The sequence below is a fragment of the Paralichthys olivaceus genome, chromosome 11 (assembly GCF_024713975.1).
Source record: "Paralichthys olivaceus isolate ysfri-2021 chromosome 11, ASM2471397v2, whole genome shotgun sequence".
NCBI classification, from domain to species: Eukaryota; Metazoa; Chordata; class Actinopteri; order Pleuronectiformes; family Paralichthyidae; genus Paralichthys; species Paralichthys olivaceus.
This window is the reverse complement of record NC_091103.1, coordinates 19539036-19659184: the sequence shown is the minus strand read 5'-3', so window position 1 is coordinate 19659184 and position 120149 is coordinate 19539036. Positions and strand designations below refer to the sequence as shown.

General features: G+C 40.2%; 5 protein-coding genes across 9 annotated transcripts; 3 read left to right on the top strand and 2 right to left on the bottom strand.

Annotated features, from left to right (window-relative positions):
* The first annotated feature begins 203 nt into the window (after positions 1–203).
* On the top strand, positions 204–83053 carry pitpnm3 (PITPNM family member 3). 5 transcript variants are annotated; one of them, XM_069534052.1, is made up of 20 exons: positions 204–603; positions 15276–15371; positions 26972–27082; positions 39433–39503; positions 39682–39902; positions 50232–50421; positions 52571–52693; positions 53336–53523; positions 57339–57496; positions 57913–58083; positions 63569–63766; positions 64167–64315; positions 65985–66101; positions 68966–69082; positions 69157–69305; positions 69512–69661; positions 69905–70088; positions 70285–70413; positions 70565–70950; positions 82945–83053. In XM_069534052.1, the coding sequence occupies exons 1-19, from the start codon at positions 579–581 to the stop codon at positions 70883–70885; spliced, it is 2868 nt and encodes a 955-aa protein (XP_069390153.1). In that variant the 5' UTR covers positions 204–578; the 3' UTR covers positions 70886–70950; positions 82945–83053. The 5 variants fall into 5 exon arrangements, with proteins under 5 accessions (XP_069390153.1, XP_019944187.2, XP_019944185.2 ...); XM_020088628.2 differs by lacking the exon at positions 82945–83053 and adding an exon at positions 72639–72777 and having other exon boundaries at positions 26975–27082; XM_020088626.2 differs by lacking the exon at positions 82945–83053 and adding an exon at positions 72639–72777.
* Positions 83054–83332: 279 nt separating this feature from the next.
* Positions 83333–86058, top strand: LOC109630338 (multidrug and toxin extrusion protein 1-like). The gene is made up of 11 exons (XM_069534696.1): positions 83333–83392; positions 83714–83815; positions 84276–84424; positions 84659–84701; positions 84802–84846; positions 84966–85063; positions 85148–85245; positions 85347–85460; positions 85566–85633; positions 85755–85863; positions 85979–86058. The coding sequence occupies exons 1-11, from the start codon at positions 83333–83335 to the stop codon at positions 86056–86058; spliced, it is 966 nt and encodes a 321-aa protein (XP_069390797.1).
* Positions 86059–90195: 4137 nt separating this feature from the next.
* Positions 90196–95708, top strand: LOC109630052 (multidrug and toxin extrusion protein 1-like). Its single transcript, XM_020088062.2, has 17 exons — positions 90196–90417; positions 90780–90881; positions 91067–91135; positions 91224–91372; positions 91923–91965; positions 92074–92118; positions 92231–92328; positions 92413–92510; positions 93001–93114; positions 93196–93263; positions 93434–93542; positions 93848–93923; positions 94038–94107; positions 94248–94380; positions 94481–94575; positions 94651–94740; positions 94817–95708. The coding sequence occupies exons 1-17, from the start codon at positions 90322–90324 to the stop codon at positions 95126–95128; spliced, it is 1767 nt and encodes a 588-aa protein (XP_019943621.2). The 5' UTR covers positions 90196–90321; the 3' UTR covers positions 95129–95708.
* On the bottom strand, positions 95132–103585 carry slc47a3 (solute carrier family 47 member 3). Its single transcript, XM_069534054.1, has 17 exons — positions 103346–103585; positions 102826–102927; positions 101964–102032; positions 101689–101837; positions 101566–101608; positions 100615–100659; positions 99837–99934; positions 99645–99742; positions 98743–98856; positions 98586–98653; positions 98376–98484; positions 98062–98137; positions 96593–96662; positions 96364–96496; positions 96115–96209; positions 95991–96033; positions 95132–95562 (listed from the first exon to the last, which is right to left on the bottom strand). The coding sequence occupies exons 1-17, from the start codon at positions 103472–103474 to the stop codon at positions 95378–95380; spliced, it is 1626 nt and encodes a 541-aa protein (XP_069390155.1). The 5' UTR covers positions 103475–103585; the 3' UTR covers positions 95132–95377.
* Positions 103586–109672: 6087 nt separating this feature from the next.
* Positions 109673–118008, bottom strand: slc13a5b (solute carrier family 13 member 5b). Its single transcript, XM_020088485.2, has 12 exons — positions 117698–118008; positions 116634–116762; positions 116399–116535; positions 115954–116171; positions 115643–115823; positions 115428–115550; positions 115089–115301; positions 114875–114981; positions 114633–114754; positions 113726–113887; positions 111569–111706; positions 109673–111047 (listed from the first exon to the last, which is right to left on the bottom strand). The coding sequence occupies exons 1-12, from the start codon at positions 117794–117796 to the stop codon at positions 110922–110924; spliced, it is 1755 nt and encodes a 584-aa protein (XP_019944044.2). The 5' UTR covers positions 117797–118008; the 3' UTR covers positions 109673–110921.
* Between the last annotated feature and the right edge of the window lie 2141 nt (positions 118009–120149).

Below are 120149 nucleotides of genomic sequence, written 5' to 3'. Positions count from 1 at the left end.
AAGTCAAGCCAGCAGCTGTTTCTTCTCCTTTATCGTGACACTTATTCTTGAGCGTGTGTGGGTTTTTTTTTTTTTTGTGCAAAGTCAGAGAACGGAGGCAGGAAAGAGGAGGGACGCCCCGCACACGCTGCAGCCGCGGACGTGCGCGCACCGCTGGAGGCAGTCGAGCTGCAGAGCCGGGACTGTTTGGAGGAACTCTGGACGGGAGAGGAGCTGGGTGGGCATCGTCACACGTGAGGAGTCTGCACAGATACAACAAACACACAAACTATGTCTGCGGCGGCTCGACGCGCACACGGACCCGACTCTGATGAATGAGCGCACAGCTGGACACCTTTTCTGCGTTTCCTGCTTGTGTTGTCTGATCTGTCCACGGTGAGAGGAGACGACACGGCGGCCGCAGCTCCCCCGTGCCTGCTTCACCCTGCCTCGGTGTGGCAGGGCGTCAAGGTGCGGCATCAGCAGCAGCAGCAGAGGGAGAGGAGAGGAGAGGAGGAAGAGCCGTCGCTGTTCTATCCACTGTCCACAGCGACGTGACCACTTCCACCGAGAGGAGACGGAGACACAGAGAGGACACTATGTCAAAGGAGACGAGAGGAAAAGGTAAGAGGACGCTCGCTGGTCTCGTGCTAACAGGTAGAAACCCCGCGTGTCACGCCAGCTGGATGATGGCGCGCGTGGTGCGTGGATGAATGGAGGCGATCTGTTGGAATGCGCCACGGCCAAAGACGGGCAAAGTGTCCGGCTCGGTCCGGTGGACTCTGCAGCCCGTTGCTTCCTGTTAAATCTGTCCGGGTCAGTCTGTCTTTCTGCAGGTGTTGTAGAGAAATGTGCGACCCCCCCCCCCCCCCCCTCAGATTGTGTGTCTCTGCAGGGTCACACATGGGAGGTGTTGGTGACCTGCAGACACACCTGAGGGCGCACGGTCACCCATCAGACCAGTCAGCCCATCGCTGTGTGTGAGATCATGTCTCACTTCCTCATGAGGGGACACTGATTTGGTCAAATTCATCAGATAACATTTACAGTGACCCAGTGCACCCTGATCTCTGCTACACACACACCAGCAATAACAAACCAGAACAGGTTTTTCCTGTTTGCACTGTGGTTTGAATGAATCCACCAAAAGAAGCAGCAGTGCTTCAGGTTATGTGAGGTTGCCTCTTTATATGCTGCAGCATCATTTCAAGGCAGTTTTCACACTTTTCTCTCTGTTTGTGTATTTTTCCAACGACGATGGAGTTTACCCTGAGGGTCCAGTGAAGAACATTTTCAAATCAATGTAAAACCATGGTATCAGCAGCAGGGTGCAGGACTTTCCTTCAGCTGCAGGTTCAGGTGTTATGTCCTTGTGTTGTTCATGCAGCTGTCCTGCTGAAGAGCCCTTGAGCCAAAGCAACTGAATCTCTTCCAGCTTCCAGCATCATGCTTCCTGATCCGTATGTGGCCTCTGCTCTGACCTTTTCTGTGCACGGGTGAGTGATCGGAGGAAGAATTCCCCTGCAGGGATCAATAAAATCTCAGATCTTTATTAGCTCAGTTGTGACAAAATGTGTCACAATACAGACGGGATTTAACTTAGTGTGGTTTGGGCTTTAAATAGCGCTGCCTTGGATTTGAAATAACATCATCTTAAAATATGAAGCAATGGTGACACGTCCAAATAAGACAAAAAGCCAGGCTGAGTTCAGGAGCTAAGACAACCATTTTAAGTCTGGATGAAGTTTCTCCTTAAAGGTTCAGTGTGTAAGATTTATGAGAAAAGTATCTATTGGCACAAATTCAATATCAAATAATCCTCATGATGTTTTCACTAGTGGACAAAATAAACACCTTTTGAGTTTTTGTGACAACTGAAGGCTTCCACTGTCATGTTTGGAAAGGGAGGGTGAGGTGAGGGGTATTCAGCTGCAACATGCAACTACACCACTAGATGTCCCTCCATTCTACACACTGTACCTTTAAGTTCCCTAAATTTAGAAATAATGGGTTTTCTCCATTAGCCACATCATAGCAAAATGTATTGTGCTGTTTTGCATGAGGGAATAATTATTGATTTATTTACCTCAAGTCATGTCACAGTGAGTCAGTATCAATTTTATAATGGAATAAAATCGCAGGGTGCAGAGTTGCAACTACTCATCTTTGCTTTGGAGCAACAGCTGGAGGCAACATTAGCAACTGTACAAATGATACAAACACACCAAACTGTTGGCATTGTGGCTAATGTTTATGTCTTAATCACTAGTTTCAAGTCTTCTTGAATACGGCATGAAGTTCATTGGATACCATGTGATTGACTACTAGTACCGTGCAGGATGCTGGTGGGCATGCAGTGTCCTCGAGGTATCAGACCAACAGGTTCATTGCCCCACTCCTCCAAACAGGGTTACTTCTGGTTTTAAAAAGCCAAAGCAAAAAGCCCAAACTCAATACTTCAAAACGGCAGCTCCCAAACAAATGGTTGACATCACTGTGGGCCACTACTGCTACATTGATTTTGATCTTCTTTAGCACAATGCTAAATCAGTGAAGTATTCATCTTTAAAAAACGACATTGTCACCACAATATGAATTTGATTTCTTAGGTTTTAAAGAAAAACGTGCAGGGCATTGGATGCAGCATGAAACTCATGCCAGTAAAAGGGTTAAAAAAAAGACCCAGTTCCTGACACAATTATTAAAAGAGAAGAACTTCAAACAAGATATGCTGAAGATTCTTTTCATTCTCAAACAGAGAAACAGATAACTGGGTCGCAGCTGGTAAAGGATTTGTTTTCATGCTTCTTTTTCTGGATGATGAAGACGGAAATGAATTCATGTCGTGTGAATCGAACACAGAAAAGCCAGGTGCAGCCTCCAAGGTCATCAAGAGTTGACAATCTCACAATCCAAATTAGTTTCCCAGAATGCGTGGAAAACCATTTTTTTACTCTCAGCAGCTGCAACTGGATTTCTTGCGTTATTATCAATTATGTTGCATTTAGCCGCTCTATAAAATCCACTTGCTAATGTAATGCCTCACATTATTTCAGCAGAGCAATATAAAATCACGTGAACCCTGCAATGCCCCAGCAGGCTGGTGGCAGATTGATGGCAGCATACAGTAGATGTGAGGATACCGTTAGCACGGCCATATCTCACGTACGCAGTGTATCTGTTTTCATTAAATATCGCTTGACCTCAATTCACGCAATAACTCTGGAAGTAGAGCGGTTCTTCTGGAGGCCGTTCTTCTTCAAAGCTCCACCAACATGGGCAAAGCAGACGTTTTAAATTTCATGACTTTCACTCATGTATGCAGATTTTATCTTCGTCCTTTTCAATTATATGAGAGCTGCAGGGAATTCCACACTTCTTAATTCTAATTTAAACCTTCTTCTCTACTCACTTGAGAGCAACATTTGCATTTTTATCGAGGATGTCGACTGTGAACTAAAGGACAAGGATAATATAACAAGCTGTATACCTTATTATTTAAGTATAAAAAACAGTGCTCATGGGCTGCCCAAGCTTTACAGTAGCCTTTTTTAAAGCTGAGGAAGCTGCAGAAACACGAAACATTGAGATATTAGAAGATAATTTGAGTGCAGTAATAAGGATTTAGGAATTATGAGAGCTCTGTCGACTAAAGCGTTCATCCTCACAACAAAGCAGGTGTGACTCAGACTTGTTAATGGAATATTAACGGAACTCTTTTAGCCATGAAGGATTTCATGGATGCTGATGTCAGTCCATCATTTTCTTGGTTCTTCACTTTAGTTCACTTTGATATGTCACATTTTTGAAAAGACATCCATGGTGCCAAAGGATGAATCCCAATAACTATGTTTATTCCATGAACCATTTGTCTAGCGCCACCATTCGGTCGTTACTTTATTTTATACGGTGAAAACCCTCAATATTGTCACAATGGCTCATTCTTTTCTCCCAGATGATGCATCCTACTTACTATGGTGATCTCTAGTGCCAGAATGTGTTTGATGGATTGCCATGCAATTTTAAGATAGCAGTCACTTCGTTGATCCCTCAACGTTTCATCTAGCATCCCTATCTTATTGTTGACTGTGACAGAGCCAGTTGCGTGGCTATCAGCTCTTAAGGATAATTTATTCTGCCTTTACATACGAAAAGAGATATGTGTGATTCAAACAATGCAACCATCACTTCCCATGCACTTTCATGTGTCCTTTACTTTGGTGTGATTGTTCAGCAATATATCCACTAGAGGGCAGAGTTGAGAGTTTCTGACCACAAACATATCGGCTATGGGGGAGGTTGTGATAATAAGAAAGAGGCCAAAGCAGCTGTTTGTCCCTGTGCTCGGGTGAAGAACCATCATATTGATGCCTGTAGTTTGTTACCAACTTGCTAAGTCTCCGCCATAGCTGACATTTCCTCCACATATTCTATGATTGTCTTGCTTGAACTGTTGGCTACACTGCCCCCCCATGATTTTCCGGAGGTACTGCACCATTTCGATCTTGTTGAATTACCACTTAATGAGGCAATTGGTAATTTCACATTGTTGTTGGTCATCTTTTTGACTTTGTGCTAATTCATCACTTTTGCACAGGACCCACTGTTTAACCAGCTCATACAAGAACTGAAACCATAAACCCTTCAGCTCCTCGCCTGCGTCTCAATCCTCGAGGGCACTTCCACCTCACTGCATGAGCTGTGGCTCGGAGCGAGTTTGTGTGTTGTGCTGCCAAATCCCTTTAAGAACTTTTGCTTTTCTAATCATCCCCCAGTCATCTTCATCACCTCCCCCCTCTCTTAGTCCGGGCTCATCCTCCCCAAGACTTCACGGACCATTCAGGGCTCAGTGTGAAGTCTAGCACCTCAGAGCATTTTGTTCATTCCTCATATTTGATGAAATTGGATCAGTCTGAACGTCTGTTTTTTTCATTTGCTGTCCAAATAGAATAAATGGCTGGCCTACCTGCTGTTTTGCTGAGATTCAGTGTGAAGCTAAAAATAGAGCCGAGGGATGCTGATGAATGGCTCTTCTCTTTCTCGCTGCTCCTCTCTCGCTCTGCCGAGGTGAATAAAGTGAAAACAAACCATTTCCCAGTATTTCAGTGTTAAATACAGTTTCCCTGTCCCGTCTCTTTATGGAGAATTGACTGCTGGTTATATTCTGTGAAAAAGGATTAAGTCTGATGCTGGCAGTGATTCCCCCAAACCCTTATCACTCATTTTAAGACACGATAAATACTTCATATCGGCTATAGCAACACATTGCAACAGCTTGCTGTGTATAGCGTCACACAGACAAATGGTCCTCGGACAGGCTGCTCGACAAGAATTCCTCAGAGACATGTGCTAATGCATTCAGCCTGTGACCTCTGTTATTTTATTTGATCATTCAAAACAGTGTTAATTTCAATTTAATAGCTGTTTGTCATGGTGAAGTACATGGGGCCTGCGTTGGGGAGCAGCTACTCACACAGCAGCCGGCCCGCTGCTATTTTAGGTCAGACACAAGGTTGTGGCAAGAGATCAGCTCACCTGGAGCCCGTCACGATCTACTTCTCGTTTGTCACAGCCAAGAATGTTGATGTCACGCTGGTGTCTGAATACAGGGTAGAAGGGAGAAGCAGCCTTTTCTGTTTCCTCTTTGCAGAATCACTTCAGATTTCTGCCTGTGAAGAAGCTCTTAAACTCTTGAAGTAGACTTTTTGAAGGGAAAATCACTCGGCTCTTGAATGTTTGAGTATTAACAAACTCATTTAGTTTAAAATCTACTGCTCGGTTCAGTCAGTGGGGAGTAAATTCTCAAAAGAAGTTCTTATATTTTAGGTTAATTTGAGTTGCTGTGTGATTGGCAAAACTGGGCTGTTGTAAAGTTATCGATGACCTCTTTGAACTGTCCATTTATTTGTTTGTTTATCAGCAGATTCCCACGAAACTTGGTGCAAGGATGGGACATTGGTCCGATAGAAAACCCATTCATTTTCGGGGCAGATCCAGGATTTTTCCACTTACCTTAACATTACAAGATTGAGCCGTATAAGATATTTCACTGAATTTACCAGAGAATAATTCATGGATCTCGATGACAAAAAACAGGCATGTTGCAGGAACGTGTGAAATTGGGGACTGTTGGGCCTTGGTGTCTTTGTGTGCTTGACTTAGTGCCATTCTTTCATTCTCGTTGTTGACAAAGGTTATAAAGATTTTGTTTTATCATTGTTATCTTATGTCATTTTACTGTTTTGATTCTGTCTTAACACTCTCATTGTATCACTGTTCACTACCTGCCCAGCACCAGAAATATAGTCAGCTGCTATTGTGAAAAATTTAGCAGCTAAAGAGCCGGATCACCTGCAATATATCAAATATTTTTCCAATTAAATTTCTCTAAATTTCGACCCATAGAAATATGAATGGAAATCAGTGGCGGCCTAGAAAAAGCACATCGGTCAGTTTGGATTATTCTTAAACTGCAATAACAGATTTTTTAGCCACTTAACAAGCCACTTGTTGTAACAAGCAGTGAAGAGAACATTTATTTATTACACATCCAGAAAACACAGAAAGATTGGGATTGATTTAGAGTCGTGTTCCTGTCCACATGATGAATGTAAGTTTAATATTCACTCTCCTCTAGCTCTGTTTGTTTTTATGGCAGCCTATTTATGGCGTGCCAGAAAAAGCCAGAATGTGAAAGGTTTACTAGAATATCATTTTCCAATATTATCACATTAAAAAAAAAACATATCATGTTACAACAAGAAACCCATTACGTTACACTGAACAGAGTGTGTTCCTGCAGCAGCTCAGGCATCCCAGCACCTCGTTCCTCCAAAGCCGAATCGAATTATTCAATCATCATGTCAGAAAATTCAGATTTAATTCAGCTCCATAGACAGTAAATACAGTTCTCATCTGTTTTTCCTTCACCAGGTGTCTGTGTTTAAGCGACTGCCTCCTCACCCAGTGTGCATATTCCTTGGTGAATTTTGGGACCTACATTTAGTCTGCTCCAAGTGATTTCCATCTTTACTGGAGCATGTTGCTTGTTGCAATGAGGGAAGGAGGCACTTCTCATTTCCTCCCTTTCCTTCATGCATAGAAGGAAAGAAACGTTATTGGATTTCCTCTTGACGTGGCAGATATCACGCTCTGATGTTTGGGCTTATCCAATATTCACTCGGAAATGGTTTGCATCATCAGAGAGCCTCTCCTGCCCTTCCTCTCTGCATGACGACAGCCAGGGCCATCACATGAGACCTGGTGCCTCTTTTGGGTGCAGTTAGTTGCTTAGATTTCCTTGGATATTAAATACTGCTAATTACAAAATGAGGAGAGTGCCACTCGTGTAGGTTACAGGCCATCTGGGCTGACGAGGAGCGAGGGCAAAGCTCCTGCAAGAGGAAAATTCCTTCAGGATGATGGAAACTGATCAAAAGCAGAGTAGGTCTCTGATGCAGGGGAGTTCCTCCTATGGGGTCGTTCTCAATGCTGAGGGCTTGCTCATTATTTTTAAATCCCAGAGTACTTCATGAGTACCTTCTTAAGATCATTTTAAAGCAGCTTCACGTTTGAAATTGCAATACTACTTTCCCCTGCTTACATGCATACATGTTTACTGAATGGACCTTATGGCAGGAGGTGGGTCTTTTAAAGAGATCTAGCTGATTTTCTGTGGCCATTTAATGGATCTCTGGGTCATAACACAAAACCTCTTGTTCTCAACTCTGGTGCTTTCGAGACTTAGTCCAGTTTGTTACGTCTGCGAAGGGGGTTTCATTGCTGTTCGACCGTCTGTCAGCCGGATCACTGCTGAACCAGATGCAATTAAATTCTGCAGAGGGGTGGTGCCTGACCCAAAGAAGAACCCATACGATTTTGGAGCTCATCTGGGCAAATCCAGGAAAAGCGATTCAGAAAATGTTGGGATATCTGATGGTGGATCTGATCTCAATACAAGCAATATGGTGTTTAAGTGGGCAACATCAATTTTGTTTATTCAGTGTTTCCCCTTGGATTGTTTTTGTTTTGCAGGCAGGCTGACCCAATAGTGATTATTTTGACACTCTCCTCACATCAAGGCAATAAGGCTTGTGTGGTGAAAAACTCTGATTATAGCCTTTGCCTTGGCCCCGCTGGCAGCGCCACTGCAGGTGCATCACTCGGCGCGGGTCAGCACGAGACTCTGTTCCTCTTCTTTTTTATAATTCACAGACAACAAAATCAGGCATATTGAGAGTAGTGATATGTGTGCAATTTAGCCTGTCTCCAAACAGAGGTGGAATATTCACTGGATTATTATTAGAGGGCTTTTGGGCTTTTGGGAGTTGTTACCTTCAAAGTCTTTGAATGCCTTGTCAACTATTCCCTGCATTATTTGGCAAATTATCAGGCACCATTTCCTTCCTCTGTTTTTTTCTGCATGTTGCTGTAGCATCGATTAATGCACGTAAGTAACTTTTTGTTGTCGATAAAGACCACAGAAGATAAATGAAGTCTTTTCAAGTTCAGTTAAATGCAGTATGACTGCCTCTCAATCTCTCAAGCATTTTCAACTTTATGAAAACAACTTTAATTTCAGAATATCCACAAAATTGACTGTACATGCCACTCTGAGATAAAAGTATGATTTTCTTGGAAGAAAAGACTAATGTATTCATCCTGGGAGATCAGTGTAAATGACATCCTCGTGTGAAAACCACCTGCATAATGAAACTAATGGCAATTAAATGCAGCTGCAGGGTTGACCCCTAGACAATAAGTGTAAATGAATCACGTTAGTTAATGAAATGTAGATTAAATGCTGTTAAACATTAAACTGTGTGATTATAATATATGAGATCGACTATGAGCTTGCAGTGGCCTGAGGCGTAAAAGCTCAATTTCAGAGAAAAATTGTTGTTATTCCGTATTTCATCACTTCTTTTTAACTTGGTTAAATACTTCAGTTTAGACAAGAGTGGTTGAGACACATTTCCATCTCATTCTCTACAGTCAGAGGCACTTGTGCAGTCCAAGGTTAGATGATATCTTAGAATAGTTAGGGCACATGTATGAAAGATAGAAAGATTAATGATTTCAATTATACATTTTTCAGGAGCTGCACTCGTGCTATTTCTTACTTAACTCCCAGAGTTGCCAACCTGAATACATAATTCCAGCATCTTTGACAGCTGCCTTCCTCTCGAAACCATTACTTTGTATCACTGTTAATCCATTGTGCACATTACACTGTGATTCAATGGAAAATACCATATAGATTAATAAATAATTTATTTATGGTTTATTTCAGCAACAATCCCATGAGTCACAGCTGGATGATTTTTCCCACTTTGAATATCATATAATATGAGTCATGCAGAATGAAAGATGTTCTGTGCTCACCTATCATGCAGTTAAAAAAAGACTCACTTACCATTACTTTTTCATCTTTAAATATGGACAGCACACACAGCTTGATATTGGTTTGATTTAACCCACTTACATTCCGGTTATATTTATTTGACTTCGTCTAACGTCTAGAAACTCCTTTTACTTTGATCAACTTATTCAGCAATGGAAATAAACTTACAACAACATAGCTTCAATACATTTCTTTGTTTACAGTTTTTCACAGTTTGCTACAAATTGTGTTCCTCTAACAAACGTGCAGCATCCACACACACATACACACACACACACACACACACACACACACACACACACACACGCGCACACACACGCACACACACGCACACACACGCACACGCACACCTTTGTTTGTCACAATGAACCCAAAGCAGCTTAAAGTCACTGACACTGCCAGACAAATAGCCACTAATCAAAATCATGTGGCCTCAGCAGACAATCTGTTTGAAGGTGTAAGATACAGGCCAATTGGTTTTCTTTTGCAAAAGTCTTAGGTCATTCTGCTCTGGAGCAGTAACTTCCTGTTTTAATCTGCTTAATCTCTCTGTTCCTGTGGCTTTATCTTCTATCGGCAAGTTAAGCTTTTGTATTTGATCTTGTTTGTAGTTTTGAGTTTTTAATTTTTTTTTAAAAACAGTTATGTTTATGAGAAAATGATTAATGTACTGCCCTACACAAATCAAGCCTAAAGGGTTATCTAACATTCCTCCATAATTACGACCAAATTACATGCATAGTTCTTTCAGAAAAAAATTCAGTAATTGATATACAGACATGAAAACTTGCAATTACAGATTTTTCTACCACTTTCATAAAGTCGACATTGTAAAAAAGTTAGCCAATAAGCAAATGACATTACAGATGACATTACAAATGACACTGAACAGCAATAGCATTTCTTGGGATTCATATTTTTGGTTGTCTGATGATTATAATTCCAACATTCACTCTGGCTCCTCAGTTGCTAAAAGCTCCATCATGTTCACCAGTAAATCTCTTGTGCCTTTAATGTTTGTAGAAATATTGAATAAAAAAACTTCAGTTTATAGTAAAAACTAAAACAATTGTGCTTTACCTGAAATGCACGTTTTTTTTTTTACCAATGTGCCATTTTCAGGGATTTTACAAACCAAAGACAAAATCCAGAAAACGGAGTCATCCATTCAATCCTACATGTGTGCAGGTGACCAAGTGGGTCATCCCTGTGATTGCAGTGGAGCTGCTGCAGTAATAGATTCTGTCAGCCCACTGCTTTAAGCTCTGTGTGAACACTGGTGGAAGCATATGATGGAAAGAAGGATGAGACGAATCACGGGCAGCCTTCTGTTGTCTTTCTCTGAAGTGAAGCTCTTTAGATACTTACAAACAGGTTTTCTTTGAACAGATCCCAGTGACGTGCTGAGCCTTTCCCTGTCTCTCCCTCACTGCTTTTTTAGTTTCCATAAGTTCCACATTCAATTTCAAGTAATAACCTGAATTTGGTTTTGATGTGCTTTGATTTAATTAAGAAAGCAAGTGGAATAGAGAAATTGACAATCCCCAATTGCTATTTTTGGTAGCTTTGAGAGGTGGATTTGTTGAAACACTGTGAAACAGTATTTAACACGTTTCATCCCAACACCTAATTTATAAAATGCTGATTGTTTTTCCTCCTTGACCATATTTGCAATATTTTTTGTTGAACATGTATTAGTCAGTTGATTTCTCGTGAAAAAATGTCTGTGATTGATTACTAGAAACTGTAAGACATTTTCAAATTAAAACTCAATTGGAGTTGGAAAGGCTTAGGCTGCCTTTACTGAGAAAGATCCATATATCTGCTTTGTAGGGTAATTATACCAACTGTGTGAAAACTGAAATCAATATGTTTTCCCTGAGTCCAGCAAATAAAGTAATTAAACTTAATTTGAGGGATATAGTTGTTTTTTTTCCATCTGACTAGACACCCTCTTTGCAAACCAAAATGTCAATTTATTTTTGAAATTCTTTTTTTTTTAAATTTTGGGGCTGAGACCAAATTTAAAACATTTTAATGTTATTAAATATTGTTATCTCTGCCCTCCTTCCAATGTATGAGAACTTTGCATCAGCTCTATAATTTTTTTAATTATTATTATAGTTTATAATGTTTGGTCTTAGTTTGAAACACAGCTGCGAGCATGGATTTAAAGTCTTAGGCCATGACAGTAGTTTGCTACATCGAAGTTCCTCTGCTGATGCATTTTAAAGTAAAATACTTTGCTACATCTATGTTTACTTCCCTCGTTTGCTTTCATTTTGTATAAACAATTAATTATTTAACACCATGTACATTGCTAAACCAATCACGCCTGATATACTTGAGACTGCAATCCAGTTATAGCAATATTGACTTCCAATATGCTGTTAAGTGAAATCGTGGGCGCGCTCATAAGTCTCCTCATAAAGAGTCCCTGTGGTTCTCGGGGACGTGAATCAAAATGCCAGTTGTCAGTGAAAAAACAGTTTTAAGTCAGCACCATTTTCCAGGTATAAGGACGGGCTGCTCAGATTTGCAGTCCTGCTTATTCTTTGATCATAAGCTGTCGTTTCAAGCCTTTGCTCTCTATATGGGGATATTGTATAATGTAAATGCCCTTCAGGGAGCTGTAGCAATTTCTGTAATAGGTGCACTGGTATGAGGCTTCAGCCACATCAGCAGTTGCTTCCTTTCCTAAACCTTATAAGACATTCAAAGTGCATGTACAGCTCCAGGACTAAACTGGATGCAGTAACATCCAGAATGCATTGTGCAGGGGTGTCTGCCAGCATTGGATCAATCAAATGAAACCTGTTCTTGAGGATCACATGGAGGGCCACATGAGGGGAGTGTGACGGTGCATCGAGTGCACTCAAAGAAAAGAAAATCTCCTGATGGAGAGGGAGCTGATTGAAAGTTGTTTCGGGTGGCAGCTGGCTGGATCGAGCGTGTTTTTTATTTTTCAAAGTAGTTCCTTTCCTCTGCTCGTGCTGTGCATCAGCTCCACCTCGTGCTCCTCGAGTGTGTGTGTGTACCGTCTCGGCAGGAGCTCACAACACTGTTGCACACAGGAATGCCTCCTCCTGTCCATATGCCTCCTCAGCACTGCTCACAAATACTCAGACAGTTGCAGAGGAAGCTACGAGGAAGGTGACAGGCCAGATATTGGACCTCAAAATTTGTGAGCACGCAGCCCTTCAGGCTTGTGTTGTGCTGTTCCAGGCCTGAAAGTCTGTTTGTTGTGAGCTTTACCATGTTGGCCTACCTTGCACACTATCAACCCAGTATTCCTTCAGAGGCCATGTGGGGTTCCAACTTATCTTATGTTTCCTAAACACCAGAGCCTTTTGTGACAAAAATAGTGACACATAGTTCTATGTAACAGATTAATGAAATGTGACATTTTAAAGTTTACCCAAATTCTTTATTATAGATAATTATAAATACACAGAAAACACAAGTACAACCAAATTTGCAGAACTGCAATGAAGACAATTGTATCAATAATTTGAAATGCATAAATGCACTTCTTTTCTGATAATTCATGTCTGTGCATATCCATAAAGATAAACACTGATATGTCTGACCATACATATACCACACAGTAGTGAACAGTTAAATTACTATGAACTAATAATTATATTGTATACAATGTTTAGCAATGCAAATCAAACATGCACTTTATAGGAGTGTCGTATGTTGGAATTTTTTGTGCAGATGATGGTCTGTGTATATTTATGTGTGTGTGTGTGTGTGTGTGTGCATGTATGTATATATATGTTTGTCAAGATAAAACTTTGAGCTCCTCCAGACGCAAATTAGCACTCGAGGATGGCGTATGTGTGTCTGTGTAAGGTGGAAGAAAAAAGCTACTTTGGCTGGCAGCAATCGCTCATTCTTCAGCACAGGTCGAGATGGCAGGGTTAAAGGTTCTGTTGTGGTTCAGGGATCCTCGAGCTGCCGGAGGGGCAGAGTTGCTCCTAAGTCAAAGGCTGAAGACAGAGCTCCAGTTTATCCCTTATGTGTTAGCCATGTTTATTTATGTTCAGGTCAAGTTCAAGTCTTGATTCCTCGTCTTCATGCATTTCTGCTGTATAGTGAAACCTTTTGGCAGCAAGCTAGATATACAGTCATTGCAACCAGCAAATGCATTGACAAAAGTGTGACTTAAAGAAGTAATTTGACACCCATATTCAGGTTCATAATTTTAATTTGTATTATTTATATTAAAAGTTTACATGCTTCAATGTATGTTTTATATAACCTGACCTTGGGAGTATGTGTGCAATGAGACAGGCTCTATGGTGTACAGATGTACTGTGTGAGGATGGTCAGAAATTCCTCACCAGTCCCTATACCGCAAACTTTTATATACACAACAAATCTAGATAATACAATAGAGGAAAGAAAGTCTGCACTAGCATCACATGTCTGCTTTAATCTTATAACAGGATACAGTTCTAGTCTCTATGTCCAAATTTCCTGTGAATAAAGGGGCGGAGATGTTTTAAAGTTCTTACATGATTTTCTTCTGTCTTAGAAGGGACTGAAGTGCTACAGGGTCGGTATGTGTGAGAAATACAGAAGTGAGAGGGAATGAGTAACCAGCTTAGTAGCTGCCTTGGAACATATAGCACAAAGCACGTCCTGTGTCATTAGAATACCACCACACTGAAAATTGTAATTTTCTGAAAGCGATTGCTGGTCGTAAAATGGTCGGGTAAAGACGACAACGCACATATTTCATGCAAAGCCTCGAGGGACAGGTTTCTCAGCGAGAACAAGACCATTTTGAAATTCACAGGGGGCAAGAGGAGCTCAGGAGCTGAGCTGGAGTTGAGTGGCGTAAAGTGATGGGTGGAAACTGCTCAACATCTAAAGAGGTTACACTTCTCCACCAGCACCATTTAATAATTACATGCATATGTAAAAAGCAAACTCCCTGCAGTATCTATTCAGATGTATGTTTCAATATGCATGCTATCACTTGCAAGCAGGAACATTTAGTGGAACTGAAATGTACCATTTGAGACAGTTTATTATATATTTCCTATTTCCCATGATTCATATGGTAGAAGGTGCAATTTTCTACCATATTCCTGCCTCTGGTGTTTCGTACATGTGATATATTATCATTGCTCATAGCCATATTATGTCTTGACTGTGTGAGAGAGAAGATGCAGTGGAGCCAGGCTGTGGGAAAATGAAGCTTGAAGATTTGACCCTGGGGCACATGAGGAACATGTGGTTCATTACAGCTACACGACCATAGGAAGCTTCTTGACGTCACTGATCCAATGGGATCATGGGAACACACTGAATGAAAATGTCCCACCCATTGTAATAAAGCTAGTTTTTTCTATAGAACTATAGTAGTGTAGTAGAACTATAGTAGTATTAATTTTTTCAGTCTATTAATAACCTCTGCTGCATGATCATCTTGTCGGTTTAACCCTGTTACAGCTTCTGTCTTCCTCTGTGATTTTCAAGAAATCAAACACAATCCGTTATTTGCAGTGGATTCAGGCCTGGGTACTTATGAGTGAATATTTTCAACAAATGGAAAGTGCTCTCAATCCTTTTTCATCCCTCCTCCTATATCAGAAGGTCACAGAGGCACCGACGGGCTTCCTCGCTGAGACACTTGTGTGCTGTGACACTGCTCAAAGGAAAGTCCATTTGGGTCTTTTCACCCGCTGTGTCTCTCAAAAGGCCAACTACCCCCTCCTGGGTCATTCAGGCTTTGCTTTTTACTCAATATTTAGAGCTGAAAAGGCAAAAAGAAAGCCACACAAATGTTTTTATATTTGATCTATCCTCTTCAGGTCTGTCAGTCATCCTTCCAGTTTAAAAGCAGATCTTCTGTTTTTTTTCTTTTTCCGATTGGTAGGTTCATCTCGAAAGCACAGTGCCCCTCACTGGTGTCTGCAGAATATCGCACAAGAATCAGTTGACAGCTCTGATGAGGAATTCTTTGATGCCAGAGGTTAGTATCACATTTAATTTCCCTGTTTAGCCTGTATTCACCCCTTTCAAACTAATTTCCACACTTGTCACTCTTTTCCATCACAGGAACTTTGTCAGATATTCTGCTTTCACAAAGCTCAGCAGATGCCTCTAAATAGACGTTTTTAGTTGATGCCAGCTTTGTGCAGAGTGTAAGTGGTCTGGCTGACTTAAACAAACACTACAGCAACCTCTACTGTGTATCGACCAGAATAACCAATACAAAAAACATGGAGAACTCTTGTAAGACCAACTTACATGTCCAGGTCCTCATAAGAGAGGAGGTGAGGTGGAGCTGGATTCAGGGGCTATAAAAAAAACACGTTTTCTCAGCATCTGGCAGAAATGTGGATTCAGCAGAGGCAGGAATAATAATGACGATGATAAAGGTTACGAGTTATTCACTTCCTGTGGTGGGAAATGACTCTGCTACTGTAGAAACTTAGACCGACTCTAATGAACACATCACAAGACCCAGAGGAATTCTCCCTCCAATAATACTGACACCGTTACTGTATATCCTGGTGCAGGGTTGGTGTTCTATGATGTGAATATGTGTCCATGACTAAACTGGGAATCCTGAGTTCAGAGTCTGACCGGGACACTAATGGATTACGAATTAACTTTCACCCTTTAAAATGATCTCAGTGCACCGCTGAAGATTCCTGCAAATTCATTCAAGATGTCAGACTGACCAGAAATACACACACTACCAGGAATACTTATTCCCCCAATTATTCACTCCAAGTGCACATCCCCCCAGGGGCTGACAGTAGAGATACCTATCAGTTACTATTATTATAATATGTTTTTTTATAAAGTCATCCAGTAGCCAGTGGTGTGTTGTCAGTTTCTGGTGTCCAACCTTTCTTCATATAATCATGATGTCAATCATGTCTCCTGCCATTACAAAAAAAATATAAGTGCACAACACCTGAACCAAAGGAGCAAATCAAACGGCCTCTCTAGGGAAAGGATCCCATATTGGCATAGATAAATATTTTTGTCTTATGTTTAAGGAATAGAAGATTCATCCATTACAGATGATATTTTTTTGACAGAGAACCAGCTTTACAGACCTTGACACAATGAACAGTCTTTCAGGGTTAATCAGTCTTAAAATGTTCCATCAGTCCACTTCAGACTGCAGGACTTCTCTGAATGCTGCCGTCACGTGTTCTGGAAAATAAATTCATGACCGGCGAAAAGAGTTCTTAACATCTCACTAAGTCTTTACCACGGAAATGAAGCGGAGAGAAAATCTATCAAACAGCCGAGAATTATCTGCCTGTCACAGATGATGAGCTCAGAAAGACTGAAGTGTGAAAAATGTCAGAGCTATCGATTATTTGAGAGGGACAGGGGTGAAAGAGGAATCGACTCGCTGCAGTAACTCAGTCAGCTGACCAGCGTCCACCAGGAGAATGAGCTGTCGACCAGACATAACAGAAAAATTGGTTGAGCAGCCAAACGCTGTTGGATTTTTAGATGATGATGGGAGGGCGAGAAAATTACGCTCGAAATCCATTCAGTGTACTGTAAGCTTTGTTTTACAAGTGTCATCTTTCCATAGCGAACAGTGTGATCACTCACAAAGCGGACGCACTTTTCACTTCATCACTTAGCATAGTTATTTCACTTGTCTTCTTGCTAATGTCTGAGTGTGCTGTGAACTTCCTGCGTTGAGTTTTCTATAGATATAATATTGACAGAGAATATTTTCACTCTGGATTATGGTCTCCAGCCTCCACAGCATGTAACACGGGGAAACCCTGTCTGTAATATAAATAGATGGTGATGATGAGGCTCACTGGGTAACAGATCAGACGTCTGGAGAACGCTCAGCTCCAATTCCACTTTTGTCATTGGTTTTAATTATCGTGGTACAAAGTCACACGTTTTGTTTTTTGGAAGTTTTCATGGATTTTTCAGTCACTCTCACTGTTGTTCTAATTTCTCATTCTCTGCTCCTGCCCTGATCTGATTTGTTTGCTCTCCTAATTTCCCTTCCATGGCATATTCGGTTATTTTCTCGAAAAGTCCAATAAACTATGAACTATCGATCCTTATCACAGGTGTCATGGAGAAAAGCGGTGCCTGGCTAGAAATGCATTTTTATGAAACCAAGGTGTCAAGGTGCCACTGTGGCATAAGATAGCATGTACAGTGTACAGATGTTGCATGTGAACCGACCTTGTGCTGTCTGCATCGTGAGATTCAACGCTCAGCTGTGAAATATCGTCCCTGTGTGTGAAGAGGAGAGACGGAGATGTCCCTTATCTTTTCTCAATAAACAGCACATTTAAATAGCCTGTTTAAAGAAATGATACAGGGAGAGACTCATCCGCCGTGCAAAAAGCAAATCAATGATACTGATGTTTGTTTATGTTATTGTTTGACACAAAGATCCCAAAACCACCATGTCTAAAGCTCACAACATATTTTATATAGTTTAATAGATGATTTTGATCAACTCAATCATTAAAAACGACTTAGTTGCATTGTGCAGGCAATCAACAGACACATCAGGATGTGCCCAGTCATAATGTAATAATAACTCACTAACACTTTCCTTTACACTTTGGGTTTAGTGTGACATGTTAATTAGTGAGTGTTAAAGGTGCTGCGAGGTGTGTTTTTAACCTTTGTACAGAGCACAAGCTGTCGCTGTCTGCTCCTGTTTCCAGTCTTTTCTCTAAAAGGTGAACAGGCTGCTGGCTGTAGCTTCGTGTTCATTCATATTCATATGCATATTCAGCTTATTCCTTGAAAATGTATCTTCTGCTGATGTGACGGTAGTTTTAGTCACAGGTTGTAACGGCAAATGTGGTTTCGTACAACAGGTCACAGAATTCTCGATGCAGGAAAGCTTGTTTTTTGAAAGAGAAAGGATTCTTTTTCCATTATTCTGTGATTTGATTTCATGCTGCATAAGGCATGAGTGTGCCAACAACAGGGCACAGTGCAGAGCTGGTTATACCTCACTGAGAATTTGGAGGTGCAGCCTGTCGCCTGCAGCTCCTCATCTGACGGAGGTGGGGAACCTCTGGCCTCCAGGCTGTATACGGCCGGCGAGACAATTTGATCTGCACCGACAGACGATTCATAAATACCAAAATACCAGCATTTTTTTCCTGAAATAAAATAAAGTACTTTATATAGTAGATATTTATATTTAACAGACAGATATGACAGTGGCATTAATATTTTTATCTCGCTCATGAGAGAGTGTCTAAGTAAAGCAGATATAAACCTGCATGATCAGATCTACTCTGTGAGGAAGGTTGTATCATTTTTCACATTGTAACCTTGAAAATTATAGTACAAAAAGAGTTATATATATATATATACAAAGTTATATACCCCAGTTATATAGTTAATAAATGCAAAATATACTTAATTTGGTTTGCCGCGGTGGCCCCCTTGTGTATTAAGTTTGGAGTAACATCAATAATTCATCCATTTCTAACTAGAATGTGATGTTGTCCTCGTACTCAGCAGGGGACCAGACTTTGAGTCTAGACACTGGTGGTGAAGGTACCACTCAGTTTTTGTTCTCTATTTTAATTCCAGGCTATTTCCCCGCTCTAATTGGCTTATTATTTACTGGCTTTCTCTGCGGAGACAAAGCGTATCACATCTGATTTCACCATCTCACACTGCATAAGATTGGAGGCAGGTTAGTGCTTTGAGATATTAGCTTGTGAAAAACCTCTAATTTGTCTTTTCAAGTTGGATAAAAGCGGCTGTCCCAACCCTGTCTCTACTTACTCCTGTTCTATAGTATGAAGCTAAAATATCCTGGGTATGGGTTCCGCCATCTTGCACTTTGGGGCCAGAATCTGGCAGTAGTGATTGTAAAGTGGAGCCGCAGTATCACGGTCCTGCCGATACATGTGCTCGACCAACTGCTATGCATCAAATTACTTTTTATAGTATTAAATATCGTGAACAAACATCAGTGTGATGAGAACTACCTAAAATGCTAAAAGCCATATCTGAAATTCTTCTTTTTGTCGTATAGTTTTCCCCTATTTTTTGGGTCCATGTCCAATCTACTAACAGGGAAGGGGTGGAGTTTATGACCTATACTGCCACGAACCACCAGGGGGTGATCAAGACGATTTGGCTTCATTTGTTCACCATTGTTCATGTTGATATATCCAGTCCGTCGTTCAAGAAGCTTTTTAAAATGGAGCGACATTAAAATATGAAATGCAACAAAGCAAATATATTTATGTAATATAAATCCAAAGACAGGCAGATATTTTTTAAGGGTGTCTCGTCCTTGTGGTTGGTGTGTGACTTTGTTGTCTGGGCTCAGGGGAAAAGTGGAGACGTGTCCTGCAGAAATGGAAACAGAGCAAGTTATTCCGAACGTAAACACATGCTCTGTGTGAAGGAAGCCTCCCTTAAAAGGGAAAACAGAACAAGGTCATAAAAGGTTGTTAAAAATACGGCCCACAGTAGTCGCTCGCTAACTGCACGACTCTCAATCTTGGATGCATATAAGCTGTGTGTTAGTTTCTATTTCCACCAGGCTCATTGTATATGTTTTTTTTATTATATTGTCTTTGGCTAAATGTAATTTCAGCTGTTTATAGAAAAAGCGGAGGGAAACAGGGAGTGAAGAGTGATTTACGGGGAGTTTGTCATTTTATAAGCCTACAAGTCAAACCATAACAATAAGCTTGGGGCAGTTTTATTTATGTGGTTATGATGAATGCCTGCATCCACTCTGTGTAACCCAGTGGACCCAGAAAACCATGAAAATGTATGAGTACTGTCAGGAATGTGCTCAGTTTTCTGCTAAAAAGACCACTGTTATTGTTACTGTTATCCCTGCATGTTTGTGTATATACACAGTCTCTGAATAGATTATTTTCTAAGTATGATAAATGTAAATACTTGTCAGGAGATGATCCACCTCAAGGGGCTCCGGCTGCTCACAGTAAATTTGGCATTTTAATTTGAATGTTTAGAAAGTTCCAATGCTTTTGACGTCCTTTTTTACGACAGGTCGGTGCACGTGGAGTTGCGGCGTGCAGCGACTGTGTGCTGAATAAAGACTATGTTGTTTAAGAACAATGCACGTCCACAAGAAGTGTCCACAGCTGCAGGTCACTAATATTTGACATGTCCAGCAACTGACAATTAAACCATTTTTTAAATTAGCTTCACTTAGTATCCCAGAGCTTTCACTTTGTCACCATCAATAAATCCAGTTTTAAAAACTGAGATAACCACTGGACCCCCTGACTCCAAATCATATCAGATATTATTGCTACCCTAGAAAAATAGGATTCTGGATTTTTAAGTCTATTTTATAAGAATATTAATATTTAATTGTATTTATTTATTTCAATAGCTTTCCAGTCATGTGACCTACTGAGTCCAAACAAATGTATTATTGTCATAGATAAACAGGGCAAATCAATTTTATCGAATTCATTTTTTTAAATTATATTTATACAAAATATAGGAAGCACTAAAATCTACTAGACAGAGCTGTCTTATTTGTGTTCACAATCACACTTGTTAGGAACCCTACACACTTTAAATCTTAGCAGAAGGCATGAGGACAGTGGTTCTTATCTAAAGCACCACAAAGTTATTTCATGGCCTCAGAGGTGTCATGTCCATGTCCTTTACCTGCCTGCTCATTTGTTGCGCTCCCTGGAGATCAAACCCAGAGCAACAATGACAGACAGGAAATTGGATGCAGCGCAGGTCTGACGGAGCCTCGTTAGGGGAAATGCCAAGAGTCCGTGGGACATGGACTTCAGTTCAGATCTTTTAGATTTCAGGCATCGTTCATAGTTTGCACCTAAATATCAAATGCCATGGCTGTATCTAAGAATATGCTAATTTACAAACTACTTTGGTTTGCTAAATCATAGCTACAAAATGAAATCATTTTTCTATACTAGAGCTGAAACAATAACTGAATGTAGGCACAGGTTTCCTTGAATAAAAGCCATTTGAGGTGACTGAAATCAGAATCACTGATCACTTTGATCAGTAAAAAAGTGTTGAAACGTTCTTGTGTGACTCTGATTGTAAAACATGGAAAGCAGATGTGCATTTGTTCATACGAGAGTTGCTTCAGTTTCCGTCAGTCAGTGTTGTTGTGTGTCAGACTGTGTTTGTATGACATGATGTGGAGGCTACACAGCTGTTGCATGCTGGATGGTTTGGTGCTGTCATCTCTCAGCGGCAGCTCTCAGCTTGTCCGCACATATGCCCCTAGTTGAGCCTCATGCACACACACACACACACACACACACACACACACACACACACACACACACACACACACACACACACACACACACACACACGAAGAGAGAGAATAAAACACACACAGTTCATCACATCATCACTGTCCCCTCGAGCTGTGACGACAAAATGAAGTGTAACACAGACTGCTGCCAGAGCAGAGAGTATCAGGCCAACATGCAGATATGCAGAAAGATGGAAGGGAAAATACCGATTGGCTTTAGGACCCGTTCACCTCCACAGTCGCCTCCACTGTCGAGTTTAAAATGCACCTTTCACCAGTGGCATGTAAAGCTCCGGTTTATCTACGACACAGATCCAGAATCTGAAAGAACTGAGATAAGACGTCTTTTGAAGCTTGAGTTAAAAAGCAAAATCCAAAGCTCTCGTCAAATGTTACATTTTGTTCGGAGTTTCATCCAGACACTGTTCATTTCTTCTGATGAACAGTTTAAAGCTGTGTGCTCAGTGAAGAAGCCGCATGCAGAAACATAGTGGAACATCTTTAGCTCTACTTTGACCGAGTCAACATGAGCCTTTACTCACTGTGAAGAGTGTCATGCTTTTATTTTCTTTGATATTATTAAAGCTCAGAGGGATTGAAGATATGAGATATTTGTTTAACGAGATGAAACACTTTTGACCTCTTCAGCTTCATGTGTTTATATTTGAATAGAAAATCTTTATAAAATGGCATCTCTTGAAAATGCAAAGCTGGTAATAGAATAAATTCAGGTGTTAAATTGTTTCTCTGTGTCAATCAGGCTCCGTGAGCAAAAATCTTCAATGCTGCATGATCTCATAACATTATATGCTTTTATGTGTAAAGGGTTTCTCAGTGTGTTTCAGGGTTTCAGCTCTTTCATGGCAGCAGCAGCAGTAGCAGGGGTTAACGCAGGATTTCTGTCTCTTCCTCTTTTTGCTCCCTCCGCAGATTCAGATGAATTCCACTGGATCTCCACTTGCCTGTAGCAATATGAATGAAATATTATCACTCTCTTCTTCATAGCATATGGCTGTATCTTCTACACACGCACACACACACACACACTTTTGTTTACCTCATAATGCAATGAAGCTACTCAAGTTTATCACATCTGAACGTGCCTTGTGGCCGCTCAAGCAAGTTTGAACACGATTGTCACTTTGTTTATTGACGTGAGCTGTTGACAAATTCGCTGTGTTCATTCTGATTTGTTAGTTGATGACATGACTTTTAAATAATTGGATTGAATTGACAGATTGAGCCTGAAAGGAAGAATGAGGTTTTTGCTGCTGCCACAGTTAATAAATTGCCAGTGGAGGTCAACTGAGTATGTAAACACGTAGGAAATCTAATTATAATAAGGCTGCCAGGAGGTTATGTTTTCACCCTGGTGCGCTTGACATTTTCATCAATTTCCCAGGGAATAATTATTACATCTTGATGTAAAAAATCTTTTTGACCATCGCACCATCCGTGTGATATTTGAAAACTTTCACCTGCTGGCGTCACTGAAGGAAAAGTCATGGGGTCACTAATGTCTCCAGAATTCATCTTCTGGGGACCATCACTACAATTGTTGGACAATCACAAAGATATTGAGATATTTCACTTTTGGCCATCGCACCATCTGTGTAATATTTGAAAATGTTCACATAAATCAGGGGATCTCAAAAGTCACTAGAATTCATCCTCTGGGGACCATGAATACTCCTGTAATTTTTTACCATTGTATAGAGGTTGAGATGTTTCACAGGATCAAAAAAATACTTTTACTGCTGGTGGAAAATTGATGGGATCACTAAAGTCACTAGAATTGATCCCGCGAATATCTGTATGTATTTTCATGGCAAGTTCAATCAATTTTCCATTTTTCCATGGCGTGTCTTACATATGTCTGTGGACGTGTTTATTGTCTACATGTAAGATTCACATGCTGGTTCAATGCAGTCCTTTATAAGCAGCCTACTTAGCAGAATCATCCTGTTCATGCCATTCAGAGGATGATCCTCTAAGTGATCTCATTTCTCACAATGCACCTGAGTTGACGTTTAATGGGCGTAAAATAAAGCTTGGAGTAATGTTTTTGGAATGCATGATGATGAGATGGAGGAATCGAGAAGTGCAAAAACAAATTGGAGTGGAAGAGGTCATCCGAGGCCGTTCCCTCATCGTTTGACAATCACGCCGTCTATTCCCCTCTCTTCCTCTCTGACACTTATTCACTGTGAGCTGACAGGTTGAAGGATGTTTCTAAATCTCCCCTCTCTCCCCCTGGGCTGTCTGCTGCAGGCAAATTTCACACCTCTATTTCTCTCTCTGCCCCAAATCAGATTTAGCTCATATATTCCAAAAGCAGGAGATGTGGGGACTTGAATCAGTATTTATCTTGCTTGTTTGTGCATTTTGTGTGTTTGTGCTGCACCTATATTCCTTTGGATCTCTCTCATTGTGAAAGTATTTTTTTTTCCAGCTCAACTACATTGAGCTTTTCAGAGGAGCTTGTGTTTTGGCTGCGAGCCTCTCGGCACTCTGCTTTTTCAGGGTTTGCTGTGATGCCTGCTTTGCATTCTGGTCCTGTCCAGCCACAGGCTTGCTTACATCCTTCCGCGCTTTGTTCACATCCACCGGGCACCCCTCTGCGTGTCTCTTTGTCGCTCCTCTCCATTTCCCTCGTGCGCTCGTCTATGTTTGTTTGAATCCGTGAGAGTGCGTATCATGTCCCTGCATCATTACAGTCAGATTAGTGCCGGGGGACTGCAGGGGAGATGGGGCACCGGGGGAGGGAGGATGGAAAGTCGGAGCAGATCGTTAAAGACGGACTGTGACCAGTAGAGTGGTCTGCTGTGTGATCCAAATGAACGGGGCCCAGCAGAGTCTCTCAGAGCTGGAACATTTGAGAAGCCTGTCAGGTAGATGGGTTTCTTCCTGCGTGACTCATCCTGTCTCGAACTGTCTTGGCTGACAGTCTGCGACGGGCAGACGGCCGTGTTGGTCATGCTGAACCACACCTAGCTTGTCTCTTCACTGGACTCCAGGAAACAAAAATTGAAGACAGAACTTGTCATTTACTCTGACAGTGTTATTTCTGTATGAGCACACAGGTGTTTTTTTTTTCTTGCTGTCTATGTCTCTGCTTAAGCTGCTTTTCTTAAATCCACAGTCACTTTCTATTATCTGTGACCATTCCACAACCTTAACTGTGTGTTACCATGACAATGAAATATAAGCCTGCCACTGGTGCTCAGCGCTCCAGTGGATTCATACGTTTCCTCTAATCTAATCTACTAATAACCATAGATTGTATTTAAAGATGGATGACATGACAGGTCCCTACAAAGTGAAGCCAAAGTGTTGTGATCGCCCCCTGCTGACTGGCTGCAGTATAGGTCACATAAATAGTTAAATCAATAAATAAAGATGGTTCAACAAGGCAATTCAAAGTGCTTTCCATAAAATAAGACATCATGACAAATTGTAAAAGCAAAAGAATTTAAACAAAAATGAAAAGAGTTAAACACAAAATAAAATAAGAAATATAAAGAATAAGAAATAAAAGAGTTAAAATAACAGTGCAGTGTAAGACAGACTGTTAGTAGCAGACATCCAGATCCCCAGGAGCTTGTTCCATATGCGGAGCATAGAAGCTGGATGCTGCTTGTCCATGTTTAGTTTTGACTCTGGGGACAGAAAGAAGATCTGAGGGGTCTGGGTGTTTTATTGCAGGAGATCAGAAATATGTTCTGGCCCTAAACCATTCAATGCTTTATAACCCAACAGCAGGAGTTTGAAGTTCTTTGACAGACAGGGAGCCAGTGTAAAGATCTGGAGGGATGTGATCCACTTTCTGGGTTTTAATGAGGACTCAAGCTGCAGCATTTTGAAGGAGCTGCAGCTTTCAGATCAATTTTCTTTTGGAGAGATCTGTGAACACACCGTTAAAACAGACAAGTTGGCTGAACATAAATACATGGAGAAGGTTTTCTAAATCCTTCTGAGGCACAAACCTTTCATCCTTAAGGTGGTAATGAGATGACTTTGTAATTGTGTTAGTGTGGCTTTTATGATATTAGGACATCTTTCTGAATTACAAGCTATAGCAGAGATTAATATCGTAGTACCAAGAACAATCAGCTCAACTAACTCAACGATAGTTTGAGAGCACAAGGAATAAGAGAGTTCATGTATCGTGGTTCTGCTCGTGGACACTATGTTCTTCCTGTGCTTCTGAAGCAAATAGCAGGGAGTTGAGGCTACAGGTGGGAACCTGTGTAAAGGCGATGAACAAATGTTAGAGAGGGATCGCAGGGGGACCTTGACATGCATTTCACTGAGTGATGGAAGAGGGGAGGATGGGATGCCGATAATCCTGCAGCATCGTTTTTCCTGTCGTCAGACAGGAGGATGAGGAGATGCGTCGTCAGTCATAGTGCCACCAAAAGACCGTGAAGACAGTACGCTGATAGAAACAATGACATAAATGCTGCAGGTTTTGTAAAATAAAAAAATTCAAATTAATCCTTCAGGTCTTAAGGCTACAAAGGCTTGAAACAGAGAATGTAATCATAATCGTGTTTGTTTATAAGAGAACTCTGCGGGGGGGCTCTAAATTTAGTGCGGGCAGCACATGATGCAGACACTGAATCTCTATCAGCCAATAATCAAACAGCCGCCAGTGTGGCTGCAGGTCTAATAAAGCTCCTCACAGACGACTGGACCAGCACAAACAGAAAATTGTCTGCGAAGCTCAATAAACATGTCGCACCACTGACTTTAGGGCATATTTAATCTTTTTATTCATCATTCAGGCTAAAATTCAGCTTTTTAGTGTTGACAAAGAGCAGCAGAGCGATAGTTATTGTGTTTGAAAAGCCTGAAACACACGTGTTTACCAGACTCGGTTGTTTGCAGTGTTGTTGGCTCTCCTGTGGCATTTTGTTGTGTTGTTTATTTGCCGCGCATCAGGCTGGAACCATCAGCATGTCCAGTTTGGTTAGACACATGTAAACAGAGCAGAGACCACGCCCAGCTGGCACAAACCAGAAGTGTGATATGTCGTGTGCACAGTGTGCTGAAGGTGGGAAATGCTCGCCCCAAACAGGGGCCACAAAACGAATAAATGAACGAGGCAGATGTGAGTCAAGCACCTGAGGAAAAGTAAAATGTGGAAAAATAACTCAAAACAACCGCAGAGTAGGTGAAGGGTCGGTCTGTACGGTTTTGAGCTCAAGCACCAAGCTACCACATTACTGACATGCAGAGAGGGAGAGTAATGTACCATCTAACCCTACTTTTGTGTGTGTGTGTGTGTGTGTCAGCAGATGTTATGGAGGGGAAGAGCGCCATTCTGCTGGGTATGAGTCAGTGGAACTCGAATGACCTGGTGGAGCAGATCGAAACACTGGGGCACATGGAGGACCAGTCACGTGGTACACACTCCCACACTCACACATTTACAATGACACTCAGACGCAAGTGTGAACAACAGAGGTGTGTATTTTGCATTTTCGCACAACCATTATGAAGGTTTAAATTGTCTGGAAGGAGAGTGGGAATTATCCACCGAATGATGATAATGGTGAGTCGACTCTGAATGGACTGTAGCCTCTATTCAAGGCTGTATTAAGTCCTTTTTAAAACACTTATTTCATCCTGTCTGAGGTGTATCAACAAATATGTGCCGACTTCTAACTCCGTTCAGACCTGTAACAACCCTCCACGCTAAAACTGCAAAATGCTGCAATTGTGTGTTTTCAGCCAGGTACTGAACATGGATTTCATTCAGCACAAAAACTTTTTTTTTCTTTTTTTGAGGCATGATTTTGCAAATTTGATCAGATTAGCAATGATTTTTATGTGAAATTAGCCCAGTGCTGCAACTTATTCTACTTGTAATGTCTGCTTTGCCCGTGCATTGCCAACATTTCAGTGTTTTTATCGTCATTAAATGAATACTAAGGCTACATATTGTTCTTTTGAACACAGCAGGCACATGACAACATGTTGCATCTCTGGCCACTTGATGTGCACATTGCTAATATTCACCAGCCTTTTAAAGGTCCAGTGTGTAAGATTTAGGTGAAAGGGATCTATTGGCAGAAATTTAAGGTAGAATAATCCTCATGATGTTTTCACTAGTTGGTTTCACCTAAATTGTATGAATTGTAGTTTTCTTTACCCCAGAAAAGGCTCTTTATATTTAAATACTTTATATTTACATTGAGGTGACCCTCTCTACGGAGGCTGCAATGTTTTTTACATTAGTCCAGACTGGACAAACTAAACACCTTTTTTTAATGACAATTAAAGGCTACCACAGGTTATTTTTCATGTTTGGAAGGAGCGGGTGAGGTGAGGGGTTTTCAGCTGCAACATGTAATTTCAACACTAGATATCACAAAATTCTACGCACTGTACCTTTAAGATCTTGCAAAATATCTGAAGCTGTTTGACCTTCATTTCTTTTTTTTGTTTAGTGTTCTTTAGTGTTCTTTAGTGTTGAGAACGTTCACATTTAAATTGTTTTTACTGTACATGAAATACCATATAGTTTCATAAATGGGTTAATGAGAGCTGTAGTACCCAGCCAAAGTAAAGCAACCACTTGCTGTGGTTATATGAAGTGAACCTTTCACATCACAAAGAACCATCTTTGAAGACCAGGGCAGGATTTGAAGTGAAAAAAGGTTGAATGATCCTTGCTTGCAAAGGGTGAACATTTTGTCATGGATGCTTTATATGAGCATGAATAAACACAAGGCTGCCTGAGAGCTTGCAAATATCCAGCGTGTTTCAAGCTCAGTGCTTCTTCTCCCTGCTCTGTGATGCCGGAGGACGAGCAATGAGCTTGAAACAGATTCGTATCTGTGTTCGTCCTCTGCTCTTTCTGTGCCTCGGTTTATTTATGCGCATGTAAAACCTAGGTTTAAATAAAATTCACTTTTTGCAAGCAAAGAGGTTCCAATCTTATTTAACTTCCATTTTAGTCCACCATCAAATTTCAAACAAAACCTGACAGGACTACCAATGGGTTGTGCACACATACTGTACATGCAGAAGCTCAGCTTCATTTTTCATCTCCTTCCTGTTCCGAAAGTAAATGAAGCACTGAAGACTTAAATATGGGAACTTTGTTGTCCCTTCTCCGTGGACAGAAATCCCGTCTTTCTTTATTTTTCTGTTTGGCTTTTCGTCCTCACTTCCTTGTTGCGCCACTTCAAGGGCTTTATTTAACATGGCAACTGCTGTTTTCTCAGCGCCAGATTGGATGACCTCTTGTGATATTTTCTTTAAGAATAGGCTTCTCTTGTAAGTCAGTAAATTAAAAAACCTCCAAATAGGTTTAACTTGAATTATTTATTTGTCATAAACATGTTAAAGATCTTGGATCTGCCCCTTTATCTGACCAGTTTGGTGGAAATCAGTTCAGTAGTTTTTGTAGAATCCTGCAAAAGAAAATCATCCAAACAAACAAATAAACCAACAAAGAGACACTGGTGAAAATATAGGCCATAATGAATATGCTATAGATGTTTTATATAGGCTATAAAACATCTATATCTTTTTTCTCCTGACAACCTCGAATTTTCTCTTCCATCAAACCCTCTGAAACTGTTCTATTAAAATTACTGATGTGCAACAGTTAATTATGATCTCTGAAGATGCAAAGTGAGATTTTTAAATTGTGTCTGTAAAACACTGCAGTTAAATCTCTGGATAATATGTAATTTAGTTGTAGTGGCTGGATAATCACACCAGAGACTCTGATAAACGGATCGACTGAAATAACGTTCTCAGAGGGAACATTCATTCCGAGAAACGCTTCATTGAGGTGATGCTTTTTCTTGTCTCAAGATGAGATAAGATAACCCTTTATTGGTCCCACAATGGGGACGATTGCAATTTTTTCAGCAGCAAGAGTCAAAACATGGCACATGCATGAATAAAAATCCATATATAAAATGTTATATTATATTTTGAATATTAAGCTTTCTTTCTTCATCAGATAAGGATAAAAACCTGTTATGTGGACAAAAAAAATACTTTAAACTGGCAGCAGTAAACAGTCGTAGTTGGTTTCCCCACATCACTGTGTGTAAATGTCATTACCCTCTGAGGTTCACAGGTCCTCTGACCGCCATGAGCAGATAGCACGGCGCCTCTTTTTGGTTTTTGTTTCCTGATAAATGGAGCGGCTCTTGTTGTGAAGGTCAGCTCTGAGGTTTGACAAAGTGGAGTGGATGCTTTTAATCACTGCAGTTCAGTGGGCTGGTCCTGCAGAGATGAAAGAAGTCGCCCCTGCAGGGATGCTGTACCAAGTCGTGTGCTAGTAACTGAAGAAGGGGGTGCACTGTGAATATCTTACACACGTCCCCTCTGCCCCCCATTACACTGAGAGGTGCTCCTGCAGCAGCAGTACTAGTGAGTCATCTCAGTGCTACACAGTGATGTATAAGTAGGCTTTTTTGTGAAACTATATGTTGTTTTTATCTTAAAGCAAAAGTCTACGGATACTGACCCTGATAACCTGATGCTTTATCACCAAGAACCATTACACATTCACTGTCCTGCTGCATAAATTGTCACTACAGAACCAAATGTGTCTTGATCTTCAGCAAAAAAATAGTCCCATACAAATGTGCAATTTAACCAATAAATGTTGGCTCCAGAGGAGGATATCAAAGGACATTTAGGCTAAAAACAGGCTGTAAATGACCTTGTTTTGAGTCATATGTGAATGTCAGGGCTTACGGACGCTTGGCATTTTCTGTCTATTTTCTGTTGTGCTTTACTTTTGAAGAATCAGTCACCATTTACTTCAATTGTATTGGATTCTGCTGTGTTTTGTAGACTCAGACACTTCACCCACCCCTCCATCAGCATAGTGGTGAGGAGATAATGAGTGAATTTTCATTTTCCACTGATGCCTTATAATAATTAAAAATAATGATAAAAAATGTGTTTGTATAACACCTGAAATGCAGCTCAAATTGCTTTACATGCAATGTAGATAAAAAATAAAAACCATTCAAATGTTATTCATATAAGAGAACAGATTTGAAGTAACAAGAATATTTTAAAATTACATTTAAAAGAAAAAGAAATTAAATTAAAGGTTTCAGTGTGTAGAATTTAGTGACATCTAGAGGTGAAGCTTCATTTTGCAGCTGAATACTCCTTATCTCACCCTTCCCTTCCCAACATGAAGGAGAACCGGTGGTGAACTTCAGTTGTCATGAAAACTCAAAAGGTGGATCCCCCTCCATGTAAATATAAAGTTTTTAAATATAAAGGCCCATTCCATGGTAAAGAAAAAAACAATTCATATAATTTAGATAAAACACCAGTGATCAGTTACTGAACTAGCATCTCTGATATCTAGCGACAGATATATATAAAGTATATCCTGTGTGTAATCTGTACATCTTTTATAAAAACATGATGAGTATCTACTTTATGAAATAGAGAGGGCAGCACAGATTAGATGCCCCCCCTGAAATGTAATCAGTGTGTCTCGTACAACAGGTACCTTCCATTTCAATCACACTACATGACAACATGAAGCTATTATCAGACCCTTAATTTAACTTTATGAAGTCTTGTCTCGTTCATGACCCTCTGAGAGGGAAATAAAAGACATGTTTGGTGCTTCCAGTAGATTTTCAACCTCAGACGGCTGAAGAGAATTTTACTTGGACCTTTTCCCTCTCTCTTTCACTCTTGCTCTGTCTCTCATGCTTGGGCAGCTAACTCAAATGCACCCAAAATAGAAACTCCCCAACATAGACCTGCATACAAATGTGCATACGCCTGCTGAGGAGCTGCACTGTTTTTGTTTGTTTACATCCTACACTTGTGGGAGCACAGGAATATTAAAGATATAAACTCTGCCTCATTAAACTAGGCAACACCAAAAATATCTGTTGTGGCTATTCACAGGGGAATCTAGACACTGAACTATGAAGAATGAGCAAATAAACAGATTAGAATAAGAATCACTGTGATGTTTTAAACCTACTGTTAAATTAAAAAACGTGATTCTAGTTCATCAGTGATACAACACAGTCAGTGAATGTATTGGTCAAAGACAGGAATGCAGAAAACAAGGAAAGTATTAAATAAAAGTAATTTATGCAGTGACACAATTATATTGTTTTTCTACAACTTTGTAATCCAGCTGCAAAATATCCCCTTCAGTACAAGACGTGTGATGTCACAAATCTTTTGGACTTGCAGTCATTGATATATTGACCTCCAGGGGGCAGGGTAGCAATCTCAGAACACACCGCCAATGTATTGTCATCTAGTATAATTAACTTCTTTTATCACAGAGTTTGCAATTCTGAAAACATGGTGCAACACTTCTGATGAATAAATGTCCAGTTTGCATATTTTAGCTCTGTTGTTGGTCACCACTAGCCAATGAGAAAAGCAGAGCTGAGGTGCAGGGGCAGAACTATTCCTGGGTTTGTCGCGACGTGTGGCCGCTCCACGGCTAATATAAAAATACTGATTGTAGCTACTTTAAAATTCCAGTCGTATTCAAGCATTAGCACAAACTGTGAAGTGACAAGCATCTACGAATGTGGCTAAATCGTCTGCTTAGTTACTGCTGCAGTTATGCTGAAAGAATTAACTGCCAAGGCTAAAAGCTTAAAAATGACTCGCTAATAACCGCGGCAGCCACTGCTACCCATTTGTGTAATCGCCTCATTATAATTAGAGATGGGAGCTGGTGGAGTGAGGTGTTGTGTGTAGGTCCGAACAGTGTCTGGTTCACCCACATGGAGAAATGATCTCAAATTGGAAAATGGGACCATTAGGAAAACATTTGAGGTTCAGCTGGTCTCCTCTCAGTCCGTGTAGTAGCCACCACCCTTTGATCTCCATCTATTTCTGGGTACCTCAAAAGCGTCTCTGCTCCCTCAGCTTCTCTAACCGTCCATTTCCCCCTGGCCTCTCTGCTGCTCCATCACTTTCTTCCCATCATGTTCTCGCATCACCCCTGCTCCATTTTCCCACATGAATTGTTCCACTTGCCACTGGTTACTGTAAACACCGTCTCATCCACTGCAGACAAACTACAGTGATGAAAACCTCAATGATGGAGAAGACTGTCTGCTGCTCGACCGCTCCTTTATTTTCCACTGTACTCCTCTTCATCACTGCTCAGCGACATTGTGTGATCTAACATCAGCCACTGCTCTGGCGTCTTTCAGGCTCTCCATCTGCTCAATATGCAAACACTCTTATCAGCATATTTATGCCACGCTCTTTTATTTACCATCTATTTTCCTCTCCATTCACTGACTGGTGGTGCATAAAGTGTTCGAACCTGAAATAACTGTGTTACGTAACTGATCTTTTAAAAACTCCTTGATAAAGAGAAACTCCAGCTTGGCCGCATCCTCGACTTGTGCTGCCAAGCTGGGATAACGTTGGCAGAAATGGCCATGTCAGTGGAAAGAGACAGTTGGGTGGAGATGACTAAGAGATAAACTCAACCAAACAACTCAACGCAGACCATTTTTCATTCTGTCAACATAATGTATGATGAGAGTATAATTCCACACAAAGTGACCTGAAGAGAGATACAGTGAATGAGAGAATGATTTTCCATTTTGTGTGCAGGACCACAGCTCTCTCCTCTGCACGCACCCTGTAGCTCTATTCAGAAACACCTGCAGAGATAGAGAGACACGGAAAAATATACGTTTCAGGTCTCATCTGTTTTCTGCTCACCACCTCCTCCTGGCCAAGTCATTTTGTAACACACGACGCCAGCCCAGGCATAATCTCCCTTTTTTAAATTTAATCCCCGTGTAATTAATGTTTTTGTCTCTCTCTTGAAACCAAAACTGCCTTGAGAGTCGTATAAGCTGGAAAGACAAATATCTTGTCTGCCGAATGCTAATAAAGATTGCAAATGGCCCAAAAAGGAGGGAGAGGTGAGATAATTGTAACAAGTGGCTTTAAAGACTCGGCTCTCCATCGCTGGAGGATTGCTCTGCCTCATCTGTGTTTTTTTTTTTTTTACAGCCTTTTGGCTGTATCACTGCAGTGCGTCATGTCTCTCAGCTCCCCATAGATTTCTTCTGCTGATGCTTAACACTTCCCTTGACCCTTAAGTAATGTTGATCGAGTGTTGTTGTGCATGTTCACGTGTGGCAGAAGCATTGTGCAGCCACTGTGCTGACAAAAGGATAGAAATGGATCAATATCATCCAAACCCTTCAATTTATAAAACTTAATAGCCACTTAAAATATATTATGCATTTAATTTCCATGATTAAATCTATTTATTCATATTACTGTTGTGTCACCTATTGACTAACTGTTGATGAAGGATAATGCCTTTTTCTCCTCCTGAGATTTGTCTCAGTGACGATTGTCTTTCCAGATATTATCTGTATATTGCGTACTTGTACAAACAGCAATACATTTCCAACTCACCTCTAGCCCACACTGCAAAACGTTTAAGCCAATTCTACCTTTTCAGCCATGAATACATCCACAGTTTTTGTTCCCTCTTTAAAAAACAAAACAGACACACAACATCAATCCGCCTCCATTTTTGATTGAAGAAGAACAATCACGCCAGTTTTCGGTGAGATTTCAAGTGCCTGGAGTCCTTGCTGTCAAATTGTTTCTGACAAACGGAAAGTGTGTGGTCTCACATTCTGCCCCAATTGTCCAAGTGTGCATTCTGACGATTATAAAATCCAAAATCGGTTAAATCTGTCACTATGTCCGAGGTTGTGCACCAGGCCTGAGGTTTTTCCGTTACATTAAAAAGTGTAGTGAGTCAGATGTTTTTCACATTGTAAACCCCTCTGTATGTTATGTAGAGATAAGTGTGTGACCTTGATGATATAAACTTAACTCAAAATGTTCTGTCCTTCTACAAAACTGATATCAAAACATTGAAAATATGTTATACTGATTCAATCCAATTTCTTTACTTATAAAATCGCTTCACTAAATAATACAGCTCTCAGCATGACTCAGTTTATAAACACAACTGCTCCCTTCTGTTGGATTTGGTCATGAGACATTTTGGAGCTCATTGTGGGAAGTAAAACTCACTTCTGCAATATTTTGCAACTTAATTCATCAACTCACTTGAACACATTTGCTTGGTCTTTAAAACGTCTCAGTTTCACTCTTGTGTGTCGTCTAAAAGAAATAGTTGAAAAATACATTCTGTGTCGAGAACATTGTTACCACTGTCATGTCTACTTTGTAAGAAGCTACTGCCAGTTACCTCTGTAGCTTAGTATACATGTAAATTTATAGATGAACATGTCAGATGTTGCATGTTTACACTGATTGCTTATTACTGGTCAGATTGTATTACCTTTAGACATAGCCAGGCTTGCTAATTCCAATTTCAAAGCTGACATCTCCTTTCTGTAGCCTCGTATTTACAGACATTTTAGTAAAAAAGTTTATTTTCCGCCAGATATAGATGCTTATGGTGAATATCACATCAGCATGTCCCTATTTCCTTTGTGTGTGTGTGTGTGTGTGTGTGTGTGTGTGTGTGTGTGTGTGTGTGTGTGTGTGTGTGTGTGTGTGTACGTACCCAGGAGTGTCTGTTGCAGTGCAGCATGTGGACAGGGAGCAGCTGGGATTGTTAGAGACAGATTGTGTGTGCATGTGTCTGAATGTATGTGTCTGTGAGTTTGTTTTATGCGTTGCTTCGCCTTATGTTGTGTGTGTGTGGGGGGGGGTCAGCAGGTTTGTCATGCAGTGGAGCTGGTGGCGTCTCCTGGGGTCTTTTTGCAGCAGGGCAACACGACAGACCCTGATCTCTGCAGCAGCGAACAGATGGCTGAGCTTGTTGGCATGCCTGTACTGTGCCAGGGGTCAGAGGGGGTCAGGAGATATAGCGTTCCTCCAAATGAGCACCCTAACCTGCACAACAGCAAACACTGTCGAGTCAAAGCTTGACATCTTACCTGCAACACATTCCACAAGACATTTTTCATGGAGATTTCTCATTAATATAACTGGAGACAGAAATGTTGCCGCACAGTTTGCTCAGCCCCAGTGATCAAAAGCAAATGTAAACATAGCATCTGTTGCAGAAACCCGGGTCTCACTGTGCACCAGACCTCTGGGTGTTATTTGTCATTCCTGCATGAGAGGACAGATTTGTTGTGGAGCGCAGTTTGCGTCAAGCTTCTCAATCATCATTTTTGATGAGGGAACCTGAAGAAGAGTGAAATACATTGTTTAACCATATTATGTCCAGTAACTGAAATTCTACATTATTCTACATTAGTCAGCCACTCTACCAGCACCCTATGGAAGAAATTGGAGTAAATAATGGTGTAAACTTGTTTGGCCATTCCAATAACCCTTGAGCAGTTGAATGAAAACATGTAGGGCTGCACTAATGAATATTTTCTTAACGGACTGAGCCATGTGTATGAAAGGGGTCCCTCTTTCCCTTTAGCTCTATAGCATTTTAGCCTCTTCAGCTCACTGTTTTTATGATCTTGTCTCCCAAACATGCCATGGTTCCAGATGCAATCAGCATCCACTGCAGGGTCAAATGTTGAACATGTCCAGAAAGAAAAACACAAATGTAGACTCTTCTATTGGAAATGGGAAACAGTCAGTTGCCTATTTTTGAGGTTCACCCACATTTAAAAAGTTGTGCATTCCTGCTAATTTTGGTGTAAAAAGGAACCGAAAACAAAGCAAAAAGAGACTGATGTACCTCACAGACAGAGCAGGTCATTGCAATAAAAATGTCATGCAGTAATCAATACTATATGCCCTTTTAGTATTATTACCACCACTGATGTCTTTATAATGACATACGGTGAAAGTATATTGATTGTTGTCACAAGTCTGTGTACTGGAAAGTTTTCATAATCATTCCCCACGAATGTAATCAGAACCTTTGTTCTGCATCATAAACCTTTTCTTATGTTCACTTAGACTGCAGCATGTCTTCCTGAATCAAGCTAAAGGTTTAGAGGCAAAAACAAAAATATCCAAAAGCCGCCAACGCTGCTGTTTTCTGTGCACGTCTTCTCTGGAACGCAGATAAATCACAGCGATACTGTAGCGCTCTAATGAGTTTATTCACACTCCAGCAGGCAGGAAACTTTGAGGGCATATTGCCATTTTTATGCTCCCTGGGAAGAGCCCGGCGGCGGATCATGCTGATGATGAATGCGGGTGATAGAAGTGGCTGAGACCTGCGAGGAAGAAGATTCAGAGGGAGAGATAAATAGAATATGAAAACTCTGCATGCTGGACACAGAAAGAAGCAATGCTGAGTTTAATGGGACAATGACATTTTCACTCATAGTAACACTGACAGAATACAACACAAGAGGGATCCAAACATTAATCAATAGATCAATATTTCATCCCTTTCATTCAGCTCTCATAGACTTCCCTGTAGAGCCCTTTCATCTTCACAGCCCTGTTTCTGGGGTCAATCTTCTTTTCTTCTCTCTAGTGGGTAAGTAAAGAAATATCTCTGGGCTTCGAAACACTGGAAATGGCACTGATGCTGCTGAACCGCTGTAAGGCTTTCTGAATGGTACTTTCTAGCCTTGGTCATTTGTTTGGGAATTAATGGGCGCAGGGTGAGAGTTGCTAAAGACCACTAAGCTTCATAAAGCACAAAGCGATGGGCAGAACTCAGACCTGTGAGGGGAAACACAAGTGATGAAAAACAGAAAAGCAGATTGATAGTTGGACTCAGGCCCTTGAACGACACAAATCTGCTGCTGGGGGAAAAAGAATTGGCCGCAGGGAGCTGGTTTACCAAGCCGTGCAAACAGAAAGATGATTTTGTCAGTTTGCTCCAATATCAGACAAATATCTCATTTGTCCTCTCACAAATCATTATGAGGCGATTGAAGCTCTGCTATTTCCTCCGACTGTCTTTCCAACAATCTGCTGAATGCAGCTATTTGTTGCAGATAGTCAGGGCAATTTCCAATATGATGCTACGCATGAGATACACGAGGGCTTCTTATATTGTGAGTGTGTTGTAGAACACAGAAAACTGTGACATGTAATGAAAACAAAAGTTTTGAGGTGCTGCTCTAACTTTTTGGGTTTCCAAAAGCAGCAGTTTCTTAATTTCAGCTTTCAATTATTTTATCCATGTTTATTTGACACAGAAAATACTGTATATCAGTGCATTTTAGAGGTGTGGACTTGGATTAGAATCAATTATTGGGAGACATCAGACTTGGTCTGACAAAAATACAAACTTGAAATTATCTTCAACTACGATAACCTGTGACATCACTCAGACTTCTTGACTTGAAATCATGGGGTTCCCTCTGAAAGGAAAGGATGAACAAGACATGACCACTTCATTAAAGGTCATTAAAGTTCTGACCTGATAATGGGGTTAGGTGAAAAATCAGAGGGTCGTAAGGTTCATCGGAAAATGATTCAATATTGATCTTGAATATCTTCAGAGAGATTCACAACAATCCATCCAATATATAAAACCCTAGATTTCAACCTCAGAATCACCAAAGGATTTAATCCTCTGGGAACCAGCTAGTTGAGACATTTCCGTCTGGCACAAAATGACGAACTGAAGATTTTCATCAATTGATCTTTACTGCTACAAAATTTTTAGAAAAAAAAGGGTTCTGCAAACCAATGCCTCTTTTCCCTGATATAACAGAAATCCTCAGATGGATTTCCAATCACACTGCTTGAGGAGGAGAGGAAGGAGGTAGTGTAGAGAAGCAGACAGAGGAAAGACTTGAGGCTTTATTGTCTCAAAAGCATTCATCATATATAACAAAATTTCCCTCATGTTGTCTTCCAAAAACAAACTAAGATCTGTACCACAAATAACTACAATCACGGTTTCATCTAAAAAGGCAACATTTTTTCTGCTCACTGTCAAATCCCACAATGTTTCCCTCCCCAGCTGTGTTTGCTCAGTAAAACACTTTACAAGGTGTTTGGAGGAACTTTTCTGCCTCTTTCAGAAAAAGAAAACCTCTCTCCATTGATTTCTTGTTACTCTGTGACCAAAATAGAGCAGCACTCTGACTCCCCTGTGTGTGCTGAGCTATTGTCGACAAGCCGGCAGCCGGAAGCAGGCTGAGAGCGGAGTAGAAGGGAGCTGACAGTGTGCAGAGTCTGTGCGGGCCTCTCATGACTGTCGCTCCAAGACGAGGGGGCCAAGTAAACAACGAGCGAGCGAGGAAAGCACGGAGCCATGCCTTGAGCCAGGAGAGAGGGAGAGCTCGGGAATACGATGGCAAAGGGTACAGAGGCTTCTGGAGAGGGTAATGAGTTTGGCCAGGTTCCCATAATGTGCTGCACGACACAGAGAGAGAGAGCGAGAGAGAGATGCTTCTAGTTGTTGCATTTTGGATAAATATGTCCCCGTTCCCTCATCCTTTGTGTCGAGAAAAGAGGTCTATTGTTTTTACAGCATCACAGGAACCAAAATCCAATAACATGCGGTGGCTTTCGATTCTGCAGCAGAGAAACAACCACATGCCTGCTGATTATTGTCAGCATTGAATTCTGAATCTCAAGGTTATGATATTTAAGCTCGAGGTACATGACCCATCACCCAATTTCAAGTAGGAATGAAGAGAGATGAAGAGGAATTAGTCATATTGACCGTATTCACAGATCAATATTCATTTATATTTCTGGTGCATCTGGGGGAAGTGGCTCCAGCAGTGATCCTTTCTTTCCTCTTTTCTCTCTTTTTTATATTCTGCCCTCTTTCCTTCCTTCCTGCTTCTGCACTTGACTCTCACAGAAGGTCTCTACCAGCTGGGTGGCCGGCACTGTGCCCCTCAGAGCAGCGTTGAAGGACTGGAGGACACAGAGGTAGGATCATTATGAAGAGCCTCTCAGTGTTTTCACCAGTGGCCAAGAACGAGTAGACGTTCCCCATTATTTGTCTTCTTATGCAGCCCATCTTATTCCTTAAAATGTTTCCTCCCCTTCCTTTGAGTCCCTTCTTTAGACTGCTTCTCTTTCAACTCTAATTTAACCCTTTTTGCAGAGGAAGTGTAAGACCCATGTGCTGCTGCTTGTGGTGCACGGGGGAAACATCTTGGACACGGCAGGTGGAGACCCCAGCACGAAGGCCGGTGATGTGGCCACTTTGGCGTCAGTGCTGGAGAAGGTGGCGCGGGCGCATTTTCAGGCTGCTGCAGAACACGTGATGATCAAGCTGGTGCCATGTCCGGCCGTGTGTGCTGATGCCTTCTCCCTGGTGTCCAAGTGAGTGCCTTTGCCGAAACACGGATATAATCCTGATGTGGTTTAATATACTTATATCCTGTTTAAATAAGTTGACAAGGGTCGAGGTCTGACAATGACGCATATACTTCGTCTTTTATAGTCACTAGATCTCAATCAGATTAAACAGCTGCAGGATATTTTGTATACTCATGTCTTGCAGCATCATCAAAACACCAAATAAAATGATATCTTTGATGATCTCTCCAATACGATTTACAGAGACTTGAACAATCTGCATCAATGAATGATCGCTTTGTCCCAAAACCTTACTGTGCAATATAAGAATCAGCTTTTAGAGACCCAGACTGTTTCAGTGCATCCAGAATAATGGAATCTGTTTTTATACAATTTACAAAGTATAACAGACTTTGCATTAAATACATGTATTCATCCTTATTATTAAAGGCCCAGATTTAGGTGAAAGGGATCCATTAGCACAAATTGAATATAAAATAATCCTTATGATGTTTTCACTAGTGTGTTTCATCTAAATTGTACGATTGTTGTGTCTTTACCCTAGGGGGCTCTTTGAATTTAAATACTTTATATTTACATCGGGGGGGTCCTCTCTATGGAGGCCGCCATGTTTTTTACAGCAGCCCAGACTGGACAAACTAAACACCTTTTGAGTTTCTATGACAACTGAAGGCTACCACAGGTTCTCTGTCATGTTTGGAAGGAGAGGGTCAGTTGAGGGGTATTCAGCTGCAACAGGCAATTTCACCACTAGATGTCACTAAATTCTACACACTGTACCTTTAAACCGTGCTCCTTCTTGTGTTTTTTTTGTGGGAACATGATGTTCAGTCGAGGCACTGACATCCATACAAAGTGTGATGACAAGTACCCATACTTGTAAGAACAGGTGTGAATGCAGTGAGGATGCATTTGAGGTCCGATCACTCTGAAGTGATAGGATACACTTCGGGTTGATTCCATGACTTTTCCTGAAAGTTACTTCTCCCTTTTCTGAAAGTTCTTGTAGCTAGGGTTTGTGAGAACCTAGCCCGTCACAAGTTAAATGAAATAATTTGAATATACTTCGGACTCCCTCCATCAGGCTGGAGGATCAGATGCAGTAATAAACTTAGTTAGCTCATCATTACCTGAGATAATTGGAAGTTACAGAGGAGAAGATGATGATATGAAGAAGAGACGTGCGATAATATACACTTACATTTTCAAAAGCAAAAGTGATTTGTAACAATGCTCAACAATCTGGACAAACTTGATGATGATGAGGTTTTCACTGATAAACTCTTCATCAAAATAGGAATGTATTTTATATGAACATTTGAACTAAGCTGTTGTTGACAGCTGTTTCTTGAGACGACAGCAACTGCAGCTGGCATAAACTACCAGGCATTTCCAGATGTTTAATTGGTACCATGTGTTTTATTGTGTTGATAGCATAAAATTTAGTAAACAAATGCTGCCATGCTGCAATAACTGCTAACTTTTCTCAGTTCTACACCAACAGAGCAACTGTAACTCCTGACAAATTCCTAAAATGAGAAAAAATTACCATTCAACTTGTATTCATTCCTCCAACCTCTTCTTCCTCCTTTTTGACTTTAATTACAGATTAGGTGCCAATTATCTTCATTAATAACCTATTGATCCACACAGCAACGTGCACGGCCCATGAGCAAGACATTATTATGCTCATGGTGCTGCTTCTGTATGACAACATCCATTGAAATCACTGCGGCTGCCCTCTTCTTGATGCTTTAATGAAACAATGAGAAAGATGGATGTCTCAGACGTCTCAGTGCTTATTTCCACAGGCTGCTTGCTAAAGAAGTAACTCCTGGGAAGAGTTGAGACATCGCGAGCGTCAGGAGATTGATGCATTTACACCTTTTAACTTTGCGAGTTGAACGAGACACACGTCAAGTAAATTGTCCCTCTCTGATCTTTGAGGGAGTTCTCGAAGAATCGTAGAGTCTGCTCGGATACCAAATCCCCCCTCTGCTACCAAACAGACATCGGAATCCAAGTTAAATCCACAATACTGAGAGCTTAGCACATGTGGGAGGAAGCTGCAGTGATTAAATAAACATATGAGCAGAGAAAGAATGAGAAGAGTCGGATTGTATTAGCTGTGCTCTAAACCTGCATGGATTTGAATTACAAGTCAGCTGATGAATGATCGAGAGATATTTAACTCAATTGACATCATCACATTCCCCTAGATGACTAAGAGCAATGAACAGTCTGCGCTGCACTAATATGTTAAAGGAGGCATTTCAACAATCTGCCCAGTATGAATGCACGTCTGAGGGATTTAGCATGGAGGCCTAAATGCCTGGTTGGCCAAGGTGATGAAGGTTAATTGAGAAAATATATTGACCAAAGACCCCAAAACAGACAGTGCTATGTTAATTAGTATGCAGATGACATTTTCAGCCTCGTGGTCGTGTGGACTATTAAACTCCTCACATTTTAAGTAGTGTTGCATGTTATTGTGAAGCCTCCTCCTCTGAGGTATGGAGGTGGCACTTCTGCAAGGAACGCGTGCAATGATCTGTTTGTCTAATTAGCCACAGTGACTGTGTTCCGGTTTCATTTGTGGTATTGGTTTCAGAGGGAATGGAAGTTAATTGCTGATATGGTGGTAGTAGCTCAGTGATGATTAGCAGTCAGTCGACAAGTCTTCCCCACATGGAAGATTATATGGTATTTTCAGCATTAAAACTCACAGGTCTCGCTCGTTGCAGGTGTAGTTGCAGAGTAATAACGTCCTTGGCTGGAGGATGTTTTTCAGACACATGCAGGAGGTAAAAACACAAGTCTGTGTCCACGCATTTGCTCGTTTTTTTTCTTTTCTGCTGTCTGCTCAGTGAGCTGCTCAATCGAAACTAATGATTTCATTTCACATTTAATGTCACACGTCCCACTGGTCACCAGTTTTATCTCTGACAGCGTCACTTAGTTGTCGCCACTCTCCAATTATATGCTGAGGATGTTTCTGTTTGAATTGTCACTAATCACCGTGGCTGAGAGAATGCGTTCGGCAGTCGTCGAGGCCTCTGTCCGCTCCCGTGACTGGCGTTTGCGGCAGTGAGGCAGTGACAGGAAGCGCAATGAGTGGAAAGAGATTTGAGTTGTGTCGATGCTCGGCAGCTTGGCGTCTGCTCAGCTTTCACCACATCCACAGATAAAGTATTCAAAACAACAACTTCCTTTGGGAGTCTAGCAAAACTCTCAAACGCAAGTGGACACATGCACATATGAATTCATGCACAATTTACCTGAAGGCACCATGCATGAAGTTTTGCTTGAAATGAGGCACATTCATATTCAAATGTTATGTCACAAAGAACATTAGTAGAAAATAAATGAATTAATGAAATATTAAATATAACTACAAATTTAATGCACAAACCATAAAATTCATAAACCAGCTAAACTATCTGTGTTTATTTTATGATTATATGTTCGGAAATGTTCTAATTTCAAAATGTGTGAATTAATTGTTCTCCTCAAATTACAGCCCACATACAGCCCATGTTTTCATGGTGTGAAGCATCTAAGTTTGTGATATTTATACAAACATAAGGGTGGAAAATACATTGCATGTTTGAAACTTAATGAGTAACACATTACCTTAAGAAAAACTGGTAAAACTGCTGCTTTTATAAAGAGTAAACATTTACCAAGAGCTAATGTTCATGTATTTGTTGTTGGTGAAGGATTATAAAGATACGTTCATTGATGTAAGTGCAAGTGTTTGTCTCTCTTTTATTTTTTCATGTCTATTTATTAATTATTCCTCTACTGACGATTTTTTCACTTCATTTCCTAACTCCTACATGGCATCCTCCTCCAATTCCACTTTTGGCCAGTTACCATTTTCAAAATCCCTTTCGTTCAAAGTAAGAACAACAACCTCCTAGCTTCAAGGTTTTACAAGGTTTTGAGAAAGGTTTGTTCAAAGGAATGTTCAATCTTGCAGTTGACTTACATCCTTTATTGTTGGTGGGATTTTAATGACAGTGATCTTCTCCCCAAGTGAAAATGTTCCACCAAAACAAGTTTCCCCCACAATATTTTTCAAGGGCACCGTCGCTACATCCTGGGTTTAGTGCCACCCAAGGCGACTGTGATTGATGAAAGCAACACAAACGAGCCAGATCAGTTTTTTCACTTATAGTGTAATTGAAAGGGGTGCAGCTGAAGAAAAAAAACCTTCTGACAACAGTAGAATTAAATATGTGTTTCAGCTCTCCAGAGAATTTAGATAAAGCATGCTTGTGCACAGATGGCTCCAGGTCCCTGACAATATGTCCAGTCAGTAGCATTCACACACACCCACACAGCAACAAACACAGCACTTATATCAGTTTCCAGTGTTTGCTTTAAAGACAGTGTTACTCGTGGGTGTGTGGAGCCTCATTCATTTGTGAACAGAGGAATAGACAACCACGCTGGCAGGAATCGCTGCCGTATGGGTAATTTACTCCTGTTCTGGGAAAAGGCTTGGCTGAAAATCGCAGCACAGAGTGGAGGTGGCAAAGCCTCTTCGCACTTTGGACTTGTGTCGTGCACAACGTCCCCAGAGAGGATGAGCATGTTTTCCAGCTTGTTTGTTGACCTTGTTGATCATTGTGTTCATGGCCTTTTGTTCTTTGAAGGGCTCTCAGGGCTTATTATTAGCTCTGCCTGCTAATGAACGTACCTGGCGACGTTGGCTCGGAGCGAGTTGTCAAGACAACACACAAACACACGTAAACCATCGACACACTCGCACAAATGCATCCCACACAACACATTTGGAAAACATCACCGAATTTGTATTATTGCAGCATAACATGTTCAGTTAACAGTGAAGTGAAGATTCTGAAACTGATTTCCACTTAGCGTCACCAGGAGACGAGAAATGAACATTTCAACTCTTCAAAAACTTCCTCTGAGCAGGAGTAGAGAAAAATATAATTGATCGAATAGATTCAGTTTGTCATTATACAGGATCAGTTTTCCATCAGGTGAAGAGGAAGAGAAGGACCTGAGCTCACTGAGATGGCGACTCATTATTCTGGCCATCGGCGGCTGGGGACATGCAGCTACTATTTCTGGGCGCTCTCCCTAATTAAGAAGACTCTGCGGAGGGCCATTGCTGTTCGTCTTAATTGTGCAGCGCCAAGCCCACCATTAGGAAATGGGGGGAGCAATTAAGCTGGAATCTGACAGACATTAGAGTTTTCAGTTTGACATTATATGGCAAGAGGCAGGGGGGGTTGGCGGAGCGGCATAATCGGGTCTATCTCAAGGTCATGCTGCATGTGCTGAGGCTAATTCCAGGTTTTATCAGCTCGCTGTTCATGCTTCACTTCATCATCACATTACCACAATAAGGGGGACTATTTTTTCTGTCAGTGTAGAATAGTATTGTGTTAACGCTGCCTTGGCAGTGTTAATTGAAAAATCTACATGATAATCACAGGCATCGACATCAACTGAAAAGCTGCCTTTGTTCAAAGAGGAAGGATAACTTTAGTTCCAGCCGATCTCAGGTCAACTGACGCCCATAACAAAGCAGAAAATTACACTTACTCTTCAAAAACGTGGGCGCAGCATGTTCTCGGTTAATAATTATTTTACTACTGAGAGTGGAGAGATGTAAACGAGGTAAATGCTGCCACTCATGGATGAATGACTCAGATCATGAAATAACAAAGGAGTCTACTATTCTTCCCCCCCGTGGATGTGGCTCTCTTGAGGCCTCCCAAGTAACTTATTTGAATTATCTGTTGTGTCCCTGCTGGCTGATGTGTGTCAGGTTGGATGTCGTCACTGTGGCCTGTTAGTCGACACTGGATCAATATGCACTCTTAACCAAGAAACTGAATCTGCAGCCACATACTGTAATGCCCTGCACCGATTCCTCCAGAAAATCGCTATGTCATCAGCAGCCAACCAAAGTTATTACAGTGACAAACACTGTCAACTAAAGTTATTATATTAACAGCGATTTTCCTAAAACGCTTGTCATAGCGATTCAATTAGATTTTAATTTGCTACTGAAGTAAAATAAGATTAATAATGTTATTTTGCAAGATTTCATACTTAAAGGTACAGTGTGTACAATTTTGTGATAACTAGTGTTGAAGTTGCATGTTGCAGCTGAACACCTCACCCTCTCCTTCAAACATGAAAAAGAACCTGTGGTAGCCTTTAATTGTCATAAAAACTCAAAAGGTGTTCAGTTAGTCCAGTCTGGACTAATGTAAAAAACATGGCAGCCTCCGTAGAGAGGGTCCCCTCGATGTAAATATAAAGTATTTAAATATAAAGGGTCTTTTCTGGGGTAAAGAAAACTACAATTCATACAATTTACATGAAATTAACTATTGAAAACATCATGAGGATTATTCTGCATTCAGTTCCTGCCAATAGTTCCCTTTCACCTAAATCTTACACACTGGACCTTTAAATTTATGAGCATTTTACCCCTACCCCTACATCACATAGAGAAATGGGACAATACTACCCCTACATGGACATGCACAAAACAAAGCTGGGTCCAAGGGGTAGGGCTAAGCTGTGAATTGGGACAGGGCCGACATCCAAGACGGCAGAACAACATCTCTCCCCCAAAGCAAATACGCTACAGCATATAATTGTTTGTCAGATGTCGCAGCCACTACTTTATTGATCACCAGCATTTTATAGGAAATTACAGTTCAGATAATTAGGCTTTTCCGAAGCGCATGTTTGTGTAGACACAGACATTAATGATCCCCTCAAATTAATCAGGATAATTGGATCTGAAAATAGAATAACCTGCAATCCTCCAGCATGTTGTACCTTGAGTTTGGCTCATGCACATGCACACTCACACATTGCTGTGCACTCTTCTGAATGTAAAACAGTGGCTGCTTTGTGGTAATAATACTAACAAGTGCTTGTATAATCAAGCAATTATGCAATGCAAATAATGAGTCTCACCTGACATTTGCCGTGCAGCAGGTGTTGAACCTCTGCTATGTGACTTGTGAATCCTGTTCAGACGAAGAGCTGCGTTCTGAATATTAATTGGAGCTTTATTTCCGTGGAGATACTCTTTGAATAAGTTTGTTTTTTTGGGGAGTGTCTGTAGGAAAGGTTTTTAACATGACTCTAATGAGATCAAGGCCAAACAACCACAAAGCTTGGTTCAAGCCCTCATTGGTTTTTAATTGGTATATGGGGATTTCTCATTTTAGTCCCAAAATTCATTGGCAAACCGATAAATGGTGGGATGACAGTATTTTGTTGCAGGGCGAGTCCTCCTGAGAGTAATGTGCCACCATCGCTCCTTAAATTGCCTGAGCTGAATATTTCTCACGGATTGAGAGTCATTGTTGTCATGCAAATAAGTGGTTGCAGTACTGTTCAAATTCAAAAGGTTTCCCTTTGTTCCTTGTTTCCTTTCAAATCTGCATGGGAGCAGCACGTAGAGTACAGTCTGTCTCAAAAAGCTGCCCTCAGGACCTGGAGTCACACACTGCAGAGTTCATGTTGCATCTCAAGAGTCTTTAGGTGATGTCTACACACTTTTCTACTGACAGCAACACATCAGAGCCACATCCTGGGGTGTGACGCCTCGCATCGCTGCATTAATAGTGACTAGTCCAGCGGGAGACTGCCAAGAGTGAAGCTGCAGGAGAAACTACCCCAACAGGGAATATGCTTTATAGAGATTATAGGACAGGTAAAACACACTGCAGCAATACAAATGAGTCTAAAAAGAGTCTGCAGCCACGCTCGCAGCTCTGAGAGCTCCGTGCATCTTTATGTGGCTTTTACAGGACCCAGAGCATGTCTTAAGGTTAACCAACCATTTTGTGGATGATATGTTTGCCTGTTTGACTTCCACGTACTTCTGTCAAGCAGAATAGCATGACTTTTCATTTTTCAAACATTTTCCAACCCATGAGTGGCTGCGAGCCCAACATCACATCTCGTCTCTTTTCGTCCCGACATGTTTCCCAAAGCGCTGCAGCACAGTATTTTGAAACTGGTGCAGAAATTGGCCGTAGCGTGCAGAGTCATGCTGATGTTAAAAGGGTTGGTGAAGTTTGGTTTGGGGAAAAAAAATGAAATGAAAATGGGATTTTAATGATAAAAGTCAGATTAGGCAATCAAGTGAATGGCTTATTCAGCCTAATATACATGGAATAATTCAAAGTCATATAATTTGTGCATTTTTTGTTTCTTGCATCAATGGTACTTCAACTCGATTTTCTCCTATTCAGGGATGGTGTTACCATGACAACACAAAGTTTGGCTCCAAATAAACAAAGCTCACACAACCCTCCAGAGGCAAAAAAGGGGCCCTCAGTGACTTACAAAATAAATCCTGGCAGCCCAATTAGATGTACAACAAGAACATCTCGCATCTTTTGGATTAGATTAGAAAAACAAAGTATGAGAGCATGAGAAAAGAATTAACCTCAATTAAAAGATAAAAGCATACACGTTTGAACAATTACAGTTTTCTGTTATATTTGCTGGCAGTGGAGAGTGTGCAGTGTGCAGAGCCAGGTACTCAGTGATGAAGACAGGACTCTCTTTTTTCAGATGTTGGTCATTATCTAATTATATCTGAGTGCCCTTTAAGTAACATCTGTTATTTTATTTTTTGTTTTCACCAGGCTGCTGATGTTCAAATTTTATGCCCTGTCCAAACTAATGCGCATATTTTACAAAACAAACCTTTTCCTCTGCATTTGTGCCTCTCATCCTCATGCAAACAACATTTGAACTCAGTAAAATAGAAACGCAAACATCTTCCAAAGTGCAGATTTTCAAAAACTGTGTATTCATCTGTAACAACATGACAGCTTTATGTAATGAGTATACACCAGGAACGACAACAACCACAATAGGAGCTATACACCAGTTTGTCTGAGCTTGGTTAGCACACCCAGGACTATAATTTCACATTTGGAGCTAAATCACTGCACCACATTACACACACATTCACCACCATCGCCCAATATTACTTTGATTTACAATCTATCTCCACAGATTGGTCCGGCTTTCTTATTGGAATCATTTTTTGTGTTGGTGTCCCAGTTTGTGTCTGGATGGAGATATTTTATAAAAGATATCTGTAAAAAAAACAGTAGCGTAGACAAGGCATCACAAAAATCTCTGAAAAGGAAGAAATCCAATAATTTACCCAACTAGCAACTTCTGCCTGTGTATCCAAAGTCTGATAAATTCCTCTGTGCTACAGAGCTGTGTTTCTCTCCATAATTTGGTAATAAAAATACATCACAGAGCGACACTGCTGCACTGGTTGACATATTTCTACTTTACATCAAACGTGGGCACCTTGTTTTATGATGACTGAGTCCCAAAAACACCAACATCCTGCTGCCAGAAATACTAAATATCATGTCCTGATCCACAGCCAAAAACTGTCCCTGAGAGATTTAAAAGTTCAGTTTGTGTCTTTTCCCTGTTTGAATTGCAGGGTTTGTGGATAGAGGGTGTAATGAGTTATATAGCTTGTAAAACTCTCTGCATCAAATCTGTGAGTTCAAGCTTTATAAATAAAAACTGACTTTGCTTGACAGAGGGACTGAATGGAACTGTTCAAACGTTCTGAGAGACAGATTTCAAACTGCTGGTTTTGGACGTTAGATAGTAGTGACTATAAGTACCCGATATAGGAAGAAAATCTGTTTCTGAATTGAACAGAGATAAACTTATTGTTGATCTTGTAGTCCAGGTGTGTGCTTCCCAAATTATTGGATCATTTATATTTTGTGTCAGTGCCATGTGAAAATTGTGAGTCCTCACACTCTCACAGAGGTGGTGCCCTTGTGTGTATTGAGGTGTCCATCGTTATGACGGATCTCAGCCTTGGTGTAGCATTGCTGCTTCTTCCTGTAATCAGAGCATCTGATGAATGGTGACGGGGTCGACACTGCAGCTCAAGGAGAGAGAGCGAGGCAATGACATCTTTTAATGTTTTCCCCAAGCTGTCACATGAAGTGTCTCACTTGATCTGTGCTTGCACTATCGTACCGCTGTGGAAAAGCTCGCCTCACATCAGATAGTGATCATGGTGAACAGATTGGATGGATGAGACATTATTAGATGCAGGATCGTCAGGGGGAAGCATATCACACAAGGAGCATGATGAACCTTTTGTAACCTTCATTTATTTTTTACTTTACTCTGCATTAGGAATTTATGACTGGTATTATAATAACTTCTATAAGGAAACAACAGAGTGATGATAAACTGTCTTTTCACTTTATCCATCTTCCTTCCTTCCTCCCTCTTTTCCACCGTCACCCCCCTCTCCAGTCTGAACCCATACAGCTACGATGAAAGCTGTGTGTCCAGCAGCGTGGACCACCTCCCCCTGGCTGCCCTCCCCCTCCTCGCCATCGTCTCACCACGCTACCAGGATGCTGTAGCGACCATCATCGCTCGAGCCAACCAGGTGTACCACAGCTTCCTGCAGTCAGAGGACGGCCAGGGATTCACGGGTCAGGTCTGTCACGCCTTGGGGACAGACTCCTACACTCTCATTATTGAGTAATGGGCTGCACACACTATAATGGAAGTCGATAATTGTCAAAGGAAGTAAAGATTGCGTTGAGTGGGCTGTGTAATCTGGAAACTGTGGGAGCTCAGGCCCAGAGGACCACATTTCACTCTCTCCCACATAACAACTACTCGCCTCTTTGGTAACAAGCTGCTTTTTCTAATGAGGTAATAATGTGTTAGAAGATAGTTCACAATTAAAGGGCCGTGAAACACAACATCCGTGCTCAGCCTCACACATACAACGCATTCCAAATGTAATTAAATGTCAAAAAGTGTCCAAACAATAATTGAAAAAGAGTGTTTACAGACCAGGAGGTTGTGTTTTCATATGCATTTGTTTGTTAGTTAGCAGGATTATGCAAAAACTACTCGACTGATTTCCATGAATTGTTGCGGAGGGTTTGAATGAACCCATTCAATTCTGGTGCAGATCTGAATCAGAGGGTGAATCCAGGAATTTATTTTCATTTACCATGGAGAGATGTTTTTCAACATTTGCTTTGATTTCTTAGAGAATAATTTCTGAATGATGAAAAACAAAATCAGTGATATACATATATATATATACATATATATATATATATATATATATATATATATATATATATATGAGTGACATTCTAGTTTGAAATTAAATGCTTCAAAATTGCAGGCTTCGATGGCACAAGACTGAAAGCCACTGATCAATACAGTTGATTAGCTGATAGAGAAATTAGATACAGCCAAGTACACATCCCTCTGGTGATTACAATCACAGCAATGTCTTGTTGATTGATAGTAGATTCTGTATGTTGTGATTGGTTCTTTCAATTCTCACTGGATGATGGATGAATGGATGGATGATGGATGGATACTGTTAACATTTGACTTTATTTTACGAGCCTTCCTGCTACAATTGTATGAATTGTCATCCTCTTTTCTTTCTCTCCATTATTTGTTCTATAGATTAGTCCACTTGCAATTATCTTTATTGTGATGAGATGTAGGTTATTTCCTTCCAGCATCATTACTACCTGATGATAGTGGACACACAGATTGACACTAGTCTAAAAGAACAGGATCTGTGTCCCAGTTTCTTAATTCAGACTCATTATAAGCAGGTTACATTTGGAGGATGTTTGGTGCAAACCCAAACCACAAAGTTCAAAAAACAAAAAAAAGTATTTGAACTAATGATTTCATCATGTGGTGACAGTAAAATAAGAGCAACAGAACACAACTTTAGAGCATTTACACAAAGTTCCAAACTTTCTTTGGAGTTTTCTGCCAAGGAAGTTATCCTTTGTTTTGTCAGTATGTTAGTTGGCAGGATTATGCAGAAACTACCAGAATTACCACAAATCTTATGGTAAGATTCGTTAAGAGCCCATTAACTTTTGGTGCAGATCCTTCTCACAGGAGGTTTTTTCACTTTCCTTAACATTTTGAGGTTTTCAACATTTTCGTTGATTTTTCAGAGAATAATTAATGGATCTTGATGGAAAAACCTTCAAAATACGGATCTAGTGAATTTAAATGTGGTTTCATTAGGGGACTGTTTGGCCTTGGCTCTTCGGAGTGACATTCTAGTTTCCACTCATTTGCTTGTAATTGCAATTTAAATGACATCGTAAATACAGCATGAGCTGTTCCTGATTTATGCACATAAATGAAGACTCTGCTCACTGCTGCAAAACATTAAAATAAAATTGGAATGGTAGGGAAACAGCTGCTAAAGGATACTATATATGAAAAGGAGTTTTAAAGTCTTAGAAGCCCATTTGGATTTATAATTGGGACATTTTCTGAGCAGTGGTTGTGAGAATAATAGATACTGCAACATTGCCTGATAGTACAAATTGGTAAATCAATTCATCTCTTACATACAAATTTTTAAAAATCATATTATATGATATTTAGTAAATAGTACATCGTGTATCCTCTGTATATAGAGTGGGATTGGGGCACACTGAGAGTCATACCATCCTGTTTATGAAATATGTTGGTTTCTCTCTTCCATTCATACACCCCTCCAATCTCCCCCATGTCAAAGCTTTCACTGACTGAGAGCACCGTATGTGAAGGGGCGTCTAAATCATACATTTGCCTCGCAGGTTTGCCTGATGGGCGACTGCGTGGGAGGTGTGCTTTGCTTTGACGCTTTGTGCTTCAGCAACAACCAGAGGCCTGGGAGCCCCGACAACAGCAGCAGGAACAACAGCACAGAGAGCCTGAAGGTATGAGCTCAGCGTTATGGTGATTACATGCTGGTGGTACTCCAGGTCTGTGGGGTTACTGGAAATTATTAAGAAAATGTTGCTCTCGATAGGTGCTGTGGGAAATTATCAAAATTAAACTCTTGTGTTGTTGTTTTTTTTACGCACAACTCCCCTGTTCTATTAAGAAAAGTCAGTTTTACACCGATACTGTTAAGAATGGCTTTTTGAATCATATCCTCAGCATTATGTTTTTAAGTCTTGCATATTAAAAGTTATGAATCAAAGCCACAATGGAGGTTAATTTATGTCTGGATCACCATTTGTTTTCAGTGGTTGAATTGGGGGAAGGAGAACCTGTGTTAGATTTGTACTGTCCTAATGCAACTTGTCATTTTTGGATCTTTTCCTCTTGCTGAGTGTTGCATGATTTCCCATTTTCCGCCCATTAGTCCCCCTCTCATCTCCTCCCCTCTCCCATTTAAATCCACTCACATCGAATAGATTCCTTCTTGCACAGGCACAGTTCCCCCCCCACCCCCATGTTTAAGTGTTCACCTGGGAAAACGCATCAACTCCCCTCCCATTATGTGTAATTTCCCGGTGCAGCAAATGATGTGGGTGTATGAGGTTTTACAGTTAACTCTCGTCCCTTCTCTGTAGGATAACTCGGGCCTGCTTGGGGAGTCAGGCCCGGGTCTGAGTTCTAGCAAGAGGCTGAGCAAGAGCAACATCGACATCTCGGCACCCAACGAGGGGCACGGCCAGAGTGGGCCGCCGCTCAGCCGGAAGCAGAGCGACTCGTACGATGGAGATACCACATCCACCAGCCAGCACAGCTTTTTTTCCAGGTGAAACACATGAACAAACCTACACACAGGGGATTGTTATGTGATGATACCCAAGAAAAATAATAGGCACTGTGGTCCAGAGCCAGACACTGTCCTATAACTCATATATAACTAATACTATCTAAATGATTAAAAATCATAACATTTTGATGGTGCTTTTCTATTTTAAGAGTCAGAGAAATAAGTGAGTCAGGGAATGTCATTTTACAAGGCATGAGAGTGACATCACCACCATCCTCCGCAGGGCAGGGATGAAGGTTTCACTATTCACGTTTGAAGAAAAGACTTGAAGAGCAGAAATATAGAGGCCACACCACAGACCACTCATCAGCTGTAAGAAGCAGCACAGAGATGAGATGAGTAAGTTCTGGAGCTGGATGTTTTATGGATTGATGAGGTGAACCTTAACAAAAGTGATGCAAAGGCCAAAATGTAGAGAAAGAGCATTTCACCTCCTGAAGAGGGAACCACCTGAACCAAGCAAGATGTGAAAGAGGCTGTGGTAGAAGAATACAACAATTTGTTCATTTCAGTTTGTCAAAGGCTTGATGCATTTAATATAAATAAGGATTATGTAGCCAGTTTTAAATATCATTAATGCCTGGTGCACACTAGAGGATTTTCAGCTCTTAATTGAATTTTGAAACGTAGGAGACCACAGACTTTACAGACAGACTTAACCAATTTTTATTGTTATATTTTAAAGGTCCAGTGTGTAAGATTTAGGTGAAAGGGATCTATTGGCAGATATTTAATGTAGAATAATCCTCATGATGTTTTCACTAGTTTATTTCATCTAAATTGTATGAATTATAGTTTTCTTTACCCTAGAAAAGGCCCTTTATATCTAAATACTTAAATATTTACATCGAGGGGACCCTATCTACGGTGGCCACCATCTTTTTTACATTAGTCCAGACTGGACAAACTAAACACCTTTGAGTTTTTATGACAACTGAAGCTACCACAGGTTCTTTTTCATGTTTGGAAGGAGAGGGTGAGGTGAGGGGTGTTCAGCTGCAACATGCAACTTCAACACTAGATATCACAAAATTCTTCACACTGTACCTTTAAATGAATATAAGATCACACACTTGCCGTTTGTAGGAAACGATTTCACAGTGAATGCTTCCAGAGACTTTGGTTCTCACAGAAACTTGTGTGATCAAACATCAGACAAACAAAAGCAAACTATGGATGAAGTCATGGCTGAGAAGGTGGAATAAGCAGCTGTGCGGGAAGGTCACCAAACAGATGTGTACTTGTAATCTGGAATACAGCGATAGTTCCAAGGGGTGAATCAGGTCAGAATCATCCGGATTATCCTGTAGTGTGCACGAGCGCTGAGTTAAAGTTACTTGAATGCAATTAGTTGCTTTAAATTTTCTCACAAATGGGCTGGTATCTCTTTAGCTGTTCAACACATCGAGATTTACCAGGAACACCAGGAAATAAAAGCTGGATTTCTGATTGTTTATCACATGTTTATGTTTTGATCTTAAACCCAAATATATAACTATATATTACTAGAATATCACTCAGCAGATCACACACCTCATTAGAGGCCCAACAGCTCCCTTGAATTCAATCAAGCTGCACCAAATTACACACTGAGATTACACACAATATCAGGCCCCTAAATGTGCCTGATTTATTCCATCAACATTCATGAATGATTCCCTGGAAAATCAAAAAGTCCTAACTTGCAATGTTAATGAAAATAATATTGTTGGTGGTGTGATATTTTGCGTAATGCTCATAATAGACAATGAAAACATAACCTCCTTGGCAGAGGTAAAATTAAGAATCACTCATTTTCACACATATCACCCTTATTCCAGACAAACCCCTACAGCTTGGCAACAGAGCACATCAGACCTACGGAGCGGTATTAGAAATTCCATCACACCTTTCTGTCAAACAGCCTTTGTCGATCAGTGATGAGTGTGTTACAGCTTTGCATAATGATCCAGATGTTGCAGGCCGGCCCTCGTCCAGGATTTCCTGGAATGTGTCACCCTGTCTCACCCCTGCTCTTTATCAAAATTTGCAGCTTGACTGCCTGGCCTCTGCTGAGCTATAAATAGCCTGTTTGTGCCTGTGCCAGCCAGTTTGTGCGGGAGACCGAGCGCTGCAGGTACATTTAGCTGGGTCAGGGCGGCTGGAGGGGGTATAGCTGCCATGTTGACTCAATTCAAGTAACCAGTGTTCCCATTCCACACCACATGCTCCACTGGGCTTACACCATCACAGCCTGAGAGTCGCCGAAGACACGATCCTGTCAATTCATGGTTTATGCCACCCTGTGTTCAAGGCAGCGCACTTCTCGCCTTTCACTTCGTGTTACACTCATGATTAAGCCTGAATCTGGTTGAGCGGAGAGTTACCTCTGCTCCTGGATTTGCTCTTTTCCCCTGTGCATCCCTGGGTTTATTAAAACTTCTTTTCCTTACGTTATTCCTCCTGACTGATTCACTCCATTTCAGATATTTTCACCTTGCTCTGCTTTGGCCCTTGCTGGGAATGACCTATGAGATGATGTGACCCAATAGAGTAAACTCACTGCAGCCCACATTGGGCAGATTTCTTTTTTTTAAGTTTAACCTTTCTTTTTTACTTTATCTAATTCTTCCCAAATCTATCAGGAGTGTTTATTTTGCCTAATTTCACAGATGTTAACAATAAAACTAACTTCTACAGTTGAGATGAACCAAACTGAAACACCTCAATAGGCTTTTGCTTTTTGAGTTGTATAGATATATATACCACGGTTATAGGTCTTAGTAGGTAAACAGACAGATCAACAGCAAGAAGAAGGGGAAGAGCGAGACATTTGAAAAGAGAGAAGAACACAAGACAATCACAGCACTATTGATCTGACTAGAGACTGTCAGCTAATCATTTCTCCCAGTGCAGGACTTAATTGGGGAAATCTTGGCTTACCGGAGAGCGGAGGCAGACAGACGAGGCTGAGCCCGGCTCGGCTGTTCAAAGAGCTGTAAGCATGATGCAGCTGGCGAATGCTGAATGAACAGCTCATAAAGGCGCGGTGCCGACAATGACCCAGAGTATTAAAGCACGCCAGCCGACAGTTGAATCAGGGAGAAGTGAAGGCAGCACTGACTGCATCAAGACCTACATATTTGCCTACTCAATTTTAGCATGCACATTTTTGACTGTTAGGATTTTAGATTTAACCCCGCTCCTGTTGTGTCATACACTCTCTTTGCTCAACCATTCTTATGTCAACAACTTAACAATGAATGGGGTTAAAATGAATAGTTACATCCCCAAATTATACATTTTCTATTTCTTACCTGACGGCATATTAAAGGGCTTTTGATTCACAGCTTTTAAAAGAATGATATATTGTTGCAGCATCTTGAATTTCGTATATATAAACTTTGCAAAATCCTACCTGCTTCCAGTTATTTTACTGGCCAATTATAATTGTAATAATAATAATACATAATAATAACTTCAATTTCTGCAGCGTATTTCAAGGTACCTAAGTCACCTTCACAGAGTTTTGGGGGAATAAATGATAAAATAAACATAAAAAGTACAGAAAATCATAGTAGAAATATTAGCTGAATATAAAAATAATACCTTTTGTCAAAAGCCTTCATGAATTGGTGGTTTTAAGCCTGAGATGAGGCATTGTGGATCTCTGAGGTCCTCCTGACAATCGCATTCTGAATAGTGAAGGAAAAACTGTTTTCAACTGGTCTCCTGCTGAGAGACGGTCAGCACAAAAAGAAAAATATTCTCTGGTTGATAAAATACCATGTTTTGTGTCCATGTCTCCTCCCCAGTTTAATGAAAGAAGGCGTCGAGCTGCGTGGCAACAGCAGCACCAGTCTGGTGTTGAACCCAGGACGATTCGACTTCGAAGTGTCAGACTGCTTCCTGCTGGGCTGTCCGCTGGGCCTCGTGCTGGCCATGAGACGCACTGTGCTACCTGCTGTCCAGGGTAAGAATCAGACACATGCAAAGTTCATATGAGAGTTCAATTGTTCACATGGATAGACAGAAGAATTGTGTGCATGCCTTGGGCATGCATGCAGATAACTGCATTTTTTGTGTTTGTGCATTAGATCCACTTGATTTACTCTACACATCCACTCACACAAACTGAGAGAAAATGCAAATAAGCCCTGAAGAGTAAAAAAACAACAAACAATTAAGATATTTCCACCTGTACTTTCTAATCTGTATCTCCGTCTGGATTATATTAAACTTGAACGTAATGAACGGTATGGGATGTTCAGTCTGTGTGAAGGGAATAGCTTTAATAACAAGCTTTAATATTGCTCTTCTCTGACACAGCTACACCTCATAGAAACCCTATCTCTCTAATGTCTTGTCCATTTCTTCCCTGACCCTCAGTGAGTCAGCTCCATCCAGCCTGCTCTCAGATCTTCAACCTCTTCTATCCCTCGGACCCTTCAGCCTCCAGACTGGAGCCGCTGTTGCAGCCTCTCTTCCACAAGTTGCCACCGTTTGCCGTGCCCCGCTACCAGCGCTACCCTCTGGGCGACGGTCGCTCGATGCTCATAGGTAAGATCCCAATTTGAAAGCTAGAAAAATCAATTTACCAGTGTGAGGAGATGTGAGAGAAGCTCCTCCTGAATATTTCATCGGTTAATCTATTTTCTAATGTAATTGTAGTGCCACATTAATAACCTTCTGGATTTTGCATTTCAAAGCTGGCGAGAAACCTTTTAGGAATTCTGTTTGTGAGACTAGATTACAGCAGCGGGGAGAGATTCTATGATTAAGTAATGTGAATTTCCATGTGTGTACATGTGCACAGACACGGACGCAGAACACAGAGCTGCAATCCCATCTCCTGCAGAGGCAGCGTTAAATCCTGCCCCCAAAGCCTGAAGTTGGAAGTAATTATACTTCGTCTTCTTGTGATGCAGTACCTTTAGCCTGCCGGAGCTCTCTGAGGATCAGGCACAGTATGTGAGATATTAGTCTTCCAGGTATGGAAAGTCCTGCTGTAATCCCACTAGAGAGCTTGGTTGTAGAGACTCAGTCCTAAATGAGCCACTGATTTATTTGAAGCATGGTTGAGCCAACGTTCGGGACATGGAGACTCGCTCTAAACAGCAGTTATGACGCATCGCCTGGCTCCTCCTGTCTCTCTATCCACCTACCTCACTCAAAGAAAGTAGGACAAGGGCTTATGGCTTGTGTTAACAGTCTGTGAGCACCAACCCAGATATGAAGATAAGATAAAAAATCCAAACCCTTTCACTCAACATGCATTCGAAATTGTGTGCAGGATAACTCAAGGTTTATCTATCAAATGTGCCATGTTCAGAATCAGCTTTATTTGCTATGCTAAGATGAAATGCATGAGGTGATCCACCTTTTTAAAATCACTGCTAGAGTTATATCACCCACTGTAATGATAATTTCTTATGCACAGTAAAGAAAAAGTAAAACAATACCCAAACATTGTTAAAGTTTATCTTTAAAAGACAATACAATAATTTAGCTCTGCAAATTTTCAACAATTGTTATTATCTTGTAAAACCCTGCCAGCAAATATTATTCCTTATAGTGTATGTCAATCTTGTGCTTGGGCTCTGTTGGATGTTCCATCTATAAAGTAGACGAGAACATTAATCAGGGATTTCACTGTGAAAGCCAATCCCTGTAAGAACATCCCTCAAGCTCATTATGGTCATAAATTTGGACTTTAACAGAATTTTCTTTTTATTAAATCTTATTGCAGCTGCGAGAGAAAAGGAAAAACTCTTCTTACTCGATCACATTGTTTTTAATCTCACTGCTGTTTCACCACTCGCTCATTTTCACTAGTTTCGGCATTTACACATTGAAAAACTATTTTTGAAAGATGTTGCCAGCAATGTAACTTACTCCATCTTTGCGACTCTTCATTCTAGATAGAAAGATGGACGACATGTCTGTGCTTCATCTCACTATCCAGAAATGAATCCAAAAAGTATCCTGTATGCGAATGTTGCCATCTTGTGCCAATGACATAATTTAGAGCAAACATCTGTGCAGTAGCAATCGGAGGCGGAGTCACGGTATCAAGGTCCACGTTCAACCAATCACAAGTCAGTTTTATCTGTCAAACATGAAGTTTCACCCCCTTTATAACATCAGTGTGATAGGAAGTCACTAAAATTACAGAAACCACCTTTACTTTGCTCTCTTATTTTGATCTGTATACTACCCACTAACATGGAGGAAAACAGGGTTTCTGACCTATGCTGCAGCCAGGTGGCGATCAAGACACTTTCGGAGAGCTGCCATACCATCCATCTTTACATAAAGTCTGTGTCTGTCCCTGCGGTGTTCTTTAAATATCCAATAAATCTTCTCAGTTTATGTGTTTGCTGTTTAAACATGCAGAACAAGTGTAAACCCTTCTGCTCGTATGTGACCTGTGCACATGATAGAAAATACTGCAATGTTTTGTCTTTTTTAAACTGGATACCAGTGCTGTGATTTATTAATTTAATCATGTTCAGCCAGTCACAAAGCAAGACCCTTCACGCCTCGTGGAGCCAGTAGTGCAGATAAAGCTGATGGAGTGTAAAAGCAGACAGGCGCCGGCTGAGGCTTGCAGCTGTATTGGGTTTTAATTACGGACCTGCATCGCTGTTCCATTGATCGAACTTGGCTGCTGTCAAATTACGTTTTATATTAAAAACCATAGACAGGTGCTTTCAGGCAGAGGCGGACATACAAACACTCGCTCGCACAGGAGAGACAGTGACACACATCACCCATTTCCTGCTCAGTAATATGGTAATTAGTTGTTATGAAGGCTTGGAGAGCCAATCCAAGCAGACTACTATGGGTTTGGTTTTCACATTAACACCCATCAACCGTACAGCTTTTATTATGATGAATGTTTCTAATAGGGGGAGAGTGAGCCCTCTTCCTATTGATTTGGTCCAGTGGGAAATAAGATCCACCAAGACGGCAAACTCACAAACTCACAGGCTGATGGTGACGTAACGCTGAGAAAGTGGTTATTTTACAGTTAGTTGCTAATAGGATGTTGGTGAAGAGCGTGGCGAGGACAGGAAGGAGAATGTCGAGTTAATAGTCTCATTCTGTCTCTTTTTTGTTACAAAGTCGTTTCAAGGCCAGAGTGCAATCATCCTCCATCACCTTATGAATTATCTGCTTGTCCTTCCTTTTTACCACAGTCATCAGCTGTTTCACTCTCCCCTGCCTCGTCATTAAGTTGTAATATCTCGTCATTTAATGGGACTGGTGTTTTTTTAACCTCTTTTCTTCTCTCTCATTGTCAAACACTCTTGTCAGCATCCACTCACCCTTTTACCACAACTGTGTTCCATCATTGTCACCATGTAGCTCCATCCTTAGTGCCAGTCCGTGCAGTCTTTTGATGCTCCTCTCTTTCTGATTCTTGCACCCCGCCACACATATTTAGAAACTGTATGTAAAATTCATCAGTCAGTGCTCTCTGTCTTTCTCTCTCCCTCTCTTCCTCTCTTTCTGCTCGTTCATTGTGCTGAAACAAAGAGAGACAGAGTCGTGCTTACGTTCCAGAGACTGAAAAAGAAAAAGAGAATAAATCTCCTCTCAGAGGTATTGAGTAGGGCTCGCTAATGAAAACAGATGGTATTGTATAGGTGTGTGTGTGCACTCTTCAGAGCAGGTACGATTGCTGTAATCACTGCAGCATGTACAATGGCCCTGTTTTCTGTTGACGCACGTTTTGATTGGAGAAAATGTGCAGAGACTGGTGTCACGCATTCCGTTGTCATGATAACGGTAGAAATCTGTAATCTGTGCTCTGTTGTGGATAACAATCTCTCACTCCCAAACCAGTTATTTCTGAAAAACCTGCCTGGTAAAAATCTGTCCTGATATTTCACTAACACAAAACCCATAAAGCTCAAACATGTGCCCAGCAGCTTGGCGTAGAAGTTGCATTTAAACTTGTCACCTACAGTCTAAAGCAGAAAAAAAAGATATTTTCAGCAAGTGATGCATCGATGTCGGACAATCTGATTTCAAATGACTTTGAATACTTTTAATGATTGGAAATGATTCACAGCTGCATTTGCCCAGAGATTTATCTGAAGTGCTTCACAGTGTCCCTGCACACGAAGCTGGTGGCCTGACGATCAGGAGCAATTAAAATAAAATCATAATATTGTGGTATAATATATATTTCTAAATATAAATGTCAGACAATACTAAAGAAAATTCCCAACCCATTTATCACAGCCCAATGTGATGTCTTAACATTGTTTCAGTATAATGCAAATTCTTCATAACAATGAAATAGTAGCTTTCTGTATTATAACTTAAAATACTGGTTATATAATATAATCAACAGTCCAATGGATATATTGTAAACCTGATCAGATCAATTTAAATCAGCCAAATGATCCTTATTCTGTTATATTTGTTTTTTCTCATAAAACGTGCCCGTTCTTATTTAAACACATGATCCATTGTCACTACACAGTTTATGTCAGCGTCCCTCATTCTCATCATTCTGATGGTGTGAATGTGGATTGTTCTTCACTTTGACAGGGAGGATTTATTAACCACACCTGATTCTCCCTTACGTCTGAGAGAGTGGCCGTTAATCTGTATTCTGCAGCGCGCTCCGATCCTTCACAGACAAAACACGCACCATGTGGCTGCATCTGACGATTTATCTATAATCATTCCAGCCGTCAACAGAGGAGGGGTTAACCTGCCAATAACTGGCTGCTTCATGGGCTCAACTGAGTATTCTGGGTGAGGGATGTGATATATGCACCTAAACTGATCCCCCGGTTAAATATACTGATGGAATGCGAGCGCACACTCTGTCCACAAGAGGAGGTGATGTCTATAGTTGTAATGTTTGTGTGCAATGTGAGTGGAAGTCATGTAAACACAGAAATCTGTGTTACAAGATGGTGTTAGGAGGATCTGTTCTTGTTCATACCGCTCCCAACCCAGATACAATGTGTTCTGGTGAACATTTGCAGGCAAGCAGGCACACATGCTCTCATTTGATCTCCGCTCCCCTCAACCATGTTGCTCCCTGCTCACTCTCCCAATTTATTCCTTATGTCCACTCCACCACTAACGAATACATCCCAGTGGATTGATGTCTTACAATAGAGTGCGGCGAGTACGATCGTAACATTATACATAAGTGGTGTCATCTGTGCTTTTGAGTCTTGGCTTGTTTGTGACATACATACAAATGAAGAGATCACATCCCATTTACAGTGGTGTGGGAAAACATTGGTTTGGCTCACAGGTCATGATTGAGCTCGCCATTTTACCAGTTGCACACCGTGCAGCGCAGCATTCAAGGGCGAGTCAGACGTGGGTCAAGCCATTTGCAGTTTCATAGCAGATTCGCAGCAACATGCAAGGCCTCGCTAAGAGGATAATGACTCTGGGGTTATAATACAGGTAGAATAATAAGAAGTGTGGGAATGTTGTCAAGCACTGAGTCAGTCTTTTTGGCTGTGTTAGCCTCCTGTGCTCCTTTTGTCTCCAGGTTGTTGTCGCCTTTAACATAAAGGTGCTATTGAACGGAGCCGGTAGACGCTTGCCTCCCTGACAATTAAATTATTGATGAAATGTGTTTCTTCTTGGTCAGGGAATAGCAAGTGGATCCGTGAAGACTGCTACAGCCGGGCCTCCGGGGAAAGCTTTCATTTTCTTGTTATACAGTATCATCACCAACAAATCGGATAGAGCCGCTTGGAGACGGTCTTCTCTGCTGATACAGAGAAGACACACCTGATACATACTTGTGAGCAGGGCCCCAGAGCAAGATGCTTTTCTCGACTCAAACTAAAAGTAGTCTCTTTCAGTGCTATTGAGGTTTTCCTCAATAAAACACAGAGCAAGTCGATACACAACAAGAGGCGATCCTATTTAGCAAAATAACCGCATTGATTTAAAAATTGAGGCCAGTCGGTTGTTGTGTGATCAAAGCATTTCCCTCCTCCTTTCCTCCCCTGTTTGTCCTTGTCTCTTCTCTCTCCCTCTGCCCCCTCCCCAGTGGAAAGCATCCAAGGCCACGCAAACGTCTTTTTAGAAGGAGAACAGACTCAAGGAGGTCCGGCTCCGCAGCAGTCCTCTGAGACGAGCCCCGAGGGAGGAGGGAGAGAAGAGGGAGGTCGCAGAGGCAGCGGGACCAGTGTGGAAAGCGAAACGTCAATTTGCTCCATGGGCCAGCTGGGAAACACCATCGCCAACAGTGAGTGCGATAAAAGAGTACAGAGGAAAGACCAGTTTGTCTCATATATTCAATTACCTCCTGTAGATGAAGGTTTCACAGCTCTTCAGTTGACTGTAAATTTCCTCTTCCAGTGTTGGAAGAAGCAATTGGATCATTTACTGTAGTGAATGCACCATTACCACATCGTTAAGAAATATATTTTTCCTTTTAATCTTGTATCCTCAAGATAACCAGCTGGGCTAATGACAGTAATATTCTAATCAGTATTCAAGCAATATTAATTTTTATATGTATTGAAATAAAAGTACAAAGAGTTAAATATAAGTACTTGAAAAACAGTTTTACCCTTCAATAAATATACTTTTCCAAAACTTTGGATATTACAATTATTTCTCTAAAAGTGTATTGTGTGTTTTAGTTTCCAGTAGCTGGTGGGGCTCCAAAAGGCTGGACTATGCTCTGTACTGCCCTGATGTGCTTACGGCCTTCCCAACTGTGGCTCTGCCACACCTTTTTCATGCCTCCTACTGGGAATCCACTGACGTAGCAGCTTTTGTTCTCCGGCAGGTAGGCAGCCTTTTAGAAATTTGCATTTTCAAAGCATTTTTTGGGGGGGGGGTGTATGAATTTTTGCATTTTTTTCTGTGAATGACAAGATTTTCTTTTTATTACTGCATATAATGCTGTACATGAATGTGGCATTCACACACTGATACCTAGAGTCGACTGAACCCAGTAGTCACTGATGTTGATTCTGATGACTCCATTTTTCCTTGACCTTTAATTTTCCGCAGCGGAGTGAGAAAAAGAGTAAACGAGATGGAAATAAATCTATGTGAAATAACAGTTCCATAGAAGCTTTTGTTTTCACTTCGTCACCTCGTAGCCAATCCATCCTAAAAATAAAACATCACCTAGTTTTTACCTTCAAATAGATGGAAAAAGATACAAATAACAAGCAAGTGAATCTGCAGTGCTGCACAGAGCGAGGAAGCTGGCTGCTACCAAGAGGTGGTAGTTCTCAAATGGTAAATTAAGTGTTTCAGTCATTGAGGAAGGTACATACATTATTGGATAGAAATAATTGGCCTAAAATATCATACATGTTTTAATTGGTTTATATTCAACTTAACTAAAACTAATTTTATATTTCAGATTGAATGATGATGTTACTGTTTCCTGATTATCACAGAGGCTGTGTCTCAAATCACTCTCTAATCACTAATCACTACATAGTGAGTTTGCCATTTTGTTGTGCTGTTAACATAAATTTGTTATACCCTATTTAGTAGACTCGATGTATCCCACAATGCATCCTGACAAGAAGTTTATGACCAATGGTAATGTCCCTATATAGTGAAGTAGGGGTTTGTGAGTGATTTCGAACACAGCATTAGGCCATTTAAATTGAAACTGTAGCTAAGTACAGTGAGAATGTTTTGAATTGTAATCACTTAATCTGGTAGCATGGACTCCATTATGATCTATAAGTGGCAATCAAACCATCTACCCACTGAGCTGCCTTTGAATTTGTCAAATCTGTAACTGGGTTCATTATGTGGTCGGCAGTAGTATGTCCATAATAAAGAAAAATATTTAAAAACAAAAACAAGCGCTTCATGTCATGTCCTATTAAAAGTAAATGGAGACACGAGCAGTGTTTGAACTTGATCATTAGAAAGCAGGCAGGGTCCTCTATGGGAGGAAAACGTGAGCGGAATAAGGAGAGCATATAGTAAATAAGAAGTGGCATCGCTGCCATCAGGATTATTTTTTAGTTTCAGTGGTTTTCAGCTCGACACTACATTTTAAATGGATGTCAAGGAATTAAAGAGCTGCACAGAAATAAACGTGTTAAAATCTAGATTTTCTCCACTGTTGCTAAGTATTAAGGCCGAAGCCATTGAGTCAGGAATGTGTATATGCATGGCTGCTTTCATGATTGGAGCAGTAATTATTTTTTGAGTATCCCAACTCACCTCACAGCACCTTAATCTGTGTCACTGTTGCTCTTGTTACAAACATTTTCCATTAGATTAAAACCAACTGCAGATTTCATTTCAATGCTATGGGTGTGAAACCTATCACATTATTATTATTATATCTGTTCTTTACCATTAAAGTGTTCAGGAGAGTTATTACTAATAGACAAACCTGTCCCCTGATAGAGGGATGTGATTTCAGAGGCTTGCGTGTGCACATACCTGCTCTTATACATTTGTGTGTTTATCGACAGCTCATGCGATGTGACTGTGTGAAGAACCAGGAAGCGGACAATTTGGACTCTGCTCCATTCTCTCCCTCCAGCCCACGAGAAAAATGGCTCAGAAGGAGGACACATGTCAAACTAAGGGTAATAAATTAGTCACTGGTTTATTTTCTATAAATACACTTTTGTCCAAGTTTTCTTGAGTGGCAAAGCCGTGAACGGAAATGTAGAAGCTCATCTTCAAACTTTATATGAATAAATGTATGAATATCTGAACAAAACTCAAGATCTTACACAACCTGCAATGTGGTCTACACTAATACACCCACACAGCAGGAAAAAATCTCTTAGGCTGTAATGTTTAAATAATGTGGTCGTCATGAATGGTTTGTGGTATGAAGTTCTTAGAATACTCCCACACTTTAACCTTGCTGCACTGAAGAACAGACACATACAATTACTTGCTGCCTGTGAGCTGTGGAGAGTCGAACAATCAAGTTCACTTTGCTATTCACTGAACACTTATTTATCTGCCATGTTCCAAAGACGAGAATTTAGCGACTGCTTGCTTTTCATGAGGCTATAAATAGAACTGTATAACCAGAGTGCCATGGAAACATAACTATATTTGAGTCCACATCTTATTCGTGGTCTCACCTCGGCCAAGTGATGTCAGTGCTTAAAAAAAAGCAGCCTTGACAAGTTGCCCCCCCCCCGAAAGCAATTCATTGTGTGGAGATTGAGAGCTGCTCAGTGCTGATTCAATCTGGACACGGCCAGCTCATCTGCTGCAGAGTGATACTCTTCCGAGAGGCTTGGCATCTATTTCTGATCTTTCTCTGCTTGGCAAGAGGTCTCTGTCACAGCTGGAGAGGGCCCGTTGTTTTTTGTACTTGCTGCTCTTTCTCAGGCAGGGGTCTGATTCTCCAAATAATCTCCACCACAGTCTTGTGTGCTGATACTGAGGTTTTCCTGTTGTCACATAGGAACACGGAGAGCTCTCAGGTAACCGCGTCGGGGAATTCGAGTAGATAGCGAACAGTGACAGGCGTCCTCATATCACATAGGGTTGTGATGATTTATGCACATATTGTGACATGCAGGTGAGACTGCAGGCTGGCAGACCATTAAATGTTGACAAAGCTAAAGCAGGATAACAGCTGTTAGGTGTCAAATCCTTTAAATCAGTTATCATCCTCACGTGTGGCAAAATATAAAAATACCGTCAGGACGTCGCTAATTAAATTAGCAATATTTATTATATGCAGATGTGCAGTAAAAAGTATTTTAAAGTGTGGTCTCCCTAAATTCAATCAAGCTGAACTAAATGATTCATACATATCAGTCCAATGAGTATCCCTGATTAAGATCCATGTATTATTACCTGGGAAATATGTGAAAATATCACAAAACACACTCTCACAATGTTAAAGAAAGTAAAAAAAGACTAAAACAATCCTGGATCAACCCCTTCGTCCCAATCCATAATGATATGTAATGACTTCTATCTCGGCCCATTTCCAGTTTTCTGGAAATACTTTTTGTCTTTAATAAGATAATTAAAAGGAGGAAACAAGGGAATTAAAATGACAGTGACAAGATAATGTCATGTTTGAGTATCCAGTAACCATTGTTTTGCAGAACTGGAGAATGAGTTTATAGTTGTGATGTTCCTTCATTCTATGGGAACAGTGTTCCAGGCGTGTGCTGCTCGATAGGAAAAGGCTGATTGTGAAGAGGTAGTTTTTACTTCATGGTATTTAACAATCTCCTCTGGTGGTGGCTCTCGTTGATGTGTTTTAAAATTTGTGTGGTGGTGTCTCTGTACTCTTGCAAAAAAACAATCAATCATACAAATGGACAGGGGTCAAAACATTACTTACTTGGAAGAGGTTATTAAAAAAGATGAATATATTGATGTGGCCTTTTTTTCCCACAAATAAACTTGTACAGTATGTTTATATAAGCTGTGAATGGGTAAAATGTGACCTGCAGTGAAAAACACTTTGAGTTGTCGTTAAGACCGGAAAAGTGCTGTATAAAAGCAGAGCAGTTATAAGTTAAATTTATGTCATGCTGGTCCAGTTAGAGAATTATGCACTAGGCTGCACTTAATATACTATTAAAATGCTTCCATCTCTGCAAGGAGAGATTTAGGGATTAGTGTTTTTCTGCCGGCTCACTCAGAGGTACTCACTGAATGGTGAAATATGGAGAAAAGATCATGACAAGGAGGCTTAACACTCTTTTCTCTGAGGTCCCACAGTACATATACTTCAGAGGCTTTTTCATGTGGAAAATGCAACACATCAAAACGGAGAAAACTCCAGCTCTTTCCTCTCATGCTGTGCAGAGCTGTAGGTCTCAAACACTTGTAAAGACGTGGTCACACAAGGACAAACTCTGGAGGTGACTTTAGATGTGTTTATTTTAGAGCTAAAGCCATTTCATCCTCAGGTCTGTCATTCTGTGTTTGTCCATGTGTTTGGTGAAATGCTGACGTTTGAACTTGTGAGTTAATTCTTACCTTTTAAAACTATTGTGTGTAAAGATGGACAACGTCTCTCCACTTCCCCACAATATCCAGAAATGTAGCCAAAATACTCCTGGGTACGAACGCTGCCATCTTGTGCCGATGACATCATTTGGAGCCAGAGTCTATGCAGTAGCGAACTGGGGGAGGGACCCTTGTTATCGAAGTCCCATTGATTCATGTGCTCGACCAATCAGGAGTCAGTCTCAGCTGTCAATCATGACCCTGTTTTTTAAAGCTAACTAATTCAAACCAAACCTGCGAGAGACATGAAGACTTGAACGTACATCAGTGTGATAAGAACTACCTAAAATGGCAGAAACCATATCTAAGAAATATTTATTTGATGTGTACTATTTCTTTCGTCCACGACCCTTCCACTAACATGGAGGAGGCAGGGTTAGTAAATGGCTAAAACTGTGATGTTATTGTCCCAATTGAAGCGTTTAATGCTCTGTCTGGTTTTCTACCATAGAACGTCACAGCCAACCACAGGGTGAACGATGTCATCGCTACCGAGGACGGACATCAAACTCTGGTTGGGCGCTTCATGTACGGCCCCTTGGACATGGTCACTCTGACGGGGGAGAAGGTGAAAAAACAGCGATGTGATCTTATTACCACTGATGTGTGTATGAAAGACTGACATGTCCTCGCCCCTGCCAGGTGGACGTCCTGCTGATGACACAACCTCAGTCTGGCCGCTGGGTGCACTTTGACACCGAGGTGACCAATAGCAGCGGCAGAGTCACATATACCATACCCAAGAGCAAGAAGCTCGGCCTGGGAGTCTATCCGATTAAAATGGTGGTCAAGTAAGCATCCATGTGGGCTTTACAGAGTGCTGCATTATCAAATCAGACGTAGCAATACATAGAAAAATGAGACTTATTGAATAAGGGCCCATGTCCGTGCTCTGTATCAGTGTGTGGAGTATAAAGGTCAATCTTGGGAGTAACAGCCATGTGTAGCAAATGCAGTTTCATGTTTCATGTGCAATTTTTTCCCCTCATATCCTCAGGGGGGATCAAACGAGCGCAGAGGCCTACCTGACTGTGTTGCCACGGGGCATGGAGTGTGTGGTCTTCAGCATCGACGGCTCTTTTGCGGCCAGTGTGTCAATCATGGGCAGTGACCCCAAGGTCCGCCCCGGAGCTGTCGATGTTGTCAGGTAACAGGCAGCAACCTCTGAATGTGTGTGAATGGGTGTGAATGGGTGTGTTTGTGCATGTATCCACGTGTGGAAAAGAAATCAAGTAAAAGGTTTAGTATATACGAAACTTCTGAATGTGTCAGACTGAATGTGTGTGCTTGTGTGCAGACAAAACGTTTTTAGCAAGTCCATGTTAATGCTGCTGCTGATCAGAGTTAATACCCTCTGAAGGCTGTTTGATGTTATGTATGTTGCATGCAGGCACTGGCAGGACCTGGGATATCTGATCATCTACATCACAGGCCGCCCTGATATGCAGAAGCAGCGTGTGGTATCGTGGCTATCGCAGCATAACTTTCCCCACGGGATGATCTTCTTCTCTGAAGGCTTGGTTCACGATCCGCTGCGACAAAAGACCATCTTTCTCAGGAACCTCATACAGGAGGTGCAGCGTCACAATGACATTTCCTGTGCAGTTATTCCTTTTAATAAAGCATGTGAAACATTTTGCTCTCTGCCCCACAATGATCTATGCTTTTCTTTACTCTCCATCTCATTTGCAAGCTCACAGTGTTTTAGCCTTGGGTTGTGTTGCATTGAAATGCCACACATCTCTGACTGATCATTTCCTCTCTCACCAGTGTCATATTAAGATCAACTCTGCTTATGGCTCCATGAAGGACATCTCTGTTTACAACATGCTTGGGCTAACTCCCTCACAGATTTATATTGTTGGCAGACCTTCGAAGAAGTACCAGAATCAGTGCCAGGTAGCTCAATTCCCGTTTGTTCCTCTTATCCTTTTCTTAAGTAGCTTTTCATGGTCTCTATACCTTACTATTTCAGTTGAAAGGATTTGATTTTCTTCATTTTTTCCAAATAACCCCCTTCAGATATTCTAACCCTTTTCTCTGTGTGTAGTTTCTGAGTGAGGGCTATGCAGCGCACCTCTCCACCCTTCAATTTGGACACAGAGCCAGACCCAAGAAATCCCCCTCGGTTCGTATGGTCCTGAGGAAAGGCTCGTTTGGTCTCCCGGCAAAGCCTGACTTCCTGTGTAAGCGCACCCACTTGCGCAGGACCATGTCGGTACAACAGCCCGACCCGCCTTGCACACCAAACCCCAAGCCTGAGCGAGCCCAGAGCCAGCCGGAGTCTGATAAGGACCATGGGGTGGGAGGAGGTGGAGGACAAGGTGCATGGGGACGTGCCTCCATGCATCGTGGAGACACGACTCCCTGACGTGAAAAAGGGATTGCATTAGGACAGAAGAGAAGAACAGTGAGGTCTCAGTGTCCAGGTCCAAGGTGAGATATTATTGTTCAAGTATGAATTTTCAAATACAATTCCAGGTTTTGAGAGGATTGGTTTGACCATCATTTTTATTGTTGGTATTATTACCTTTGCACAGGACAGGAAACATGAGCAGATTAGAAATAAGAATTCGAATTAAGGTGAACAGAATTGTTTTTTTACCTAAAATGTTTTTCGTAAATAACACTGTTTGCAGACATATTTGAAATTTAGATTGTTATAGTTCTGTATATATACAGTCTCCCTCTGCATTGACAGGCTATTATTGACTTTTCATGTGCCCTCACATTCTCACTGTAGATAATCTAGCAAAGTGTTTTGTTTTTGCTTTTTAAGAATGTGTCTGATCACGATGGTCTGCATTATAAACAACGTTGAGATTGTGAACCCTCAAAGGTCCAGTGTGTAAGATTTAGGTGAAAGGAATTTTCAGAAATTGAATATAAAATAATCCTAGTGATGTTTTTACTGGTGTGTAATCATCTAGATTGTATGAATTGTTGTTGTCTTTACCATAGAATGGGCCCTTTATATCTAAAAACTTTATATTTACATGGAGGGTGGTCCTCTCTGTGGAGGCAGCCATGTTTTTTACTGTCGTCCAAACTGGACAAACGAAAACCTTTTGAGTTTTCATGACAGCTGAAATTCACCACAGGTTCTCTTTCATGTTTGGAAGGGGAGGGTGAGATGAGGAGTATTCAGCTGCAACTTGCAACTTCACCTCTAGATGTCACTAAATTCTACACGCTGAACCTGTCAGAAACACATCATGAGAAAATTTGAATGAAAAGAGGCTGAAATATTTTGACTTTTAGTCCCTGGTAAGGTTTAAGCTCCAAAAACATCACTCCTACATTTTACAATTAAAATAATGCACCTTGATGGCATCTCATTTCATTCCCCCAGAGGAGAGCAATGACATGTATCACTCATACAAATGTTATTAAAACCCAACAAATTAGGCTCCTGATTTTATAGCTGGGGACAATAATGAAATGAAGTGGTGACAGCTCATTTGTGTCCCTGTCCCGTTTTGCATGTTGAAAAATAAAGGTATAATGTCGCTCAAGTCAAACAGCCCAGGCTTTCTCAGTCACCCTCTGATCATCAGCGTGGTGAAAACTGTCAGAATTCGCATCGCTGGATCGCTGCCACACCTGAGACGTCGCGTTTTCTTGTTTCCCCACTTCAGAATAACAATCCCTGTCACATTTACGGCAGCGAACATTAACACGACATTAGTAAATGAGTAATGCCACCCTTCACTTCAAGGCATCGTCTATTAAGCCTTTTAAGAGCCAGAGGCTCGACAAATCAGCGACACAAACATAGATTGATTTAGTTCTTTGGTGCATTTGATACATTACAGTCTTTACGCTTTAGTCACAGAAGCATTATTTTGTATCAATAAAGAAAGAAGGAGAAAACCACTGAAAGAGGAAAAGTAACCAATTAAAGATAATACTGGAGACAGTATTCCTGCAGCCATCTGAGCAAGAGTGATAGGGCTGAATGTAAATTTGCTGATGAACTTCACCTGCACCACATGCTTTCCATCCATTCATTTCGAGATTTGGAAATATATCCTCACTGCGAGTCACTGCGAGAGACTGTATTAAAACCCAGCAAACAAATACTGAATAATGTGTCCAATTAATCATTCTCTCTCATTAAACAGCGTCACCTCTACCTACTGTTCACTGGATCCACTGCTGGTTTCCCTCCCAGCTCAGCTTTACCTCCTGCTTGGCCCTCCACACCTTCCCACCTGTTCTGCCTTTTTGTCCTGACCTGCTTGTGGATAATGTTGCTTAGTCGTTGTGCCTGAAATTTTCAGAAGATGCCAGGGATAGCGATGACTCTCGCGAATGTCTGTGTCTTAAAGTCACAGGCATGTATTGGAGATGCGGAGGATGAAAAGAGTGGCATCTCTGGAGACTTTGTCCCAGTTCAAGCAGCAGCTCCCAGTCAGACTGCTGTGCAGACAGGTGGTCATGCTGACTGACTCCTGCACTGATGTAAATACTCATCACACACCATCCGTCTGTGGGCCTCTGGACACAGAGACAGTGTGACACGTCTGTGACACAGTTGAGGTTCAACTTGGGCATAAACTCTGATCTGGATCCACTGACCCCCTCCCCCATTCTGCCTCACTTCACCTCCTCTGTTAGTGGAATTCTTATACTCCGTCCTTCCCCACTATCTTCCTTCCTTCCTTCCCATCAACCAGTCAGGCAGAACATGCCTTTCGACAGCCTCCTCAGACCGGGTCCACAGCAGCTGAAGCGCCGTGATGTGCCCCCCCGCGGGCCCCTGAGGTCACATTTGCACTATCAAAGTACACCTCGGTTGAACTGCGGCACTAGCTTCAGAAACAAAGAGTTGTATTTCTATTTTGTCGTTGTTCTTGTTGTTTCCTGCAGACTGTGAGCTGTTGCTGTCTGTCAGTAACTGTAGCTCCTGGAGGGATTAAACAAAAGTGAAAGTGTTGATTTGACCAAAAATGTTTACAGATGGATGGACACAGCTGTAAAAAGTGATCTGTAGTGTATCTGCATCTAATTACAAAGACGGTGTAATTATCATTATTGTTAGTTTAGTTGCTCGGTAGCTGCGGTAGCTTGCAGGATATTGTACAATAGACCCCACGCCAGTTGAAGCTCTACCAGGACGCTGCTGCATCCATTTCTCACAGCCGCCCTGGAACTGATAGGTTTGTGATGAAATCTGGTGCTGTCTTGTGCACTCCAGGTTGAATTGAATCTTAGCGTGGCCGTGTTTAAAACTCTGTGCAAGTCAAAAATATTTTTCTATGAGGAAATATTGTAAATAGGAATATTTTCAATGTATGTTTTTGAATGTTTTTATTGTTTGACTCGTTGAATGGTTGATTTATTTGCCTTAAATTGTATTTGATGTGTAGAGATACAAAGTATTAATTTAACCAAAGTATTGAGTTTTACTGTTACATCATGACAAAGTGCATTTTATCCTACTGATATTTTACTTTGACATAGATAGTGTTAATGTGTGTGTGCGTGTGTGTGTGTGTGTGCGAAGGTATTTGTTGTGAAGTTCCATAACTGTGAATTTAAAGACAGTAATGATAAGTAAAGGTGTCTGCAGAGGAATCTGAGGACACATCATGTTGTCACTGCAGCTCACTGCTAGTGGTGTTTCAGAGCTGAAAGAGTATTTTTATAGGTTTGGATCGAAGCGGTTTGTCAGAGGATTACTTGGTGAAGGTCTTTATACCTGCTCTGAAAGAAAAGGGCTTAAGTTAAGTTCTTAAGGTGTCTCGTTCTTGCAGAAATCCTGCATTGCGGAGTGGAACGTGTTAGCCAGGAGTGAGCTGTCTTTGACTCTGTTTCCTTTACCTCCTCAACACAATACAGTAAGTGGTCCAGTAATTAGCTGTTTGATTGCTACCAGGTATGTAAGACTCCCTGTAGTGGCGCCCCTGTTATTGTAGTGCACCAATTAGCATAACTTGGTGATTGTATGATATTGTTGAGACAGTCACATCCTAAACTTGGTACTAAACTTGATTTTGTTTTGCGTTTAAAACTGCAAATGCAGAAACTTCGTTGTTCAAGCAACAATACAATCATTCCCATTAATGTACACTCACAGAATCAAAATTACTGTCAGTCCGTATATATAGCACATAGTGATATTTTTCTGCCATGATGATTCACTGGAGCAGTGAAATATTTAAACTGGGCAGCATTTCATTAAACTAATCTTAGTAAATGGCAAATAAGGATTTAATGGTTAAATGGTGATTGTTCTGTGCATGTAAATTATTTGGATATTGTTAAGTAGTAAGCCGTCATGTCTGTGGTGCTCTCAACTAAAATGAGTAGTTATCTGTAATTAGGGGTGAACATTTATTCTTGGACAAATGTGACCACAGTTCTTCAATTTATTATAAATAACTAAAATATGTTTTAATTTCAACAGTAGAAATACTGTAAACGAGGCAAAGCACTGTTAATAATAATAATAATAATAATAATAATAAATACTACAGTTACCTCAGACCTTCACTCATTTAGTGGAATTGATAGAAACTGATAGAAACAAGACAAATGAAGGAGAAAACCTTCTCTGAAACTCTACTAAATAGTTAGAACACCATATTTCCAAAATATATTCCCTCATTTTGTATTTTGATTGTTGAGCACTGACAGATCATCAATATTGAAATGTTACACCATATTATAAAAGTAAACACAGGAGGATTAGCTACATAATGTACATTTATTGTATTTATGAAAAGATGTCTTACACAATTATTGTCTTCAAATAGATACAAATGAATGTTGTCAAATGATTAGTATCCACCAAATCATGACTTAACTATTGGGTGTTGTCCTAATTTGCCATTTATTAACAACTCTTATGACTTTAAGTGACAGCTTCTTTAAAAATGGTCAAATTAATTTTCTTCTGTGGTCTTATTTTTGGTCTTATGAGTACATGTATACAACATTGGCTTTTTGACTAACTAGGAAAAACTGCTGGTTTCACTGCTGCAAAGTTTATTGTTTTGCACACCTCTCCTGTGATGATGATCATGTTATTGTGTTTGTTGCACTCAGTTCACCTTTCACTGTTGCATAAATAAAGATATTACACCGTTGAATAATGTAGTTTGGCTCCAGGAGTGTTTCATTATTCCTTCCACATGCTCCTCATGCTGCGGAGTTGGCGAACAGATCACCTGGCAGAAGCTTTTTGACTTTATTAGGACTTGCAGTGGCACCCGACATCAGACTTGACTCAGATATCCTCTTATTAGATATTGAAAGGTTGTAAAGTCAACCCCCCCTTTTCACTATTGATGTACTAACTGTCTGACCTTTAAATCCGCAAGTTTGAGTTAGACGTGATAGACGGAGAGTTTGAGTTTGTTACAGTAACAGCTGTAGGTCTTATTATCGCTCACAAAGTCATCAGAGCAGCTCTTACTGAACCAGTAAATGAGGACAAGCTTCCACTGATTAATGGAAATCATCCATTCATTGCTCAGTGCTACTACAGACTGTTCATTAATAGAAGCAGCCATTGATAACAGGCATGCACCAATCCAACTGCTTTAACGTTACTGACAGATCATTCTTGACTTTGCAGAGATTATTTTCTTCACACTGGCATGCGGACTAGGGAAGACTGGGATCGAACCGGCAACCTTCTGGTCAGAGCACGCCATCTTTGTTTATTGCGTTAACATTTAACAGTTGGTAAATTAATTGTTGGGTGTGTGCATTTGAACCTAAACTAGAACTAGGATGCTTTGAACTCAAACTTGAACTTGAAATAAACTAGGATTATGGTTATGACAGATAATATAAGATAATATAATTCACCCTGAGCAAGGCATGAACATATAAGGAACATTTTTGATTATTCATTCAATAGCAATTTTACTAAAACAGGAAGAACACCAAAATCAGTACTTGTCCGACACGTCAAGCATGGCTACAAACATCTAAAGAGCCATGATAAGCTGTCACTAACCAGCTACGTATTTTGATGAAAACTAAGCGATGTAAGGGAGAACTTTAGAACAGGTACTGGACATACCGAGATACTTTTTTCAACTGATTTAATGTTTGTCAGATCAAAAAGCATTTTGGAATGTCTGAGTTGAGGTAATTCATGTAAAATACATGTGCAAGACGCATGTTCACCTGTTGAGGTCATTTCAGTTGTTTACCATCTGTCCCAAAAATCTCAACAGACCTTGAAATTGGTGATTTTGTCAAATTGATGAATTGTTTTCTCCATCATGAATGTGAAAAGGACAATGACCTCTGTTTTTGATCTGTATAAATCTTTCATCCTTCACACGGAGCAGTTTCTCTAAACCATGTTTAAACATCATTTGTAACATATAATCTGTGATTTTTTTTATTCTAGAGAGACTGCTGTTTTGTACGTCAAGCTTCATGGTTCATATGAATGATTAAGCCAACAGTGACAGATCTGTAATTAATGTCAAATTATTTTTCTTGCTGTTTTTAATGCTCATTTGCGACAAAGAAATCTGTGTTTGAAATCCACATTCTTTCCTTTCTCCTTCAGCTATTTGTTTTTTAGCTTTTCAGCTGATCAATATCTCAAAATCATTTTCCCTTGAGAATATTTTGAGTGCGCACACACACTACAATTTACAAAGTCCACAAGTAACATGAGAATGTGAAAGAACAAGCAAAAAATCATCTAGTGCTGAAATTCGATGTTGCAGCTGAACACCCCTCACCTCACCCTCTCCTTCCAAACATGAAAAAGAACCTGTGGTAGCTTCAGTTGTCATAAAAACTCAAAAGGTGTTTAGTTTGTCCAATCTGGACTAATGTAAAAAACATGGTGTCCTCCTAGAGAGTATCCCCTCGATGTAAATATAAAGTATTTAAATATGAAGGGCCTTTTCTGAGTTAAAGAAAACTACAATTCATACAATTTACATGAAAAAAAACTAGTAAAAACATCATGAGGATTATTCTACATTCAATTTCTGCCAAGAGATCCCTTTCACCTAAATCTTACACACTGGACCTTTAATGCTCAGTGATTCAAAACAACTCAGTTACTTGACTGCAACATCAAACTCACCATGGCCTCCAGCTCTTATCAGCAACATCACTGACTTCGTCTTGTTGTTATTCCAAAAGAGCAGCCAAGGCTTTACTTTGTCTAGTGATCCAGCTCGTGATTTTTCTGGATGCCAGGGACGTGTTTAGGAATTCATAAAAAATCTGAATAGATCAATAGTTCAGAGCAGCAGAGACAGAAAGAGGTACACACAGAGATACTTTTTGAGGCCATGCAGTCGCAAAAAAAACAGAAAAAAGCCTCAGCTTGTGTAAATAACATACATTCTCAACCAAATCACATTTGTGGGGTCAGAATAGAAAACAAACTGAATTCCTGTTCCAACCTGGGTTTAACATCAGTCTGCCTATGATGGATGGGGATGGGGATGTTGTCAATGTCAAGACCCTCAAGATCAGATCTCAAATGTGTCCTCACTGGTAACACGTCTGGTTCGATATCTTATTTTACATTCTTTATATAGTCATTTGACTTAGTTTTACATTGTTACTTGTTATTGTTACTGCAGCTTTACCTTTTTCAAGACATTGTTTTTAAGACCACCAAATTATTGCAGCAATGCACAAAAATAGATTGCAAAATTATTCTGGAGGGTGCATCATTTGGTAGAAGTTTGGATACTTGTATGCACACTGTTGTATTAGCCTGCAACACAACCTCTGAGTTTGGAATTAGGAATTGGAAAGAATTTGAAAACCTACTTATAATAGTCTCAAGGGAAAAATACAATTTGCAGATTGGATTTGAGAAAGCAATTATTTAAAATGCCACTGGGAAGACAGGGTCGTATGCTGGAGCCACATATCACAGCACACACTGGAATCAGATGTGACAGCCTGCATCCCTTCATAGCAGAGCTCAAATCTGTCACCATTTATCAGATACATCAATATCTAACTGGATTTAATAATCTGACTGATCTGGGAAAATGGTTTGGAGCCTTAGAGAATCAGAATCAGAATCAGAATCAGAATTCTTTTATTTGCCAGGTATGTTTGCACATACAGGAAATTGCCTTGGTGTACTCTGCTCTTTATGTTAAACCCTTATGTAACTCGGTAGACACAAGCTAAATAGGTAGCATCCCTTGATTTGATCTGCTGGGTACCAGCAAACAAGATGTCTCCTTTGTTAAAAGGATTCTTTTGTTGGTTGTATGGTTTAATTCCATTTTCCTTTCTATCCATCAGGATCATTGAGAGGTCTTTCCCCCCCTATGCAATATGACTATGCTATATGAGATATGTATAGCTTTATCATGTTCTGGGTCAACCTTAGGTCCAGCCACCCTTATCTTATTCTGTCATTCAGTACCCAGAGGTCAGGACCATAGGTAGATTGACAGGTTAATTAAAAGCCACTCCAAATGATCTCAGCTTTATCTGCATGAGTTATCTGATGGTTTGCCAGAACTTTCTCAATGCCAAACAAAATTCATCCTTAATAGCCTCCCAAACTCTGCAGCTTGATGGCCTCCCTCCCCGCTTGTGTCCACAGGTCAACAAAAACTCTGCCAGCCCACCCTCGCAACATGTTAGGAAGACTCCCCAACCATCCAATCTCAATAACCACCAGATAGTGTCATCAGTTGACAGCTCTGCTCTCCTCTCATTTGTCCAAGACAAACAGCTGAATATCTGACAATACGACCACAAATGTATTAATCAATCTAAGACCTTTCTCCATGGTTGCCTACATAAGCATTGAAGTCCCAAGGAGGACCATAGAGTCCCCAGGTAGTGCCCTTTCAAGGACCCCACCCAGAGACTATAAGAAGGCTTGATACTCTGCTGCTTGGTGTCTAAGCATAAACAGTGGTCAGAGCCTTCCTCCTAGAAACTTGCAGTCACATGAAAGTCTAAAACCAACTCAGATCCCTCAGACAGAGTCTACAATGCCAGGGAGAGGTGGTACCACAGGGAAGCTGTCCCATGTAACCTCTGTGGGCTGTGCCTGATGGGATCCATGGATGGTTAACATCATTTATTTATGCCATCTAGCTAGAGTGTTATCAGCTCAGTAACTCATTAAAATATCAGTTTTACCTCCATCATTGTGAAACACACAATGAAAGTGAATAATTGTAGGAGAACTAAATGAGTAACTGTCTCCTTAGAGGTTTACTTCATTTAAATAAGCCTTGTCTGTGGAATAAATTGTCAAAGTAGATATACCTCTTTCATCCCCTCTCAAGCTAGTGAAGCTGTGTACAGTTTTTGAGAATGAAAGCCTTTTTTTAATGAAGTAGGATTAAAATGAAATACTGCAAACTGACTCAAATAATGCTCAGCCCAGATAAGCACATAAACTTGCAAGATTAATTTCAATCATCAATCGTAAGGAGCTCCTTGTGCTCCTCATGCTGCAACAAAAGTTTTACTTGTAGTTTTATGGATATCTCATGGATCTGATTTTTAATATGAAATCATGACAAGCATTATTTTAAAATGTCCATAGTGAGGGACAGATTTGTCATACAGCTCAGCAGGAGTCACACTCCATTTGTTTCCTTCACACTTAAAATAAACCAAAATGTTCCAGAGAAAAGTACAAACCACAGAATGAGGCAGAGACACTGTGTTTGCTGCTTACACAAAGCAGCACCTGAACCTCATCACCTTGAGTTTCTTAAAGGTGCAGTGTGGAGTTTTTTGTAACCAAACAAAAAAACATGTTTGCAATAAGAGGTACTCGCCAGACACAGTGGTTTGTCCTTTATGTTGAATGTATTGAGTCTTTTATATTTAGAAACCAGCATTGTTTTACATCCATGTCTAAACTTCAAATCTTCTTCACTGCCTGCTTGTGCATTGCTGCCTCCGAGAAATATCATGACACCATTGCCACTTTATGGATTTGTACATGTGTCATGAGCAAGGCAGATTCAATTTTCAGCTATGCTGAGGGCTTGACTCTCAGGATAGCGGTGTTGTCTGCTGGTCAATTGGTCAACCACATTAATCTAGACTCAAATATCTTAGTATGATTAAAATGAATCACCACAAGGTTTCACATGCTTTTGGGGAAATATCCCAAAGCCTTTGATGGATAGCCATGAAAGTGCACATTAATGTGAGCGGCAAAAGCTGTATCAGATTCTGTAGTTTTCTGTAACTACCAACATACTAAAGTGAACATGAAAATCTCTACTTAACGCATTAGCCTGTGTCTCAAACCACCTCCCAGCCTGATTGTCCTGATTGACCCCATAACTGCTATATATTCTATTTATATTAAGAACAATATCAAAAATATGTTTTAAAGGCTTCTTGCAACATCATTAAACAAAGTTCTAGTCTTTGAAATTTTTGCTACTGACATTGTTAGTCAGCTCAGCACTGAAAGCTAAAACTGCCCCTATGATGCTACATGTTAATATAATAATCTATCCTTCATTTTGTATGGTGTTTGAGTTAAAGTGGTTATTGCCGATTGTTACAGAGCAGTCTGATCTGACGGACTGTCAGAGACTGTCAGGGTAGAACGTCATATCAAGGTAAAACGACAATGCCTTGGTCTCCATCGAGAGAGACAAAAGTGTGGATGGGCTGGAACCATAGAAGGAGGCAGAGAAGATACAGACCAGAGGCCGTAATAGGAAAGCAGAGATATGAGGTGTCATCCGAGGGATTCAGAAAACACAAAGGCAAGAGCAGTGTTAGGGAAAATAACAAGTGACAGATACAAATCACTGGCACTGCAGCACATAGTATTCGTGGCACTCATTCCAACAGGCTGATTGATTTAGCCAACATAAAGCCTAGAGGGCTTTGGGTTGTCACACTGAGGGAGGCTCATTGCCTCTCAAACTAAGACTGAAAGTCTCTAAGAGGACATGCAGAATGAAGAGAAATGCAATGTTTTGCTCATCCTCCCTTGTAATCGAGATCCTATCTGATTCCAACAAGGTGTCACCACGTCGTTTCTCTTCTGCTTCCTTCTGGTTCCTGTCGGGGAACAAATAATAACGTAACATAGTTTTAAATATACCGTAGCACAGAAAGGAAAGTTCACAAGCTCCTCCTCAACCAATTTTCTGTGCATGTAATTACATTTTATTGCTGTCTCATGCAGTTTTTCTGCAGCCTCTTATGCCCAACACATGTCAGAGCTTGCTATTTTTTGGCAAAGTCATCGTGTGTTTTTTTCTGGAAAGTGGCAATACAGCATGCAAGGATACACATTCATCTGGTATTGGGTATTAGATGAATCTATAGGTCGAAACTCGGTTTCTTGTTATTTTAAAACTCACATTCATACATATGGATTATTCACAATGTCTATTTCATCTGATTTTCATGTCTTTGTTCTGTGACTGGAAAAAACATGCAATATCTGAGAGAACATAAAAAATTGCATTGAATTTAAACACTAGTCCTTCCAGCTGAGAGATGTCTCTGCCAAACCATCACGTTCAACAATTGTTTTCTATGAAATGTATTGCGAAATCATTGTGCCAAAAATGCATGCTGGATATGAATATTTCATCAGTAGAAGGCTTCATCTTTTCATCATGCTTTCGATGAGACAAACAATCAAGGTGACTGTGATTTGTGGAAACAAATTTTATGTTAAACTCCTGCTCCCTCCAGTGGAAAATACGGATGCTCCACACACATAATGCACCACAGCAGAACAGAATTTCACAACCACAGAGATCGATATTATAATTCTGAAATCATCAGTGAGGAGAACTATTCAGGAAAGCCTGAGCAAAATCTTCAAATGAATTCTGACCAAATATATAATTTTATGTCGACACACATTTATAGGCTACTGCAGTATTTGGAGCATCTCACCTCAAAATGTGTTTAGAGGCAGGGGTGGGTTTTCTGCCTAAACAGCAGCAGAGGGCTGCATCTCAATTTGTTGGCAGAGATGTTACTGGTTAACCTTTTCAGCTCTTCAGTAGAACACTGTACCAGATGACATGTTAATGTTTAATATCCCCCAACACTTTGATGAGCATGTCTGTCTGCACTGATTCCACCTCTCCAAACCTATGCAGCCATTAAGATGCAATGGCTGTTCATGAATAATCATGATATCTTCACACCTACTGTCTGTTCACATATCGTATCACACAACACAGAGGTAGAGCAAGGGCAGGTTGTGGTTACTAAATATGCTACAGTGGCATTTATTGGACATTTAATTACGCACTCAGTGAATCCATCCATTCATGGGGAAGCCAATCCTAACTGATACTGGATTGGACACAACGCAGGATACACCCTGAATGTATGTCACCTGCCCGTCATGGGTTCAACAAACAGAGACAACCATAAACTCTCACATTCAATTTAAAGTATTCAATCAACACTAACCTCTCCAATCTGCATTTGTTTGGACTGTGTTAGAAGCTGGAATACCAGGAGTCAACCCACACAGACTCATGCAAACTCCACACAGGGAGGCTCAGTGAATGCAATGATAAGTAAAATCTATTTTGCCTCTGATTGAAATAAGCACAAGAGGAATGTACCATTTTATATAATGTCCTTGTTTGATGCAATAAGGATTTTTTCTGTTTTTGCCCACGGTGTCAAATCAAAAATGCAATATGTGAAACCGAGGTCAGGTGAATTAATTAGTAACTTTTTAAGGTGTTGAAATACTTCATGTCGCAGTGGTGACTTCTGTCCCTGGAGAACATCATAGAGAAGTACAGTCAGGACACAGGCTAACCTGCATTATAGCATCTGATTCTGCAGCGACAAGCTTTTCTGCTGCAGGTGGATGAGCAACATGCTTCCCCCGGCCCACAGAGAAGAACTGTTCCACATCCTGAGGATGACGGGGCCTCTGGTAAGGACTGGAATGATACTATGTTGTGACTGTTTTACCCATGGTTGTGTGCTCCATGGGTGTACACACTAAGTTGATTTACACACTGTAAGATAGATGAGTGTTTTGTTTGAAATACCTGGAAACATAGACGTTGAGTGTGCGTTTTAAGAGGCAGCAGTGCTTTGGCTACAACCTGCCTAAGTGATGACAATATGGTGGCTCATTTGCAAAGAGAGCGATGCAAATTAACAGTAACTTGTGTTTAAGATAATTTACAATGCATTACCTGTAAGCCGGTTCCTCCATCAACTGCACCTCTGTCAATGTTTGTCTCTCCAGCTGCTCTCTCGAATCCTCAATTACCTCCTTCCATTTGTGGTTACTATGTTCTGTGGGCGTCTGGGAAATGAAGTGATGGCTGGCTATGGATTAGCTTCTGCTGTAAGTGGTCATCTTCTACACTGCACATCTGTGCGGAGACCAATATAGGAAAATCACAGGTGGAGATGTAATTTCCAGAGAGTTGTTGGAATAAAATGATGAAATATTACAACCATAACGCACCTTCCTCAGATAGCTTTTACAGCTCGCTCACAAACCTGATGATTTAATCAATATATAGCACATTTACTCTCATGAGTCATGGGAACATTAGTAAATCCTCAAGTGTACATAAAACCCATTTATGTATGTTTCATATGTTTCATTTCAGACTATTAATGTTACCACCGCAGCAACAGGATGTGGTCTGGGAAGAGCATGTGATACTTTGGTCGCTCAGGTTTGGAAAAAAACCCTTTGCCCTCTGAAATACTGCCCTGACCCTCAGTTTCACCAACACCGAGTGTTCATTACTCTCTTCCTTAAAAATGATTAACATTGTCTATGCGCTGTTGTGCAGATATTTGGTGGCAAGAACCTGCTGCGGGTGGGAGTGATTCTTCAGCGGGGAATCATCATCCTGCTGCTGTTCTGTCTGCCCTGCTGGGGTCTACTCATCAACGCCCAGGCAATCCTGTTATGTGTGGGCCAGGACCCTGGGGTGGCTAGGTATTGAACAGCACCGAACATGCATGCAAACCTATCCGGGCATTAGACAGACAGAGTCTGCATTCAAAATACTGATTAAATGACCTTTACCAGTTGTGTGTAACTGCTGTAGTCTTAGTCCACATACATTAACTTAACTTTGAGCTTGAACTGATGAGAGTGAACAGTGTATATTATCTTTTAAAGACATTTGCTTACCTTTAACTGGATCTGAATACAGTCTCTCGATTTCAGAATAGCACAGCTGTATATCACAGCCTTTCTTCCTGCGGTGCCGGTGAGTTTGGCCTCTCTTATACCTTTGTGTGCAAATTCAATGAAAGTCTTAATGATTCCTTGAAACCTTAATGTCAACGTATTTAATCTTTGTCTTGTAGGTGATGTTTCTCTATAAACTTCAGGTGTCTTATCTGCAGAACCAGGTGCACCACTTCTCTTATCGCACACCATCTAAATATGCCGTATTAATTAATGAAATTACATCCCTGAGAGAAGAGGTGTAAGTGGCACTCATTACATAATCTGCTGTTTGTGTACTCAGGGTATAATCTTGCCGCAAATGTACACTGCTGCTTTGGCAAACATAGCAAATGTGGTGACAAACTACGCCTTCCTCCACTGGCTGGATCTGGGAGTCAGGTGGGTGCACTCACACATTTCAATGCAAAGTTTTAAATCTACAGAAAGCCATGACTCACTGATATCACTGTGTGTGTGTTACAGTGGATCTGCTGCAGCAAACACACTCTCTCAGATTTACTCCTGTGTGTTTCTGTTTGCTTACGTTTGGTGGAAGAAGCTGCATGTGAACACATGGGGAGGTGAGGGTTGTGATATTTGTGGCCCCTCTGTTGCTGCCACACAGTTCATCCTCCATCTTTTTTTACACATTGTACAAATGAGTTTTTCTCTCCCCCTGCAGGCTGGTCTGTGGAATCACTACAGGAGTGGGGCTCCTACATGAAACTTGCCATTCCCAGTACACTCATGACTTGTTTTGAGTGGTGGATTTATGAGTTTGGAGGATTCTTTGCAGGTAAATCATATATTTGAGCTCATGCAGACATTAATTTAGAGTGAACTGAACCTGGTTTAAACTTTGAGTCATGGCTGTGATATTCTCTTTTTCTGTGATGATCAGGAATGCTGGGTGAAGAAGAGCTGGCAGCTCAACATGTTATGATAATGGTGGCATTCATAACCTACATGGTATTGTGTCTTACTGCACACCATTTTTGATCATATGATTTATAATTGTGGTCCTTTGGCATTACAATATCATTTTTATGTGTGTTTTGATGTTATTTTCACCACAATCATGAATCCCTAGTTCCCTCTTGGTATTCAAGCTGCAGCATGTGCCCGTGTGGGTAATGCCCTCGGAGCAGGAGACACTGCTCGAGCAATCCTCACCACCAAGATGTCGTTGGCACTTGCATGTCAGTTGTATACATAAATATTGTAAATACTGCAGTTGTGTCCAATGTTAAGAAATCAGTATTTGTCTTTGAAGTTGTCTGCAGTTCGACAGATTTCACAGCTCCTCTCTTTCAGGCAGCTTCGCTGTCGTTGAGGGTGTGGTGCTGGGCTCCACGAAAACAGTGATTGGCTTCATCTTCACCTCTGATGAGTGAGTCTTCACAGCTTCACACACACACACATACACACACACACACACATCTTACCGAGTGAAGACTACTGTTGCTGCAACTTCCATTTGATTGATTATTCCAGGAAGATCATAAATCTGGTCTCTCACTTGATGAACGCATACTGTTTCCTTCAGTTCTTTGATGGTCTTGTGGTGAGTCTACCAGCTTGTCTGTGCAGAACAAAATATATTTGTAGTGTGACACATCATATCAAACATGCAATGTGTTTTTTCTTCTCTCAGTGTGTGTGCAGTGGCATCCTCTTGGGCACGGGCAAACAGAACATAGCAGCTGTGGCTAATTTCATTGGATACTACTGCATTGGACTTCCTCTCGTTGTTACTCTAATGTTTGTTGCAAAGCTGAGAGTTTTGGGTAAATAAAGGGATGTTTAATCATATTCACACACGTTCAAGACAAAGAAAGGACTGCAAAGTAAGAGCAGGTTTTATAAGTGAAGCCTGCTGTGCACTCGACAGACTAATCCATATTTTTCCCTGCAGGGTTCTGGCTGGGACTACTCATTTGTGTCGTTTTACAATCCACCTTCTACATCATTGTCATCTTCAAGCTGAACTGGAGGAGGATGACAGAGAAGGTATATGCAGGGACTCAGCTGTTGAGAAACAATGAAAGAAATTGTTTCAATTCCACAGCGAGTGTTTGCTAAGACAGCTTTTTGTTACATGCATGCAGAAGGAGAAACGGACAAGTTTTGATATCTGCTTGTTTACAGGCAGTGAAACGAGCTGAGAAGAAGATGCACATGACATTATTAAGTGCAGCTGCCCTGTCCGATCCACATGGTAACAGCACTGCTGGCCAGACAGTGACTAATGGGAACGTAAGTGGCCTGTTGCTCTGAACACTATAGAACCAAATAGATTTTTATATCTTATTCCACACTGTTATAAATTAACTTCTTTTCTGTAGTTTCTTACTTATACACATTTTAATATCTTTCCTAAGGCCCTCTTTTGCTTGACTATGTTTCGGCCTCTGCACCAATGCTTGATAGATTGGATGTTTTGATTTTGTGATAAGATGAACCTTGAGAGTCTGCATTCTCACGAGGTTAATGGAGCATCCTGACATGAATTATAGTGTACTAGACCGTTATCTGTTTGGAAAAAGACTGAAATACATTTTTTGGTCTGCATTTGTGGTAGACTGTTCATCTCCTCTGTCAATAAACAGACAGCTGTAATAAACTCATATAAATAAGTACAACCAACTAAGAATATTTTAATCACAACTGTAAACACTGGATAGAAATTAATTGTGGTTGCAGTCCTCATGATTTAGCTAAATAAAAAAAACTTGAAATGATTTACTATTTATTTTCTAGTCAGTGGATGGCTACATGTCTTTGAGATCTGAGGGACATGACGGGAACACTGAGACACAAGGGGGACATGTGCTGCAGCAGAAGAACAAAGGTCGTCTCTCCACCACCCAGCTGGTGCTCAGACGAGGACTCACTATGTTTGCGATGGTTGGGCTTCTGGCTGTGGGAGCAAGTGTGCACTTCCTTGTGCCCTTACCAGAGACCCTGCCTGCAATTGCCAACTATACGATGGACTGGGTCAATACCACGTATAGTCCTGATCAAAACTTCTCCTCTGTGTTGTCCCAATAGAAGAGACAGTATCACCTCGAGAGCCTTGATCATGAAATCATTGAATTTATCTTTGAGTAAAGCTCAGGGCTTGACTGTGGCAGTTTGACTGAAAAGTAAAACGAAGGAATTGTCCAGCTGTAATGTTTTTGCTTTAAAAGATCAATTCATTGTTTGGATTATAATTTACCCCTCTAGGTTTTTTTTCTCATTATATTAAATTCACATCTACCTGTAATAAAGATAATGGTTCAACAGACTAGTTTAAAACCCATGTCTGGTCTTATGAGAGCATACAGCTGATGGAAATGTTTTGTAGACACGAGAAACAACTTTCCACCTAATTGAATTGGGAAAGTAATTCAGTTTTGTGGGTTGAATCATGTGCTTTTATCTTCAGTGGTGGTTTCACATTTAATGGCATATTAATGTGAAAGGTTCAGTGTGTAGAATGTAGTGATCTAGTGGTGAATTTTCATGTTGCAGCTGAATACCCCTCAACTCACCCTCCCTTCGTTTCATGTATTAATTGTTAAATAAAATATTTTAAATGATAAAAAATATTTTTTATCGAGTGAACACCTGGAGAAATTTTACTTCAGGGAATCTGTGGTGAATCTACCAATCTGTTTCTGTATCATACATTTCAATAATTTATCAAGCACAAATTATATGGGATTACCAATTTATATTTATAGGTGTGTTGTTCAGCAGAGATACAATGATTATGACTTATATTTCCAGAATAGTGGTGACCAGTTATTACAACATGAATTTGCGTCTAGACAGGCTTCTGATTGATTCCAGTGCTGATATTTATATTAGATTTTCTGCACTATCTCTCTCACTTGTTTCTGTGGAGTCATGCACTCCTGCTCGGACTTGAGCCAGGAGGAAAAGCAACAATCATTTCATTCATAAAGAAGTTAGTTGCATTCGGCTTTTTATAATTCATAAAGATTCACCTCTGCATACTAACCTCGACTGTCACTTTAGTCCAGTTCATTCTTATCAGGTAGAAAATCAGAAATGTGGATTGCAGGGACATGCATGTAAACAAGCCTGTTTGACTACACAGGCTGGTCTAAACAGTGCCTGCTGGACTGGCGCCCGTACATCCACTTGGCCGTGCCCGGCACGATCATGTTGTGCGTTGAGTGGTGGGCGTATGAAATTGGTTCTTTTCTGGCAGGTACTGTTACAGACACTTTGTAATTTGAATCACCTGAAGTGACTGAAGTGAAGTGAATCTAAAATCTAACAGCACTTTGTCATCAACAGGTCTGATCAGTGACGTGGAACTTGACGCTCAATCGGTCGTGTATGAGCTGGCAAATGTTGTATACCAGGTGATAAATACTGAATATACATCAAATTATTCTTGTGTGGAATCAATCACCTGTTCATGCAGTGCAACATCATATTAATGTAGCATTTCTTTTGTCTCTAGTTCCCATTGGGTTTTAGTGTAGCAGGCAGTGTAAGAGTTGGAAATGCTTTGGGAGCCGGACAAACAGAACAGGCCAAACTGTCTGCCAAGATGACAATTATCTGTGCAGGTCAGTGAACGCTTTAACAGAATTTAATTGTATTTACTAATATCCAGCTTAATTGTTGTTATACAAGAAACTGTTGAGTAACTAAAGAATTTATAGCACAAGTCTTGTGATTTTATGTGGCACATGTATAATGTTATCAAAGTTATCAAGCTGCTCCGGCTGTTTGACCTCAATTACTGTGAATAAAAGTTCATGTGTTTCAGAAAAGAAGTCAGTTCAACACAATCTGAAAGATGCAATTGGTTGATAATTGAGTCCGTTACTCTTCACCACAGGGTCAGTGTCTGTATGTTTGGCGATCCTCATCATGAGTCTGAAGAATCATATCTCTTATATTTTTACATTTGATGAGTGAGTATGTTTTTGTCACCACAATTCTCAATGTTTGTAAAAAATAATGTGTCACATAAACACATGACTAGCCGGTGTTATGTCAGGGGAAATAACGCGACTGTTACATATTAACTTGAGTTAAATTTTCCTGACAAGCGCACTCGTGCTTGTCATCATCAATCGAGAATAATGGAATTAATAGCAAATACTGAGAAAGTACTGAAGTGCACCATGTTCAAAAATATTATAAAACCTTAACTATAGAGTCAGACACCAAATTTCCACTGTTTTCTTCTTTACCGACAGACAAATCAGGTAAAGAGTGGCTGATTTCATATCTTTCTATGCTCCATGAAACAATTAATCAATTAGTAATTCAAATGAATCAATTCATTGATCTGTCTGTATCTTTACAAAGTTAATTATTTTTTACCTTAAACAATGTAAATACGATTAGAAATAACGGCCGTGAATCACTTAGAATATGAAAAATATACTGTTAAATTAAGTCTTTGTGTCATCTGGGGACAACACCCATATTTTTTTCGTATTGTTGTTTCTACCTTGAGGGGAATGATTTTAAATCTATTATAATACACCAGAATTTCAAGGAAACTGGAAAATGAAGAAATCTATCCTTTCTAACATCCAGTAGATAACAAGATAAGTTCATTAGACAGATCACAGACAGATGCTTAAAAGGAAGGAGCTGCCTTTGCATCTCCTGTGATAGACATGGGCGGGCTGATTAACAAGCTTTTCTGCTGTGGGTGGCTTCCCCTGGCCTACAGAGAGGAACTCTACCACGTTCTGAGGATGGCAGGGCCTCTGGTAAGGACCGGCACAGTTTACTTAGCTGTCTCTGTCTGTTAGGGACTGTGAGGGCTCGGGCTGCTCTTGCTGATTTGAACAACTGAAGATTTATGAAGGTATTTCTTTGCTAAAGAAAAGGTGAAGATGTCAGGAAAACAGACGTTCATGTCTGAGACTTACAAGTAAAAACCAATAAATTGGTGTTGGGAAGGTTTCAGAAAGTGGCAGCAACCCGCCAAAGAAATAACAGTGAGGTAGTTTAATTTGCCAAGACAGCCTGAGTGCCACGATAATTAATTGCAACTTGTGTTTGCTGGATTTTATGATCTCTGAGCTGGTTTTATAACATACTGAATCCATGTCGATGTTTGTCTCTCCAGCTGCTCTCTCAACTCCTCAATTACCTCCTTCCATTAGTGGTTACAATGTTCTGTGGGCGTCTGGGAAATGATGTGATGGCTGGCTTTGGGTTAGCCTCTGCTGTAAGTATGCTCCACTACTGTGGTGTGAAGGTTAACGTGAGGAAATGACAAGAGGAGGTGTAAATTTCATAGAGATGGTGTGGGGATTATAAAAATATTACCACTTTTGTCACTTCCCCAAGATAGCTTTTTACAGTTTTACGTTTACGTCAAACTAATTTAAGTATCTTTAATCTTCATTTCAGACTATTAATATCACCACTGTAGCAACAGGATATGGACTGGCCTTGGCATGTGATACTTTGGTGTCTCAGGTCTGGAAATCCATTTTGAGAATGTTTTTTTTTAAATCTTTTTCAACCAAGCTTTGACTCCCCTCCTTGAAAATGTTAATATCTACAGACATTTGGTGGCAAGAACCTGCTGCGGGTGGGAGTGATCCTTCAGCGGGGAATCATCATCCTGCTGCTGTTCTGTCTGCCCTGCTGGGGTCTGCTCATCAACGCCCGGCCGATCCTGTTGTGTGTGGGCCAGGACCCTGAGGTGGCCAGGTTAGAAATGAAGACATCATCCTCTGAACAAAGATTATCTCTGCATTCAAATCACAGATTCACTGAATCATGTTGGCATATCACAGTCTGTATTCCAAATATTGACCCACTGACCTCTACTAAATCAATTGATATCTTAATTTAGTAGCAGTCTAAATTCTGCTCCAGTATTTTAATCAATTATCATCTTCTGTCTGTCCAGGGGAAAGTAATCCTTCACTTGTGACTCTCTCTCAAGTTTCTCGGTTGTTTTTTTTCCTCACCCTTGTTTTTAAGGTTTAGGTTTTTAAGGCATATGAGGCAAACTTTGATTTGTGAATATGGGCTATACAAATACAATTTGACTTGACATCTATAGTGTATATATATATATATATGTATATATATATATATATATATATATATATATATATATATATATATGCATATACATACTATTTGCATTATTAGATTTTGATGAATAAGAGACAAAATCAGTTGATAAAAGCTGAAGCCTGTATGTTGTTTATCTTGTCTTTAATTTTAACTGAATACAGCGTATTGATTTCAGAATAGCCCAGCTGTATATTACATCCTTCCTTTATGCTGTACCTGTGAGTGCCGACTCGTCTCTCATCTTTATGCAACATTCCAACTCATATTCAGTTATTATTCTTTCTGCAAAATAAATAATTCCATCTTTTACAATCATTTCTGTGCAGGCAATGTTTCTGCATCATCTTCAGGCTTCTTATCTCCAGAACCAGGTGCATTGATGTCCTTTACTAATTCTGTGCTTATGCTGTATCATCTTATTTCGGTATTGATGAGAAAGCTTTAAGTGGAAGTATTCACATTGCCTGGTGTTTGTGTTCTCAGGGTATAATAATGCCACAAATGTACGCTGCTGCTTTGGCAAACATAGCAAATGTGGTGACAAACTACATCTTTGTTTATTGGCTGGATCTTGGAGTCAGGTGGGTGCACTCACACATTTCAATGCAAAGTTTTAAATCTACAGAAAGCCATGACTCACTGATATCACTGTGTGTGTGTTACAGTGGATCTGCTGCAGCCAACACACTCTCTCAGATTTACTCCTGTGTGTTTCTGTTTGCTTACGTTTGGTGGAAGAAGCTGCATGTGAACACATGGGGAGGTGAGTGACAGTTATATTTCAATCAATCAAATTTTATTTGTATAGCCCATATGAGTAGATCACAATTTTTCTCATAGGGCTTAACAAGGTGCGTCATCCTCTGTTCTTAACCCTCAAAAAGAGGAAGAAAACTACAAAACCGCTATTAACGGGATTAAAAACAGAAACCTCTGAGAGACACATGTGAGGATGCCTCTCCCAGGACGGCCAGAAGTGCAACAGATGCAACATGAAACTGAGAGTAACACTGATTAGAAGAAACACTTTGTAACATAATGATAAAAATAGTCAATTTTTAAAGTATTTATACATAAGAAAATGTCTGATAGAGATGAAGGGAGCAGCAATGATAAATTAATTAAGGGGTTATTCTCAGTAATGGTAGGATATGTGAGTAGGCGTATTGTTGTCATCATAGTCCATGATCAGCTCGTGGACACTGGTTGTTTTCTCTCTGTATACATGAGTAAGTCTGTCTCTCCCCCTGCAGGCTGGTCTGTGGAATCACTGCAGGAATGGGGCTCCTTTATGAAACTGGCCATACCCAGTGCACTGATGAAATGCTTTGAGTGGTGGATTTATGACTTGGGGGGATTCTTTGCAGGTAAACCATTTCTTTTAATTTATATTTCATAGAAACAGATTAAAATGTTGAGTCATGGCTGTGATTCCCTCTTTGTCTCAGGAATGCTGGGTGAAGATGAGCTGGCAGCTCAACATGTGATAACAATGGTGGCATTCATAACCTACATGGTAACTACTACTACTTCAACAGATTCTGCAGTCAGAGTGCCACATTCTCAAATTAAAACTGTTTTCATGTCATGTTTGTTTTTCACCCTCAGTCAGATTCACTGAACTTATGAGCACTATCAATAGAAAAATGCTTTTTCATGCTTTAACAATAAATTGTGAATCCATAGTTCCCACTGGGTATTCAAGCTGCAGCATGTGCCCGTGTGGGTAATGCTCTCGGTGCAGGAGACAGTGCCAGGGCTATTCTCACCAGCAAGGTTTCCCTCACTCTTGCAGGTCATTTTTTTTCTCACTGTTATTTCATTGTTATTACATATTTATTTATTCTGTCCTCAAGATGAAAATTCTTATATTTTTGTTGCATATTTATTTTTCAAATATACATTGTAATCTATGTTTTCATCTAGTTATTATTGTTATATCTTTTGATACTAACTTAACAACCTATCTTTGCTACCAAAGAGTTTCCCTGTCATTTTTTTTCGATTACACTTATATAATAACAATAATTATAAACATCTTGAATCTAGTTTGTTTTGTTTCCCTGCTGTTTGACAGATTTCACAGCTTCTCTCTTTCAGGCAGCATCGCAGTCGTTGAGGGTCTGGTGCTTTATTCCACTAAATCAATGATTGGCTTCATCTTCACCTCTGATGAGTGAGTCTCCAAAGTAACTAACACTCGCTCACTTTACTGTGACTGTTCAAGTGCTGGTGCTGCATACATAGATTTAGCATGATAAACAGATCTTAATTATAATCCTGATTCCAGAAAGATCATAAATCTGGTCTCCCACCTGATGAACGCGTACTGTTTCCTTCAGTTCTTTGACAGCCTTTTGGTGAGTCTCAAATGTTTCTATTCCCACATCTATCAAAAGCATGTGAATTGAGTTAAATATGAAATGCTCATTTATCCAAACTTATCCAAATCAGTGTGACAGCGCATCATAATCAGAGATATTTTCCATTTACATCCTAGTGTGTGTGCAGTGGCATCTTCTTGGGCGCGGGAAAACAAAAGATACCAGCTGTGGCTAATCTCATTGGATACTACTGCATTGGACTTTCACTTGGTGTTACTCTAATGTTTGTTGCAAAGCTGGGAAGTTTGGGTAATTGCATGAAGTGACCTTCTTTTTTAATAAAACATACCACTTTTTTTAATGTAGTCTGCTGTTTACGTAACAGACTAATCTATCTTTTTCTCTGCAGGGTTTTGGCTGGGGCTGCTCGTCTGTCTCGTTTTACAATCCACCATCTACATCATTGTCATCTTCAAGATGAACTGGGAGAAGATGACAGAGGAGGTACTGAACGCAGGGATACTGAATTTGGACTGTGAGAACATGAGGAAAACTGATTTATTCTCTGCTTGTTTTCAGACGGTGATTCGAGCTCAGAAAAACACTCAAGTGACATTATTCAGGAAAACTGTGGATTTAGACACCGCGGGTGACAACACTGCTTGCAACGTAAGTAACTAAAAGTGTTTGGTCTCTGTATGATCTTACATAATGAAGTCATGGAGAATATAATTTTTTCTTCCAGCCATTGCATGGTGACATGTCTGTGAGATCTGAGGGACATGATGGGAACATTGAGGCACAAGGGGGACATGTGCTGCAGCAGAATAACAGAGGTCGTCTCTCCACCACCCAGCTGGTGCTCAGACGAGGCCTCACTATGCTTGCAGCGGTTGGGTTTCTGGCTGTGGGAGCGACTGTGCACTTCCTTGTGCCCTTACCAGAGACTCTTTCCTCAGAGGCTAATGTTACTTTGGACTGGATCAATACTACGTACACTCCTGATCAAATTTTCTCCACCGTGTTGCTCCAAAATGAAGAGTCAGACTCACTTTGAGAGTTTAAATTTACCACAATGTTTCTGTTTATTGTTATTAACACACAGGTTGTCAAACCCTCTTTGGTTTGACTCATTCTCTTTTGGCTTGGAGATGATTTCGCTTTCTTTGTTCTCTCTACTCTCTGCTCATTTTCACATCTGCCACTCTTCTGGCCTGCTCTGACATCCTGCGATGCAAACATCTGCATCACACTGAGCTGGTGGCTGACGAGTTGCTCCGCTGAGCTCAACAGACTTTACTTGTGTTCATGTCACCAGGTTGGTGATCAGTAGGTTCAACATGATCCCAGCAACTAAGATGAAAAGCATGATAGCCAGAGTCAAGCCTCTTCGCAGAACCGCAGCCCGGTGACTCAGCTTCGTCTTCATGTCAACCAGCTCGATCGTGTCTGTTTGATCATAGGAGTACGTTTGATCATCTGGCTGCTGACCTGCACAAACACACACACACAAATGTCACACTATCATTTCAGCTTGGACTTTAAAATGATCAAACTCTATCTAACATTTTTGTGAAAAATGTGATATTTGCATAAAACTGTTCATTGACAGTGTAAAATAAACCATTTTAAATTATAACCCTTTTTTAAAAATCTTTGCACAGTTTACTGTTTATAAATTATTTAAGCCAGCTAAATTGCTCATGTCAAATACACAGCATATGCTCACACTTGTTAGCAATACCAAATGGTATCATTTGTAATACAGCTTTGAGTATACATATATTTAATTTGTGTTCCTAAGCAGAGATATAATGACAAGGACTATATATTCTAGCTCAAGAATAGTGGTGACCAATTAATACAACATGAATTTGCATCTAAACAGACAATATACAATTGTTACGTTTCTCTCTCACTTGTTTCTGTGTAGCTCTCATGCACTCCTGCTCGGACTTGAGCCTGGAGGAAAAACAACAATCTTTTTATTCATAAAGATGTTTGATGCATTGGGCTTTTTATAATTTACCTCTGCATACTAACCTCAACTGTCACTTTAGTCCAGTTCATTCTTATCAGGTAGAAAATCAGAAATGTGCATTGCAGGGACACGCATATAATCAAGCCTGTCCACAGACCTATGAAATAAATGAGGGGCTTGAAAAGAGTAGCAAACAAGTGGTGATGCCATGGTGAGGTCATACTTAGAAAAAACAAAACAGTAAGGAGGACCAGTCAACAATATTTTACAAAACAGCAGAAGGCTAAACAACATCTCTGCTGTAATCTTACCCTTGATTCCTAATTTGGCTGCAAACATCAGTGACACTCCGACCGGGAAACCAACGCCATAAAATCCCAAAACGTTGCAGATAGCCCCAACTCTCTGTTTACCAGTTCCTCGTATAACACCACCAAAGGCAGCCTAGTCACAAAAAACATAAATATACAAGTGGTTAGACTTGCCAAACACGCCGTAGTCTTTGTCAAGATCTTGACGTAATGGTAGAAATAAACTTACGGCAACTGCATCCAGGAAAATGAATGGCGCATAGAAAGATAAGACATCAGCGACTCTTTCCCTGATTTGTCTGTTGGCAGAGAAGAAAACTGTGGAAATTTTGTGTCTGACTCTGTACACTCTAAAAAATGATTCATAGGGTTAGTAAACTGCCCTTAAAATAAAGATGTTTTTCTACATAAAAAGTTACGTTTGTTACATGAACATGTTTTCGTCAGTTGACAACTTATTGTAAGATGTTGGACAGAATTAATATCAAGAGCAAGGTGTTAACTTATTTGTTTACCACTTTTGAATATATATTTCTGTGTTCACTTAACTGCAGGGAAATATTTAGTTAGCCCAACTTGTCTTCATAGTGAGTTTCAACTACTGTATGTATTTTTTCAAAAATAAGTACGCGCCCAAATTTGCCCGGGCACATTCTACTGCAGATACCTCTATCACAAGAAGAGAAAGGAGGAAGAGAAACGGGAGTTTTAATATTTGAATATCATAGGGGCAAGTAACTATCTTTGTTTGTGTTATTCATAACTGCTAACTGCATCTGCACACAGTGCAAGATATTATTGTTTTTTATGCAGCACTTAAGTTAAATTATGAATTTCATTTAGAAAACTCCTATAGGCCTTCTTAGCTAGCTAACATTAATGCTGTCTCTTTTTGTCACTTGGTTTTGTTTTATGGAGGAAGACATATTACATGGCTCTGAACTTGTGTAGTGTTAGTTTTGCCACTGCAAAGGTAAGAGAATAAGTGTTTTACTGAATTTTAAGTTAAAGCTGGCACTGGTAGTTAAGCCATGTTAACGTGGAAAAATCCCATTGGCTTTTTGAGATAGAACCAGGGCGATGCTAACATTCGCAAAGCCTACAAAAGTATGTTATCCACTCTGTGGATGTGCAGTTGCAAAATATTTTGTCTTGTTCACAGGATAATTCTGTAGAAAGAAGGAGAGAGGATATTATTCGTTATCTGGTGGCGTTTCTCAGAGAAAGGGAGGAGGACCTCTTCAAAGAGCACTTGGTAAGAAACACCAACGATCAAACAGTCCACTGTACTTTGTGTTGCTCTTGTTTTTAAATATGATGACTTAAAACACTAAAATATTATCTGTCCTACTTGTACCAGAGAGCCTGGGCCTTGCAAATGGGGCTGATATACACGCTCCAACTTCGCTAATCAAAAGAACTGATCAAAACATTTGAGGTATTTCAAAAGATATTCCTTGGACTAGATAGTTTGAAAGCAAACCCAAAGGTAATGTCATAGACTGCTGTCTTAAAAAACGATCACAAGGAAACATTGCACTGTGGTGTTGTTTAAAACAAACTGTTTTCTGCTCAGGCAATAACGGTGAAAGGTCATGTCACGTTATTTCCCCTGACAAGACACCGGCTAGTCATGTGTTTATGTGACACATTATTTTTTACAAACATTGAGAATTGTGGTGACAAAAACATACTCACTCATCAAATGTAAAAATATAAGAGATATGATTCTTCAGACTCATGATGAGGATCGCCAAACATACAGACACTGACCCTGTGGTGAAGAGTAACGGACTCAATTATCAACCATTTGCATCTTTCAGATTGTGTTGAACTGACTTCTTTTCTGAAACACATGAACTTTTATTCACAGTAAATGAGGTCAAACAGCCGGAGCAGCTTGATAACTTTGATAACATTATACAAGCGCCAAGTAAAAAAGTTTCTTGTATAACAACAATTAAGCTGGATATTAGTAAATACAATTAAATTCTGTTAAAGCGTTCACTGACCTGCACAGATAATTGTCATCTTGGCAGACAGTTTGGCCTGTTCTGTTTGTCCGGCTCCCAAAGCATTTCCAACTCTTACACTGCCTGCTACACTAAAACCCAATGGGAACTAGAGACAAAAGAAATGCTACATTAATATGATGTTGCACTGCATGAACAGGTGATTGATTCCACACAAGAATAATTTGATGTATATTCAGTATTTATCACCTGGTATACAACATTTGCCAGCTCATACACGACCGATTGAGCGTCAAGTTCCACGTCACTGATCAGACCTGTTGATGACAAAGTGCTGTTAGATTTTAGATTCACTTCACTTCAGTCACTTCAGGTGATTCAAATTACAAAGTGTCTGTAACAGTACCTGCCAGAAAAGAACCAATTTCATACGCCCACCACTCAACGCACAACATGATCGTGCCGGGCACGGCCAAGTGGATGTACGGGCGCCAGTCCAGCAGGCACTGTTTAGACCAGCCTGTGTAGTCAAACAATAAATCAATTAGTAACTCAAATTCATCAATTCATCAGTCGGTCTGTATCTTTACAAAGCTGACTATCTTTACTTCAAACAATGTTAATAAGTTGTGAAATAACTCATAAAACACTTGGAATATGAAAAATATACTGTTAAATGAAGTCTTTGTGTCATATCTTAGAACAACGACCATATTTTTTTAATCACATTGTTCTTTCTATGTTCATACTCATGATTTTAAGTCTATCATACACCACAATTTCAAAGAAAAACTGGAAAATTAAGAAATTAAGAGCAAACAAAAATGAACTACTATTATTCTATTTAAATTTTTGCCTTCGGCGTGTGAAAAATGGAAAATTGCAATAATTTTTCTCCACGAACAGGTTCTCCTTGTAAAAAACAGAAATTTCAACACATTCGAGGTTTTCCCTCCAAGTTAAACGACAACACAAAACCTTCACCATGTTGTGTTTTAGATATTTCTTATGAACATAGTATCTTTCACCTTAAACTGTCAAAAAAGCGTTGAAAACATATCTTATGGTCTGTTTTCTGATCACCATGAACTACAGACTTGTTACTACAGCTCTAAATATTTTCAAAACCCTCTTCCATTTCTTACCAGAAATATTTTTAGATATTTTTTGCTTCCTGAGCAGCAGCTTTATTCTGTTCCTCTGAGTTTTCGTCCTGGCTTTAATAACTCATTAATACACATGCTGAGGGAACCACTGGAGCCTCTTATTATATGCAGGATCACTATCTGCCAATGCAAATGTACCCACCTGCCCAGGTGGCCTTATGAAGGCCTTGCCACATAATGTAAGCATAGAGAAGTCCAGCCATGAGGAACTGGGAGATAGAGTTGGCGAAAGCAGAGCCGCTGTAAAAAGAGTATTACATGGTGTGAAGCTAGTCAAGTGACGCTATCAGTGCTGATGATAATGAATGAGTCAAGTTCAAGGAATGATACTCACGCTACACCCATATTGAATACATAGAGAACAATGTAGTTGATGAGAGCGTTAAGGAGATTGACCACAAAGCCTGTGATGACCTGTGGCCATATGATGCCCTGAAGGAAAAGTACTACATATGAGTCGCACAATGACACAAAGTGAGACCCTAAGATGGCTGTCAGACTACCTTAATGGTTTTCTCCAACTGTGTCTTCCTCCCATCACCAGACAGAAGATGTATAATTTAACAAATCCTTGATACATCCTGATGCCTTTGGGGCTGAACCATTTTATTTTAACTATTAAAGAGAACGTTGTTACGTTGTCAGGAACATTGCTGTTGTGAGATGTTAGAATTTACTGGACAACGGCTTCATTTAACAAATCAGAAAACACAAAACCAATCAAACATGTGCTCCAAATGGAGGCTTGTGGTTTTGCACACATGTATTCTAAGGTCCTTGACATGGAAACGTCCAGGCAGCCCACAGTTCATTACCATCTGAATTGAGAAAGTATAAATCTCTAATGTCACATCAGTCCTGCCTGTGGAGCCACAGTGAGGCAAAATGAATCGAGGGCTGACAAATAGAATTCTTGCTGTATACGTGATATCATAGACTCTGTGACCTCTTTCATATAGTCATGGAAGGCAAATAGACAACTGTATTGTTTCAGGTCATTGAGGATCTCCAGGAGTCGTATGTACTACTCCTCTAGATACCATGACCTGGATGACTGAGACTCAGACAAGCTCATGAAGGAGATATTTACTGTAGAATAATAACAGACTTACCTGGTTTTGTAGATATCTGATTTCTAATGCATACATAAATGTAGCCTGAAAATAAAAAGAATAAAGATATTCATAATTAATGAGAAATCAATAAAAGAAACATTATACAACTAACTCGGCAGAGTTATTATTATTGGTGGAATTCAGATTTCCAATTCACCTGAGCTGTATGTCGGTGAGCGGTAAAAACCCAAACAGAGACGTGGACAGCAAGTGAAGTGTGTACTGCACTGTCAGTGTGCAATAAATTCACCTTTTTAATAGCAATTTATGACAGACACCTCTAAATAGGCCATACATCTATTTATAAGCATGTTGAGATGAAGTGTTCAAGTTTTAAAATACTTTAAAATTCATTAAATTATCCTGGAGCCAAGTTCTGGAAGCAGTCTTCTCTAGTGCAGTATTTTTCCAAAGGTAATTAAATAAGTCCATTTGTTTGTCAATGTGAAACCAGTTAGTTCAGAGTTTGGGACTGATAAGCATTTTAAATATTTAACATTAGTCATCTGGTGACATTTATGACATATATGTTAAAGGTCCAGTGTGTAAGAATTAGGTGAAAGGGAACTATTGGCAGAAATTGAATGTAGAATAATCCTCATGATGTTTTCATTTCATCGAGATTGTAGTTTTCTTTACCCCAGAAAAGGCCACATTATATTTAAATACTTTATATTTACATGGAGGGGGGTCCTCTCTATAGAGGCCGCCATGTTTTTTACATTACTCCAGACTGGACAAACTAAACACCTTTTGAGTTTTTATGACAACTGAAGCTACCACAGGTTATTTTTCATGTTTGGAAGGAGAGGGTGAGGTGAGGGGTGTTCAGCTGCAACATGCAACTTCAACACTAGTTATCACAAAATTCTACACACTGAACCTTTAATCAATGTGGACTGATCTTTTTAAAATAACACAAGTATGAACATAATTAGACACACTTACAGGAAGTGCTGGCATGAAAATTTTGACATACAGCTGCGCCAACCTAGAGAGACATGGTATCCATCAAATTCAAGTAGAAATAACAAGCAGTGGGGAAGGTAGTGTATTTTGAGACTATCTGACCTGGCCACCTCCGGTTCCTGTCTGACTGCCAGCAGAATGAGCTCCGTGTTGATGAGGAGCGCCCAGCAGGGGAAACATGCCAGAATCAAAATGAGGATGGCCCGCTGCAGAATGACCCCGACTCTCAGGAGGTTATGACTCCCAAAGGTCTAAACCCAGAGAGAAGGAGTATATTATTATGATCATTATTATTATTTTAATCATTCTCTTAAATTATACACTTGTGACAATACTTAATGATAAATACTGTATGAGCCAGGTTGTCAGAGTCTTACCTGAGAAATCAGTGTATCACATGCCGATGACATACCAGATCCTATGGATATACCTGTCACATTGATAACCTGAAGATTTAACACAAACAGTGGTTGGTTGTTTTCTGTTGCTCTGTTGGTTAAACGTTCACTGTGAAAACTAGGGCAGGGCGATACAACCAAAAATGTTATTGAGATAAAAATGTTCAAAACAGTCGTTATGAATAATTATCACAATAAATGTCACATTATTATTTCTGTGAAGTTTAAAGGTCCAGCGCGTAGAATTAGGTGAAAGGGATCTATTGGCAGAAATTGAATATAAAATAATCACAGTTCTGTTTTCACTAGTGTTTCATCTCATTGTACAAATTGTTGTTTTCTTTAATCTAGAATGGGCCATTTAGATTTAAATACTTAATATTTACATCAGGAGAGGGTCCTCCTTATGGAGGCCGCGATGATTATTACTGTCGTCCAAACTGGACAAACTAAACACCTTTTTATCACAATTAAAGACTACCACAGGCTCTCTCTCATGTTTGGAAGGGGAGAGTGAGGTGAGGGGTATTCAGCTGCAACATGAAACTTCACCACTCTTCACTACATTCTACACACTGAACCTTTAAAGTGCTTGATATAGGGCTAAACATTTTATAAACTTGGGGTAGGATGATTATTGTTAAAGCTCCTGACAGGGCTTGGAAAATAAATAACCGATATATATATATATATATATATATATATATATATATATATATATATATATATTGAACTATTGTTATATAGCTATTGCCAAAAATTACAATACAATAATAAATGGTATTATTTTATTGCCCAGCCCTGGTGAGAACATCATTACAGGTTATCTTATTGTACTTACTGCAATGGCCAAAGTCACTCCTGCCAGTTCTATCCTCCCCAGATGACCACAGAAGACCGTGCTGACAAAACCCACCAAAAACACCATGACCTGGGACAGAATCTGCACGCAACAAAAAAAAGGATGACTTTATCTGTTTCAATTACATAGCAAATTGCAATGTACTGTAACTTTATCCCACAGGTTCAATGTAAAGGGTCACATATCATTTGAATACATCAAATAACTACAGAGGGATCTGATTCAATAAAGTTAAACTTAAATATAAGTGTATGTATGTATAAGTTTAACTTTAAATCACTCATAAGTTATTTGATATAGAAAACTCAAATTAAATGTGACCATGTGATAAAGTTACATAATTTAAAATACATTAATCAAACATAATGTGTGTGATGTGAATGAAGTCAAAACGAAAGGAAATTAGCTGGAATCTTCATTATTGATTATTATTATTCCTACATAACATTATGACTGATTTGATTCGACAGTGACTGTAAACTGAGTGTGGAGCACTTACCACTGGTCCGGTCAGTTTACACAGCTCTGTTATTTCTGTTCTGACACCGACAGGAACCAAGGTGCGGATCCGCCTCACGACGCGTTCAGTCCGGGAGGAGATACTGGAACTCAGGCCGCTGGTCTCCATGATTGTGCGGCTACAAGTCGTTCAACGTCCCCGATTCACATCCTTCACCTTCAGTTTGCTCAAGACCTGCGGTGCGTGTGTGTATATGAATAATGTTGTCACGTGCAATCAGCGGCAGTCACTTGCTTCCTGTCATCGTGACGTAATGGCTTTAATGTTTTTTACCTCGAGGCATATTTTTTTATTTTATTATACTATCATGTTATCTTTACTTCTCGGAGGTATTCATTTTGTTCTTTGCTGTTGTGACGTTTGCGTCTTAACATTTTTTCAAAGGGGAAACAAAGTCAGAGAACGACAGTCAAAGGTCAAGTGAAGCCAATGCATAAGAAGTGTCAGGAAATAGGAAATAAAAAACCCAACTTCCCAATATTTGAATTCAAAAACTATATTGGAACTTTAAAAATCTTGGAAAATAACGAAAGTTAAAAAACTATCCAATTACACAACAATTCTCCCCAATTTCATATGCATAGGCTACTATTGAGCCCGACAGGTTATATTGTTGTTTCTTGTGTGCACAAGATAAACCAACAACACCCTTTATCGCGATTTTTAATATAAGATATTACAAAAAAAAATGTTTACATAAATAAATAAATTCACAAAACCAGTAATAATATAATTTGTTTACAAAGTATGTTACAGAGCACCTAAGTCTGGACAGTTGAAAAATGTTTTTTACACTTAGCACAGTAACTTGTGCACACAGGATTTTAACCTGTTCACACACAATTAATATCCTGTTTGGACAGAAGAACTTGTGCATGCATAAACTTCAAACGAGTCCCTATAAAGACAGGTTATATTATTTTATCTTGTGCACACACTTTATAGGGACTCAATAGTAGCCCGAGGTATATTGTTTCATTTTGTATGCACAAGACATTAACGTGTTCACGCACAACTTCAAACTATTTTACTCAAGATATTGAATTGTTCACAATATAATAATCTTTTTCGCAGACCATAAATATCTTGTTATTACCACTGGAACAAGTTAATAACTGCAAGGTAACACCATAATTGACTGATGCTTTGAAAACAACTGGGTAAAGTGGCTTTTGTAGCTTTAAGAGCAGCCAGCATTTCATTGTGTGACATTCATGAGGAAAAACCTGATTTGCTAGTTCTCTCCATCACGATTGCTGTGAGCATCTGAAGTCTTTATAGGGACTCGTTTGAAGTTTTTGTGTGTCCAAGTTCTTCTGTCCAAACAGGATATAAATTTTGTGTAAACATTTTTAAAATCCTGTGTGCACAAGTGTAAAAGAAATAATTTTTTAACTGTCCAGGCTTAGGTGCTCCGTAACATACTTTGTAAACAATTTATGTCATTACTGGTTTTGTGAATTTATTTATTTATGTCAACATGTTTTGTTTTGTAATATCTTATAATAAAAATCGCGATATAGGGTGTTGTTGGTTTCACTCATTTCCAGTAGATTAATTCATGGTTCTTGACAAAAAAGGGAACTTATATCTTTGTGTGGGTGAAACTTGGTGCAACTTAATTTAACTTTAGAGGACTTTTGGGCCTTGGCGGAGACATGTGCTCTGTTTTGGTTCAATCAATAAGACTCACATGTTGCCTTGTTTCAGGACAAGCTGAAGCCTGTTAATTAAAATGAGGAGAAAGACGTAGAACCCAAAGAACACGTCATGCATGCACTGTGAGTTTTTTTACACTGATGACACAAGTTATCTGAATGCATTGACAACAACATGTTCATCAGTTGTCTGTGGTCGTGATGCAACCATTTTTATTTTCATCGACATCATCAGTTTCATTACATAATCTCAAAACTCACCAGGTTTTTCTAAGTTTGTGAATAAAGCAAAGCACTGACAATCCTTTTTCAGAAATTGAGCATAAACTCTCATTCAAATCTTTTAATTCTGCATTGGCAATGCAGCATGATTTTTAGTAACATTATTTGAAATGTTTACATTGCATTGGTAATATGTGGATGATTGTTTAGGGGACACAAATGATTGTGTGCAGGAAAGGCACTGCGGGGATCTGAACCATAGGATCTCAGGAACCAAGGAACCCAACTGTTCGTTATTCATTATTTAAACACATTCAATGAGTGTAAAACTATAAATCTTTCTTTCTCTCTTTCTTTCTTTCTTTACTTGTACAGTAAACAAAATGGATAAAAGGGGTTTTCGTCCATATGATATTTCCTGGCCTTACAGGTTGTTGGTTGATGCTGCATTAAGCCAACAGATGGAGACATTTGTCCATCAACTGACCTTCTCCATGAACGGATACTTCACTAGAATGTCAATTTCAATCACAAATGGAATAAATTCATTATTAAACACTTTATACTTAAGAGAGGGTCTGCGAGTCTCTTCAAAACACTTATTTATCCCCAAATTTCCACAATTTTCCCCATTAAATAAACACTATTTATAAAAACACCATAATTTAAAACTTAACGTTAAAAACCTTGTTATAATAGCTATTATGAGACTCTCAAGCCACTATTATTAGTAGAGGATTTTGAATATCGTCTTGTTAATAATAACATGATTGTTAATGAGTTGTCAGTGCTATTTGTCCTGTTTATGGGTCCAAAGCTCAATGTGATAACCCCTGACGACCGGAAGTTGTCCTCAGTTTAACTATTAAAAGTACAGGGTTTCTTTGTGTGAAGTCAATTTATTTAATTTAGGTAGGTATAAGGATTACCTTTTTTTGTAACTGTAAAGGCCAATGGGTTGTTAATATAATTTGTCTACATTTATTTGAATGTGGCGAAAAAGTGCTATCATTCACCTTCTTAACTAATTTCAGAAAGATGTGAGATCATAACAGGGAATGTAAAGTTTATTCACTTAGTAAATTTAGGATTATTTAAAGTAATGAAATGTGATTTGTAGTGTTCTGGAAGAGGACATGCTCAACTCAGCAATGTATCCTAAAATGTAATGTGCTGTGTTGATAAAAACAAAAACAATGTGTGTTGAGGGTAAGCTCTTTGTCACAGGTTCAATCCCTGAGACAAATACCGTGACTTAACTACCAGGTTGTGAGCGGGCGAGACATTAAAATTTCTCACCACCAGGACATAAAAACAATCACAACAATCAACATCTCTTTTGCAAGAGGCTCAAAGAGGAAGAGCGCTCATCTTGTTTGTTACAACCTCAGCATCAGGTGGTGCTGTCCTGTAGGTCTGGAAGAAAGACGTCACCATAATGTCAGTGCTTTGTTTTAAGATGCAAGAGAAAAACAGGCGGACAACTCGGTAAATGTCAATCTGGGGCGGAATTGACCAGGCAGTTTCATCAAAATAGTAAATTAAATACTTCAGTGAGAGGGACACAATGGTAGGGTTGCATTGCCTCAACCTCTTATTACACCTAAAAATGCCCTTTTTCAGAGTAAAGCATAGACCACATGACCTGTGGTCATATAGCGTCCAATGAGTCATCCTTCACCCTGCTTTTGAGCGTGTGTGTGGCACATGCAAAACAAGTGTCTGAGAGGGTAATTTTCCCTAAGGTGCAGAGTTCTGGGTGCATTTCCTGGCAAGAGATAAACCTGTGGCATCTCTCAGACCGCTCCAGTAAACAAGCGCCTTTCTCGCAATGTAGGTGTGTAGTTCTCGTGGATCACAGTTTTCCTAAAGGGTTTGGACTGAATGATCCAATAAGCATGAAAATATTTGGCACGTCTGGATCAACCAAAGGCCCCAGGTTAGAAATGAGCTGCTGGGATTAGGATTCCATCTCCTATATCTGCAATGTGGGCAGTATTTCATTGTATCCTGGAATATGACATGGCTCCATGTTTACTGTGTGGTCATTTGATTAAAAGCACAACTTAATTCAGGAATGTGCATGATGCAAGCACAATATGAATGATTTTGATGCAGGTGATTAAACAGGACACACCTGAATGACCTCATGATATCAGTAGATTCTCTGCTTTGCTGAGACATCTTCTCATATTTCCCAACTGAAGTTACCCTTCCTCAAATTGCTACAAACCATTTACCACTGAGTAAAAGCTATGGATTCTGGGGGCTCTGACTTCTTGGCTCTGAGACACGCACTCGCTTTGCTGTTAGCTATTCAGCCATCTGTGGCTACCTGGCTGGTTGACTGATGGACAAACAGAAAGCATGTGGCCAAAGATCTCATTGATTCCCTGTGATAGTCCAATCGACATGGGCAACATTTCCAAAAGCAGGGTTTTCTCAAATGTTTGAGTTGTGCTGTCATGAAGATCACACTGATGAAAACTCCATGGACATACAGACAATTTTTTAGGTTTTAGATTTAAATTACGTGGCATCGTCCTCACAACCTTAAGAATACAAAGAAAGGCCCTCTGTCCTCTTCTGGGCCGTAAAGCTTTTGACTTGACTTTTGTCCACAACTTAATTGGATGTCGAGACTGAAACTGAAACAAGTCAGGGATTGATTGTATCAGACAGGCTCCATATTGTGCTCATGTGAAACTGATACAGGAAAGGTGGAGGGCCATTGTGGCTTAAAAAAGTACTTCCCATCCACAAAATGTAACAGGTGGATGAGACACAAAATGTGCTTTTTGACCTTTCGCTTCCTGGAAGATTCTCTCAAATCCTTGATGACTTTATTTGTCTGGAAGTCACTTATTAAGCAGGCTACATGCTTGGTCTGCAACAACACCTAGTTTATAACAAGTTAATATAAATGTGTTTTACCAGAGGTCTCATGTTTGCAGTCAGTCATATCATGAACCTCCAGCACTGAGAACAATTTGCAGGTTCAGCTTCCAACTGAAGTATCACGTGTATATATAGCCAATAATGGAGGCTATGATACAAGAGGATGTGTTTCAATTGGATAATGAGTGGGTGGCTGAGAGGCAGCAAAGGGAGAGAAAGACACTGTAATTACATACGTTTGGGGTTTTCTTTCATAGTAGGACGCAAGATCATAGTGATCTGAACAGCTCAATGCACCCAACTGGTTGTTAACCACTTTTAATTGTCCGACAGAACTGAGGGCAGAACTCTGATGTGATTTGAACATTTCTTTCTCTGTAACATGTTTTCCACTGTCACATGTCGCCACAAACATGTTTTGGCACCATGTGTTTTATATGTAGTTTATGATTCCCTGGAAAACACATCGCTCATGTGCATATGTAACATAGATTAATGATTAAATTGTCCTGGGTCTTTAAATGGAGACATGTGGAATTGCTTCTTTGACCTCACAGCGTTTATGATGCACAACAGGGGTTTATCCGCCTTGACCCTTGGCTCACGCAACGTCTCGTCAAAAGGACAATGACACAGAGCTTTTGCTTACATGCATTAGGTGTGGCCTTTCAGTGCGGGATTACTGAGACTTGCCGCACTGTGTTTACGGGATTATATCAGCTCTACACACGAGACGAGAGGTCATAAGCAAGAGACAGAGAAACACGTGTGTGCTTCAAAACACAGGGAACTGTCGTATTCAGTTGAGATAGCGTTGCCAGGTGATGAAAGTGGGATGGGTGGTTTTTGGGGGGTTTTTGATGATGACACAGAGACAGTTGAGATTTTCTTGTAAAATCAGTACTTAAAGGTCCAGTGTGTAAGATTTAGGTGAAAGGGATCTATTGTCAGAAATGAAATAAATCCTAGTGACATTCTCAGCAATGTGTAATCATCTAAATTGTAAATTGTTGTTTTCTTTACCCTGGAATGGGTCCTTTATATTTAAACACTTTATATTTACATCAGGAGTGGGTCCTCTCTACAGAGGCCGCCTTGTTTTTTATAGTAGCTCAGACACCTTTTGAGTTTTTATGACTGAAGGCTACCACAGGTTCTCCTTCATGTTCGGAGAGGGGAGAGTGACAAACACTGAACCTTCAAATTTTAAACTTAATCGTTTTTATTATTTAATAACACTGCATGCCCAACTCTGACTATATAATACATTATTGGTTACAATATATTATCAATGGAAACTCAATGACTTTGTATGTGTTTTGCTTTTACAGTGTTAACAAATCGGTATTTATAAAGAGAATATAACAAGAAAGAAACATTAAAACTCATTATAACACGTCTCTTATTCTTTATAGTTTGTTAGAAGCAGTTTATTATTTATTGATTTATATCACTCTTCATTTCAAGATGCTTCATTCCTCATTTCACATGTGCAAAAGTTTTTGAATTTGAAAAATATATACAGGGATTATTAAATACCACTTTATTGTAATTCAGACAGAATGTATTACTGCAGTGGGACATTTCACAGTGTCAACACTTATTGACATATTGACTGAAATATTGAAAATGTAGTTACAGTACAATGAGTCAGTGTGTTTGCACAAGGCAGATACAGAGTGGTACATCTGCAGTGATAATACAGATCAAAGTTCAACTGATGCTGGAAGTGTCACAAACAGGTCAACACAGGGTGTATGTGTTTACTTGTTGTCAGGTCTGTGTTGTAATGAACATATCTAAATACCAAGATGGCTAACAATTGTAAAATACAGTACTGACAAGCAGTAGTGGTGGAAGACGCATTTAACTAAAAGTAGTATCATTATAATATAAAAAACCCATTGCAAGTAAAAGTCTTGCATTCAATATTTTACTTAAGTTAAAGTTCAGAAATATTGACACAAAAATCAAAGGTACAGCATATAGACTACCCTTATTACATGTAGTTATATCATTACTTATGTATTAACATGATTGCTGAATTTAATTTATTGTATCTGGTTGAGGTGCTGATAATTATACCAAGATTAATCTGTAACTATTTACCATTTATTGCAAAAATCTGATGTTTTCAGTGTAAAAGCTTATAAAACATAAAAAGCAACTTAGTAACTACATGTGTCAGATAAATAAATATTTGTAAATATCTGTTGTGGTAAAGTAGAAGTAGAAGTGATATAAAACATAAATCCTTAAGTAAAGTACATCTAAACTGAACTTAAGTGCTGGACTTGGGTAAATGTGTTTAGACAGAATGGCTTATTGCTACTAAGATGTGACTACATGTGATTGTGTAAAACATTTTTAACCACATGAGCTCTTCCTTTAATTACCCTTGGCTTAAAAAACTGTTGGTTTGAATGGTGTCTTTAGAGACAACTGCTAAATATAAATTATGACAGTATATAAATCCTGTCAAACTGTTTTATGAGCATTAAAGGGTCTTTCCTTAAAGACAAACATTTTTTAAATTTAATTGTTCACCCACTCTTCTTCCATTCCCACTCACATTCATCACCACTTTCTCTCTTTTTTAACGGTATTCAGGTGTCAAAGAAGACAAGCCTTGTGGGGCTTGTGTCCTAACAGCAGTCTGACACACACTGTCCACCATGTGCTCCTACGCTGCTGCTCTGACCAGAGATCTTCGTGTGGCACTTTGTGGCTATCAAGGGGAGGGTGTGCGTGGATCATCTCCTCTGGTGGAGCCAGGCTCACACCCCAGTGACGTTGGCCCAGGCAGGGTAGGAGTCCAGGTCAAACATGGCCTTGCCCCAGCTGTTGATGGCCAGTGTGATACAGACGATGCCAATGATGTTCATGACTATTCCTGTTCTGGCCTGTTAGAAGAAAGAAGCATATACAAATAAAGTCATAGTTGTTTTCTTAAATTAGAAGACAGATACCTATGATCAATACCTGATGAGTATCTGTGGCCTGTTCAGAACAGAATGCAGATCTATTTTCATAATTTTGCCTTGAGGTTACCATTTGAACCAGTACCTGTAAATGTTTTGGATGTGTGCACCCAACACTGTTTGCATAAAATCCCCATACTTTCATATCTGTCAGGTAAATATAAAGCTGCAGCCAGAAGCCTGGTAGCTTAGATTATTTTAGGATAATGCCTGGAAACATGGGGGAAACAGCAAAACTGGCTTTGTCACAAAACTGCCTGTTTAAAAATAAGTATGACTCTTTGGCTTCAGATTAAACAACCTAAACATAATGAAGCAACCTGTATTTATGCTCTTCTAAGATAACTCTGCCCTCAGAAATTCAGAAACAGTGAACTTACAGCGACGGCATCCTAACCATACAATTTAACAGAATAAACACAACACACCACTGGCACACTCACCATGTCAGCAACTTTGAGGTATCCATAAGAGAAGACGATGGCGTTCGGAGGAGTGGCAACAGGCAGCATGAAGGCGAACGAGGCACTCAGAGTACAGGGCACCATGACGTACAGTGGGTTGATTCCAATGGACTGAGACTGCAATAATGATACAGAAAGCTTCAACGGTCTGAGACAGGGGATGAACACAGCTTTGATCACAAAATCCTCCATTTCTCCATCTGGCTCTTTTTCTGCAACCGTAATCACTGAGTCATAACTCCGAGGGAAATGTGTGTAATTCTAGGCGGAGTGAAAACTCTCATTAGGTGGGTGTAATTAAGATGTAATTCCTTCAAGCTTGGGGCTGAGTCATGATATCTAAAATAGAAGAGCACGACAAATGTGGCGATTATGGCAGACTGCTGAGATGGTGAAAACATAACTCTGTGGACTTTGCTTCTGAATTATATATCCCGTTGTGCAGCAACTTACACATGCACAATCATTTCTGCCTCTCAAAATAAACAAAGGGTGAAAAGACTTCTTTAAACAGTAGGTTGTTTATATCAGCTCACCGCAGTGAGAGCATTTTCTCTTGTCAAAAGTTTAAATCAAACGGTAAAGATTCCCTTGACAGGATGACACAGAACGTGACATGCCACAAACCGGGACTGCCACAAATTGTCATCTCTCCTCTCTTAGCTGTATGTAACTGATCCGATGCTCTTTTCTTTCACTCTTTTCACACGAGTGTCCTGTGCACCCATTTGGCGTCCCCCTCTATGAATATCTATGTGAATACCCCTGCTTGGCACCATCTTTTGCAATCCAGCTTTGGTGTTCTCTCGAGTGCTCAACTAGAAGGCACAGTAATGCCATTCTTCAGCAGCAGCGGGGTGGGCAGCACCACAATTCATTGAGCTGGATTGGTGTGTTTGGCAGGTTATCAATGGGAGGAGGGGCCCGGGTAAGGGGACCAAACAGATTCAGCCTGAATGAGAAACTAGATGGGCAACCAAAACAGGGAAATAGGCTGATTCTCACTGGGAGTGGTTTCAACACTGAATTGCAATTGGTGAAATTGGTTCAAAAGAGGTTACATGGCAAGGCACATGTCGGTGAAGATTCCAGATCATCCAGGTCAGGGTGTTTCTGAACGCTACACAAAGGCAATTGGAGTTTATTTTATTGAGGTTCTTCAAGATGTTTCACCTCTCATCCGAAAAGGGTTTGGGCCCCAAGAGTTATGATGGGAGTGGGTGCTGGCTACATCCACAACAGTATGTTTTAAATGCATTACTGATGCTACAGTTACATCTGATATCCAGATTACTCCAGTTTTCAAGGTCCTTGTAACACCCATTACGTTTGTGTGGAATTTATTACATTTGTGGGATTATTACATAAAAGCTGCAGAATTAAATTACGTATGTAATTTTGTTACATTTTTTGGGAAGGTGAGAATCTTTGGTTTATTTAATTACACACCTGCCAATGGGTTCCTCTCAGCTCATTAGGAAATATCACGAGTTTGGGAAAAGGGGGTCAAAACGAACAAAAAACATTGTGTGCAATTTAGGCTGTGCATTAACAAGTCCACCTTTTACCATCTCTTCCACTTTCTCTATCCTTCTGTCTCTTCTTTTTCCACGCAGCTTTATCATTCCTGGTTATGTCACAGAATTGCTTTGTGGCAAATCTATTGAGTAACAGCTATTACATTTGCAGGAAATTACGGTTGTAGCAGGCAACTGTTATCTTTTTCGGGAAATGTATTACGTTTGTGGTTTATTACATTTGTGGGCTGTTGGTGGGTGTTGCACGCCTCAACCTGAGACTTTTGTAAACACTGTGGAGACCGATATGCTTCCTGTTTGGGTTTTATCTGTAGATGCTCGACTACGGGATCCAAAAGATCTGCCTAGTGGTCTGGCCGAGCATAGAAGTCCCTGGTCATAGTTTTCATCATTCCACCAGCACACAGAAAACCAGTATCTTTGAAAGGTCATGTGATATGCATATTCAGGTGTGTTAGTACAAACAGAGTCAAAAACATGTATGTGTGGACGTAGCCACAGACGTTCCACTTGGGTCTCGATGGCTTCTTTCACTCCTGTGTTCAAACCATAAGTCTTGGGGACATTTCACTCTCTCTCTCTGAATCTGAAAACTTACCATTGAGGCTAAGACAGGTAGGAAGAGCGTCGCAGTCGCCACATTACTCGTACACTCAGTGAAGGTAGCAATCAGTAAGCACAAAATGATAGCAATTGCCCAGGGAGGTATATTTTGCAGGGGAGTCATTTGATCGCCCATCCACTTTGAGAGTCCTGATTCCTAAAGTGAAACACAAAACATTAGGGCTGAGCTCTTTCGTGGACGTTGTCTTCATTATCTGTCGGGTGTTTTCAAACTTTCTCATTTACTATGAGTGCACTTTAGTTCACGTCTGTGTATAAGAATGTGTTCAGGCTCTTGTATGGCAATAAATGTGCAACAATAATAAAACATTTGAACTAGGCTGATTAAGATATTACACAGGGCTGAGCAATATGGCCAAAAATGTTATCAAGATGAAAATGTTCATATCAGTAGATATCAGTAATACTCACCATAGATGTCATATTATTATTTATTTTAAGTTTGGCGAAATTGTGATTGTGGTTTTAGTCTTCTTTATCGTGACACACCCGATAAACAGCATTTGCTTGATCAATAATGTGTTGTACCTTCTCACTGTGCTTGCACAATGCATGAACATTACATCCAAAACTGAATGGCATGCTGCAGGTTCTGAATTGGCATTCTCTTGTGCATAGGTAGGCAATGTACACCCAATACAGGAACAATACACTGCCACTAAAAATAAAAATTAGCTACTACACAGAGCAGTTATAAAAGGTATAAATAAATATACTGAATGGCCATTGCAGAAAATCAAATCAAAAATCTCAAGGATTCTAACTTTTAACACATTCGATGATGAACCCATTATATATCACTTCCCTACCTTAAGACATTAAAATTCTTCCCATAATGTATATAAGCTCTTGGCTCATTTTACTAAGATCTTGCCACTTACCTCACTGCCTTTGGCCAGAGCAAAACCTCCTCCAAGAAGAAGCACGATGCCCCACGGTAACTTCTTCTGAGCAACTTTCCAAGTGAGCAGAGGTGGAGTTGGGCCAGCAGGTGGATGAGGAACTATGGAGCCATTATAAGTGTGATCAATGTCAAATCATTGCACAGAAGTCCCACCCCCCTCTCAAAACTTGTATAATATTATCTGAAATGATAGATATTCTAGCAGAATGACGGCTCAACCTGTGTCAAAGTTGTGAGTCCTCCTTGAACAGAAACGTGGGGGTTTAGACGGCAGAACAAAGAGAAGGACGGCGATGAAGATGGCCACTGTGGCATCTGTCACATACCTGAGCAGTGGAGTGAGGAGAGGGTTCACAAATACTGTTTTATAAGAGATTTAACAAAAGTGAAATGTTACTTTGGAAATACAAATACAAAACTTCAGTATACACACTCTGCTTCAGAGTTGAAGATTACTGTCGCCCAGCCATTGACAAAGCCTGGATCCCTGGTGAACCACAACACCACCAGCAGAGTGAAGAGCCCCAGGACACTGATCTCTCCGAAGGACATGGGCCCCAGCAGACGGTGCTGCTCACGGATCACATTATAGGCAGCGATCTCCTTCTCTGTCTTCACAGATCCACAGCCCCACGTCTTCTTAAAGCTAGAGGAAACACACAGAGGAAATAAAAATCCATGTCACCTCTACACTCCTCATGCGGTTAAAGTCTCTTGATGTTGTTTCAAGTCTCTGTCACTATAATTAGGCTTTAACCATCAAGAAACTCACTTAAATCCCATGAAGACAAATTGTAGCCAAAGCCAGGCCAGCGTAAGCATGAGGATCATGTTTGGGAAGGCAAAGCCAAACCAGGAGGCAAAGTTAATCACATCTCCATTTTGTGGAAACAGCCTAAGCAAAGACAACAAAAGGAAATGAAATATGTTAATTAACATGATGGTAAATACTGGAGTACTACTCCGACATAAGGAGAAAACACTTACTGGTTCATCTGGCCTTTGAGCACCAGATTGGGACCAGTTCCTGTCAGAGTGGCGGTGCCTCCAATGCTGGCAGCGTAACAAACACAAAGGGTCATCCCTTTACACATCTTCTGCCTTTCTGCTGCCTCCCTATGTCTGGCAGCCTCCACTGTGGCATCTAAGAAAGTCACCACCACAGGGCCTTCGAACAAAAAGCAAGGAATAAAAGTGTCACTTTCAGTAATAAGGAGAGAAAGTCAATGACGCTGTGCAAGTTCTTTTCAGTGTTTTCTTGGCCAAACAAATTGGAACAGTTCTTGGCCGTGGCCCACCTTGTCCTTCGCTCTGTTTCTCTGTCTGAGGCTGTTTGCCATCACTCTCTGACATCTGATCCTGCTCCTCTGAGCTGAGGATCTGAGGTATTTCTGCCTCGCTGTTATTGAGCTGACTCAACACTGCTTGGACGATCGGCACCATCATAGCCGTGGTGGCCGTGTTACTGATCCACATGGACAAGAAGGCTGTAACACCCATGAATCCCAACATCAATCTGCAAAGATAAATGAAAAACATGTTGGTGGCCTTGGACTGAAAGACGTCAGGTGTTTTACAACAACAAAGGAAAACAATGTCAGACATTGATGACGGAAATGAAAAACTCCCTTATCTACATCAGGCATGATGTGACTGATTAGATATGCTTTGTAAATGTAAGTCTTAAAAGATGATAAGCCAAACAGACAATCTGCTGTGAAGGTGTGGAACAGAGCCACTCACAGCGCTGGACGCACACCGACAAAGAGCAGCACCCTCAAGGCGATGCGCTTGTGCAGATTCCAGTGCTCCACGGCAACTGCAACCATCAGCCCCCCCACAAACAACAGGTTTGTGTCCTTCAGGTACTGCATGCACACCTGAAACAGCAGGGCAGCACAGAGGAAGACGTGTTTGAGCAAAATTGCACCATCGCTGACCAAATTCCGCACATGTAACATTTGCTAAGTTCACCTACGTCTTTGGATTGCATGATGCCAAAAAAGGGGAAAAGGAGGGTTGGGAGGAGAGCTGTTACAGCCAATGGTAGAACCTCTGTGCACCAGTACACGGCCATCAAGATGATCACATAGGCACATTCTGCCTCCTGCGGACAAAAATGTATTGGTAAATACACACAAACACACATTTTTAAATTGATTTTAGAGTTGAAATCCTTTGTGAAAACGGACAATGGTGCAAAATCAGTAAGTGTTACATAATTTTTAATGGGATGTGATGGTGGTTTAAAGGGTACAGATAAGTGGACTTCTTTGTGGGATTGCGCACTTTATGAGCTCAATAAAAACCCCTGCAATTGTTATGATTATTATTTTACAACATAATAAATTGACATATTTTTAGATTCATTCATGATAAATCCTTTGTAACAAAACTGTCTATCACCAGTGCTCAGTGAATCCTTATCTATGCACACAGCACCTTTGTTCATATTGGACCCAGGCATGCCTCCACTCTGTGTCCTTGTCTGTGCCTATCATAACATTCATAACATGCTTAGAGCCTGAGTGCAGGTCTGTGCATCACATGTGGACTCGGATCCCTTTGACTGTATGTTCCCACGCTGGACGTGACCCCTCGTGTTAAAAACAAGGAGTTAAAATAACAGGACTCCAGAGTGCAGCAGCCTCAGGCAACACCGAACAGTTCACATGCACATCAGGCACTGCGCACTTGGCGCATCAACAGGTGCAGGAGGGAACCAGTGCAGACTCAGTGCAGACTCAGTGCATTTTATGGCGAAATAAAAACGTCTGTGGCGCAGTGAAAGTGATGTAATTCCTTTGTGTGTAAAAAGTGCATACATAAGAATTGGTCGTCTAATCTCTAATCAAACAGGTATTTTAAACATTATCATTAAAGACATTTTCTCATGAGGTGTGTAGTGTTGGCAAATAATGACAGAGCCAACACTTGAATGGTTTTACGCACGGATTCAAGCAGTCAATGTGGCCAAGTTTCTTTTTCTACATCAATGTGTGGTTTCAACCTCACATTGATGTTATTTTTAAAACTACATACCGGCGTCCCGATCACCAGAGGCAGCGGGAGAAGGAGAAACGGAGCAGAGAAGAGGATCAGTCCGTTCTTCGCGGAGCGCAGATATGTGAGGAATGCCATCCTGCAGGAGCACGGAGAATAGGAGGCTCCTGCACCATGGATCCCGCTTTTTGAGGCGCACAGGGGAGGAGAGGAGGAGAGGGGGAGGGGGAGTCCCGGAGAACATAAAGGAGGGAGGCGAATCACAATGAGGAGAAAGAGAGAGAGAGAGAGAGATCCAGGACATCTCTCTCTCTCTCCCTCTCTCTCCCTCAGACTCACACACACACTCACACACACACACACACACACACACACACACACACACACACACACACACACACACACACACACACACACACACACACACACACACACCAAAACAAAAGAAGTGACAGACAGGATTTATTCATCCAGACAATCAACAAAGTTTCCTGTGGCCATATTGACAAGTGCTTCATAGTCATTATTCAATTGACTTCTTACAGAGTTTACTCTACTATTATTATTATTGTTATCATTATTTTGTATATCAATATTAGTATCCTCTGTTTATTGAGCACATGCTGGACACTTCAGTATGTTTCTGATTAGTTATAGTTTCATCTATACAGAGTCACGCTCAGTGAAAACCTCTCCCACACAAATACTGAAGAGGTGCAGACGTTTTAATCATTACCATTTCGCCTCTTTCGATTTGTCAGAATTGATAAGTAATGGGCGGTCAGAGCCATCGCCTTAATTTTAGAAATACTGAGGTGATGAGTCCAAATTCCCACATTGTGACTCCTACCAAATTACCTTTCAAACAGCCATCAAGGAAAAAAGTTTGAAAAAGGTTTTCTTATTCTCATCTCTCTTAAATCATTTTTTAGAATTTTTGCTTTTTATTTTCTATTTCATTCATTTAAATTCGCTTTAGGTTTGACCTCCCTTGATGGTCTGCATGCTGTTTCATCTGCTGCTACACATTCATATAATTGAACTGGTAAAAATAATAAATTCATTTTAATTCAGAATGTGTTTGAGTAGTCAAATTTAAAGATAAAAAATCACATCAGTGACAAACATAGTTGTTTGGCCCACTGGATACAAACTCTCTATTGTGTAATCTTGATGACATTAGAAAAGAGTTTATGAAATGCAATGCATACTGGGAATAATCCAACAATGATTATATACAGTACATGCAACAACTATGTGTTGCAACTCTGTCCCAAGACTTTTGTGTAACTTCTGCAGCAAACTGCTTGAATGTGCACCAATTTGGTCAATTGTATTTACAGTTATTACAAAGAATATTGTCCCCTCTGCTGACATGAATACTTAAGTTTAAATACCCTTCACCAAAACACACCTCTATATACTTAAAGTCTTACGGGTAAAATTAATTCCTCCATTTTATAAAAGGCCTTGAAACCAATTTGCACAAAATGTCTGCATGCATATGAAGTTGGTAACTGGTTTTGTTATTTGAGTTTGTGTGTTTCGCAAATAGTGAATACCAGTTAATACTTGTATAAGGAGAGGAGGAAAGAGTTGCTGTGCTTTATGATGGGTTCATGATGGTACAGTCCAAACCTAGAACTAATCCATCACCCCATGAGGAGACAGTTTTATAACTGCCCACTTTGAAATGATTTACATGTTTTAAACTGTGAAGGGATTTATTGCTGAATAATTTCGTTGAAATGCGTTTTTGTTTCTGGTTAAAAACGATGTGTAATGCGGCACAGTTAAAGTTACTAGCTGCAAAGTGTTAGCTTCGGCTACAGTGAATGTGCTAGCTTAAAAATGTTCTGAGTACACGAAAATGATAGAGATTGCACTGTTAACCCTTATAAATGCCGCATGTGCCATAAATAAAACCTGTCGCCACCATTCCCAAACTACTACGCCTCCGTGTCCGTTCCTTTGGAACACAACCGCCCGCACCGGATGGGCAATTTAACAAGCAACACAACGCAGAGCAACAGCGGGTCGGTGGAGGACATGAGAGAGGGTTACACTTACATTAAAGAAATGTATTTATGAGAAATCACGGTTCACTTTTTGTATGAAAAACATCTGCAGCTTTGCTGTGACTCTGTGTGTTGTTTGTTTTTCTTTTAAAATATGTCAAAGGTCACCTCCGGATTGTTTTCTCTGCCTAGTGAACCATTTACCTTTTCCTCTAGTCAATTCATGTGATGACAACCAGTGATGTGACACAATACAAATAGACAAATTAAATGTATTGCTAGGCTACTGTAGTGCATTGAAATGTAAGGCACATTGTGTCCACTCCTGTTTCATGTACTGTACGTTTAGGATATTTTCAGCAAATATTTGAAAAACCGACGCTGAGCTTTGGGACATGAAACACATTCTACCACATTCTGACATGACTTGTATAAAACTACAGAGAGCAGAACTAAGAACAGAACATGATATG

Coding starts and splice junctions, on each gene's coding strand:
- slc47a3 (XM_069534054.1), bottom strand. CDS start 103,474: ATGGAGACCAGCGGCCTGAGTTCCAGTATCTCCTCCCGGACTGAACGC. Junction 100,660..101,565: donor TTTTCATGCCAGCACTTCCT/GTAAGTGTGTCT, acceptor TTTTATTTTCAG/GCTACATTTATGTATGCATT. Junction 98,857..99,644: donor TCATAAGGCCACCTGGGCAG/GTGGGTACATTT, acceptor TTGACTACACAG/GCTGGTCTAAACAGTGCCTG.
- pitpnm3 (XM_069534052.1), top strand. CDS start 579: ATGTCAAAGGAGACGAGAGGAAAAG. Junction 53,524..57,338: donor CAGCACAGCTTTTTTTCCAG/GTGAAACACATG, acceptor TCTCCTCCCCAG/TTTAATGAAAGAAGGCGTCG. Junction 70,414..70,564: donor AGTACCAGAATCAGTGCCAG/GTAGCTCAATTC, acceptor CTCTGTGTGTAG/TTTCTGAGTGAGGGCTATGC.
- LOC109630052 (XM_020088062.2), top strand. CDS start 90,322: ATGGGCGGGCTGATTAACAAGCTTTTCTGCTGTGGGTGGCTTCCCCTG. Junction 91,136..91,223: donor GTGATACTTTGGTGTCTCAG/GTCTGGAAATCC, acceptor TAATATCTACAG/ACATTTGGTGGCAAGAACCT. Junction 92,119..92,230: donor CTTCTTATCTCCAGAACCAG/GTGCATTGATGT, acceptor TTGTGTTCTCAG/GGTATAATAATGCCACAAAT.
- LOC109630338 (XM_069534696.1), top strand. CDS start 83,333: ATGCTTCCCCCGGCCCACAGAGAAGAACTGTTCCACATCCTGAGGATG. Junction 85,634..85,754: donor TGGCATTCATAACCTACATG/GTATTGTGTCTT, acceptor ATGAATCCCTAG/TTCCCTCTTGGTATTCAAGC. Junction 85,864..85,978: donor GATGTCGTTGGCACTTGCAT/GTCAGTTGTATA, acceptor CCTCTCTTTCAG/GCAGCTTCGCTGTCGTTGAG.
- slc13a5b (XM_020088485.2), bottom strand. CDS start 117,796: ATGGCATTCCTCACATATCTGCGCTCCGCGAAGAACGGACTGATCCTC. Junction 115,824..115,953: donor GAAACAGAGCGAAGGACAAG/GTGGGCCACGGC, acceptor TTTTGTTCGAAG/GCCCTGTGGTGGTGACTTTC. Junction 114,982..115,088: donor ATCTTCAACTCTGAAGCAGA/GTGTGTATACTG, acceptor TCCACTGCTCAG/GTATGTGACAGATGCCACAG.